Raw genomic sequence first — 144,179 nt, 5'->3', positions numbered from 1 at the left:
GTAGGCCAATCACATTCACTTATGTTTAGAAAGTAACAGGACAGCCAGTCAGCTATCAGCATTTTTGAAATTTATATATACTTTTGACTCTCTTTCAGTCTTGCAGATTTTCACCTAAAACGTGTATATCAATATGATATACTGCACCATAATGTTTGAACATCGGATATCTGTGCTCACTCAGCTATTTATCTATGTTCTTTAGACTCTTGGAACCAGAACCAAATTTGCAGTACCCTATTGATTGTGTCTTAAATTCATTTAAGAAGTTTTGCATATTTGAACATCCTCTTCTCCTAGACAGGTCCAACAGAGACAAGCTATCCATGACGAATTGTGAGTTGTAGTTTTAATGGGATGAGCAGGAAAGGCAAAATGAGCAAACACACTTAGGCCTCCACCAACTAAAGGATTCTACCAAAAAGTTTGTATGATTCAGAACTTAGGCTAGTTTCACACTTGCTTTTTTTTGCAGCGCGTTTTTCCCGCAAAAAAACCCATTGAAAAAACGCATACAAAAGCATACAACTGCTGCGTTTTTTTCAAGCATTTTTATGAGCATGCATGAAAAAAACGCAGCGTTTTTATGCGTTTGTATGCGTTTTTAGTGCGTTTTTACCGCGTTTGCGTTTTTTCCCAACATTAGGTGGCCCCTCACACTAACCCAAACCATGACTTTACTAACCCTAACCCTGACCCTAACCCTAACCCTAACCCTGACCCTAACCCTAACCCTAACCCTGACCCTAACCCTTAACCAAATCATACTTAACCCTAACCCAAACCCTAAACCCTAACTAACCCTAACCCTAACCCTAACCCTGACCCTAACCCTAACCCTAACCCTAACCCTAACCCTGACCCTAACCCTAACCCTGACCCTAACCCTAACCCTGACCCTAACCCTTAACCAAATCATACTTAACCCTAACCCAAACCCTAAACCCTAACTAACCCTAACCCTAACCCTAACCCTGACCCTAACCCTAACCCTAACCCTAACCCTGACCCTAACCCTAACCCTAACCCTAACCCTGACCCTAACCAAACCATACTTAACCCTAATCCTGACCCTAACCCTGACCCTAACCCTTAACAAAACCATACTTAACCCTAACCCTGACCCTAACCCTAACCCTAACCCTAACCCTGACCCTAACCCTAACCCTAACCCTGACCCTAACCCTTAACCAAACCATACTTAACCCTAATCCTGACCCTAACCCTGACCCTAACCCTTAACAAAACCATACTTAACCCTAACCCTGACCCTAACCCTAACCCTAACCCTAACCCTAACCCTGACCCTAACCCTAACCCTAACCCTGACCCTAACCCTTAACCAAACCATACTTAACCCTAATCCTGACCCTAACCCTGACCCTAACCCTTAACAAAACCATACTTAACCCTAACCCTGACCCTAACCCTAACCCTAACCCTAACCCTAACCCTGACCCTAACCCTAACCCTAACCCTGACCCTAACCCTTAACCAAACCATACTTAACCCTAATCCTGACCCTAACCCTGACCCTAACCCTTAACAAAACCATACTTAACCCTAACCCTGACCCTAACCCTAACCCTAACCCTAACCCTGACCCTAACCCTAACCCTAACCCTGACCCTAACCCTTAACCAAACCATACTTAACCCTAATCCTGACCCTAACCCTGACCCTAACCCTTAACAAAACCATACTTAACCCTAACCCTGACCCTAACCCTAACCCTAACCCTGACCCTAACCCTAACCCTAACCCTAACCCTGACCCTAACCCTTAACCAAACCATACTTAACCCTAATCCTGACCCTAACCCTGACCCTAACCCTTAACCAAACCATACTTAACCCTAACCCTGACCCAAACCCCAACCCTAACCCTGACCCTGACCCTAACCCTAACCCTAAACCCCCTTAACTAACCCTAACTCTAACCCAAACCCCTAAATTCCATGGTTAAAAAAAAAAAACGCATATGCAAAAAAACGCATACATGAGCATGCCAGTGCGCACATATGCGCATCCATAGGCTATAATGGCCATTTTTAGCGCAAAACGTGCGCATATGTGCGCATGAGCTTTTTTGCAGGGCCAAAAAATGCAACATGCTGCGTCTGGAAAATACAAACGCACACCCCAAAAAAACGCAGAGCATGAAAATCGCATACATGCGCTTACAAGCGCGCAGGTATGCGCACCCATGTTAAATATAGGGGAAAAAACGCATGCGCACATATGCGTTTTTTTCCAGCGCTAAAAAACGCAAATGTGAAACCAGCCTTAGCATCACACCACTATTATAAAACTAATTTTATAATGATTATATTTTTGTGCTATTTTTATAGTGCAGAAATATGTGCTACCACTGCTGTAGAAAATGGACAATACAAATCTCCATATTTGTGCCCTGCCTAAAAGAGGAAGGAAGAGTAATTTCTTATAGATTGTAAGGAAAACTTTGTTATGTTATTTTTATTTGTCACTCATACTGGCTAATATATACCATTTTTACTTATCTATGATGACATCATTGTGGCCACTGAATGTCTACAACGGTTAGCTAAGGCCTGTTTCACACTTCCATTTGTTTCCATCTGTCAAAATCTGCCCTTTTGCAAAAAAAACGGATCCGCCATTTTTTTTGGTGGATCCGTTTTTTTTCCCATTGACTTGCATTAGCGGCGGGTTTGACGGATGGTCATATGTTGGATCCGTTTTTTTTGACGGATCCGCCAAAATTTTGGCATCCGCTGACTTGAGTGGACGGACAATGAAACGTTTTTTCTCTGCACGGATCTGCTTTTTCACACTGAGCATGCTCAGAAGAATTTCCTGCCCAGAAATTTAACCCCAAAACCCGTTCTGGCGGCAGGAAACTCTCTCTCTCTCTCTATCTCCTTTTCCAGGCTGTGGTTGCTTTAAATTTCCGACTTCAGCAGATCCGTCAAAACAACGGTCCGGTGGCATATGTTGTGTCACAACAGAAATGGATCCGTCTTTTGCATTTTTTCTCGGATTGCAACTGACCAAAAAAACAGAAGTGTGGAAGAGGCCTAACTAGTCATTAAAATGGACAGCATAATGTTCAGAAGGTAACAGGGGCTGAATTTGTGAGGTAATTTACACATTTGGTCAAAATGTTGGTACCCCTCGTTTAATGACAGAAAAATCCACAGTGGTCACAGAAATAACTTGAATCTGACAAAAGTAATAATAAATCAAAAATCTATGAAAATGAACAAATGAAAGTCAGGCATTGCTTTTCAACCATGCTTTTTAAAAAAAAATAAAAATCATGAAATAGGCCTGGACAGAAATGTTGGTACCTTTAACTTAATATTTTGTTGCACAACCTTTTCAGGCAATCACTGCAATCAAATGATTCCTGTAACTGTCAATGAGATTTCTGCACCTCTCAACAGGCATTTTGGCCCACTCCTCAAGAGAAAACTGCTCCAGTTGTCTCATGTTTGAAGATTGCCTTTTCCAGATGGCACGTTTCAGCTCTTTCCAAAGTTGCTCAATAGGATTTAGGTCAGGACTCATAGAAGACCACTTCAGAATAACCCAATGTTTTCCTCTTAGCCATTATTGGATGTTTTTAAGCAGTGTGTTTTGGGTCATTATCCTGTTGAAAGACCCATGACCTGTGACTGAGACCAAGCTTTCTGACACTGGGCAGCACTTTTCTCTCTAGAATCCCTTGATAGTCTTGAGATTTTACTGTACCCTGAACAGATTCTAGACAACCTGTGCCAGATGCAGCAAAGCAGCCCCAGAACATAACAGAGCCTCCTCCATGTTTCACAGTAGGCACAGTGTTCTTTTCTTGATATGCTACATTTTTCTGTCTGTAAACATGGAGCTGATGTGCCTCGTCAAAAAGTTCCATTTTTGTCTCATCTGTTCATAGGGCTTTCTCCCAGAAGCTTTGTCAACATGTAGTATGGCAAATTCCAGTCTGGCTATTTTATTATTTTTTTTCAACAATGGTGTCCTCCTTGGTCATCTCCCATGAAGTCCACTTTGGCTCATACACCGATGGATGGTGCAATTTGATATTGATGTTACTTGAGCTTTAAGTTCACCTTTAATCTGTTTAGAAGTTTTTCTAGGCTCTTTTGTTACCATTCATATTATCCATCTCTTTGATTTGTCATCAATTTTCCTCCTGCGGCCACATTTAGGGAGGTTGGCTACAGTCCCAAGGAGCTTAAATTTCTGACTAATATGTGCAATTGTAGTCACAAAAGCATCAAGCTGCTTGGAGATGGTCTTATAACTTTTACCTTTAACATGTTTGTGTATAATTTTCTTTCTAATCTCCTGAGACAACTCTTTCCTTCGCTTCCTCTGGTTCATGTTGAGTGTGATACACACCAAGTCACCAAACAGCACAGTGAGTATCTGTAGCATTCTATACATGCCCACTCACTGGTTCCAAGATTGTAGACACCTGTGATGCTAATTAGTGGACACACCTTGATTTAACATGTCCCTTTTGTCACATTATTTTCAGGGGTACCATCATTTCTGTCCAGGCCTATTTCATGAGTTTTATTTTTTTTAAAAACTCTGTGGAAGCATGGTTGAAAAGCAATGTTTGACCTTCATTTGTTCATTTTCATAGATTTTTTTATTTATTATTTCTTTTGTCAGATTCAAGTTATTTCTGTGACCATTGTGGTTTTTATCTGTCATTAAACAAGGGTTACCAACAATTTTGACCATGTGTGTAATTGAAAAATATGATGTTATTCACTTTTGACCAGAAGTTGAATTGCTTTTTTATTGCTATGAACAATATGTGAGGGGGAGGAGAAAAAGGTGAGCTAAGTAGCACTGCAAATAGATATGTTATTGAGAAGATAAAAAAATCTTTTCTACCTATTTGGCTGGTAGAGAAAAGAGAGGTAATAGGAAATCATACTGTCATTTACCTTCCTGTGCTGTGTCTAAGCAGTCAGAGTTATATGCACCATATGCACAGTTATTAACCAAGGTAGTATTTTGACCATATCACCATTTTTATGTAAATTTTCCAAGTCCAAGCTGTATAATGTTGAATGTTTAGTGGATAAAGATCAGGTGATGAGTATTTGGAAATAAGGGAGGATGCAGCCTAAGGCCCCTTTCACACATCCTGGTGATTCTTGCACAGAAAAAAACAGTACTGTGAGATCCATGGTCTGTATCCTTGTGCCATCCGTATGTACATATGCTACATTTATGTGACATCCATGTGTCCATTTGCTGTTCTTGTCCATGTGTTGGTGCTCCACATTCATGTGGCATCCGTGTGCAGTACGCGAGACATTTACCATCACCTGGGAAAAGCAGTACAGCTTACACTGATCCCAAGCGCTGGCTGCTACAGGCAGTTCTCATCATTGTCAATGATGGGTTTTATATTCAGCAGCAGCTGCTGTGTCCCTCCTGTGTAAAATAAAGAATTAAATTTAAAAAAAATTGACATGGCCTCCAGCTTAATTTTCATAACCAGCAGATGGAAAGCCAACAGCTGATGCCTGTTGTTAATAATCTAGGAAAAGGACAAAATCCCAAAAAGTACCCAGGCCATTAATCACAGCTCACAGCTGTTTGCTTTTCCATTCCTGGTGAATTTACAGGGACCCCACAAAAAATGACATTGGGCCACCCTATAAATTCAAATCAGCAAAGGCTAAATAGACAGCTGTGGGTTGATATTAATATCCCAGGAAGGGACCAGAGATATTGCCATGCCTCCCAAGCTACCAACATCGACCCTCACCTGCTTCAGAAATGGTGCATTGATAAAATTCTCAAAATCTGGCGCAAAGCCTTGCTCTTTCCACTTGCCATATTGATGATGATGTCATAATCATATGATGATATCACAGTCAATCGATAATGTTATAATCAACTGATGATGTAACAATTATTCAATAATGTCATAATCATTTCATGATATCAGAATCAACTGATGATGTCATAATCAATTGATGTCATATTCAATGAGGGCATAATCATTTGATATCACAATCAATCGATGATATCATAATCAACTGACGATGCCACGATTATTCAATGATGTCATAATCATTCAATGATATCATAATCATTTGATGATGTCATAATCAAATGATGATGTCATAATCATTTGATGTCATAATTATTCAATGAGGTCATGATCATTTGATGATATCACAATCAATCGATAATTTCATAATCAACTGATGATGATGACATCATTGTATAATTGTGACCTCATCAGTTGATTAAGAAATCATGTGATATCATCAAATGATCATGACCTCATTGAATATTTATGACATGAAATGATTATGACATCATCAGTTTGATTATGATATCATCTGCTGTTTATGACATCAAATGATGATGACATAATTGAATAATTGTGACATCATCAGTTGATTGTGATATCATCATATGATTATGACATCAGATTGATTGTGATATCATCAAATGAGTATGACCTCATTGAATATGACATCATCAGTTGATTATCTCTATCTATAAAGCTTAGTGTATGTGTGTGCATGTATCTACGATGATGTCATAATCATATGATGATATCACAATCAATAGTTGAAGTCATAATCAACTGATGATGTCATATTCAATAAGGTCATAATCATTTGATGATATCACAATCAATTGATGATATCATAATCAACTGATGATGTCATAATCATTCAACGAGGTCATGATCATTTGATGATATCACAATCAACTGATGATGACATCATTATATAATTGGGATTGAAGATAATGGGATGGAGGATATACAGTATATGATGGGTATATGAGCACTAGACTATGAGATGGAGGATAAACATTATAATTTGTTATAACTAACCACAGTTAGTTATTATGCCTGGGCAAAGCTGTGCTCTTCAGCTAGTCTATATATATAAAGCTGAGAGTATGTGTGTGTGAGTATGGCATCGGATTTCTGTCGCTGCACAGCTAGAATCCCGAGCCTTACTTCCAGTGGTCTCCCATTCCTCTCCAGCCACAGAGGAGGTTGCTCAGCAAACTCGTCGGTCCAGGCGCTCTGCCCAGACCAGCTCCGTGGGTTTGCTTGCTCCTGCCACCTCTGGCACATCTATGGCAATACATGCTGCTCAGCAGCGAGATTCTCCAGGGACTAAGTCCCCATGTCAGGCCACTAAACATGCCCGTGGAGTGATCTCCCATAGGAGATTGAAGGTCACATGCTCAGGTCCTGCTCGTGCTCGGATTGGCCCATTCGAGAAGCCAGGAAGGTCTCGGACGCTCGTGGCTATAAAAGGTTCGCATGGCCGCTCGGCCATGAGCTAGGATAGACTGTATTTACAGACTGTGTGGAGTGAGTGATGTATGCACGTATGAATATCTCTGGTGAATGACTCATTAAGAAACCCCTACCCTTGGTAAGCATGTGCTGTGCAGCCTTGCCTGCTAGCGCCCAGGCTTAGGTGTAGGTAGGACAGAGGTTGAGTCAGGCATCAGTCCTCACCAGGGACTTGGCACGCCTCAGTGCACGTGCTCGACTTCTTAGCCAGCGTCTAACGGCAGCGACACCATGCGCTCAGTGGGCCTAGAGGGACTCTAACCCCGTGTCCTTGGGGTAGAGTTCTGTGGCTGTACACTGTGCTCTATTTTGGCCGGGCTCTGTGAGCTAAACATGCTCCGGCATTTACGTTCAGCGGTTGTGCGACTCTGTGCATTAACAGAGTTCGCACCTGTTCACATTGGGTGATGTAACCCACATGTGACTGTTTTTACGCCGCTCTATACTTCTGCCATTACTTAGCAGCAGTGTACCATCTCTGCACGGTGGACCCCGGGCTGCGAATGCACCTACTATTATTTTATAATTTGGTGCGGTCTGCCAGCCCTAACATTGTGTGTGTCAACGATGATGTCATAATCATATGATTATATCACAATTAGTCGATAATGTCATAATCAACTGATGATGTCACAAATATTCAATGATGTCATAATCATTTGCTGATGTGATAATCGACTGATGTTGTAATAATCATTTGATGTCATAATTATTCAATGAGGTCATGATCATTTGATGATATCACAATCAATTGATGATTTCATAATCAACTGATTAAGTCACAATTATTCAATGATCATCATTTGAAGATGTCATAATCAGCTGATCATGTCATAATCAACTGATGATGTCCTAATCATTTGATTTCATAATTATTCAAAAATGTCATGATCATTTGATGATATCACAATCAATCAATGATTTCATAGTCAACTGATGATGATGACATCATTGAATAATTGTGACATCATCATATGATTATGACATCATCGATTGATTGTGATATCTTATCATCAAATGATTATGACCTCCTTGAATATGACATCAATTGATTATGACATCAGTTGATTATCACATCATCAAATGATTATCTATATATAAAGCTATGTGTATGTGTGTATCGACGATGATGTAATAATCATGATGATATCACAATTATTCAATGATGTCATCATCATCAGTTGACTATTAAACCATCGCTTGATTGCGATATCATCAAATGATGATGGCATAATTGAATAATTATGAGATCAAATGATTAGGACATCATCAGTTGATTATGACAATTGATAATATCATAATCAACTGATGATGTCACAAATATTAAATGATGTCATAATCATTTGATGATGTGATAATCAACTGATGATGTCACAGGCAACTAATGATGTCATAGTCAATTGATGCAAAATAAAGGATGGAATCTCCAGCACTGGACTTCAGTTAAAAATACATCATTTATTGTAAATTCTTAAAATCGAACAGGAAAAAGTATGGATAAGGACATACAGGCAGATGGGGGTCTCTGGTGGTCTCCAACCAACGCGTTTCGACCTAGAGGGTCTTACTCATGGTTCACACTAGACCAATACTGACGACTACAAATAGTACAAAAACTAGTAAATCACAGGTGTTGGACAAAAGAATTAATGAAAATAGGGAGTATCCCTACCAGTTAACTCTTGCAAACACTCAGCCTAATGTGGAGCTGAAACAAAAACTTGTCGGAAAAACAGGGAAAAAAAAAAAAAAAAAAAACTAATAAAAAGATATCATAAGAATATAATAACAATCACAAAAATTATCAGAATAACCAGAATTGAATAGGACTAAGTAGAATGTAAATATACAGAAGAAAATATCAATCTAATTGCAATATTAAATCAAGTCGTTTGTTCAGACCTAATGGTACTCTTGTATTTAATTTAAAAATCCAAAGGATTCACGATTTAATAATTTTCTCCTGAAATCACCTCCCCTAGTAGATCTATAGACTTTCTCTATTGCTATAATTTTGAGACTATCAGTTTTACCTCCATGAACAGTTTTACAATGATAAGAAACTGCTGAAATATTATAATTACTACTAGTAGCTTCTGACAAGTGTTTCCTAATTCTCTTTTTAAGAGGTCCTATTGTACAGCCTACATATTGTAGGTTACAAAAAACGCATTCAATAACATATATTACTCCTTCTGAATTACAATTTATGTGAGACTGAATAGGGTATGATATGCCAGTAACACTAGAAGTGAATCTGCTGGTTTTAACCACATAGTTGCAGACTTTACAGGGATGATGTCCACATTTGGAAAAGCCTTTATATGACAACCAAGTATTATTTTTAGTTCTCCTATTACTGATAAAAAGACTGGGGGATAAGATATCGCTCAAAGCAGGAGCTTTCCTGGCTATGTATCGTATCTGGGTATTGTCCAGAATTTGACCAAGTTTATTATCATTGTGTAAAATAGGTAAATATTTTTTGACAATGTCCGTTATCTTATTGAATTGTGGACTGTACATGGTAGAAAAACTAACTATAGGACGGTCATAATTATTACAGGGGGCACGTGTGCGATTCTTTTTCTTGTTAGCAGTAACTCCAGTGTGTACAAGGCTCAAAGGAGATTCATTCAGCAGGGTGTGTCTATCGATCCTGCTGACAATATTATCAGCTTTCCTTAGCATCCAATTAGCATATCCTCTGTCCTTAAGTCTAGAGAGGGTTTTGTTTGATTCTTTAGCAAATGTTATAGGTGAACTACAATTTCTTTTTAACCTAATTAATTCTCCCACTGGAATGTTTTTAACCACGTGCTTGGGGTGACAAGAATAAGCTTGTAAAATTGAATTTGTATCTGTGGGTTTTCTGAAAGGAAAAACGCAGACCTTTTGGCTGTCAGAATTCACAGACAAAGTCACATCCAGATAACTGATAGAAAAATCCGACACTGTAAATGTAAATGAAAGATTAAAATCATTCATATTAATATAGCTAATGAAATCACTAATCCCTGAAATGTCTCCCTTCCAAATCAAAATCAGGTCATCTATAAAGCGACCATATAGTTGTATATTTTGTGAAAAGGGATTATTGTTACATAAGATATATTTCTCTTCCCAAACAGCTACTGTAATATTAGCTAAAGCTGGGGAACATTTACCCCCCATACTTACTCCTTGTTTTTGTAAGAAAAAAATTCCATCAAATGAAAAATAATTATGTGAGAGAAGAAAGGAAACTGCATCCACAATGAAGGATTGAATTTCTATCACATATGTGCTATATTTGTCCAAAAAGAATGTGAGACTAGAAATAATCACATTGTGTGGTATGGACAGGTATAAACCCACCACATCACAAGTAATCCATGAATATTCTGGTGACCAATGATAATCATCCAAGGCAGAGATTAACATTTTGGTGTCTCTGATATATCCTGGAAGATCAATGACCAAAGGTTGTAGGTAATGATCAACCCACTCTGCCAATTTCTCTGAAAAAGACCCTATCCCCGAAATTATAGTTCTAAAGGGGGGGGGGAACAAATCCTTGTGGATTTTAGGAAACGCATGATAAATGGGAATCACAGGGTTCTTGATATTAACATAATCATAAATTTTCTGTGTTATGGCCCCTGTGACTAAACCATCGTTTAATAATTTTGACAAATCACACTGAAATTTAGACGTGGGATCACTAGAAATCTTGGAATAGGTAGCAGAATCATTCAAAATGCGCAGATTTTCTGAATAATACAGACCAGCATTAAGCACGACTACTCCACCCCCTTTATCTGCCTGTCTCACCAGAATGTCAGCATTATCTTTTAACTCTTTCATAGCTGCTCTCTCTTGTGCTGTTAAATTGTCATATGTCATTTCTGTTATTTTATCAAGCTCCACTAAATCTTTCTCTATTAGTTCTTGGAATATATCTAGAATAGCAGGTCTGGACTGAACTGGATAAAACCCTGGATTGGGCATTTTAAAGAGATCATTTAAAGTCCTATTTTTTGGTAAGGAATGTGATTGTAAGTCTCTAAGAGTGGAATAGCCTATAAGATCTTTAAAAGAAAAATTTCCATAGGGAAAAATTAACTCAGGAATATTTGTAGATCCAGACAGTGACAAGGTCTCTGGAGAGGTGGACTGGTAGTCAAAATGACATTTCAAAGTTAAATTTCTGGCAAACTTATTCACATCTAGAAGAGTCTGGTAAATATCAAATTTGTTGACTGGACTAAATCCCAAGCCTTTGCTCAAGAGAGTCATATGGGCTTCTGATAGGATATAGCTTGAAAGATTTATTACAGGGCATGTTGATATCTCCTCCTGTTTCTGAAGTGGTAGTTTCTTTTTATGTTTCCTCCCCGCTCTTCTCCGTCGTTTTTTGATCTCCTTACGATAATTCCATCACTACGGATATCCTCAGAATGATTAGTGTTGAAGGAAGCATCTAAGAACTCTTCTGACGTATTCAGATTAGAACTGGAAGACACTGTTGAATCATGAGACCTGGTGAAGCTGACCCTGCGATCTCTATGGTGAAAGCCTGAAAAACCATGCTGATATCGTTTTTTACCTTCTTGAAAAGGACGGCTTTTCTTCCAGGAATAGACCTGGTTCAATTCAAAGTCGCGTTTGTCTCTTGTGAATTTACTGCGTTTTATATCTGCAATATATTCTTCCAGTTTGGAAAGATTTTTTTCCATTCTTGAATTAAATTTGTCAAAGTCTTTCACATTATTGTGTTTGTTCAGAGAAGTCTGCATCTTAGTAATCTCTTCTTTAACACAAGTCATCTCCAGTTCCTCATATTTAATAATCAACTCCATTAATTTGAAAGAACTTTGTGTAAGAATCTGCTCCCACTCTAATCTGAAAGTGTCTGAGTAGATGAAGGTAGGTCTTTTATTCAGTCTCAATCCCCTAGGGATAAGTTTTTTCGTCAGATTAGATTTTAGAGAGGTCATGTCCCACCATAATCTGGTTTCCTTATTTTTTCCGATTTTCCAGTTTATTAAAAAGGTTTTCTAAAGACTCTACCTGAGAGACCCCACTGCTCACATTAGTAACATCATCTGTAGAGTCAAAAATGGCTGCAAAGATATGCTGCCTATTTCTGTCCAAATCCATGTCCATAGAATTAATGTTTACAAGCGTCCACAACAATTATAGAGTAAGGGAGCAGGACTAGATCATAAATATAATTATACAAGGATAGGGAAAATGAAGGGAGGTCAGCTCACCAGTCTCGGTTGCGATCCATAATCCTCCTGTGCACGGAGTCACCTTGATCAGGGGTGTTGACTGAAGCAAAATAAAGGATGGAATCTCCAGCGCTGGACTTCAGTTAAAAATACATCATTTATTGTAAATTCTTAAAATCGAACAGGAAAAAGTATGGATAAGGACATACAGGCAGATGGGGTCTCTGGTGGTCTCCAACCAACGCGTTTCGACCTAGAGGGTCTTACTCATGGTTCACACTAGACCAATACTGACGACTACAAATAGTACAAAAACTAGTAAATCACAGGTGTTGGACAAAAGAATTAATGAAAATAGGGAGTATCCCTACCAGTTAACTCTTGCAAACACTCAGCCTAATGTGGAGCTGAAACAAAAACTTGTCGGAAAAACAGGGAAAAAAAAAAAAAAACTAATAAAAAGATATCATAAGAATATAATAACAATCACAAAAATTATCAGAATAACCAGAATTGAATAGGACTAAGTAGAATGTAAATATACAGAAGAAAATATCAATCTAATTGCAATATTAAATCAAGTCGTTTGTTCAGACCTAATGGTACTCTTGTATTTAATTTAAAAATCCAAAGGATTCACGATTTAATAATTTTCTCCTGAAATCACCTCCCCTAGTAGATCTATAGACTTTCTCTATTGCTATAATTTTGAGACTATCAGTTTTACCTCCATGAACAGTTTTACAATGATAAGGCTGGTTTCACATTAGCGCATTTTCAGCGCGCGCACGGCCGGGGGTAGCTCCGCCCCCGATCCGGCTCTCTGCCCGGCGTGCCCGCCCCTTCCTTGTAGCGCCGCCTCCTAGCGGACAGCGGCGCCTGCGATCGGCGCACCCTATCTTTAGCATAGGGTGCGCCGATCGTGCGCAGGCCGTGCGCTAGTTGCGCTTTGACCTGCGCTGCGCACTTTTGACGGTGCGCCGTGCGCGCCAAAATCCGAAAAGTTTGATTTTGGCGCGCACGGCGCACCGTCAAAAGTGCGCAGCGCAGGTCAAAGCGCAACTAGCGCACGGCCTGCGCACGATCGGCGCACCCTATGCTAAAGATAGGGTGCGCCGATCGCAGGCGCCGCTGTCCGCTAGGAGGCAGCGCTACAAGGAAGGGGCGGGCACGCCGGGCAGAGAGCCGGATCGGGGGCGGAGCTACCCCCGGCCGTGCGCGCGCTGAAAATGCGCTAATGTGAAACCGGCCTAAGAAACTGCTGAAATATTATAATTACTACTAGTAGCTTCTGACAAGTGTTTCCTAATTCTCTTTTTAAGAGGTCCTATTGTACAGCCTACATATTGTAGGTTACAAAAAACGCATTCAATAACATATATTACTCCTTCTGAATTACAATTTATGTGAGACTGAATAGGGTATGATATGCCAGTAACACTAGAAGTGAATCTGCTGGTTTTAACCACATAGTTGCAGACTTTACAGGGATGATGTCCACATTTGGAAAAGCCTTTATATGACAACCAAGTATTATTTTTAGTTCTCCTATTACTGATAAAAAGACTGGGGGATAAGATATCGCTCAAAGCAGGAGCTTTCCTGGCTATGTATCGTATCTGGGTATTGTCCAGAATTTGACCAAGTTTATTATCATTGTGTAAAATAGGTAAATATTTTTTGACAATGTCCGTTATCTTATTGAATTGTGGACTGTACATGGTAGAAAAACTAACTATAGGACGGTCATAATTATTACAGGGGGCACGTGTGCGATTCTTTTTCTTGTTAGCAGTAACTCCAGTGTGTACAAGGCTCAAAGGAGATTCATTCAGCAGGGTGTGTCTATCGATCCTGCTGACAATATTATCAGCTTTCCTTAGCATCCAATTAGCATATCCTCTGTCCTTAAGTCTAGAGAGGGTTTTGTTTGATTCTTTAGCAAATGTTATAGGTGAACTAGTTTTTGTTTCAGCTCCACATTAGGCTGAGTGTTTGCAAGAGTTAACTGGTAGGGATACTCCCTATTTTCATTAATTCTTTTGTCCAACACCTGTGATTTACTAGTTTTTGTACTATTTGTAGTCGTCAGTATTGGTCTAGTGTGAACCATGAGTAAGACCCTCTAGGTCGAAACGCGTTGGTTGGAGACCACCAGAGACCCCATCTGCCTGTATGTCCTTATCCATACTTTTTCCTGTTCGATTTTAAGAATTTACAATAAATGATGTATTTTTAACTGAAGTCCAGCGCTGGAGATTCCATCCTTTATTTTGCTTCAGTCAACACCCCTGATCAAGGTGACTCCGTGCGCAGGAGGATTATGGATCGCAACCGAGACTGGTGAGCTGACCTCCCTTCATTTTCCCTATCCTTCTATAATTATAGTCAATTGATGTCATATTCATATGATGATATCACAATCAATCGATGATATCATAATCAACTGATGATCTCACAATTGTTCAATGATGTCAATCATTTGATGATGTCATAATCATTTGATCATGTCATAGTCAACTAATGATATCATAATCATTTGTTTTCAGAATTATTCAATGAGGTCATGATCATTTGATGATATGACAATCAATCAATGATTTCATAATCAATTGATGATGTCACAATTATTCAATGATGTCATCATTTGATGATGTCATAATCAGCTAATGATGTCCTAATCATTTGATGTCAGAATTATTCAATGATGTCATGACCATTTGATGATATCACAATCAATCGATGATTTCACAGTCAACTGATGATGACATCACTGAATAATTGTGACATCAAATGATTATGACATCATCAATTGATTGTGATATCATCAAATGATTATGACCTCATTTAATATGACATCAATTCATTATGACACCATTAGTTGATTATCACATCATCAAATGATTATCAATATATATAAATCTGAATGTATGTGTGTATGTGTGAGTGTATGTGTGTATCGATGATGATGTCATAATCATATGATGATATCACAATCAATCGATGATGTCATATTCAACTGATGTTTTCACAATTATTCAATGATGTCATAAACATTTGATGATGTCATAATCAACTGATGATGTCATAATCAACTGATGATGCCATAATCAATTGTCATTTTCAATGGTCATAATCATTTGATTATATCACAATCTATCGATTATGTCATAATCATGTGATGATATCACAATCAATGATATCATAATCATTTGATGAAGTCAGAATCAACTGGTGGCAGTTGATTATGACATCATCAATTGATTGTGATATCTTCATATGATTATGACCTCATCATCGATACACACATAAACACACAGACACACACTATGTGTGTGTCTGTGTGTATGTGTGTGTATGTTTTTATCGGCGATAATGTCATAATCAACTGATGATGTCACAATTATTCAATGATGTCATATTCAACTGATGATGTCAATCAATTGATGTCATGTTCAATTAGGTCATAATCATTTGATGATGTCGCAGTCAATTGATTATGTCATAATTATATGATGATAACACAATCAATTGATGATATCAAAACCAACTGATGCTGTCACAATTATTCAATGATTTCATAATCAACTGATGATGTCATAATCATTTGATGTCTTAATTATTCTATGAGCTCATGATAATTTGATGATATCACAATCAATCGATGATTTCATAATTAACTGTTGAAGATGGCATAATTGAAAAATTGTGACACCGTCAGTTGATTCTGAAATCATCAAGTGATTATGACATCTATATATAAATCTGAGTGTATGTGTGTATGTATGTGTGTGTATGTATGTGTATGTGTGTGTTTCAAGCCCCGTCCGCAATATGATGTCATAATGGTTGCCATGGCGACACTAATGTCTTAATGGGTTGCAATGGTGATGTTATGTCATAACGGTTGCCATGGTGATGATGATGTCATAATAGGTTGCCATGGCGATGATGATGTCATAATGGTTATATGGGCATGGAACTATGGGATCAGGGATGTGTGGTGGGTATATAGGCACGGGCCTATGGTATGGAGAAAATATATGATGGGTATATGGGCACGGGACTATGGAATCGAGGATGTATGATGGGTATATGGATACAGGACTATGGGATGGAGGATATGTATGATCGGTATATGGGCACTGAACTATGGGATGGAGGATTTGTATGATTGGTATATAGACACTGGATTTTGGCTGGAGGATATATATGATGGGTATATTTGGCACAGGACTATGGGATGGCGGATACGTATGATGGCTATATTGGCACAGGACTATGGGATGGGATGGCAGATATGTATGATGGATACATGGGCACTGAACTGTGGGATGGAGGATATGTATGATGGATACATGGGCACAGGACTATGAGATGGAGGATATGTATGATGGGTATATGGGCATGGGACTATGGGATAGCAGATATGTATGATGGGTATATGGGCATGGGACTATGGGATGGAGGATGTGTGATGGGTATATGGGCACTGGACTATGGGATGGAAGATGTGTGATGGGTATATGGGCACTGGACTATGGGATGGAGGATAGTCATTATAATTTGTTATACCTAATCACAGTTAGTTACTATGCCTGGCAACACCGGGCTCTTCAGCTAGTTTGAAATAAAACTCAACATCCTGTTTTACACATTTATTTAATAACTAGCTGAAGAGCCCGGCGCTGCCCGGGCATAGTAACTAACTGTGGTTAGTTATAGCAAATTATAATTATCCTCCATCCCATAATCCCGTGCACATATACCCATAATACATATCCTCCATCCCATAGTCCCGTGCCCATATACCCATCATACATATCCACCATCCCATAGGCCCGTGCCCATATACCCATCATACATATCCTCCATCCCATAGTCGAGTGCCCATATACCCATCATACATATCCTCCATCCCATAGTAGAGTGCCCATATACCCATCACACATCCTCCATCCCATAGTCCCGTGCCCATATACCCATCATACATATCCGCCATCCCATAGTCCCGTGCACATATACCCGTCATACATATCCTCCATCCCATAGTCCAGTGCCCATATACCCATCATACATATCCTCCATCCCATAGTCGAGTGCCCATAAACCCATCACACATCCTCCATCCCATAGTCCCATGCCCATATACCCATCATACATATCCTCCATTCCATAGTCCCGTGCCCATATACCCATCATACATATTCACCATCCCATAGTCCCGTGCCCATATACCCGTCATACATATCTTCCATCCCATAGTCCAGTGCCCATATACCCATCACACATCCTCCATCCCATAGTCAACCATTATGACATCATAATGAGCGGTGGGGCTTGCAACCTATGATGACATCAGCGTCGCCATGGCAACCTTTATGACATCATTATCTAGATAGGGGCAAAATTGTTTGATGAATTGGAACGCGCGGGGTTAAAATTTCACCTCACAACATAGCCTAGGACACTCTCGGGGTCCAGACGTTTGACTGTGCCAAATTTTGTGGCTGCAGCTGCGACGGTGCGGATGCCAATCCCGGACATACACACATACATACATACATACACACACTTGAGCTTTATATATTAGATAAAAAAAATAGTTATATTCACCTTTACATGTAATCCATTGTGTCCCATGTTCTCTGTAAAAAAAATAAAAATAATAAAAAACTATATCCTTTACCTGTCCAAAGTAAAGACAATCCATACTGTCCGAAACTGGTCCATCTGTGCAACATGTAATTTTCTAAATGAACACACAGTGTTCGGGGTGCCAAAACCGAACAGAAACATGGACTTCCTGGTGAAGTCCAAGTTCGGTGTCCGTGCCTGAACAGTAGGTGTTCTGTACGGATGCCAAAATTTACTGTTTGGTTTCACCCTTCTTTACTGAGATGAACTGAGATTGACTCTTGACAAACCAGACCATAAAAATGGAGGTGGGATATAGTTGTGAGCTGGTATTATTAAAGAGGAGATAGTTGGATCTTTTGGGATTGAAGATGGACTCAAAATCAACTCCTCAACCTACTGCCAGCTTATAAAAGATACTTTCAAGTAGTGATACAGGAAAAGTCTGCATCTTTGAAATCAACCATGATTGTTATGCAGGACAATGCTCCATCACATACATAGAAATATTATACTCCACAGCTTGGCAAGCCAGTAAAGGCCTTACAGGTGAAATAATAATGACATGCCCCTCTTTCTCACCTTAACTAAACCATATGGAGAACTTTCAGGCTATTCTCAACTGGTTCATTGCGGTTCATTGCAGTGAAGAAGAACAGTACACCTCTCTGAACAGCGTTGAGAAAATGTGGTTGTGTATCCCAAAATGTTGATTGTCAACAGATTAAGAAACTGACAGACTTCATTGATGGAGCTGTTATTGAGAGTAATGGTGGCTATATTGGTCACTTATATTATTTTTGAAATGTCAGAAATGTTTTTTTGTACACTTCTAGTTGTTTGCTTATTATTCTCACATTAACAGAAAAAATACACAATTGAGATAGGAAACGTTACAATTTTCATTTAGTTGCAAAATAATTCTGCACACAGATATTCTCCAAAGAAAAGACAAAATCTCACTTTTATTTTCTTAAAGTAAACCTGTCAGTAGTTTTGCCAGATATGAGTTATGGCCACCACCTTTCAGACCTTTCAGATATACTGCATTCTGTAATGATGTAAATTGACCCCCAACTCGACCTAGAAGAGAAGAAAAATAACTTTTATTATACTCATGTACAGGGTATTCGAGTCCGAGTGGTGTCGCTCTTCTTGGTCCGGGACTCCCTTCTGCTTGCGATGCCCCCTCCCAATTCCTTCGTTTGGATGACGTGTCGCTGCATCATCCACACAGGCTCTTCGGTACCACGTCCCTGCACAGGAATACTGCTCTACCCTGTTGAGGGCAGTGCAAAGTACTGCAGTGCACAGGTGGCGGAAAAGGTCAAATAGCCAACAGGGCACAGAAGTACGCCTCCACAGGAGTGCAGTGCTGAGGAGATTGTGTGGATGATACATCGACACGTCATCCACATAAAGCAAGCAGGAGGGAGGCGATCTTAAGAAGATGAGAGGCGCCGGACCAAGAGTGACACCCCTTAGACCGGACCACCCTGCAGGTGAGTATAATAAACAGTTATTTTTCTTCTCTTGCAGGTTGGGTTAGGGGCTTATATAAAGCATTATAGAATGCTGTATATCAGTCCATAAAGGTGATGACCGTATCTTCTATTGGCCAAAACTGATGACAGGTTCCCTTTAAATACTCAGGATGCCGGTTCAATAGCCTTTAATGTTGACAGATAGCACTGTCATTGCTCTATAGTAAAATCAATTATCAAAAATTAAAATTGCCTAAAAATTGAGCACACAGAATAGTTACATACAGTGGCTTGCAAAAGTATTTATCCCCCACTTCACTGACATTTTTTGGAATTTCACTGTTTTTTTAAGGGTTTACATGAGTTCATGTAAAGAACATGCCTACAACTGTGAACATTTGGTTTTCTTTTTTATTGTGAATCAAACAATAAATAAAACAAGATAACTGAAGACTTCATTGTGCATAACTGTTCACCCCCTAAAGTCAGAATTTTCTAGAACTTCCTATTGCAGCAATTACAGCTGTAAGTCGCTTTAAATAAGTCTCTATGAGATTTCCACATCTTGCCACTGGAATTTTTGCCCATTCGTCAATACAATACTGCTCCAACTCTTTCAAATTAAATGGTTTCCTCTAGTGAACAGCAATTATCAAGTCTTACCACAGACTGTCAATTGAAATAAAGGCCTAGACTTTGACTAGGCCACTCCAAAACATTTCCACGTTTTCCCTTAAACCACTTGAATGCTGTTTTAGCAGTATGTTTTGGGATATTGTCTTGTTGGAAGGTGAACCTCCATCCAAGTCTCAAATCACTGATAGACTGAAACATGTTTTGCTGAATAATGTCCCTGTATTTCACACCATCCATCTGCCCCTCGAATTGGATCAATTTCATTGTCACTGTTGCTGAAAAAACATCCCCACGGCATTATGCTGCCATGCAATATTTCACTATGGGGATGATGTTCTTGGGGTGATGAGCTGTGTTGATTTTGCACCAGACTTAGTGTTTACCTTGATGACTGAGAGTTTTGATGGGTGGCCCTCTGTTGGCAGGTTTGTTGTGGCAGAATGTTCTTTCCATTTGACGATAATAGATTTGTTCCAGGGGATCATCAGAGATTGGAATATTTTTTTTAAAACCCAACCACGACTTGTTCTTCTCAAAAACTTTGTTCCTGACTTGATTGGAGATCTCATTGGTCTTCATGGTGTTGTTTGCTTAGTGGTACCTCTTGCCTAGAGGTGTTGCAGTCTCTATGGCTTTTTAGAAAAGGTGTGTATATACTGACAAACCTTGTGACACTTAGACTGCACACAAGTAGACTTCTTTCCACTAAGAATTTGACTTATAAAGGTACCTGTCCTCTGCTTTCGACACAGTTGACCACTGCCTCCTACTACAGATCCTCTCCTCCTTTGGCATCAAAGACCTCACCCTTTCCTGGATCTCCTCATACCTTTCCAACTGCACATTATTCAGCATCTTCCACTCCCACACTACCTCCTCATCCCACCCTCTCTCTGTTGGAGTCCCCCAAGGCTCTGTTCTAGGACCCCTACTCTTCTCAATCTATACACTTGGCATGGGGCAGCTCATAAAGTCCCACAGATTCCAGTACCACCTTTATGCTGATGACATTCAGATCTACCTCTCTGGCCCAGACGTCAACTCTCTGCTGTCCAGAATCCTGGAGTGTCTCTAAGCCATACCCTCCTTCTTCTCCTCTCGCTTCCTCAAGCTTAATGTTGACAAATCTGAGCTCATCATCTTTCCTCCATCTCACAGCTCTTTCTTACCTCACCTATCTATCACAATTAATGACATCACACTTTCCCCCGTACCGGAAGTCCGCTGCCTTGGAGTAACCTTTGACTCTGCCCTGTCCTTCAAACCGCACATCCAAAAATATTTCCAGAATCCGTCCTTTCTTCAACCCTCATTCTACTAAAATGCTTGTGCATGCCTTCATCATCTCCCGTCTCTATTACTGCAGCATCCTTTTCTGTGGCCTCCCTGCTAACACCCTCGCACCTCTCCAGTCCATCCTTAACTCTGCTGTCTGACTAATTCATCTTTCCTCGCTACTCCTCCACTTCTCTCCTCTGCAAATCTCTTCACTGGCTCCCATTCCCTCAGTGTATCCAGTTCAAATTACTAATACTGACCTACAAGACCATCTACAACCTGTCTCCCCCATATGCTTCTGAGGTAATCTCCCGATACCTTTCCTCACGTAATCGCCGATCCTCACAAGACCTCTTTCTCTCCTCCACTTATTCGCTCTTCATCCAACCGCCTCCAAGACTTCTCCCGAATATCCCCCATCCTCTGGAATTCTTTGCCCAAACATGTCCGACTATCAACCACATTTGGATCCTTCAGACGGAACCTGAAAACCCAACTCTTCAGGAAAGTTTACAGCCTGCAATGACCCCGCTTGCCTCCTCACCACTATCAGAGCTATCGCCGCAACCAACACCGGAACTGCTGCAACCCCCCCAACCGACTGTCTCCTTCCCCACCATCCTGTAGAATGTAAGACCGAAAGGGCAGGGTCCTCTAACCTTTGTATCAGTCTGTCATTGTTAGCTTGTTTACTGTAAGTGATATCTGTAATTTGTATGTAACCCCTTCTCATGAACAGCACTATGGAATCAATGGTGCTATATAAATACATAAATAATAATAGTAATAATAATTGCTTGCACCATAAATTTTTAACGGCTTCATAGCAAAAGGGGTGAATACTTATGCATATGTCAATTTTTAGTTAATTGATCTCATAAATTTTATTTATGCCTATATTTTTCTCATTTCCATTAACCAACTTAGACTATTTAGTGCTGATGCATAACACATAAACCATATTACAAATATATTTAAACACAGGTTGCACTGTTACAAATTAGGTAAAAAGCCAAGGAGGTGAATACCTTCTCAAGTCAGTGTAGTTATACTGTATATGTAGAAAAAATGACAGAGGTCCATCATGTTCTATCAGTCATACAATATTTCTCACAGATTATTTATATCCCACAATTCCATTGGATTTCAGAAGAGAATTTGACCTTTTTTAACATGCATATTAAAACCAGGATTCATCAATAGTGGGGTTGTTCATGAAAGTCTTGATGAGGGGGAATGGTGGATTCATATTTGTACCAAAATCAAAATCAGAAAAAAGGAATCTCATTAGAAATTTGTACGTGAACATGTATTCCTTTAAAAATCCATTTTAATAGAAAATTGCTTAAAAAAAACACCTGTCCCAGTGAACAAGAACGGAAAAAATTCCAAAATAATGACCTCACAAAAGCCTTGCAAAGCCCTGACCAACCAGTGGTATCATATGCACACCAATAGAAAATGGCTCCAAAGTTCCAGGCCCAATAGAGTTAATGCATTAATAACAGCCAAAAACAAAAATTCCACATTGAAGGTCGCTTATCATGCATAATAAATGCCTGACGCATTTCCCCACTGTGAACATTCATCAGGAGACTTGAAAGGTTGATATCACAGATGCCAGATATAGTTTGATGAAGATATGTATTTGATATGTTCCATACATGTTGAAGATATTTTTGTATATATGAAAAATTGTTTATTGTTGTCATCAATAAGCATTAACCTGGTTTTGGATGCTGGGCATTAGTTATTGAGCAAACATTATGGAATGCATTGATATTTTTATGTATGGAAATGGGATGTTTATCTCTTTAATGCTATAGATCCTGCAAATTGCCGACTAGCCTTTCCTTCAGCTTCCTTCATCTCCTTCCTATCCATTATTGTTTTCCCATCTACTCTATTAGGGTGAGATAGGGGAGTGAGGGACAATCTACCTTGAGTGGGGGTGCCAAAAATCGTTTCTTCTTAGGGTGTCAACCTCCAGAGCAAGGAAGGTATCATAATAAGTGTATCGCAGGACTTTGCAGGGCTTTTATGAGCTCATTATTTTGGAATTTTTTTTCCGTTTTTGTTCACTGGGACAGGTGTTTTTTAAGAAATTTTCTATTAAAAGCGAAATGGTGGAGTCAGACTCTCTTGATTCATTAACCCCTTCCCAACATTGGGCGTAATAGCTCTACCCCAACCCGGGATAACAAAAATGACGGCGCTACAGGTATCAGAAAATGGAACCAATTTTTTTACCAAATTTTAGAATTTTTTTACCACTTAAACAGAAAAGAACCTATACATGCTTGGTGTCCATTAACTCATAATGACCTGGAGAGTCATAAAGGTAGGTCAGTTTTAGTATTTAGTGGACATGGTAAAAAAAACAACTGTAGAATTGCACTTTTTTGCAATTTCACCGTACTAGGAATTTTTTCCTGTTTTCCTGTACATGATATGTTAAAACCAATGGAGTTGTTCAAAATTACAACTCATCCCGCAAAAAACAAGCCCTCACATGTCCATTTTGACCAAAAAATAAAAAAGTTATTGTTCTGGGAAGAAAAGGAGGAAAAAATGAAAATGCAAAAACAAAAATACCTCTGGTCGTTAATGGGTTAAAAAAATCAGATGAGTCCTAAAAGTGTCATAAAGCCTTGCCACAAGTTTTATTCCAGTTACGGAATACCTTCAAAATGTCTAGCTATATCACATTGTCCGCATGACCAACATCCAGATCAGCACTTACCTCCCCATAGAGACCAAATATGTTGGTTGTGAAGTATTATATTGTTCTCTGAAATACGTAATCATTGCAGGTTATCTATTATAATCCATATAAAAGAAGAGGATGTCACTCACCAGTCTTCAAAACCAATCTTTATTCCAAATTTTCAAAACATCTTTGACTGGAGAATGGGTGAAGGAGTGTGGGAGCGACGACGGCCGTTTTGCACTATTGCGCTTCTATGGGTCATGTTGTTAGTGCTGTTAGTGCTGTTATTTCTGGATAAGCACCCGAAGATCCAGGTCTCTTTGCCAGCAGCATTTGCAGTATATGGATACACATTGTGCCAAAAGGTGTTCTTGCGGTGCAGTTTGCTTTGCTCTTCATGTAGACTATATCTATTATAATGCTCAAATCTTTCTGGACAGTAATTGTACAGGTTCATTTTCTTACCCTTCTTGATTATCAGTACGACATCACCCTTTGTTCAATCCTGTGTCGCAGACACTATTACAAGAGATTCTAACAAGGTGAGATACAGTAGTCTGTTAATTTCTGAGCTCAACACTAGTGATGGGCTATCCCGTGGATGTTTTGGCAGGTTCAGCCAAACATCTAAAAAATGTTCAGTTCTGGTACTAGAATGGTACCAGAATCCAAACATGGACCTCATTCCGATGAATTGAGGGCCCAAAAATCTGTTATTTGCCACATCGTCATCTGCATGACAGCATGGTAAACACGGGCTCTTATCAGCAGGAAGACCATTACCACCAGTTAGAGAGCCGCAGTTCACACACTGTCAGATGACAGCATGAGCTAGCAGCTGTGAGCGGTGGTAAAAAGGTTACCTCCGGTCACAGGCATTTGTTGATAAAAGCACTACGTCAATCACCTGCAGTCTCAGATAACAGTGAGAGCAGGTTCTGCTGATGGGAGTATTCATCAGCCAGCACCTTTGATATAAATAAATAAAAATAACATGGGATTTCTTCTATTTTTGATAATCAATGTAGGAAAAGCTGACAGATGAGGGCTGCAACCCTCAGCTGTCAGCTTTGTCATGGCTGATTATCAAGAATAGAGGGGTCCCACACCATTTTTTTAATTTTTTTAAATAATTAATTTAAAAAAATGGCATGGTAGTCACCACATTTTTAACAACTAGTCAAGCTAAAGTAAACAGCTGGAGGCTGGTATTCTCAAATCGGTAAAGGGCCATGGATATATTAGCAGCCCGCAGCCACCCCAGAAAAGGCACATCTATTAGATGTGCCAATTCTGGCACTTTGCCCAGCTTTTCCCACTTGCCATGGTGTGGTGGCAAGTAGAATAACATTTGTAGAGTTGATGTCAGGTGTTTTATGGCAGCTTACACAAGCCCAGAGGTTAGTAATGGAGAGATGTCTTTAAGATACCCTCACTACTTACCTCATAGTTGGATTATAGAAAAAAAACACAACCATAGTAAAATCCTTTAAATTAAATAATGATGCAGACTCCTTTACTTGAAATAAAAATAAAAAAGCACAGTTATATTCACATTTACACCAATTCCACTGAAGCCCATATCACCTTTAGAAAGAAATAGTAAAAAATCATAATACTCATTTTTACACCTAATCAACCGATGTTCATGTCTCCTGAAAAAGAACAAAAATAATAAACAACCAAATCCCTCACCTCTCTGATGTGAATTTAATCCAAACTGTCTCACGATGATCAAGATGACTTATAGAGCAGTCACATCAGTGATCACTCTCTCCATCAGCAGTTCACACTAACAGTTTAATGGCTTCAGCAGTGTTTAGCACTGAACTGTTGTGACAAAGAACACCGGAGTTCAAAACTGATGAACCCCGGAGACCTCACTTAAGACATGCTGCATGAGAACTTTCAAAGATCTTTCCTGGTATAGAAGTAAGGCCCACATACTGTAGTTTCCTGGCTCCATCTTCTTTTCTTTTTTGAAGATGATGATTCACCATGATTTTTCAAAGATTCTGGCTAGTGGTTCTGCAATTTCCTCTGCTAAATCTTTTAGTACCCTAGGATATAATTCACTTGGACCAGGAGATTTCAATTCATTTAAAGTAGCCAAGTGTTCCCTCACCATTAGAGATGAGCAAAGCTTTCAAGGGTTCGGTTCGGATTCGCCGAACTGGTCTTTAGATAGGACAAGATAGTGTTTGTTCAGTTGAGCTTTCATTCACATTAACCCCTAACCCACGTACATGTTGAACACCAAGCCTATTCCCCCTTCCCTCATGGCCTTGTTTTTTCCCACTCATGATGTAGGTAGCCTTCCCTTCTTGTACTCTGCTGTTTCATAACCTTAGGCTGTCAGTCACCTGTCACTAAAAGAACAATCACTATTTATTTTCTTATATAGTGTGCCCGAATAACACGGTTATGCCTAACAATTTTTAAGAGGAAATATAGCCTTCTGGTTTGCCACTGAAACACAGTTTTAGAGCAAACGATATGGAGCAGCTAATAGGGACTTGTGGCTGCAACACTACATTAGGCATAGCAATTTTTAAGTGGAAACCTGGCCTTCTGACTTGCCACTGAAACAGTTTTAGCACAAACGATTTAGAGTAGCTAATTGGGCTTTGTGGCTGCACCACTATAGAAGGCCTAATCATTTTACTGTATGTGGAAATCTGGCTTTCTGATTTGCCAATGAAACAAATGATTTGGAGTAGCTACAGTTGTGGCCAAAAGTATTGACACCCCTGCAATTTTGTCAGATAATACTCAGTTTCTTCCTGAAAATGATTGCAAACACAAATTCTTTGGTATTATCTTCATTTAATTTGTCTTAAATGAAAAAAACACAAAAGAGAATGAAGCAAAAAGCCAAGCATTGATCATTTCACACAAAACTCCAAAAATGGGCCAGACAAAAGTATTGGCACCCTCAGCCTAATACTTGGTTGCACAACCTTTAGCCAAAATAACTGCGACCAACCGCTTCCGGTAACCATCAATGAGTTTCTTACAATGCTCTGCTGGAATTTTAGACCATTCTTCTTTGGCAAACTGCTCCAGGTCCCTGATATTTTTAGATCTCTCCACAGGTGTTCTATTGGATTCAGGTCTGGACTCATTGCTGGCCACCTTAGAAGTCTCCAGTGCTTTCTCTCAAACCATTTTCTAGTGCTTTTTGCAGTATGTTTTGGGTCATTGTCCTGCTGGAAAACCCATGACCTCTGAGGGAGACCCAGCTTTCTCACACTGGGCCCTACATTATGCTGCAAAATTTGCTGGTAGTCTTCAGACTTCATAATGCCATGCACACGGTCAAGCAGTCCAGTGCCAGAGGCAGCAAAGCAACCCCAAAACATCAGGGAACCTCTGCCATGTTTGACTGTAGGGACCGTGTTTTTTCTTTGAATGCCTCTTTTTTTCTCCTGTAAACTCTATGTTGATGCCTTTGCACAAAAAGCTCTGCTTTTGTCTCATCTGACCAGAGAACATTCTTCCAAAACGTTTTAGGCTTTTTCAGGTAAGTTTTGGCAAACTCCAGCCTGGCGTTTTATGTCTCGGGGGTAAGAAGTGGGGTCTTCCTGGGTCTCCTACCATACAGTCCCTTTTCATTCAGACGCCGACGGATAGTACGGGTTGACACTGTTGTACCCTCGGACTGCAGGGCAGCTTGAACTTGTTTGGGTGTTAGTCGAAGTTCTTTATCCAACATCCGCACAATCTTGCATTGAAATCTCTTGTCGATTTTTCTTTTCCGTCCACATCTAGGGAGGTTAGCCACAGTGCCATGGGCTTTAAACTTCTTGATGACACTGCGCACGGTAGACACAGGAACATTCAGGTCTTTGGAGATGGACTTGTAGCCTTGAGATTGCTCATGCTTCCTCACAATTTGGTTTCTCAAGTCCTCAGACAGTTCTTTGGTCTTCTTTGGTCTTCTTTCTTTTCTCCATGCTCAATGTGGTACACAAGGACACAGGACAGAGGTTGAGTCAACTTTAATCCATGTCAACTGGCTGCAAGTGTGATTTAGTTATTGCCAACACCTGTTAGGTGCCACAGTTAAGTTACAGGAGCTGTTAATTACACAAATTAGAGAAGCATCACATGATTTTTCGAACAGTGCCAATACTTTTGTCCACCCTCTTTTTTATGTTTGGTGTGGAATTATATCCAATTTGGTTTTAGGACAATTCTTTTTGTGTTTTTTCATTTAAGTCAAATTAAATGAAGATAATAATACCAAAGAATTTGTGTTTTCAATCATTTTCAGGAAGAAACTGAGTATTATCTGACAAAATTGCAGGGGTGTCAATGGCCACAACTGTAATTGGGCCTCATGGCTGCAATACTATATTAGGCATAACAATGTTGAAGTGGAAATCTGGCCTACTGATTTGCTACTGAAACCCAGTTTTAGCACAAAGGATTTGGTGTAGCAAATTGGGCTTCCAGGGACTGTGCAAGTATTGTGTGGCAATCTACTTCGATGCAGGAAGATAGGATCCTGTCCTGTGTGAAATCTATCTATTTCACTGTCAAGTTAACTTTCAGCAGCACCAGCTCTAGCGCAGGAGTGACCTCTCTGCACTGAGACAATGGAGCCAGCAAAATAAGATGTCCGCTTTTTATATAATAAAGTAACTTGGCACTCAACTGAATGATCCTTTTTGAAAATAAGTTTTTATTGTGGCAGTCACAAAGGACGTTTCGGCCTACAATTGGCCTTCGTCAGTCTGCTGTAATTCATACAAAACAACATACAGAAGACAAAATAAAAATTATATCCTCAAATTGGAACCATAGAGTAACATATGTGTTTACAATTCATATATGCAGACTTAAAAAATAGTGAATCACAATAACCTGTGGAGGCATACACAGAAAACCAGGTGGGGGGAGAAAGAAAAAATAGAAAATGGCAGCCTACCTGACTGCTGCAGATGATGAAGTTAAAAGTGGTGAATTATATAAGATCCTATAGTGAAAGAAAGTGCTTTGAGATTATGTAATTGAGTGAGCATGGCAATAGAGTGCAGTACTGGAAAAGTCATATCTATTACAAGGCAGTGATTTTGGAGGTTACTGCAATGACCAACTGTCTATAACACGTGTAGTGCTCTATCAAATATAAAGAGATGAGTGAATAATTAGTAGTAGCTCATTATGGAAAGAGAGAAAGATAAAGAGATAAAAAAATGAAAAAAAAGTTTTTTGAATATACACCTGGTGAATCAGGAAGAAATTGGAACAGGCAATGGAGCTAAAAGTCTCTAGGGGCTTTATGCCTGTAAGAGTTTATGCCTAAAAATGGAAATGCACCGATATAAAGTATAAGTTTTAAAAAAAAAAATAAAAAAATATATAAGAGAGTGTCATATGAGAATTAGTACCTGGTGGGTATGGGTTAATATCTTTTGATACTTGAACCAATTAATGTTAGAGAAAAATAAATTTCTTATAATCCTGTAAACGAGAATGTGACACATTTAAAAACTAAGGAAAAAAAAGGGTTGCTGACTAAATAGAATAAATACAAGCACAGAGGGTTGTGAATATGGGAAGTCACCTAAGAGGTTAATGCCTGAGACGCTTTAACAGTCTTGTATCAGTAGATCAGGTTACATGAACACTGTGAAAAAAAACACCAGATAGTGAAAGCCAGATAATGAGCCAGCGATTCAAAGTGTACATGGGACTGCATAGTCAGAAGCTTACCGTGCAGGTGTAGTGCCTAGGCGTATGGACCTGGACGCAGTATCCGCTGCTAGCCCTGGACGCCTAATGTGTTGTAACCAGACAAACTAAATAGGGGAGGGGCGGGACTTGGTCCGTGCATACCGGAAATTAAGGACCAGAAGTCACTGGCTGTGTCTGTCTGAATGTAAACAAGCGCTGCCATGTGGTGCTAAAACAGATGGGAGCCATGACGCTCCTGAATGTAAATAAACAGTGCCATGTGCTGCCTGTGTCCATAGGAGCTATTGCGCTCCAACAAAGTGGAGAGAAATAGATTATATATAGGTCAAAGTTATTGCGTCTTTAGATAATTATGATGCTTGCATGCATGAGAGAAGATAAAAATGGATATCAAATACTAAGATTCCTCAGGGCTAAAGGTACATTCCATTCATGTATTATAATATAGCAGTATAGAAATTAACCACATGGTGATGCAATAAATGAAGGTATACAGATGTATAATGTTATCACGAAAAGATTATAACTGTATCATGTCTGTGACAAAAATGACTCACCAGGGTATTAAGGGTAATAAAAGAGGGAGAAAAATTGACACAATGCGTGTTATAGAGGTGGTGGAAATAAAAGTGGAAAATGTGGAATATATTTCCCGAAGGAAAGAAATGATAATTAATATCATCCTGGAAAATTGCAGTCGATTGGGAGTGATAGTGAGGTCCAGATGGATGTGATACGTGAGGGCAGCCAATCAAAATCAATAGAGACGACTCTGGAATAAAGAGAAACAATATATTAATATCTTATGACCATATTACCATTAATATTTAACAGTACCTACATATTGATATAACCTCTTTTGTAATAACACAAAATTACCAATATTGTTATTATGTCTATGATGGCGATATCACAGACATTAATTATTGTGTAATATTTCACATAATGGACAATAAATCGTAGTCCCTGTTAAGTCCCTTGGGAGCCAGAGTTTGTAGCTCATGGATCCAATAGGATTCTCGTTGTTTCAATATCCTGATACGGTCTCAACCACGTCTCCACCACGTCTGGGGACATGTTCAATGACTTGGAATTTTAATTGGGAGATGCTATGTCCTTTACTGTGAAAATGATGAGGTAACGGAAGAAGTAGGTTCTTACATCTAATGGTAGATTTATGTTTACTTATTCTGTCACGGAAGGCCTGGGTCGTTTCACCTACATAAAAGAGCCCGCAGGGACATTTAATGAGATAAACAACATAACTGGTGTCGCATGTGGAATAATCTTTGATAGCGTATTTTCTACCTGAATGTGGGTGAAAAAATGCATCGCCTTTCTGTATATTATTGCATTGATGACAATGCAGGCAAGGGTACGTGCCCATACGGGGATTTTGTAGGAATCTCTGTGTGGAAATCCTCTGTCTAGGGCCAATGTCAGCTCTAATAAGAGAGTCTCGTATTATTGGGTCCTTTGTAGCAGGGAAGAAATGGATTACGAAACTCTGGAATATCCGGGTGAGCAGCGGACAATAAATTCCAGTGTCTCCTTATGGTTTTGTGTAATATGTTAACATACGGGTGGTAAGTGTGGACGAATGGTACCCGTGAGATGACATTAGTACGAGTGATACCCCGTGGATTCAGTGCCTCTGTCAGTATGGTTTGAGGATAGCCACGCTCCTTAAATTTAGGCTCCATTCGTTGTAAACATAATTGGCGTTTCCCAGGGTCAGAGACAATCCTCTGGACCCTTTTAAATTGAGATCTTGAAATAGCTCGCTTAATGGCCGGTGGATGTAATCTAGAGAAATGGAGGAGGCTGTTGCGGTCAGTGGCCTTAGTATAAAGATCAGAGCTGAGATTGCCCTCATCATCTTTCATGATCATCGTATCTAGAAAACTGACCTGTTGCTGACTACTAGTAATGGTGAAAGTGAGGCCTGTCCAAGATGTGTTAAGGCTATTGAAAAATTTGTCCAAGGTGTTATGAGAACCCGTCCAAATGCAAAATACATCATCAATATAACGTTTCCATAAGAGGCAATGTGTTTGAAAAAGTATGTTCGTGTAAACGACTTCTTCCTCAAATTTAGCCATATAATCATTGGCGTAGGGAGGCGCCATGTTGGATCCCATGGCCGTACCCCTTGTCTGTAGATAAAAATTTTCCTCAAACATAAAGTAATTACGTGTCAGGACAATTCTAAGGGGGCGTAAAATTAAATCCGTTATCCCTCTATGTGTGTTAGCATCAGTTAGTAAGCTATGGACACACTCTATGCCTTTATCGTGTGGAATGGAGGCGCTTTTTATATGACTGGGGACATGTGACTTTGGCAGCCAATCACAGAAGTCCTTGAGTTATTACGTTGTAGACGTGTTTTGCACCTTGATTATTTGCTGGAATCAATGCACATAAAGTCCCCCTGCTCACCACACAGCACCACTATCCTAGCCAAAGTGATACAAAAGCATTAGTGGAAATGCTTTGATTTACCGAACTGTGAACAACTTTTGACAACTTTGTGTAAAAATGCTCGTGAATGTGAACATGAATCCGAATGTACTACATTAGTGCCGAATTTGAAATTGTTGAACGTTTTCCTAACAAATTTGTTCGCATTTGCTAAACAGGACTAATAGTAAACTGGCTGCATGTTGCAAGACCAGGACATTATAAAGTGCAACATGCAGTGACCTCCGAGGTCTGGTCAAAACCTAAAGTCCTGGCCTAGATTGAACAAGCCATCATATACAGCTATCAGTGTGGGAAAGAAGAGATGTTCCGAAAAGCAGGCTATGATCAGATGGCAGCATACGGGCTCGACAGGTGACTTGTGAGGTGAGTATAATTTTTTTCCATTTATTTTTTTTTTACTCTTACAATAATTATGTTCAAGGGTTTATTGAAATCTCAAAACGTAAAAAATGCAATTCAATTTGCAGAGCCAGCCAAATTTGGCAAATTCAATTTTTTTCAAATCCTCTCATCTCTACTCTAATTGTCTCTGTAGAAGACCCGTAGAAGCTAAACAGAGCTGCAGATATCATATTGTGCCTGGATTTTTTGACAGGGCCAGATCCAACGAATGATCTCCTCTGGTTGGTTCATCAACCAATCAAGAGAGGTAACATGAAATTTCCCATAATATTGACTGTTATGAATGGGTCGCCGAGGAAAAAAAACTACTCAAGCTAAGTGTCAAAAAAACAGAGAGGTTGGTAACTATGCAGACTGCAGATCCCTGATCCTAACCACGCAACTAGCAGCAGTCATGGAGCGTTCCTACGATGATCCCAGATGCCTCATCACAATCGGAGAGCTAAATAAGCCTAAAGCAGGAAAAGAAGAAAACTAACTGCCCCAGAGCAGACCCCAAAGGAAAGTCAGCCACCCACATGTATTGATGGTGAAACAAGATGAAAACACATAAGGCAGGAAAATAGGCTGAGCAAACGATGGGGCCAAACTAACTAGAAAGGACAGGAAAGGAAAGACACTGTCTGCAATCTGCCAAAAAACCCTACCAAAAATAATGTCCAACACATCTGATAGAAAAATTAACCCTGAAGTCACTAGACTTCTCCCACTATATCAGCACTCTGAAATATTCTGAGACAGAGCAAAAAGAGGCCAATCTAATAAGGGACAAAAAAAGGCAAATTGGCAAATACAGATAAACAAGAGTGGAAATCCAGCACAGCCCAGCCGGGCTGGCTGACCATACAAAAAACTGAATTGGCCAACAAGAGCAAGTGTGAACATTAGCAAAAACAAACTTAACTTCAGAAGACTGGAACAGAGCTGAGTCCAAGACCTGAGAAGGCGTCCCTCCTGTGAGTGTTGGTGCGGAAGCGTCTCTGATGCTGACATCTACCCAGCGGCTGTCAGCATCAGGGACGCTTCCGCACCAACACTCACAGGAGGGATGCCTCCTTGGTGCTGCGTCTCTGTTTCCACCACCGCGGCACAGCCACCTCCTCACGTGGCAATCAATGGATCTGTTTCTTACCCCGCAACCAACAGGAAGTAAGTGGTACACTTATCAAGGTTTACCTGGTTCCCTACCACTTTGTTCACTCAGGGGATTTTTGTACATCATCATTACTGGATATAGTTAGCCAGCGCAGGTATTCTTTTTATCTGTCAGTGTTTTATACTCCTCCAATAGTTATTGCTATATTTTATTTCAATAATCAAAGCAGAGTTTCTTCTTCTCCTTATAGATACTGTAGCATTCATCCATTTTATTCACAAGTAGTTACAGTAAGATATTCCCTATAATAAGTCAAACTAATGCCTTCCCCTTCTTTAAACCCCATAGTCAAGGAAAGGCTTTTTTCACTCCTACTGTTTTTTCCTGTCTTTATCAAGTATTCAAAGCTGCACTACCACCTTTTCAAATTAAGAATAGCCACATTTTACCCCTTTCCTAGTTATAACAGTAGTTTCTAGATCTTTTTCCATATAGCAACATTCAACATAGTCTCTGTTATCTGCTAACTATGGTTACTCCTCCAGCTCTACTAACAGAGATGATTGCAATAAAATACACAGTGCCCCGAGCAGCCATTTGTCTACTAAAGTTACCCACCTACAATCACATGACTTTTTCAGCAAGTATCTTTAACATTTTTGATACATATGGAATATCAAGATATATAGTTTCCTACAGTTTGGGCACTTTTGCATTATGTTGTTCAATGAGACTTTATCATCGTCTTGTAATACTAAATTAAGCAGCTAATGAAGAGGAAGACTAATGAAGACAAAAAGAGAAGTTCAAGCATCTCTCACCTCCTTTGAATATTTTGAACAACTCACATTTTACACAATTTTGTACTTCAGACACATAAGAAACTGCTGATATATATAGTGGGTAAAACAAGTATTTCATACACTGCCGATATTACAAGTTTTCCCACTTACAAAAAATGGAGGGGTCTGCCATTTTTATCATAGTTACACTTCAACTGTGAGACAGAATCTAAAAATTAAAAAAAAAACAGAAAAACACATTGTATGATCTTTAAATAATTAGATTGCATTTTATTGCATGAAATAAGAATTAGATCACGTACCAACTGGTAAGAATTCTGGCTCTCACAGACCTGTTAGTTTTTCTTTAAGAAGCCCTCCTACTCTGCCCTCATTACCTGTATTAATTGCATATGTTTGAACTTGTTACTTATATAAAAGACACCTGTCGACACACTCAATCAATCAATCAATCAATCAATCACACTCCAACTTCTCCACCATAGCCAAGACCAAAGAGCTGTCTAAGTACATCAGGGACAAAATTATAGACCTACACAATGTTGGGATGGGCTACTGGACAATAAGCAAGCAGTTTAGTGAGAAGGCAACAACTGTTGGCACAATTATTAGAAAATGGAAGAAACACAAGATGACTGTCAATCTTCCTCGATCTGGTGCTCCATGCAAGATCTTGCCTCATGGGGTAATGATGATGCTGCGAAACATCAGGAATCATCCCATAACTACATGTGAGGACTTGGCCAATGCCCTGCAGAAAGGTGGGACTACAGGATTAAACATTAACATTAGTAACACACTTCGCCTTCAAGGATTAATATCCTGCAGGACCCACAAAGACACCCTGCTCATGACCAGCACATGTCCAGACAAATTTGAAGTTCACCAATGACCATCTGGATAATCCAGAGAAGGCATGGGAGGAGTTTGTCATCAGATGACATGAAAATAGAACATTTTGGTATCAACTCCACTCGCCATGTTTGGAGGACAAAGGATAAGTACAACCCCAAGAACACTGTCCAAACCATGAAGCATGATCGAGAAACATCCTACTTTTGGGGTGCTTTTCTACAAAGGGTACAGGATGACTGCACCGTATTGAAGGGAGGATGGATGGGGTCATGTATTGCGAGATTTTGGCTGACAACCTCCTTCCCTCAGTGAGAACATTGAAGATGGGTCATGGCTTGGTCTTCCAGCATGACATTGACCCGAACCACACAGCCTGGGCAACTAAGGAGTGGCTCTGTAAGAAGCATTTAAATGTCCTGGAGTGGCCTAGCTGGTCTCCAGACTTAAAATCAACAGAAAATCTTTGGCGGGAGCTAAAACTCAATGTTGTTCAGCGACAGCCTCGAAAGCTAAAATATCTGGAGAAGATCTATTTGGAGTAGTGGGCCTAAATCCCTGCTGCAGTGTGTGCAAACATGGTCATTACTACAGGATACATATGATCCCTGTAATTGCAAACAAAAGTTTTTGTACAAATTATAAAGTTCTGTTTTTCTGTTGTATCAGCTACTTATTTCATGCAATAAAATGCAAATTAATTATGTAATAACCATACAATGTGATTTTTATGGATTTTTTTCAAGATTGCGTCTCTCACAGCTGAAATGTACCTACAACAAAATTACAGACCTCTCCATTCTGTGTAGGTGCGAAAACTTGCAAATTTGGAAGTGTATCAAATACTTATTTTTCCCACTGTATGTGTATTTTATATATATATATATATATATATATATATATACTGTATATATATATATATATAGCAAAAATTAAGAGACCACTTTCAAATGTTACGTTTGTCTGATTTTTCTCTTTATAGGTATATTTTTTAGTAAAATGTAGATGGTTCTTTTAGTCTATAAACTTCTGACAACATGTCTCCGAATTTCCAAGCAAGTAAATTTTTATTTTTTTTGTCTGAAAAGGAGAAATGATTAAAAGTTAAAAAGAAACCCAGTGCTTTCAGACCTCAAATAATGCAAAGAAAACAAGTTCATTATCATTTAGAAACAACAATACTAATGTTTTAACTCAGGAAGAATTCTGAAATCAATATTTTGTGGAATACAGTAACCATGATTTTTAATCACATCTTTCATGCGTCTTGGCATGCTTGACACCAGTCTTTGACGCTGCTTCTGGCGCAAAAATTTAAGCAGTTTTTCTTTGTTTGCTGGCTTGTGACTATCCATCATCTTCTTAATTACATTCCAGAGGTTTTCCATGGGGGTCAGGTCTGGAGAATGGGCTGCCCATGACAGGGATTTGATGTGGTGGTCTCTTAATTTTTACCAGAGCTGTATATATATATACACTCACTGGCCACTTTATTAGGTACACCATGCTAGTAACGGGTTGGACCCCCTTTTGCCTTCAGAACTGCCTCAATTCTTCATGGCAGAGATTCAACAAGGTGCTGGAAGCATTCCTCAGAGATTTTGGACCATATTGACATGATGGCATCACACAGTTGGCGCAGATTTGTCGGCTGCACATCCCTGATGCGAATCTCCCGTTCCACCACATCCCAAAGATGCTCTATTGGATTGAGATCTGGTGACTGAGGAGGCCATTTGAGTACAGTGAACTCATTGTCATGTTCAAGAAACCAATCTGAGATGAATCGAGCTTTATGACATGGCGCATTATCCTGCTGAAAGTAGCCATCAGATGCCTGTTCTTAGCTGAGAGGAGTGGTACCCAGTGTGGTCTTCTGCTGCTGTAGCCCATCTGCCTCAAAGTTTGACGCACTGTGCGTTCAGAGATGCTCTTCTGCCTACCTTGGTTGTAACGGGTGGCAATTTGAGTCACTGTTGCCTTTCTATCAGCTCGAACCAGTATGCCCATTCTCCTCTGACCTCTGGCATCAACAAGGCATTTCCGGCCACAGAACTGCCGCTCACTGGATTTTTTTTCTTTTTCGGACCATTCTCTGTAAACCCTAGAGATGGTTGTGCGTGAAAATCCCAGTAGATCAGCAGTTTCTGAAATACTCAGACCAGCCCTTCTGGCACCAACAATCATGCCACGTTCAAAGGCACTCAAATCACCTTTCTTCCCCATACTGATGCTCGGTTTGAACTGCAGGAGATTGTCTTGACCATGTCTACATGCCTAAATGCACTGAGTTGCCGCCATGTGATTGGCTGATTAGAAATTAAGTCTTAACACACAGTTGGACAGGTGTACCTAATAAAGTGGCCAGTGAGTGTATATATATATATATATATTTTTTGTGAACATGTGAACAGTTCAGTAGACTATGATCAGCAAATTGCAATTTTGCTTTACTATATGGTGCAGATAAATATTAGCACTTGCCTACTGTATGTACAGTGGGGCAAAAAAGTATTTAGTCAGTCAGCAATAGTGCAAGTTCCACCACTTAAAAAGATGAGAGGCGTCTGTAATTTACATCATAGGTAGACCTCAACTATGGGAAACAAACTGAGAAAAAAAAATCCAGAAAATCACATTGTCTGTTTTTTTTCATTTTATTTGCATATTATAGTGGAAAATAAGTATTTGGTCAGAAACAAGCAATCAAGATTTCTGGCTCTCACAGACCTGTAACTTCTTCTTTAAGAGTCTCCTCTTTCCTCCACTCATTACCTGTAGTAATGGCACCTGTTTAAACTTGTTATCAGTATAAAAAGACACCTGTGCACACCCTCAAACAGTCTGACTCCAAACTCCACTATGGTGAAGACCAAAGAGCTGTCAAAGGACACCAGAAACAAAATTGTAGCCCTGCACCAGGCTGGGAAGACTGAATCTGCAATAGCCAACCAGCTTGGAGTGAAGAAATCAACTGTGGGAGCAATAATTAGAAAATGGAAGACATACAAGACCACTGATAATCTTCCTCGATCTGGGGCTCCACGCAAAATCCCACCCCGTAGGGTCAGAATGATCACAAGAACGGTGAGCAAAAATCCCAGAACCACGCGGGGGGACCTAGTGAATGAACTGCAGAGAGCTGGGACCAATGTAACAAGGCCTACCATAAGTAACACACTACGCCACCATGGACTCAGATCCTGCAGTGCCAGACATGTCCCACTGCTTAAGCCTGTACATGTCCGGGCCCGTCTGAAGTTTGCTAGAGAGCATTTGGATGATCCAGAGGAGTTTTGGGAGAATGTCCTATGGTCTGATGAAACCAAACTGGAACTGTTTGGTAGAAACACAACTTGTCGTGTTTGGAGGAAAAAGAATACTGAGTTGCATCCATCAAACACCATACCTACTGTAAAGCATGGTGGTGGAAACATCATGCTTTGGGGCTGTTTCTCTGCAAAGGGGCCAGGACGACTGATCCGGGTACATGAAAGAATGAATGGGGCCATGTATCGTGAGATTTTGAGTGCAAACCTCCTTCCATCAGCAAGGGCATTGAAGATGAAACGTGGCTGGGTCTTTCAACATGACAATGATCCAAAGCACACCACCAGGGCAACGAAGGAGTGGCTTCGTAAGAAGCATTTCAAGGTCCTGGAGTGGCCTAGCCAGTCTCCAGATCTCAACCCTATAGAAAACCTTTGGAGGGAGTTGAAAGTCCGTGTTGCCAAGCGAAAAGCCAAAAACATCACTGCTCTAGAGGAGATCTGCATGGAGGAATGGGCCAACATACCAACAACAGTGTGTGGCAACCTTGTGAAGACTTACAGAAAACGTTTGACCTCTGTCATTGCCAACAAAGGATATATCACAAAGTATTGAGATGAAATTTTGTTTCTGACCAAATACTTATTTTCCACCATAATATGCAAATAAAATGAAAAAAAAACAGACAATGTGATTTTCTGGATTTTTTTTTCTCAGTTTGTTTCCCATAGTTGAGGTCTACCTATGATGTAAATTACAGACGCCTCTCATCTTTTTAAGTGGTGGAACTTGCACTATTGCTGACTGACTAAATACTTTTTTGCCCCACTGTATAGCTATTGCCATTCATCCATTACCTTTTTCCCTCCTGACAGCCCGCTATGTCATATATAAAGTTTAATTATGTTCTATATTATGCAATTTTTTATTAATATATTCTAGTGGTTTGTAGTGACTCCAGTAATTGTTCTTGAAGAATTATGATCAAAATGTGTTCAATCTGTGAAATACATGGAAAGTATTTGAAAAAGGGTCAAGTGAACAAGGCATGAGTTTAAGGAGAAGGAAACGTCAGAATGCTTCAAAAGGAGCAACTGAGGGGTAAATGAATGGAAGCAGGGGACAAAGAATTTTGGCTATTGAGTATATAGCAGATTTAAAAAATAGTATTAGGCTTCAGCACAAATAATGATTTTCAGTCATTGATGGAATAGAGCAGTAACAGTTTAGTGCACAAGTATACATAGCATAGTTCATCATATCTAGGATTATGGCTGCCAAATGCATACTGCAGGCAGCATGAAATGTGCAGTGAAATACAATTTTAAGAATCTCACAAATATGCTTGAAAAATGAGAGACTCCAATAATAAAATGATATGAGCAAGATGCTAGTAATATAATTCTTTAAAATATAGTTTATACAGTATTCGGGTTACTCCAAACCATTGCTATGCGTTACTAAAAAAAAACTCCAAGAAAAGTGGATAATTACTGTTGAGAAAAGATGAAAAGAGAAACCAAAATTGTATTAAGATGTAATAAGCTGATATTTACATTCATAGTTCGTGTATCTCCCAATGCAATCGCTGCATATTTCTTGACATACAAGGGCAGCTTTAGCCGTCTGACACTATTTATTTTAATTTTGCACCGTAATAAGTGATTGATGCAGAATGTTACTGCCATCCAATGGCAAAGCCGTAACATAGCCTGAGCTACGTGTTTAATATGATTTGATCAAATTGCAGCCTGGGGAATTTAACTCCTGTTCTACATTTTATAACTTACATCAATACCTTCTTGTTTCTAGTGCAGGGAAAGCAAGAAATATGACCACATTTTCAATTTGTTTGCATGTCCTGCGATTCAATTTAACTGTGAATTACTAATACTACAGAACATAATTATCTAAACGTATAAATCAAACCGCAGCTTCTCACGAGAGAGAGAGAGAACATAATATTTTAGTAATAATGTGCATGTGTTCCCCTTATTACATTAGTTTAAACTGCTCAATTATATTAATATCCTACTAATATGAAACAGGCTTTTGTTAAAAGCACATAGCCATTCCAAGTTAATTTCACACTTGCTTCTTATGGATGCAATAACATTTTTATAAAATTATAATTATTATGAATATATTAACATTTTACAAGTACCCAATGGATATAATCATTGATGGGTAAAATGATCAAACAGAAGATAAAATTACTGGCACCGTCTTATTAATTCACACATATATCACATGAATATTTTTATAAGTGTGAAATAGCAAAACATTATTATTGTTTTAAATATAAAGTGCCAATCTATCACCGCGCGCCGTATAATTGGATTGTCTGCAGGTCTCCTGGTGACATTCTGGTTGTGTCAAGTACTGTACTTTGTAAGTTCACAGTCATGAGCAAAGTTATATATTACAAAATATAATTCCTTTTCATGGCATGTAGGAGGAAGAAGAACTCAAGGCAAAAGAGAGTGCAATACTGCCAGGCAGCAAACAACACAATTTCTTAATGCTAGCTTTACGCACAGTGCGTTTCAGACAAATTATACATTTTTGTGCAGTTTTAATGGCTTTTTCCTGCATTTTGGGTGTCAGATTTTACTCTGAAGTCTATACTGATATAGAAATTGAAATACACACAATACATTTTGTTTTGTGAGATTTTTGGCTGAAATGCATTTTTTTTCAAAATGAAGCACACTCGGAAAATCGTTTTTTTTAACTATAAGCTTCTCTGCATGACTTGAAAAAATGCAAAGAAATAGGCTAGTAGATTAATGACACAAAATAATAAAAAGAAAATTGTGGATCAGCTCATCAGTCTCTATGATCAGGCTCATTCACCCCAGGAAACCTCACACGGACCAAGAGTAACGTCAATAATAACATGGTCCAGCGTGGAAAAATGTATCCTGAGCTTATAAAACGTCACATATATTTAGGACAATTTTAAAAATGACATTCTAAGGCTGTGTGCCCATGTTGCATTTTTTTAAGCGTTTCCGCAGCGTTTGTGCCGGCTCAGACGCTGCAGAAACGCTTAAAAGAAGCTTCAAATTAATTTGCATGCGCTTTTAAAGGCTTTTTGTGCCAATGCATGCGTTTTTAAACGCTCAGGAATCGCTTAGCGGCTAAAAACGCAGCATGCTCATTAATTTCCGCATTGCTGAGAACTTTTAGCCTTCCCCAATGTTCCCAGAAAACGCGTCAAAAACGCACGTCTTTTGTGCAAAAAGCGCGCAAGAAACACGCGGAACAAAGACGCGTGTTTTCTGGGAAGGGGATCAGTTTCCTGAGCGCTTAAAAACGCTAACGTGGGCACATAGCCTGAAGGCCCCATCACACATAGCAATCTCGCTAGCAAGATCGCTGCTGAGTCACAAGTTTTGTGACACAACAGCGATCTCACCAGCAAGATCGCTGTGTGTGACAGCGATCAGCGAGCGGCCCCCCTGCCGGTATAGCTGATCGCTCTGGGAAACCTCTGGACATTTCTTTGGTCGCTGGTCTCCCGCTGGCCAGCACGCATTGCTGCGTGTGACAGGCGGGAGACCAGCGATCTGCTGGTAACTAACATACACATCGGGTATCCAAGGGACGTGTGTCGCTTAGATACCCGATGTGTACGTTAGTTACCAGCGCGCTGATGCAGGGAGCTGGTAACTAACATACACATCGGGTATCTAAAGGACGCACGTCCCTTGGATACTCGATGTGTACATTAGTTACCAGCTCCCTGCATAAGCGCGCTGGTAACTAACGAACACAGCGATGCCGTGCGCTCGGCGTCGCTGTGCTGATGGCTGGTGAAGCTGTCTGTTTGACAGCTCACCAGCGATCATGTAGCGATTCACCAGCGATCCTGACACGTTGATATCGTTGTCGGGATCGCTGGTGAGTCGCTATGTGTGATGGGGCCCTTAGAGTACTGGACACAGTAAAGCAGTGGATGTATGCCTATCGGCATATAACCTTAATCATTGAGACATGTTCTAAATACATGAGTTTTATAGGATCAGGATTTTTCCGCGCTGGATCTGCCGTTTACTTCAAAATGTATTAAATCCATTAAAAATGCTGTAAAGCCCCCTTATCTAATATATAAAGCTCAAGTGTGTGTATGTATGTATGTATGAATATGTGTGTATGTCCGGGATAGGCATCCACACCGTCGCAGCTACAGCCGCAAAATTTGACACAGTCACACGTCTGGACCCCGAGAGCGTCCTAAGCTATGTTGTGAGGCGAAATTTTAACCCTGCACGTTCAAATTCACCAACTAATTTTGCCCCTGTCTACATACTGGGGAAAAAGTGTGTGCGCGTCAAGCCCGCCCCTCATTATGATGCCATAATGCCCCTATCTACATAATGGGGAAACAGTGTGTGCATATCAAGCCCCGCCCCTCATTATAATGCCACAATTGTTGCCATGGTGATGCTGATGTCATCATAGGTTGCAAGCCCCGCCGCTCATTATGATGTCATAATGGTTGACTATGGGATGGAGGATGTGTGATAGGTATATGGGCACTGGACTATGGTATGGAGGATATGTATGATGGGTATATGGGCACTGGACTATGGTATGGAGGATATGTATGATGGGTATATGGGCACGGGACTATGGGATCGAGGATGTGTGATGGGTATATGTGCACTGGACTATGGGATGGAGGATATGTATGACGGGTATATGGGCACGGGACTATGGGATGGCGGATATGTATGATGGGTATATGGGCACGGGACTATGGGATGGAGGATATGTAAGATGGGTATATGGGCATGGAACTATGAGATGAAGGATGTGTGATGGGTATATGGGCACTCGACTATGGGATGGCGAATATGTATGATGGGTATATGGGCATGGGACTATGGGATGGAGGATGTGTGATGGGTATATGGGCATGGGACTATGGGAAGGAGGATGTGTGATGGGTATATGGGCACTCGACTATGGGATGGAGGATATGTATGATGGGTATATGGGCACGGGCCTATGGGATGGAGGATGTGTGATGGGTATATGGGCACGGGACTATGGGATGGAGGATATGTATGATGGGTATATGGACATGGGCCTATGGGATGGTGGATATGTATGATGGGTATATGGGCACGGGATTATGGGATGGAGGATAATTATAATTTGTTATAACTAACCACAGTTAGTTACTATGCCCGGGCAGCGCCCGGCTCTTCAGCTAGTTATATATAAATAGAAAACCATTTTTATATACCTTTTTCAAGACTTTTAAGACCTTTTAAAGAGATCTAAGTGTGGTAAGCAAGGTATAACAAAGCATATTTTTTAGTCATTGTTTCGCATATTGTTTCTTTAGTGATTTGCTGTCTAGCCTGTTGTTTGCTGTAAGCATCATTAGCTGTTATTTGCAACTATTCACATTGCGAAACAATCTGTTTGGGATCCTGCTACCTATTTCGGAGTTCTGTTTTTAACATGCTATTTAAGTCTTCATCTGCCTTGCTGGTTCTGTGGCTTCTGGTGTGTCCTGCCTTACTTGGTTGTCTGAATTCTACGATAGCTTGTTGTCTGGGTTCATTCGATTCCACACGCATTCTGACCTGCTGTGATAATGCCTTTAGATTATCTCTCTACCTTGAGCAGTGGCATCATGAATCGGCCTCACCAGGTAAGCCTTAAAAAATGGGTATGTGTGCCTGACTATGGTCAAAGAGCAAATGGCAAATAGGAAATGACTATCCTGGAGTATGGAGAGAACCAATGCGTGGATAGTTTCTCAGTTTCTTTACTTGCAGTATTGGTATTTCTGGCCATGTCTTAGAACATACCAAAAAAAGTCAGAAAACACTGGACTTTGTATACTTGTTCTTTAATTCCATTTGTCAGAGTAATATTTATATAAAGAAAAACATAAACTATTTTTCTGCAAATATAAAAAATTATATTTGTACAAACTTCTAATTTAAAAGTCATTTTAGTCAATTTCTCAATAAGCTTCCATTTAATGAAAGTGCCCTATATGTAGATTGGAAGTGAAGGATCACCTGACAACAAATCTGCATAATAAAACTCTGCTTATTTGCATCTGATGAGCAATGGTTTACTAAGCTCCTATCACGTTTAGCTAAACAAGGTCACTGGCAAAAAACTCAAAGTCTGCTAACACAGCAAAGAGCCCAAGCAAAGTATCATCAACATGTGACATAATCAATCAGTCTTGGACACTGCCATCTGGCACATTTTTTCACACACTGTAACCTTCCAGTCCTGCTTGCATTTAAATGCCTTGTTTTTCATTATAATGATGTTGCATATGTTTATACTGAAGCTTACCTGTTTAGTGACATATTGTATATTAATGCTAACAAACAGCAAATTACATTAACTTTCTAATAAATGTTCCAGTTTCACCAATGCTCTCTTCATTAACTAAGTGCTCAAATTTGAAATTAGTTTGAATACAAAGTAGTGACAATAGAGATGAGACAATCTTCACAAATTTGATTTGTGCACATTTTCCCAATTTAGGGGGAAAATTTACTTTCCATTAAATAAGTTCAATGAAATGATCGAGGAGGGGTTAAAATTTTTCTACTCACACCTTCTCGGCACATCCTGTACTTGTCCTACTTCTGACAATTCTCCAATAAAGTTTATATATTTTATCTTCTATTTTATTCGTCTAGGTTTTCCCTTCAGTAGGCAGTATGCTGGTAAGTATGACGCAATGTACACCATTGCATTATGACTAGAGTTGAGCGATACCGTCCGATACTTCAAAGTATCGGATCGGAATGGATCGGCCGATCTTAAAAAAAAGTATCGGTATCGCCGATTCCGATACCGGAAGTCCCATTCAAGTCTATGGGACTTCCGGTATCGGAATAAGAAAAACCCTGTTTTTGCCTTGTACAGCCTCTCTGGGGTCTGTACGGGCCTTTCGGGGGGCTGTGCCGGCCTGCCAGGGGGTCTGTGCAGGCTCCGGTGGTCTGTGCCGGCCTGCCGGGGGGCTGTGCAGGCTCCGGGGGGCTGTGCCAGCCTGCCGGGGGGCTGTGCAGGCTCCGGGGGGCTGTGCCGGCCTGCCGGGGGGCTGTGCAGGCTCCGGGGGGCTGTGCCGGCCTGCCGGGGGGCTGTGCAGGCTCCGGGGGGCTGTGCAGGCATAGTCCGATGGGACTACAAGTCCCATCGGGCGATGCCTGCTACCATAACAGTGATTGACACATTAGCCAATGATGGGACAGTAGTAGTCCCATCATCCGGCTAATGTGTTGAATGTAAAAAAAAAAAAAAAAAATTACATGCTACATACATGCTACATACATGCTACATACATACTACATGTAACATACATACTACATATATACTACATGCAACATGCATACTACATACATGCTACATTCATAATACATATATACTACATGCAACATTCATACTACATACAAACTACATGCATGCAACATATATACTACATGTAACATACATACTACATATATACTACATGCAACATGCATACTACATACATGCTACATTCATACTACATATATACTACATGCAACATACATACTACATATATACTACATGCATGCAACATACATACAACATATATACTACATGCATGCAACATGCATACTACATGTAACATACATACTACATATATACTACATGCATACTACATACATGCTACATACTACATGCATGCTACATACATACTACATGCATGCTACATACATACTACATACATACTACATGCATGCTACATACATACTACATGCATGCTACATACATACTACATGCATGCTACATACATACTACATGCATGCTACATACATACTACATGCTACATACATACTACATATATACTACATGCATGCTACATACATACTACATGCTACATACATACTACATACATACTACATACATACTACATCTATGCTACATACATACTACATGCATGCTACATACATACTACATGCATGCTACATACATACTACATGCTACATACATACTACATACATACTACATACATACTACATGCATGCTACATACAATACATTCATACAATACATACATAGACATACAGTACATATAACATAGAGTAACATACTTACCAATACTTGTCACATTGTTCCCCGAAGCCATTGTCTTTTACGGAATAAATATTAACATAACAAACCACAAAAATACTCACCCATGATCCGAAGCAGTCCACGAGTGTGTCCCACGATGATCTTGGGTAGAGAACTGCAGCATCAGCTGATGCTGCCGTTCTCTACGGGCTGCAGGAATCCAATGACGGAAGGTAGGTATCCTTCTGCACTGTATTCCTCCGCCACTTAAAAAAAAAAAGTCCCTAGTCTCACTTTATGCCATTGCTGCGTGGGAAATTCCCACACAGCAATGGCATAAAGTGAGACTAGGGACTTTTTTTTTTTAAGTGGCAGAGGAATACAGTGCGGAAGTATGTATGTAGTATATATGTGGTATGTATGTAGCATGTAGTATGTATGTAGCATGCATGTAGTATGTATGTAGCATGCATGTAGCATGCATGTAGTATATATGTAGTATGTATGTAGCATGCATGTAGTATGTATGTAGTATGTATGTAGTATATATATATATATATTTTTTAACATTTAACACATTAGCCGGATGATGGGACTACTACTGTCCCATCATTGGCTAATGTGTCAATCACTGTCATGGTAGCAGGCATCGCCAGATGGGACTTGTAGTCCCATCGGACGATGCTTGCACAGACCCCCGGACATCAGCACAGCCCCCCGGCAGGCCGGCACAGCCCCCCGGCAGGCCGGTACAGACCCCCACAGGGTGCACAGACCACCGGCAGGCCGGCACAGCCCCCCGGCAGGCCGGTACAGACCCCCACAGGGTGCACAGACCACCGGCAGGCCGGCACAGCCCCCCGGCAGGCCGGTACAGACCCCGGGCAGTCCACACAGCCCCCCGGCAGGCCGGCAGAGACCCCCGGAAGGCCCGAAATGACGGCGCATCATGATGCGCACACACCGCGCATCATGATGACGTCATTTCGGCTGTCAATCAACTTTGAACTTCCGATTCCGATGCCGACTTCCGATATTGAAAAAATATCGGAAGTCGGTATCGGAATTCCGATACAGCAAGTATCGGCCGATACCCGATACTTGCGGTATCGGAATGCTCAACACTAATTATGACACGAGCAGTCACATGACTCACTAAACACATCACTGACGTGAGTCACTGCCAGTGTGTTGGTGTGGCGCCCTAGTGAATGGAAGATTCGGGTAAAAGAAAGATAGAAGATAGGAGATAGTTTTAGAAACATAATTTAAAAAAGTGTTCTAGAGAAAATTCAGATATTTAAAAAAAAAACTAACATGATGAAAAACCATTAATTAAAAAATTAGAGACCAATCAAGACTGGAAGAAAGGAGAGTGCCAAAAGCTGGATTAAGAAAACCACTATGCAGGACAACTAGAGGTTAAATTTAACTCAGCAGCAATCAAATCTATTCTCATAATGTAATTTAGTTCTCTGACCAATTGAGCTTTGGTTTGGGGAATATTTGAATCTTTTGATCTTAGAATTGTTAAAGAAGCACTCTTATCAAAGTTTTAATCCTCACAATATAATGCAGTCATCACATTATATAGCACTGTGTACTTACAATTGCTCATTTTGCTCTTCTGGCTAGTTAATTCTTCTGTTTTCCAATAGAAACACAACAAGAAAACACAAAATGACAAATTAGCAAAAATACTCTGCAGTAAAAATTATGACAATAATCAGCAAGTGCTGGATAACAAATACAGGGTATTTAGTCGATACGTTTTTTGCAAAAAATGTATGCCAAGCTGCTCCACCTCATCACGGTAACCCTTCATGGAGTAGTCCCTATCTAATGTATTTAAAACCTGAGCATGTGAACAGTGTCTAAATGGACAGGATATAGACAGGTGCCTCCTAGTATGGGCTCGTGGTGTAAGACAGCTCATTTATGTGCATGTCATACAAGAGAGGGCTGAGGTCTCCCAAACCATGCTAAGTAAGGAAAAAACGGATTAAAAACATATGTGACATGCACAAATGTGAACAAGTCGGTTGGACAGTGCTCACACCACCCAATGACTGAAACACAACAAGAAAACACAAAATGACAAATTTGCAAAAATACTCTGCAGTAAAAATTATGACAACAATCAGCAAGTGCTGGATAACAAATACAGGGTATTTAGTCGATATGTTTTTTGCAAAAAATGTATGCCAAGCTGCTCCACCTCATAACCACCCAATGACTGTGTTTCAGTCATTGGGTGGTGTGAGCACTGTCCGACCGACTTGTTCACATTTGTGCATGTCACATATGTTTTTAATCCATGTTTTCCAATAGGTCTATCACTAGAGATGAGCAAACCAAATTAAGAAGAGATTGATGAGGGACCGGTGTATGCCTGCAGCGCTGGGAGCCCTGATACCTCATGATTTTTTGCTCAGCCACACTCAGGTGCCACAAATATCAGCATGGTAGATCACTAATGTTTGAAAAATTTAAGGATAGTAAAACAGGCAGTTGACTGATCAATTTACTCACAGTAGAAATTTTAGACTGGCACAGCAGTAGTCAGCTATGGACCTTACATAAGATATCAGGGTCTGGGCGAGCATTGTGAGCTTTGAATTTAAGCTTAAATTAAGATAATGTGGATGAAAGACCAATTTATGCCTGCTCTGCTGGGAGCCCTGATACCTCATGCAACAGCTCAAACTGCTTTTCTTCTCAGCCTCACTCAGGTGGCAGAAATATCAGCTTTGTAGACTACTATTGTTAGAAACATTTGAGGATAGTAACAAGGTAGTTGATTGAAAGTAAGTGCAGACCTGCTGGTCTGGGAGCGCTACTGCTACAGGCAACACACATGAAGGAGACCCAACTTGGAGTACAAACATTTAAAAAAATTATTGCCACACTAAAGTTGCATCAATTTATCCAGAGTAGAAATAGTATAATGGGGATTTAATATACCTTCCACTACAGGCAACCCACCAGATGGAGACCCAACTTGGAATCCCCACATTTCAAAAAATTGTTTGAAATATTGTCAGCAGTAGCCACAGCAGACACAGAAGCCACAATAATAGACTGCAATAGCGCAAGATCAATGCAACACACTAAAAACTACACTTTTGGCATGGAAAAGTCATTGGAGATCCATGAATTGTTCATCCAGATGAATGGTAGGCTTTCTACACTTACAGGGGACAGTCAGATATGCTTATCTGTCAGGACACCACCAGCTGTGCTGAAGACACATTCTAAGAGAACGCTGGTTGTCAGGCATAACAAAACCTCCAAGGTGTGAGAGGTAAGCATAGGCCTCACTTCTATTTTTGAAGACAAAAATGCAAAAGGGTCCAACCCCACCTGCTTTCATTGATATTGAGCTTGAGATACTCCTGCACCATCCTGTCCAGTCATTAACATGTCAGACTTGTACTCTGTTCTGCTATTGCACGGGCTTGTCTAAAAAATGTGTTAAAAGACTGAAAGAAATTGCTTCTGCCACTTACACTGCTGTTGATGCTCAAGCTTTTGCATTGATGACTCAGCGTTCCTGGGGTTGGAAGGCTATAACTGCGAAGCATACTGGGTGCCTCACTGCTGTCTTGGGGAAAACCACTCTTAAGATTGTCGACAAGCGTGTTTTGATACTCCAACATGAGTGTCCCTTTCCGGTGGGGAAGCATCTGGCAAAATTTCCTCTTGCACATGGATATAACAGAGTAGAAACCCAGTAGTCAGGATGATTTCTAACCCCAAGAATACAGGCATCATGTTGCAGATAGTGCAGCAAAAGGTCCTCATGTGTCAGGAGCTTCCATGAGGCCTTGTCCATGGTGTGTTGTGGCGAGGTAACACTCAAGCTTGCTTCCTCTATCACCTCTTTCCAACCACAGAAAACAGAGAGGGGATCATTATTCTTTTTATCTCCTGACTCCATTTGTTCCTCGGCTAGCACACCTTCACTAACAGTTTTTCTGGTACCATGAGCCTCCCTCGATCACTGTAATCCACCTTCCTATCTCACCTACCTTTGTGATAGCAGTCAAGAAATTTGAGATATTGTTTTCTTTTTCGCATCCTCCTCTGCTTCTACCTCTTCTTCTGGGACCACCACCTCCTCCCGCAGACTATTCAAAGTGTGCTCCAGCATGTAGATGACCAGAATATTGATGCTGATGATGCCATTGACAGAGGTAATCATCTTAGTAGCCAATTCAAAACGGTGCAGAAGGGTGAACCATGATTTGAACCTTGCCTGTAATACGCTGGCCCAGGCTATGCAAAAGAACATACTGCACCAGAGCACGTCACTGCTGCCACAGTTGCTGCAACATTTGCAGAGTGTCACATCGCATATCAAATGGGTAACCGGTAGGCTGAAAGACCTCTGTAGGGATGGAAGATGACCTGCAGGGTGCAAAAAGCAGAAGTGAGTACACAGCGACCATGCTTTCTGCAGCAACACATGCAGGATAGTGGCAGAAATATTGCTGCAAGGTATGTGTGTGAGATTGCCCCAGCATAGGGGCACCACAAAGTTTGCACTGTTATCGCACATGGTCTTCTCTAGCTCCAGGTTCAGTGATGACAGCCCTTGCTGCCTGGATAGCTGTGTGACTGCGATATTCAAGGCATATCTATTTAAACATTGCCTGACTGTGCAATAGGGCGGTGGGGTTATTCTATCTGCATTGTTGGAAGGTGTGTCTCATTAAGGGAAAGATTGAGGGTGCAAGTGGAGGCCCTAGAGGAGGTGGAGGAGGCAGAAGTAGTGGAGGAAGTGTTAGATACAGAGGTTTGCCCGGAAAGCCTTGGGAATTCCAAGACTCGTGAAGCTGACTATTGACCACCTGCACCACAGCCAGCAGAGTCACAGAGTGCACACTATGCAAGATGTAATGTCCCTGGCCATTTTTGCTCTTCCAGGTTTCAGTGGTGAAATGTACCCTGGCAGACAGATTTTTTCAAGCAATAGGTGATGTTGGCCGCAACATGTTGGTGTAATGCAGGCACTGCTTTCTTAGAGAAGTAATGGCGACTGGGCAATTGGTACTGTAGGGCTGAGCCGGCCATCAGCTTTTGGAAACCATATATATCCACCAGGCGGAAAGACAGCATATCCGTGGCCAACAGATTGGAGATGGTGGTGCTAAAGCTCGTAGCTTTTGCATGTGTGGGAGGAAACATTTTACTTGTCCTCAACTGAAGGATCAAGGGCTGGCTGCAGCGCTGAGAGAGGGTGGAGAAGTGTGAACACAATGAACTGCTGAATTCTGAGTGAGGTGTAAATGGAAAATGTTGTGCTGGAGTAAGAAAGATGTGGTATGCTCGGTTAAACAAAAACAGCAGGCATCTCAACTTCCATAACAGCCGTCACACACCCCAACTGTACGGGATAGTAGAGGTTCTGCATCTGGAGACATGTGTGAAAACACTCGCCATGGTGATTTAGGAGGAAGAAGTAGAAGATGTGGTTGATGGCATGACCGATGGTTGGCCAGGCCCACTAGTTTGCATTTTAGCACAGTGAGATTCCAAGACTAAAGCATGTTGATCGTGCATGTGCCAGTTAATGCATATAGTAGTCAAATTATTACAATTTTTGCCTCTACTAAGTTGTTTTTTGCAGAGATGACAGATAGCGTAATTTCTGCTGGCCATAACCAGGGTTGTGGCTGAAGTTGCATAGCTTGTTGTGGTTGCATCACTCCGTGTCTTTGCTGTAATGTAGCCTTCTCTTCTTCCTCCACCTCCTCTGCTAAGCTACTCAGCTGCATGCCTCTGGGTTCACATCAAGTGGAATCCACAACCACATCATCATCCTCTCTGTTCTCCCACTCCTCTCCCTGAGTGTCACCCTCCTCCTTTTCCTGCCCTCACTGCACAGTACAGTCCGCATGCACCTCATTCATTTGAGTCTCATCAAGATCACCTCCACCCCCAGGGTTTAATATCTGGTGAAGAAGGTCTGGATTCTGCTCGGACCCTACTTCATCCGGCCCCGGGTCCAAATGAAAAATATTTGGGACATTGATGCAGGTGCTTTCCTATTCTTTATTTTGTGAATCTTTGGGGCAGACCTCTGATGCCTATGGAATAGAATATGTGAACAGCTCTGCAGAATCGCCAATCTGTGCATTCAGTTGTGTGGCTGGAGAGTTGTGATGCTGGGGAAACAAGAGTAATTGACTCCTCTGAGGTGTATGCAGTGTTTGCCGTCCACTGGAGCACATGCTCTTTCTGGCCCTCATCTACAAGGCATACCACTGTGAGTGCTAAAGAAAGGGAGTTGAGTAACCCATCCATTAACAGTTGTTGTCAGTTGTCTTTGTATAAGATGAGATGGCATTTGTTTAGTAAAGTAACATTAGCAGCTAACCCACATATACATTGAACACAAAGCCTAATCCACCTTTCACCTTGATCTTGTGTTTTTCCACTCATGATGGATGTACCCTTCCTCTCTTTTTACCAGCTGTTTCACAACCCTATGCCCAGACCTATCAGTCACCTGTAATTAACAATCAGTATTTATTTGCTAAGATAGTGTGCCTGAACAACAATATTAGCCCAAATAAATTTGATTAGATAATAAGGCTTGATCATTAGCCCAAACGATTTTGATTATGAAATGAGGTCTGCTGCTTGCACCCCAATATTATCCCAAATGATTTTGATTAGGAAATGTGACATCATGACTGCAACACAGTATTAGCCAAAACAATTTTGATTTGGGAATCTGGACTTCTGCCTGCACAATACTATTAGAACAAACTAATTAGATGCTGAAAAGTTGATTTCACACAGTATCCTATCAAACTATATGACAACTTGCAGCAGCAGGAGCAGCCTCTGCACTGTTACACTTGTAGGAGGGAGAGTCCCCGCTGTGTTACCTGACGTGAACCAAGAGGACTGTCACCAAGGTTCCTAGGGAGACTGTTTCCAGGGGACATAATTAGAGGATGGATAAGAGACAGTCCTAGAAGGCGTGGGGGTGGAATAGATATAAAAGGAGCTGAGAACGCCAGAAGGGGGCATTCAACAGAGCAGGAGAGAAGGAGCAGGAGGCCTAGGCAGCACCAGAGAGCCAGAGCCAGCAGGAGTGAGCAACGACCAGAAAGACCGGAGGAAGACTTACCACTGCCAGGGAGGAGACAGTCCTGAGTGGCCCAGCAGAGGGACGTCGACCAAGCGACTGCACCCCTGCTCCTGCCTGCTGCCGCTCGCAGCTGCCACCGTCCAACTCCAGCCCGTGGTTGCGGCCTGCCCGCTGCCACCCATGGCTGCCACTGCTCAACTCCAGCCCGCTGTCACGGCATGCCCGCCACCACCCGCGGCCGCTTGTGCCCGACTCCAGCTCGTGGTCACGGCCTGTCCGCCACCACCCGCGGCCGCCTGTGCCCAACTCCAGCCTGCGGTTGCGGCCTGCCTGCTGAAACCCGTGGCTGCCGCTGCCCAGCCTGCGGCTGAGGCCTACACACGCCGGGCCCAACCATCACATCCCGCCGCCGCCAGGAGGCGCCATGCAATAATATTGCACGCCCCACTTTTCAGTATTTTAATTTCCACCAAAATTTAAAATAACCAATAAATTTTGTTCAGCTTCACAATTATGTTCCACTTGTTGATTCTTCATCAAAAATTTTCATTTGGTATCTTTATGTTTGAAGCATGTAGGAAAAGGTTGAAAAGTTCCAGGGGGCCGAATATTTTCGCAAGGCACTGTATATCTATATAAAAGTTACATTTTAAGCTTACTCCGGCTCCCGTCTCGTCACTGCATCCTGCGTGCCTGCGATTACTGCACACTGACAAAATGGCATCATCAAAACAACATGTTCACTTTTTATATAGAGAGGGACATGTAACTTCTACAGCCAATGACAGAAGCCCTTGTGTCTGGGTGTTGTGGATGCTTTCTGCGCCCTGATTGGATGCTGGAATGTACACACATTAAGTTAATTAAAAAAAAATACAGTCCGCCGCTCCTCTGACCTATTATCGCCATCTTCCTTCATAAAACACGTGCCCCACACCCATCATACAGCACCATTATCTTAGCTAAAGTCCTAATAAAAGCATAAGTGGAAACGCAATCATTTACCTGACAGCACCTTAATTTAGCTGACATTGAGGAAAAATGTTAGGGAATACAAAAACAAATGCGAGTGAGTTACGTTCATGCCGAATTTGAGATTGGCGAATGTTCACCCATCTCTAGTCACAGCTCATTACTTAGCCACAGAAATAAATAGAAAAGACCCTAAAAATTGAAGAAACTGTACAGATAGTGTGTGAAAGAACAGCAGTGATCTCTTACTCAGTCACAGTTGCTACAGTAGTAATCAGTGCACACGCGTGGCCATGCAGGCAGACAGTTGCAAAGAATAGCGCTGTGTGCCTGCAGCATATGAATGCTCCAATTGGCACTTAGCAGTGTTATGAGCACTGGTCAAAACAGTGCTTTGCACATGAATTGCCCCAGGTCTGATAGCCTGCTGTCTACGGCCTGGACATGTCGTCCAGAATTACTGTATGTGCTCTCTCCCATCTTCACTAAACTACCAATATCATTTGCACATGCTCGATAAAAGCAGGAGGAGCTTGCTGGTGGTCAAAATATTTTCAAGATTACCTATGTAACCTGCCAATGTTCAGGTTACATACAGTTGATAAACTTAAAATAAAAACATTATAAACTTTTGGAACTGAACTGTATTGGAAACGTTTATTGTTTTTTCAATATCTTTCACATAGGATGCAATTGCCATTTGGAAACTTTTATTGTTTTGTCAATATCTTTCACATAGGATGCAATTGCCATGGTAAAACCATTTTAAGACGTGTCCTAATATTTTATCTCATGTAGTGTAAACTCGAACAATTCAATAAAAGCATAAACTTAATCTAAGATAGTCTTTGGAGTCATGAAATATGTAACAAATTGAAAGAAAAAAAGCTGGAAGGGCAATTTTCAACACATGACTGTATGAAAACTGTATGTTAGGGAGACAGAGTTTCTAAGAAGCAAAGATAGTCAGATATTTCACCAGTTTACAAACAACTGCATCTGAAAAATTGTGGAACAATTTTATAAAATGTTCCGCAACATATAATTACAAAGACATTGAAGAATCCGCAATTGACAGTATATAATTTCAACAAAAGATTCCGAGATTCTGGAGAAATCAAAGTGTACAACTTACAAGGCTGACTGCCAGTTTTGGATGCACGTGATCTACAAGCTGAGAAGCAGCACTGCACTTATAACAGGCATAAAACAGTCCTTGAAACCAGTGCTTGGGCTCAGGAAGACTTAGGCCCCTTTCACACGTCCATTTTTGCTGGTACTGGAAAAACTGGTATTGGAGATATCCGTGTCCGTGTGTATGCTCTATGTATCATCCGTGTGTCCATGTAGAATGTACGTGTGTCATCCATGTGTCATCCGGGTGCCATGCGTGTGGACACGTACTGGAGAGAATTTTTGGAGTCTTCAATTAAAGGGTTGGGCCTGTAATTAAAAGGATTAGGCTGGTTTCACATTTGCGTTTTTTTGCGCTGGAAAAAAATGCTTACGTGCGCATGCGTTTTTTCCCCTATATTTAACATGGGTGCGCATACCTGCGCGCTGGCATGCGCACGTATGCGATTTTCATGCGCTGTGTTTTTTTGGGGTGTGCGTTTGTATTTTCCAGACGCAGCATGTTGCATTTTTTGGCCCTGCAAAAAAGCGCATGCGCACGTATGCGCACGTTTTGCGCTAAAAATGGCCATTATAGCCTATGGATGCGCATACATGCGCACTGGCATGCGCATGTAAGCGTTTTTTTAGCGCTGCGTTTTTTTGGTGGTGTCCACTTGTTGTACTAGTTATAATCTTCTAAAGTCAAAAAAAAAAAGTCTATATAAAGGAGGTGCCTGCCAAAACTCTGCCACTACTAGACTGACAGATTGGAGAGCAGACAGTCAACAAGGAACCCATCTTCTATCAGCGAAGAATGTGAGTATATTACATTATATGCCTGTCCTTTTAAATTATGTATGTACTAATGATTTTTATTATTTTTACATGCAGTATGTCTTCAGAATCCGAGTATTCCCCATCGCGGCAGGAATTGGCGCAAGCAGACCGTGAGGTGATTATTTTCGTGCATCTGGTAAGTATATCTGCAGCTTCTCCAAATCTCTTACGTTTTTTTCAACTTTTTTAAGACATCGTCATCATCATCTTCTGCGGACGGGACTAGTGAGGGCGAAGAGCAGAAGCAGCGAAGCCAAGTCCCGGTGGTGATACGGAATGTATGTATCAAATGATTTGTAATGTTCTTTATTTTTTATCTTCTATTTTTACTCTTTTTTATGTTTCTTTTTTTGTAACTTTTTATTCAATTTAAATTTGATTATTCTAATGAATGTGTTTTGTCTAGGTTCCACAACGGGATGAAGACGTCTACCTGGATAATGAGCAGCTCATCAGCCTGGTCCAGGAGTGTTCGCCGTTGTGGGACAGCCGTGACCGGCTGCACAAGGACATTGTGGTGACCCGGCGGCTATGGAATGAGGTGGCCGCAGCGTTGATGGATGGCTGGGACAGCGCCACAGCATCCTCCAAAAAGGCGTTTAGTGAGTATTTCCCTGCTCTGTATTGTGCCGCAGTGACTGTTGTCCTTGACGGCACTGTTGGGTTTCGTGCTAGGCATATTCTAGCAGGAAACCCAACAGTGTCATCGGGGTCTACAGTGACTGCTTTGAGTATTGTATTGCTACATTGTGCCGCAGTGACTGTTGTCCTTGACGGCACTGTTGGGTTTCGTGCTAGGTGTATTCTAGCAGGAAACCCAACAGTGTCATCGGGGTCTACAGTGACTGCTTTGAGTATTGTATTGCTACATTGTGCCGCAGTGACTGTTGTCCTTGACGGCACTGTTGGGTTTCGTGCTAGGTGTATTCTAGCAGGAAACCCAACAGTGTCATCGGGGTCTACAGTGACTGCTTTGAGTATTGTATTGCTACATTGTGCCGCAGTGACTGTTGTCCTTGACGGCACTGTTGGGTTTCGTGCTAGGTGTATTCTAGCAGGAAACCCAACAGTGTCATCGGGGTCTACAGTGACTGCTTTGAGTATTGTATTGCTACATTGTGCCGCAGTGACTGTTGTCCTTGACGGCACTGTTGGGTTTCGTGCTAGGTGTATTCTAGCAGGAAACCCAACAGTGTCATCGGGGTCTACAGTGACTGCTTTGAGTATTGTATTGCTACATTGTGCCGCAGTGACTGTTGTCCTTGACGGCACTGTTGGGTTTCGTGCTAGGTGTATTCTAGCAGGAAACCCAACAGTGTCATCGGGGTCTACAGTGACTGCTTTGAGTATTGTATTGCTACATTGTGCCGCAGTGACTGTTGTCCTTGACGGCACTGTTGGGTTTCGTGCTAGGTGTATTCTAGCAGGAAACCCAACAGTGTCATCGGGGTCTACAGTGACTGCTTTGAGTATTGTATTGCTATATTGTGCCGCATTGACTGTTGTCCTTGATGGCACTGTTTTTTTTTTAACAACAGTGGACAAAGTCCGAACACGTTGGCGTTCGATCAAGGACCGCTTCAACAGTGATGTTCGTGCTGAGGGCCAGGTTCGCAGTGGATCTGCGTCAAGGACCAGAACTAGATACCGTCACTATCACGTGTTGCAGTTCCTAAGACCGGTCCTTGCCACGAGATCGTAAGTATTATAAATTTTGGGTTTTTATTTTTATTAATCTGTGTTTTTCTAATCCACAGCTGATGCTTCTTGTAAAGGCATGGTAGTAATGATTTTCCTTTCTTCCACAGCACCTGGAGCAGCACCCTGCAACCTGGCCCTGGAGCGGTCCTTCCTCGGACGTCCTCTGACCCGTCCCAGCCATCCGACAGCCAGGAAGCACCTTGCAGGTCAACCACACACACAGCTGGTGACCAGGAAGCTGGGCCATCAGGTGTTCCCCTGTCCCAGGTCTCTGCCACTGGTTATGCGGGCACTACCCGCCAGCGGCAGAGGGCCTTGGACCGGAATGTCTTGCCCGAGTTTATGCATTTGAGCGAGGCCTTTAATTCCAGCCTCAAGTCACTGTCCGACAGAGTTGAAAGCGGTTTTGCACTCATGGAACGTGGTTTTAACCACTTTGAACACCGCTTCAATTCTGTAGAACAGCGCCTTGACCGTCTGGAGGCCGACCTCAACATACCAGCACACCATTTTTTTAGTAAGATTGAAAAGGGCATGGCGGAACACCTTAGTCCTGAGCAACAGCTGAATGTGCTGCAGGCCTGCAACAATGCTTTCTTGCAGGCTATGCAGCATAATCGGTACGGTCAGTGGTGTCATTTCCACCTGTGCCACCATTGACTCGCTTCACCTCACTACCGACTTGTGCTGCATACCACTGCACGGACACCTCTATTCAAAGCCAGGACACCCACCGTTACGCCACCACAAGTCTGAGTGCAGCTGGTCACTTCACCGACACCACCATGGCAAGTGCTGCTCCTGTCTGGAGCACCACCGCCACTCCCATGCATGCGTGGAGCTCAGCCACCACTAGGCAAACATGGAACAGCCCTGCCGCTACAACAACATGTAGTAGCCCTGCCACCACCACTCTGCAAACCTGGACCATCACTGCCACCACCAGTCCTCCTGCAAGGACGAGCACTGCCAACGAAGAGCAGCAGCAGCAGCCACCTCAGCAGCAGCAGCCACCTCAGCAGCAGCCACCTCAGCAGCAGCAGCAGCCACCTCAGCAGCAGCAGCAGCCACCTCAGCAGCAGCAGCAACCACCTCAGCAGCAGCAGCAGCCACCTCAGCAGCAGCAGCAGCCACCTCAGCAGCAGCCGCCACCTCAGCAGCAGCAGCAGCCACCTCAGCAGCAGCAGCAGCCACACCAGCAGACGGGGGACCTACATTCAATATTTGCCCCTAGTTCAAGGCGAAATCTATCAAGGCGGGCATTGGGCCAAAGTCGGTCCAGGCACACAAGCCTACGGCGATTTGCCATTACAACTAATGTACCTGAACAGATTTCCTCTCCTCCAAGTGTTCCTAGTTTAATTCCCTTAACTGGACTACCTTCCCCCACAAGTTTTGTTGCCCCTTCCCCTCAAACACCGTCTTCAACTGCAAGTGTTGCATATTCCCTGCACACCCCCAAATTGAAACCATCTGCCCCAAACGCCGGAAAAAATAATTTTTTGTTTATTTTTGTGATTAAAAATAAATTTACATTTGTGGTTCACCATTACAAAGTTTCATTAATGTTGTTTGCGCCGCTCACACACACTGATGGGTAAATACATGTTAAAAACCAACCCAAGGCCTAGTATAGTCATATGTGAAATAACACGGACTAGTATAGTAATACCAAGGCCTAGTGTAATAACTCGAGTTTTACCAACTTGGATCTGGTTTCATGAAAAACAAACTGTTGAAACTTGTCTTAAAAATAAGTTTCTTTCTAGTTTCACCAGTTTGTTTTTTGTGAAACAAGATGCTAGTTGTTAAAAATCGAGTTATTACAGTAGGCCTTGGTATGACTATACTAGGCCGTGGTATTTCACATATTACTATACTACTAGCCCCAAGGCCTACTATACTCATATTTGAAATACCACGGCCTAGTGTAGTCATTCCAAGGCCTAGTGTAATAACTCTAGTTTTACCAACTAGAGAAGAGAGAGAGAGGATTCAAAAAGATTTAAATAAACTGGAGAAGTGGGCAGCAACTAACAGAATGGTTTTTAACAGGGAGAAATGCAAAGTACTACATCTGGGCAATAAAAATGAAAAAAGCATATATAGAATGGGAGGAATAGGGCTAAGTGACAGCACATGTGAAAAAGACTTGGGTATACTAATAGATCACAGACAACAGTGTGATGCAGCAGCAAAAAAGGCAAATGCAATTCTAGGATGTATTAACAGAAGCATACAGTCTAGATCACGTGAAGTCATTATTTCCCTCTACTCCTCTTTGGTCAGACCTCATCTGGAATATTGTGTCCAGTTTTGGGCACCACATTTTAAAAAAGACATCAACAAACTGGAGCAAGTTCAGAAAAGAGCGACCAGAATGGTGACCGGTCTGCAAACCCTGTCTTATGAGGAAAGGTTGCAGGATTTGGGAATGTTTAGTTTGCAAAAGAGAAGACTGAGAGGAGACTTAATAGCTGTCTACAAATATCTAAAGGGCTGTCACATTGTAGAAGGATCAACTTTATTCTCATTTGCACAAGGAAAGACTAGAAGCAATGGGATGAAACTGAATGGGAGGAGACACAGATTAGATATTAGAAAAAACTTTTTGACAGTTAGAGTGATCAATGAGTGGAACAGGCTGCCACGAGAAGTGGTGAGTTCTCCTTCAATGGAAGCCTTCAAACAGAGGCTGGACAGACATCTGACTGGGATGATTTAGCGAATCCTGCTTTGAGCAGGGCGTTGGACCAGATGGCCCAGGAGGTCCCTTCCAACTCTACGATTCTATGATTCTAATCTGGTTTCATGAAAAACAAACTGTTGAAACTTGTCTAAAAAATAAGTTTCTTTCTAGTTTCACCAGTTTGTTTTTTGTGAAACAAGATGCTAGTTGTTAAAAATCGAGTTATTACAGTAGGCCTTGGTATGACTATACTAGGCCGTGGTATTTCACATATTACTATACTACTAGCCCCAAGGCCTACTATACTCATATTTGAAATACCACGGCCTAGTGTAGTCATTACAAGGCCTAGTGTAATAACTCGAGTTTTACCAACTAGAATCTGGTTTCATGAAAAACAAACTGTTGAAACTTGTCAAGTTTCACCAGTTTGTTTTTCGTGAAACAAGATCCTAGTCGGCAAAAATCGAGTAGGCCTTGGTATGACTATACTAGGCCGTGGTATTTCACATATGACTATACTAGGAGGCCCAAGGCCTACTATACTCATATTTGAAATACCACGGCCTAGTATAGTCATTCCAAGGCCTAGTGTAATAACTTGTAAGTTGGAATGGAGCAGATTACATTCATCCACTCAATGCTGACTTGTATTCCCCATGGACTTTCATTGGGGTTGGGTTTTGAGGGTTGTGTTTTGAGAAAATCACATACTTTTTTTCAACTAGTTGCACAATTTTCTCTTGAAAAAAATTGGTTTCCTGATTCATGGCCTGCAGCTTTGCTCGTTCCAATATATTTTTATTTAATTGGAGTTTAAAAAATATAGTGCACTCAGTAATGGTATCAAATAAGGTTTTTTATTACCATAAACAAACAAAAACATTACACCATTTCATCTTGCCAGTGCACCCGTCCTACATCAGAAATAAAGTAGGCCGCAAATTGGTCCCTCATTTGGCCAACTTCAACGGATGACCTGAGAGTGTGCTGAGTGAATTCAGGCAATGGGTTAGGAGCATCATCGTCCAGTTCAATGGTCGGGTGCTCTTTAGCCATCACAAAGTTATGTAGAACCACACAGGCCTTCACCACCTCATCGACTGTTTCAAGTTTAAGATTAATGGCCGTGCCCAGAATTCGCCATCTGGAGACAAGAATCCCAAAAGCACACTCGACAGTTCTTCTGGCCCTGGTCAGCCTGTAATTAAATATTTTTTTGGTGTGGTCCAAGTCCCGGCTGGAGTAGGGTTTCAGTAAGTTTCCGCACATTTGAAAAGCCTCATCGCCAACCATTACAAAGGGCAGTGGCGGAGCTTCGGTGTGAGGAAGAGGCCGTGGCATAGGGAAATTAAATTGGTTGCCATACAACCTCCGGCCCATGTCTGAGTTTTTAAAAGCCTGTGAGTCATTACCACGGCCAAATGCTCCAATGTCCACTGCTACAAACAAACATCCGGCATCCGCAATCGCCATGAGTACTATTGAAAAGTACTTTTTGTAATTATAGTACTCAGATCCCGTTCTTTGGGGTTTGATGATCCGTATGTGTTTACCATCAACAGCTCCCAAACAGTTGGGAAAATTGCATACTGTCCAGAATTTGTCAGCAATTTCCATCCACTTTTCAGCGGTGGGCAGGGGCATAAATTCTGGACAAAGAACATTCCAGAGAGCCCGGCAGGTGTCAGCAACAATTCCAGACAAGGTAGAGATTCCAATACGGTACTGGAAGTGTAGTGAAGATAGGGTTTCTCCAGTCGCCAGGAATCTGTGAACAGACAAAGAAGTAAAATTAATATTTATGTATATTATTTTAAAAAACTATAAAATAAAATATTAGTACATTCACGAAAACTAATTACCCAAGGTTTTGAATACTAAATTTAACAAAAAAACATCAGACCGCACCCCTTGGTTTTTAAAACATACCGTAATGTCACCAGTAGCCGTTCCTCAGGAGGAATCGCACGACGGAGCTGTGTGTCCTGTCTCCGGATGGATTGTTGGACACGAGCAAGCAAATCCATGAAACTTTCGTGGGACATCCGGATATAATCTGTAAATTTCTCCGGGTTTAACTGGAGCTCGCTGTAGAGGGTGTGGTATGCCCCACGGCTCTCCCGGAGTTCAACAATCGGATGTATCCACATACGCCGCCGTCTTCGCTGCCTCTCTCTCTTCCTTTGTTCATGGCAAGCAACTGCATACGCCTGAGCCATCGCAATGTCCAAATCCAAGTTGAAGTGAAAACTCTTCCAGCGCAGATCCATGGTCACGAGAAGAATCAAGCAAATGTGAAGAATACTGTAGACAGGGTCTATATATTAACATACCACACCCACAATGAAGTCCCATTGGTCTTGTGTGTTGTTGAATGGTTGTTCTTTCTTTTTTTTGGGGTTTTTCCAAAGTCTGTAAAAAAACGCAAACGCACAAAAAACGCATACAAACGCACAAAAACACTGCGTTTTTTTCCTGCATGCGCATAAAAATGCTTGAAAAAAACGCAGCGTTTGTATGCATTTGTATGCGTTTTTTTAATGCGTTTTTTTGCGGGAAAAACGCGCTGCAAAAAAAAGCAAGTGTGAAACTAGCCTAAGATGAGGAAAAGGTGCAATAATTTCAAAATTTGATTTTTAAAGCTTAATGAATACACTGATCTTGGCCATTTCTCCTTTGTTTTTTGTTTTTGATTGTTTGTGTGTAAGGTTATATATGTTTTTTTTTTAAATGAGGCATAGGTTTTTGACCATTGTGTTTTTAAGTGACTTTGCTGTAATAAAAAAATTAATATAAATGTATTTCCCTTAGAAAATATTAATCAGATTTTTAATGCACTAATTAAATTATGTATGGATTAAAAAATGTATGTGTTGCCATTTATTTTCCAGTGTTGCCAAACTTATGTCCTCCCTTTTTCCAACATTATTTTTAATTGTATATTTTATACTGTGCATTTGTTCACTTGGTGCTACCAACCCAAAAAATCTTTGGTAATCGTGATCCAACTAAACACAACAAGGACAACATTTTTGTGCTTTTTAAAACTATTTGTATTAACAGTCAGCAAAACAACGTGTTTTATTTTTCACACAACGTATGATGAATAATGTGCATTCATGACATTGGTACATGGCATATATTTGGAAACAAATGTAGAAAACGTTTTTGAAATTTAAATATTTATAAAATCATCCTGAGAAAACTCTGATTCTTGTGTAGTGTTCTCTTGGACTACACCTTCCGGGATGGTGGATTGTGAGGGCAATAGAGATTGTGTTATTTGAGGCTGCAGTGGTGGATTCTCGACAGATGTTCCAACATACATTTGTCGGTATCCTGAGATAGTAGTGGCTGGCAGCAATGAGGGTGAGCATAGCTGCCTGGACACGCTCTTGATGTTGTGTGGATACTTTTGCCAGACAGGGAGACAGTGAGCGGCAAAACCGGTCAACAACGGTTTCTGGCATCAGGGAGTTCATGATATGAAGGACTCTTGCATCAATTGCTTCAGGCAACATCCTGATCTCTTCATGTCACCTGCTGCATCTTCCTCTCACACTAGCTACTATGTACCACTGTGGAATGGTTGGCGATGCTTGTGATATCTGGGGTGCTGGGGCACTTGATGCCTGTGATGGTTGGTCTGTTATTTGGCTGCTTACTTTCGCACCCTCAGTGGTTGTTTCCCCAGCATCAGATGGCTGTTGTGGCTGTGTTGTTTGACTGGCCTCAGCTGTCTGATCTGTCTCCGATGCTGATGTACAAGGTGTAGGGGATTCATCAGATTCGTCCAAGTTGTCCTCAGTCCTAGGATGAAAGAAATGGACATTGTCAAAAAATGGACCACATAAATATGTTTTCAATATTCTCTTGAAAAATAAAAAGACATTAGAAATTTGAGCTAGCAATAGGGGATGTGAGATCAGACCCTTCTAGTTCAACTGTGATTTTTGTCAACCTTGGTATTGGGTCGCCCTCCCAGGGCTGTGGGATGCTCGATACAGGGCCGGTATCAGTAGGATGTGTCACAGCAGCAGTGACCCGGACCGTGGCCCTGGACGCCCAAGTAATAGGAAAATGTGAATGGTGGAATGTAGTTAGGTCAATAGTTCGTGACGCCACCTGTGGTGCTCGGCAAGGGAGGTGTTAAGCAGACGCTGCATGCAGATCCGCTGGGACTGATGGTATGGTGCAGCAAAGATGTAAAAGCTCCCCACAGGTGAAGCTGTAGTCCCAGGGCAGTGTAGATGTGGTTGGCACGGGGATGTAGCGGTGCCGGAAAGGTAGGAAGCAGACAAGACACAGCGGGGTGCAATTTCTGTACCTTTACTTGGTAAATGCAGTCCAGGGTCCTGAGTACAGATGGTACCGGAGCAGGCTAGCCTGGAAGCAACTCAGGGATCCTCTCTCAGCAGATGGGCTGTGCAGTCTCCTTCCTAGCGCTTACTTGAGGGATCTCCAGTACTGAGTTACAGTGAAATTCCTCCTGTCAGATGTTCCCAAGAACTCTACTTGTACGGCAGACAACTGTAGCCTGTTCCAGGGACTCCTCACTCCTAAGTCCCGGCTCACTATCCATGTTGCTGTTATGCCTTCAAGTCTTAGATGGGAGTATTGCATTTACAGCCTTCTACTCCTCTGGTGTCTGCTGTAGGACCATCAGTGTCCATACAGCCGTGGAGACCAGGCTCCAGTTCATGCGCTCTTACGGAAGATGAGCTCTTCCTCTCAGCTCTATCTCAGCGCTCCTTCCACACATCTGCACACTTTACCCTCCGCAGACTAACACTGAAAATTGAGCTGTTGGAAGCAGTACAGTACTCATTGAATTCCATGACTGGGTGCAGGAATTCTAACTGCCAGAAAAACACATATTTGTGCTTTCTAGTTGCCCCAGATGTAGAGGGAAGGGGATTATATTCTTGGTGTTACTGGTCCCTTGCTGAGCACCAGCATCGTTTCAACAAAGCCACTGTTGACAAAGTTTATAACAAAAATCATTAACTGACAGTTTTTGCCTATGTAATATACTCAAACAGAATTATTACAAAACATCATATGCCTTTAATGCTAACTTATTCAGTATGTTCACAAAAGGAAACAGCAGCTATGTCATTACTATACATATAATTCTTGGCACTTAGATACCTCCTGCCATGCCTAAAGTTTACAACTGTACCCAGCACCATAATGTACACAGTGCTAGGGTTAGTAGCAGAAAAATTTAACTTCTAGATGTTTGTGTGTAGAGTAGTAAGTATAAACAGCCATTAAAATGCCTCCCATACACCTGTAAGGGCAGTTTTGGTGGCAGATTTTTGCTGGGTTTTTGCAAAATAAGCAACTGCAGCTCAAAGAAACAAGTGAAGAGGGAAAAAGTTCCGGCTCCACTAACACTTGTATATGACCTACACTGAAAAGGGGAGACTATACTTTGGGGACTTGCAGAAGCATGGCTGTCCAGACCAGACCCAACAGTAATTTGAAATAACATTGTGAATCAACATTTTAAAAACATTTTTTGAGGGTATTTCAAAAGACTATTCAAATATACATCCTGAAGGTTATGTTTGGCATTCAGCAAGCACATTCAGAAGTCTAGTGACTATGATCCTCATAAGGGCTTACAAATAACATGCTATTTTGATAGTAATTCGGTTATTAGGCTAACACATCAGCATTGTTAGCACTATTTGAAATATGAATTAATTAAGTACAGTTTGTTATGACATAGGAACATCCATGGGTGCACTCACCATACTTCGCTTGCTTGGATGGGGAATATGTTGACCATTGACCAAGAATGCTGCTGCTACTGCACACCATTCATGTTCTATATTCAGCCAGTCATGGTATACTTCCACACGAGTGTCCCAAAGCTCTGGGTGTTGTTCCATAAAAGATATTAGGCGCTCAGTATCAACATGAGGTGCCATGATATTATGAAAATACAGGAGAACTACACACATGTGCCTCCACACACAACTAGTTCACCTCACCAAAGAACCAAAGAAAAGGCCAGACAGAGTTTATTTTGTTATCCATCTCAAATTCAGGACACCTGTCTATAACAATGATACAATGTTTGCAAAAACGCACACGGAAAGCACACAGATGCTCATCCATGTGCACATGTGCTATCCGTATTGCGGTGCGAGTTGCCTGAAAAAAATGGACATGTCTACGTGTTTTGCATATGGACACAAGGTCCAGGTGAAAACACGCACATGTGCACAGACACATAGATTATAATGGGTGTACGTTTGTCTGTGTCTCCGGTACATGTGAAAACTGTCACCACACATACCGGAGACACGGATGTTTGAAAGAGGCCTTACAGACATTTTTGTCTGTGAACATAGTTGTCCATGCAACCTACAAATGCAAGGGAAAGCTCTATCATGCAAAGAAGAAGCCATATTAATCTAATTCTGAAACCCACCTTCTCAAGGCCAAAGCTAATTTAAAATGGACTAAAGGAGGCTTTACACATGAGGTCACAAAATCGTTGACGCAGCAGCGATATCGCTAGCGATATCGTTACATGTGATACTTACCTCTGACCGGCTCCCCCGCTGCCTATCGCTGATCGCGCGAGATTGTCCACGTCCATTTCTCGTCGATGGCTTCCTGCTGGTGCCGACGAATGAGCTATGGACGCGGGCCCAAGACGGCGGTCATCGCTTCGTCTGAAAGGTAAGTACGACCGCCGAGCATCGCTACATCGCTGGTGAGATCTGCCTGTTTGGCAGCTCTCTAGCGACCATTTAGCGATGCACCAGCGATCCTGACCGGGTCGTATCGTGGTCAGGATCACTGGGGCATCGCTAAATGTAAAGGGGCCTTTAGGCAAAATGGAAAGCTGTTCTGTTTTCTGTAGTCAGATAAACCAAAATGTAAAATTCCTTAAGGAAATCATGGATGCCATATTCTGCAGACTCAAGAGGAGAGGGGTGGATGGTCTTTATCCTATTAGGTATGCTGGACATGCTTGTTATCAGCAAATAGTTCAAAATTCTGCATGTGTGTTGTCATGGGGTTAAAATAGGGCCTAGGATATAAGTACCTTACACATCTCGAAAGGCATTATCAATACACAGTATACACAGTGTGCAGAATTATTAGGCAAGTGGTTATTTTGACCATATCATCATTTTTATTCATATTTTCCAACTCCAAGCTATATAATCTTGATTGCTTATTGTTTTGTGTGATGTATGCAGTATTTCTGGGCAAAAAATACATTCAACTGACTTTGAAATTCAAAAATTGGTACAAGTCTTAAAGACAAATGCAGCTTTATTGAACTTGCTAAAATTGGGGCATGATCACAGAATAATCAAAAGCTTTGCTGTAAATAGTCAACAGGTTTGCAAAAAAGACATGTTGAGAAAAAAAGACACAATAAATGCCAAGGATTTGAAAAGACTCAAACATGAAGCGACCAGGGATATAATATCCTCCACTGCTGTCATAGTCCAGAAGTGCAATCTCCCTAGAGTACCCTGAAGTACAAGGTGTTCAGTGCTAACAGACATAGCCAAGTAAGAAGGCTGAAACTCAAATACCACTGAACAAGACACAGCAGTTGAAGCATCAAGACTGGGCTAAGAAATATTTGAAGACAATCTTTTAAGGACTGATAAGATGAGAGTGACTTTAGATGGACCAGATGGGTAGGCCCATGGCTGGATCAGTAACAAGCACAGATCTTCACTTCAAGTTAGATGCCAGCAAGGTGGATGCGGTGTATTCCTATAAGCTTGCATTATTTAAGATGAACTAGTTGTAGCTTTTCAAGTTGAATATGGACTCAAAATCAACTCCCAAACCTATTGCCAGTTTTTAGAACATACTTTCTTCAAGGATTGGTACAGGAAAAAGTCTGCATCTTCCAAGAAAACCATGATTTTAATGCAGAACAATGCTAATATGCATGCATTGAAGTACCCCACGTCTTGGCTAGACATTTCTTGGTCCAATCTTAACATTTCAACTATTGTTAAAATTCACGGGCCTTATACACTAGGCCGGGGCTTCCAGGTTTAATTGGTTATGCAGGGATCTACACATGTGCCCAGATATGTCATAGGCTGCACAGAGACATCATGACATTATTTGTGGAGAGAATAACAAACCTGTTGTGGATCTCAAAAAAAGCGATCATTTTTTTCACTACTAGTTGAGAAGCCATTACTTCTTTACATTGAAAAGTACTGAGCACACCAGATTACGTGTTCATTTAGAAAAGTAAATATCTCTTGAAACTCCTCAAATAGGGATTATACATTTTGGACCTTTTCTAGAACAATTCTGATACTGAAATGCGTTGTTGAATGGCCTGTTATTTAACAACAGTTACTATCCATTATCACTTAGCCAGTTGGACACCACTATGGATATATTTTCACTATAGCACTCAAAAGCGGTTCAACATGGTCCTAGTAGTTCTCCAAGTATTATACATTTATTTTGAGGCAACTTGAGGCTTTGCAGCACTGATATTTATGACAAATTTATCTTCAGTGCAATTAATTTTTGGAGAAAATTCAGAAATCTGAATTTTAAATGTTTTGATCATCTTGAGTATATACAGTATATAGTGCTCAACATACATGAGTACACCACAGCAGATCTGTGAGAAAATTTTTAGTTTTCTTTCAGAATTATCATTTTCTATGAGATATCAAGCTACAAAATACTCCCGCAAATTGATTGAGAACATGAATTGCTGTTTTGTACACCCCACATATTAAATTTTACCAACAAATTCATTCAAAATCATGTTACAAAAGTGTGTGCACAATACATTAATGAAATTCTTAAGAATGAAGCTAAAGTTTAGACTACAAAATTCTAATTTGCAAGAATTCAACTAAAGGTAAGGTTAATTATTCATTAAACAGGTGTCTATCTGACAGTAGACTAGAAAAAGGCATTACTTAACAAATAAAACCCCTTTCCCATTTCATGCTGTCAGCAACACATCCAATAGAAGAGAAATGTCACAAGACCTGAGAAAGAAAATAATTTCTTTACTCAAGAAAATTGAAGATCAGAACAAGATCAGCAAAGCTTTCTATCAGCCAGAATACTGTCTCAAAAGTTATATAAAAATTTAAAGTAAACATGATAGCTGATGCATGCTGCCCAATCAAGGTATTAGCTGCATGAACTCAGCCAGGTATGTTTGGCTCTAAAATTCTGCAGCATTTCAGAGAAAAGCATACTTTAACAGCCATCCGGGACTGAGATGCGCTGTAAAATAGTCGAACAAGCGGATCTTCAGCAGCATCTCACCTTCTGCTGCCCTGGATTGACAGGTCTCTGCCTATGTGTGTTTATGAGTCAAGCATACCTGGTTCATACATCCACTGCCTGGTATATGATGGTTATGGATTGGCAGCACTTATCAACTGTTATGTTCTGTTTAGCAAAGATGGAATCTGTAATCATTTCACAGTGACATCCAGGTCGAACTAAACAAGGTGGGAAGGATTGAAGAAAAAATGCATTTACGTTCAGTGCAGTTAGCTAAAGACCAGGGTGAATTTTCCTGTGACCCAATATGGCATACATTGCAGATGAATGGCAAGCATATGTATTATCCACAAAGGAAGCCTTTCTTAAATTCCATGCACAAAACAGCCTGCCCACAATTTTGCAGGGTCCATAAAGTGATGACCCCAAGAGAAATGTGGAGCTGATGGCTTCAAATCTGTATGTGAGGAGTACAAAGAAAAAAGCATGGTGCCTACTGCAAAACATAGTGGTGGCAGTGTCCTTTTGTTGAGCTGCATTAGTGCCTTGGATGATGCCAGGCTCAAGCACGATGTGACACCAGAGTCCAGGACCAGTGGAGCATCAGGATGCCGTGTTGTGGATGCAGTTCCAGATCTGTCCAACTAAGAGAGAGCCAGCAGCAGCTACGGTTCCCAGAGTGGAATGAATTCTTGCTTGCCACTCATTCTGCAGCAACTGGGAGGATGTGACCATCAAATGCAGAAGCTAACAATTGTCAGGAGACAGACAGTGTGTGCGGTGCATACACACTAGACAGAGAGGGGACAGTGCTGAAGAAGACTGTTTACCAAGCACACTCTCCAGAGGGGGAGGGATGGAGAAAGTAGCAGGCAGAAGCGGCAGTGTGCTGAGACACAGACAAGGAGCTCGCGGGTCATGTGACCAGAGCAGGAAGGTCCTAAATTCTAGAACTAGTACTCATGCGAACTGGGGAGCTCAAGGCAGAATGTAAGACCTGGCAACACTGGGAGCAGGGTCAGACTAGTCAAGGTCAGTAACAGGAGAACAGCACAGGACCAAAGGAGTGAGACAAAAACGTAGTCAGGAGACAAGCCGAAGTCAGTTACCAAAAGAGCCGAACAACGAAGTGCAAAATCAACAGGCAATAGCAAAGTGAGGGACAGACCGGATCAGAACCAAGGAACATACACGCAGTACAGGCACAAGGCACAAACACACAGAGACACAGACAAGGAGCTGGCGGGTCATGTGACCAGAGCAGGAAGGTCCTAAATGCTAGAACTAGTACTCATGCGAACTGGGGAGCTTAAGGCAGAAAGTAAGAACCTGCAATGCCAGGAGTGGGGTCAGACTAGTCAAGGTCAGAAACAGGAGAACAGCACAGGACAAAAGGAATGAGACAAAAGCGGAGTCAGGAGACAAGCCGAAGTCAGTTACTTAAAGAGCCGAACAACGAGTTACAAAATCAACAGGCAATAGCAAAGTGATGGACAGACCGGATCAGAACCAGGGAACATACATGCAGTACAGGCACAGGCACAAGGCAAAAAAACATAAAACACCAGGGTCAACTTAACTCAGCCGAGGACAGGAGTGTAATCGGCAGAGAATCCTAGTCCAGCGTGGTTATAAATATCCCTCCCAGATCCAAAAGGAGGCCATAACAATTAACCTAGAGAGGGCAGGGCATTAACCCTGTACAAAATATGACAGTACCCCCTCTTAACCGGGGGCCACTGGACCCTCAGGTTTCTCTGAATATTTGGCATCGAATGCCCGCACCAGACGATCGGCGTGCACCGAACTGGCTGGGACCCGTGACCGATCAAGTGAATACTCTTTCCAATGTATCAGATACTGGAGCTTTCAGCGCACCCACAGAGAGTCAATGATGTGCCCCACCTCATACTCCAGCTGTCCCTCTAAAAATACTGGCAGAGTATTGGATGAGGAATCTTCCCTAACCATCCCCACTGGGTTTAACAGGGACCTGTGGAAGACAGAGTTTTTGAAGGAGGTGGGCAGCTGTAGTCTGTAGGCCACCAGATTGACTACCTCCACAATTTTGTATGGATCAATAAACTTGAGGCCCAGCTTCATAGATGGTATCTTAAGCTTGATATTACGGGTGGATAACCACACCTTCTCCCCTACTACAAATGCCGGACCTGGCCCCCTCCTTCTTTCTGCAAATCATTTGTTCCTTTTCTGGGCTTTAGAGATGTTTGTCTGAAGAGGCGAAAGACAGCGTAATCCCAGCTTCTTACAAAAATCCCTCCAAAACCTGGCCACAAACTGCACACCTCTGTCCGACACCACATTCACTGGCACTCCATGCAACCGAACAACATGCTGTATAAATAAGCAGGCCAAGGTTTCAGCAGACGGAAATGTGGGCAGAGGTACAAAGTGGGCTTGTTTGGAGAACCTATCTGCCACCACCCATACCACTGAGTTGCACCTGGAAGGAGGGAGATTTTTGATAAAGTCCATGGACAAATGTGTCCATGGCCTATCTGGAATTGGAAAAGGCACCAATTCCCCAGCCGGCCAGGTATGAGAATTCTTGGAATGGGCACACATCCCACATGCAGTCACAAACTTTTTAATATCAGATACCATAGAGGGCTACCAGAAACCCCAAGCAACTGCCCCCCGCATAGCTGCAATCCCAGGATGGGCACAGAATCGTGAAACTCCTGCAGGAGTTTGAGATGGAACCGTTCCAGTACAATTAATTTACCTGAAGGTTTACTACCAGGAGCCCGGGTTTGGGCTTCCAAAATCTCTCTCTGCAAATCAGATGAGATTTCAGCCACCACTACTTCTGGCTGAAGAATGAAGAAGGGGGTTTTGGAGGGGACACAGAATCAAAGCTTCTGGATAAAGCATCAGCCTTAATATTTTTTAGATCCCGGGCGGAATGTGACGGTAAATTGAAATTGAGAAAAGAAAGCACCCACCGAGTCTGTCTGGGGGTCAAGCTCTTGGCAGACTTGATATAGGCAAAATTTTTATGATTAGTGATAACTGTAATGGAGTGGACGGCTCCCTCCAGAAAATGCTTCCATTCTTTAAAAGCCAACTTAACCGCCAACAATTCCCTATTGCCGACATCAAAATTTCTCTCAGCAGGAGAGAATTTCTTTAGAAAAGAAGGTGCAAGGCTTCAGATTAGTGAGTGTGGAAGAACTCTGAGACAAAACTTCCCCCACCCCCACCTCAGAAGCATCAACCTCCACAATAAAGGGTCTTGACTGATCAGATTAGATATTAGAAAAAACTTTTTGACAGTTAGAGTGATCAATGAGTGGAACAGGCTGCCACGAGAAGTGGTGAGTTCTACTTCAATGGAAGTCTTCAAACAGAGGCTGGACAGACATCTGACTGGGATGATTTAGCTAATCCTGCTTTGAGCAGGGGGTTGGACCAGATGACCCAGGAGGTCCCTTCCAACTCTACGATTCTATGATTCTATGATCGAGTTGTACCAATACAGGAGCTGAAGTACAACATTTCTTTAGTGTCAGGAAAGAATTTTTTGCAGCCACGGACAAATTTTTCACATTAGCCTCCTTGAGGGTGAGGTCCTTCAAAGGCTTTACCACCTGTGAAAAACCCTTAATGAACTTCCTATAGAAGTTAGCAAAGTCCAAAAATCGCTGCAACCCCTTCAAGTCATGAGGCGGCACTCAATCCGGAATGGCCTGGACCTTTTTAGGATCCATGCGGAATCCCTCCCCTGACACAATTAAACCTAGAAAAGACAGTTCTTGCACAAAAAATTAACATTTCCCAGTTTAGCATATAAATGATTATCTCTGAGTCTCCTAAGAACCATACACAGATGGTTCAAGTGGGTTTGACTGTCTGCTAAGTACACTAAAATGTCATCCAGTTAGATGACCGCATAATGCCCAATTAGGTCAGAGAAAATAACATTAATTAAATTTTGAAAAACGGCAGGATCATTGGTGAGACCAAAGGGCATAACTAAGTTTTTAAACAGCCCCTCAGTCATCAGGAAGGCTGTTTTCCATTCACCCCCTTCCCGGACCCTTATAAGGTTATAAGTCCCACGTAAATCAAGCTTAGAGGACCATTTGGTCCCCGTGAGTTGGTCACATAAATCGGGGATCAGGGGAAGAGGGTACGTGCTTTTTACCATAATTTTTTTCCCGAAAGGCGGAAAGTAAGAACCTGCAATGCCAGGAGCGGGGTCAGACTAGCCAAGATCAGAAACAGGAGAACAGCACAGGACAAAAGGAATGAGACAAAAACGTAGTCAGGAGACAAGCCAAAGTCAGTTACTAAAAGAGTCGAACAACGAGGTACAAAATCAACAGGCAATAGCAAAGTGAGGGACAGACCGGATCAGAACCAGGGAACATACACGCAGTACAGGCTCAAGGCAAAAAAACATAAAACAACAGGGTCAACTTAACTCAGCCGAGGACAGGAGTGTAACCGGCAGAGAATCCTAGTCCAGCATGGGTATAAATATCCCTCCCAGATCCAAAAGGAGGCCACAACAATTAACCCTGAGAGGGCAGGTCATTAACCCTGTCCAAACCATGACACCAATTGTGCAAATTCTCCCACTTAAAGAGATGAGAGAAGCCTGTAATTGACATCATAGGTAGACCACAACTATGAGAGTAAAAATGAGAAAACAAATCCAGAAAATCACCTTGTCTGATTTTTTCAAGATTTATTTTGCAAATTATGATGGCAAATAAGTGTTTGGTCACCTAAAAACATGCAACATTTCTGTCTCTCACAGATCTGTAGCTTCTTCTTTAAGAGGCTCCTCTGTCCTCCACTCATTACCTGTAGTAAGGGCATCTGTTTGAAGTTTTTATCAGTATAAAAGATACCTGGAGTTTTGGAATTTTTGTATGTCTCCACATGCTGGGTTTCCTCCTTTGTGATGCTTTGCCAGGTATTTGCTGCAGCTGGCGTCTGTTGTTGATTGTTTATGGGTCTTTCTTCCTTAAGGTTTATCTTAAGCATGTGAAATGTATGCTCGATGGGGTTAAGATATGGTGATTGACTTGGTCATTGCAGAATAGTACACTTTTTTGCTTAACCTTCTGGGTAGAGATGAGCAAATATGGTCTGGTTCCCTCTTATTCGGCAAGCTATAGCGCTTGCCGAATAAGCTGCATTGGGAACCCGGCTTCCTGTATTGCGCTGGCTAAACAGCTGATCGGCGCTGCAACTGCATGTGTGACAGCTGTGTCACAGTTACAGCACATGCATGGAGAGCACAACAAACAGGCTCTACATGCACATGCTGTGACACAGCAGCGACACATGCAGCTGCGGCGTCGATCAGCTGTTCAGCTGAAACGATCCAGGAATCCAGGCTGCTGATGCAGCTTATTCAGCAAGCGCTATAGCGTGCCGAATAAGAGGGAGCCCAAATATGTTCGCTCAGCTCTACTTTTGGGTTGCTTATGCAATATGTTTTTGGTCATTGTCCATCTGTGCTATGAAAAGCCATCCTATCAACCTTGCTGCATTCGGTTGAATTTGCTCAGAAGGTATAACCTTGTACACTTTAGAATTTATCTGGTTGCTTCTCTCTTCAGTCACATCATTAATAAACACTAGAGACACAGTGTCATTGAAAGCCATGCATTCCCATGCCATCAAACGGTCACCACCATGTTTTACAGAGTATGTGATGTACTTTGGATCATGAACATTCTAAGCCTTCTCAATACTTTCTTCTTCCCATGATTATGACACAGGCTAATCTTCATTACATCTGTCCAAAGAATGCTTTTCCACAACTGGGTTGACTTCTTTAGATGTATTTTAGCAAAGTATAATCTGATCTTTCTATTTTTAAGGCTGATTAATGGTTTTCAACTCATGGTGATCCCTCTGTATTTGTTCTTCTGAAGTCTTCTTTTCATGGTAGACTTACATACTAAGACATCTACTTCCTGGAGAGTGTTCTTCACTTGGGTGGATGTTCTGAAGGGATTTTTCTTCACCATGGAAAGGATCCTGCCATCATCCTCTACTTTTTTTTTCCATGGACTTCCACGTCGTTTTGAGCTCCCAAACTCACAAGTATAATCTGTTTTTTTTTTTTCAAAAAGCACTAAACTGTTGATTTGGCCACTCCAAATATTCCTGCTCTCTCTTTGATGGACAACTTTTTTTTCCACTTAATGATGGTCTGTTCCTCTTCCATTGAAAGCTACTTTGACCTCATGTTGTGGGTTCACAGCCACAGCTTCCAAATACAAATGCCACACCTTGAATTAGCTCCAGACATTTTACCTGCTTAATTGATAATGGATTAACAAAGGAATAGCCCATGCAACCCATTAAAGAGCTTTGGAGATAATCTTCCAATTACTTTTAGTCCCTTTAAAAAGAGTCAGCTACATATTAAAGAACTGGAATTTTCTAAAACCTTACTCCAATTATACTTTGAATACCTCAAATTAAAGCTAAGAGTCTATGCTTTAAAGCTATATTATTTATATAACTGTACATTAATATGTTTTGATTTGTCTCCTTCCAAATATTTCAGGGCCCAACTGTATACTCATTGCAGTGTGAACATGTTCTTGGTTCACACTACCTTGCCAATGCCATATGTGACTATTCTTTAAATGTATTGTGTCACCAGAAAATTATCTATTGATTACTTTATGGTTTTGTGTTACGTGTATGTCAATGTTTTATTTCTTTTTAATATCATGTTCTTCCTCACTACAACAAAAAAGTAATCTTTCTCCACTGGAGCTATTTAGTCTCTATCTTCCTATCATTTCAGGAAAAGTTTACAGCAGTTTCCTTTATCAGAAGAACAGTTACAATAACTAATAACACTTCTCATAACTCAGGATCCACCTATCACAACAGGTGATGTCAAAGCTCCTCCTGCCACCACTCCTTTAAAAATGAGTTTTGCACAGGCTCATTAGATGCTTTATTAACTTCCTTTTTAATATATCTGCCACACTTATTTTAGATCTTTCAGTATACAATTGATGCAGCATATAAAAAACAAACAACAAATTTCTCCAGCAATGGATTCTGGCACACTGCTGCTCTAAGATGGGGTTTCCTTCCTATGACATCTAGATACCTTAATAGATCATACAGACAAAGGTTTTTGTGGTGAAACAACCATGTTAATAAATTAATTAACTTTAATAATAAAAGAAAAAAAATAAATAAAATGCAGACATTTTATCCCTATCTAACAGAAAAAAGGACATATAAGCACACATAGAGTGATAAAGTATAGGGTAAAGGAAGTTATAGGAGGTCAGGGAGTGCTCAGCTGACCAGGATGTGATACAACCCCATTGTATGACCAGAGAGTATACAGCGGCTGCAGTCATACCTGTGGATAGAAGGAAATCTTTATCTGCATGTGTGACACCCCAGAGTCCGGTTGTCACAGAGACATTGCCTCAAGAGGTGAAGTCATGCTTGGAGGCAGAAAGGGGACCCCCATGCCAGGTAACAGATTAAATCACAATTCCTGCTGCAGGTCAGAAAAGGGAGCTGTCTTATAAATTCTGGCCAGCAGAGGGGGTTGGTGAGTCAGCTAGAGGTGAGCTGAGGGGGTTGTCATGGAAACGAGAGCAGCTGTGAGCTGTGAGGAAATGACTAGACAGTTAAACGTGAGGTAAAAAGATCTTTCTGGAAGATCCAGTGAGTTCAAGAGAGGAAGCTGATCTGTGAAGAGGGAAAAGGACAAGAGCAGAGACAGAGAGGCTCTGGGGAAGCTGAAAGCTGCATATAGCTGACCCCAGAGCGAAGCGCTAATAGAGAGAAAAGGGACGTCAGAGTCCTTGGTGGTCAGGAGCTATATGTCCTGATCGCCGAATCTGAAAGTACAGGGGATTGTAAATTCCTGTGCGACATTAAACACCTGAGGGCACAGCAGTGGATAAGGAGCCCGGGGCCGATGGTGAAAAGGACAGTACCTGTGGAATAGGCTCATGCTGACAGTCGTACAGGTTAGTGAAATCATCACGCAATTGAGGGTCGCAGCTTAGTTATAAACAGCGGAGACCCACACACAAAGCGCCGAAGGAAGGTCCTAAACCCCCACCTGGCAAGGTGGATCCCCTGAATGCCTCCAGGCGAGCCGGACTCAAGCCATCACCTGTATGTGGTACTCCGGATTGCAACCAATTGCCAGTAAAAGGTAAAGAAACTGCACCTCTCTGAGTCCTTATCTCATTTCTCTGCACCTCAACGTTCACAGCCATCTTAATTATTAATCAAACATCTTTGCCCTGGGACTATTGCTCTACCTGAGGAGAGCTATTTTCACCTCAGCTGCCACACACCAACAGTCTCAGGGGAACAACACTGCAGCGCTGGTCACCTCTTACCAGAATACCACAGGTGGCGTCACATATTTAATCATCTATAAACTTTATCTTCATTTTTACCACATCTAACAACATCACAAACAACTTTCCCCCCTATTTTATTATTTAGTGGATGCCCCAGGGCCACGGACCGGGTTACCGCCGCCGTGACATCGTCCCCCATTGAACTTGACGGGCCTGGTACTTATTGGCGTCACGAACAGGATCTAACGAGCCTAGCAAAGCTGGGTAAAGGAGCCTGGCGAAGCTGGGTACTGTGTGCCATAGACTTTATTAAATTGAGTGCTAAAGACGTTACTGAGCTTTCAAGTAACCACAAAAACTTCGTCACACAGTGCGTGCAAGCAGAAAGGGGCGTGCCAGTGTAGCTGGATCTGCGCTCTATTGTGAGCAAATGAAAAACAGGAAGAAAAATGCCCAACTCGGGTGAAGATTCTGCGGCGATCGCAGCTGCAGCCTCCATAAGAATGTATCCTCATTGGCCAGTTAACTGGTGCGGCCCAGAAGGAAGTAAAGTCCTGGCCGGACACTTTTAAAGGGACTGTCCAACAAATCTTGGCCAGACTGAAGAACACTTTGGATACCCGCACTGCAACAGAGAAAAAAATTAGATTCTTTGGGTGCAAACAGAGAGTGCAGGACAGTATATGGGACTATGCCCTTAATCTTCAGAGCGTGCAAGATGAAGATAGATTACTAACAGAGCAGTTCATAGAGGGACTCCAGTCTAACAATCAAAGGACACAGCTGTGCATAATGGCCCTACAAAATCTTAAATTGGACTTTGCACACTTTAAGGATAGAGCCATATGGGTGCTATGTGAACCAAATCCTAGCAGCACAGAGCCCTCTAAGCATCCTGCAATTATATACCAGCAGGAGACAGCATCCTTTCAAAAGACCCCTATTGAGACTGACAAGCCGTCCCATGATGATGATTTTGCTGCAGACTTACGTCTCCAAGTCAAGGAACTAACCAAAAGTGTGGCTACACTCACAAAAACTGTGCAGTCCCTGCAAGTGACTCCAAAGAAGAGGATCCAGCTGGCCTCCAGTCCCGATGACGTCCCGTGGAGACAACAGAGGAGAATCCCACCGACCAGAGAGAGAGACAGCGATCGTTATGACGAGGACGGACAGCCCATCTGTCACCGCTGCAACAATGCGGGACACCTAGCAAGATACTGTCATTTAAACAAGCAACCCCTGGGTCAAAGGGCCAACCCCCAGGAGTAAGACGACCAGGCCCACCAAATAGGCGAGACAAATACATAGGAGGACGGCCGGTCCTGCATGCCGTGATTGACGGTTTTCCTATGAACGCTTTACTGGACACCAGCTCCCAGGTGACAACAATACCATATGTTCTTTTTAAGCAGTACTGGGCAGATTCAGACATTACTCATAGCCCAGATAAAGACTTTGCCATTTTTGAGAGCAATGGTCAGCCCTAGTCTCAGATGGGATATAAAGAGGTGACCATCAAGATTGGCCGAGTAGAATTGCAAATCGCAAGGTTTGATAATAGTTGATATTGACAAATGAGAATGTAATCCTATGATCACTTTAGGCACTAATGTAATTGAAAATTGTCTTGGAGAAATTATTGCTTTATTACAACAGGTAGCCGAGACTGCCAGCTCCAGTCAGCAACTGGTTCTGCAAAAGGAGATCAGAGCCCTGATGCAGAGACAACAGGTAGAGCTGTATGGTGGAGAAGTCGGCAGTGTCAGAATAAGTGATCCTTTCCCCATTTCAGTACCTCTCAGAAGTGAAATGTTAATTTGGTGTCGGGCAGCAATAGGCCTAAGGCTGGTTTCACACTTGCGTTTTTTTGCGCTGGATTTTAGCGCTAAAAAACGCATGCGTTTTTTTTCCTATATTTTGCATGGGATGTGCTTATGTGCGCATACACATGCGTTTGTATGCGTTTTTCCGCGCATGCGTTTTTTTGCGGTATGCGCTCGGGCGCACAAAATGCATCCTGTTGCATTTTTTGGGCGTCCGACTTGCCTCAAAAAAACGCATGCGCGCAATGCGTTTTTTTTACAGCAAGACACCCATTATAAGTCTATGGGTGCGCATATGTGCGCATTGGCATGATTATGTATGCGTTTTTTTGCGCATGCGTTTTTTTTTTAACCATTAGTTGGACAATGGAATTTAGGGGTTTGGGTTAGAGTTAGGGTTAGTTAAGGGGGTTTAGGGCTAGGGTTAGGGTTAGGGTTAGCTAGGGTTTAGGGTTAGGGTTATGGTTTGGGTTAGGGTTAGTAGGGTTTGGTTAAGGGTTAGGGTTAGGGTTAGTATGGTTTGGTTAAGGGTTAGGGTTAGGGTCAGGGTTAGGGTTAGGGTCAGGGTTAGGGTTAGGGTTAGGATCAGGGTATGGTTTGGTCAAGGGTTAGGGTTAGGGTTAGGGTCAGGGTCAGGGTTAGGGTCAGTAAAGTCATGGTTTGGGTTAGTGTGAGGGGCCACCTAATGTTGGAAAAAAACGCAAACGCGGTAAAAACGCACTAAAAACGCATAAAAACGCTGCGTTTTTTTCATGCATGCTCATAAAAATGCTTGAAAAAAACTCAGCATTTGTATGCGTTTGTATGCGTTTTTCAATGCGTTTTTTTGCGGGAAAAACACGCTGCAAAAAAAAGCAAGTGTGAAAGTAGCCTAAGGGGTCAAGATTACCAAGCCCGGGTAGAACCCATGTACTCTGATAGTAGGCCCACTATCCTGACAGCCAGAGGGGTAGTTGATGTCCGCAAGGGGATAGTACCGATACGAATCTTAAATTGTGGGGAGAGAGAGGTCCAGTTACCCCGGTATGCCACCCTTGCTAAATTGTGCACTGTCAGTAACAATGCAATAGAGGCACTAGAACCCTTGCTTCCATCTGACAAGGTGGAAGAGAATGGCTCTGAAGGGCAGCAGGAGGATTGGGGACAGCAGCTACACGTTGGCACTGACTCCACCCCTTCGCACGAAAAACTTGGGGCTTACCGGGTATCTCGAGAATTTGAACGGGTCTTCAGCAAGCATCCTCTAGACTTTGGGCAGGCAAAAGGGGTCTAACATCATATCCCCACCAGAGATCATACACCCATTAAAGAGAGGCACGGGCCTGTACCCCCAGCACACTATCAATGTGCCAAGAGTATGTTGCGGGAGATGAAGGAGGCTGGGGTAATCAGAGATAGGTGTAGCCCCTGGGCAGCTCCATTAGTCCTCGTTAAAAAGAAAGAAGGTACTATGAGAATGTGTGTAGACTACAGGCAAATTAGCAGCATTACACATAAAGACGCTTACCCATTGCCTAGAATTGAGGAATCACTAGCCGCACTGAGAACTGCTATTTATTTATCTACCTTAGATCTCACCAGTGGGTATTGGCAGGTTCCTGTGGCAGAGGCAGACAAAGAGAAGACAGCGTTTACAACACGAATGGGCCTCTGCGAGTTTAACTACATGCCGTTCGGGCTCAGCAATGTGCCAGGAACATTTCAGTGGTTAATGGAATGCTGCCTTGGACATAAAAGCTTTGAAACCGTTCTGCTGTACCTTGACGACATCATCGTCTTCTCCAAAACCTACGAAGACCATTTGAAGCACCTGGCCAAGGTATTCAAAGCCCTGTCCAACTTTGGCATGAAAGTAAAGCTGTCCAAATGTCACCTTTTGAAACCCAAGGTGCAGTACCTAGGCCATATGGTGAGCACGGAAGGTGTGGCACCCGATCCTGACAAAGTCACCGTTATCCGGGACTGGCAAAGACCCAGCACTATTCATGAAGTAAGGCAGTTTCTTGGGTTAGTAGGCTACTACCGACGATTTATCAAGGACTTCACCAAAATAGCAGCACCGCTGCAAGATCTTATAGTGGGCCAATCCAAGAAGGCCAAGAACAAAAGTCTTCCGTTCGAGTGAAGCAAAAGGATAGAACAGTCCTTCAACAAGTTGAAACTGGCCCTCACGGGAGATGAGGTCCTGGCCTACCCTGACTATGACCAACCATTTGTACTTTACACTGACGCCAGCAACGTGGGATTGGGAGCAGTGCTGTCACAAGTGCAGAAAGGCAGAGAGAGAATGATTGCCTACGCCAGCAGGAAGCTTTGTCCAACTGAGAGGAACCCCGACAACTACAGTTCCTTTAAACTGGAGTTCCTCGCCATAGTCTGGGCAGTAGCAGAGCGCTTCAAGCACTACTTGGCTTCAGCAAAGTTCACCATCTACTCGGACAATAATCCACCTTGAAATGGCAAAGCTTGGGGCACTTGAGCAGCAATGGATGGCCCGGCAGTCCAACTATGAGTTCACCATCAAGAACCGAGCAGGACATAAGAACGCTATTGTGGATGCGTTGTCCAGGATGCCTAATTCACCAGACAGGGGAGAAGATCCAAAAGAATGCGAAAAAAATCGAGTTACCAGCCTTCCACCATCCAATTGCAGCCCAGCACGCCCAAGGAGTGTGGAATAAGCACTTTATCGTATGAGAGATAACGTTGAACCCATTACCCCATCATGAGTGGGCAGACACAAGATAGTGACCCAGCTGTTTGCCTGGTAAAGGAGTGGATGGCACATGCTGATTCACACCCTGGTCCAGATGACCCACAGGAAGCACATCAGCTATGGAAGCAAAGAGGCAAGCTGTTCATCTACGAGGGTAAACTGTGTCAGAGGAACATCAACTCGCGCACACATGAACTGGTCTGGCAGGTGGTAGTCCCAAAGAGGGATGCGCCAATGGTCTTGGATGCGTATCACAATGGAGCTGGACACTTCGGTTGGAAGAAGTTGGAGGTCCTACTTCATGAAAGATTCTATTGGGTTGGCATGAGGAGTTCCATTGAGAAGTGGTGACGAGAATGTGGCCCATGCAACCTGCGCAGAAAAGACTGAAACAGCTAGCGAGCCCCATTACAGCCGATCATCACAAAACAGCCGCTTGAACTGGTAGCCTTGGATTACGTGAAGTTAACTCCGAGTAGGAATGGCTACACCTATGCTTTGACCATCGTGGACCATTATTCAAGGTTCTTGGTAGTCGTACCTGTTAAAGACCAAACAGCAAAGACAGCAGGCAAGGCATTTCAGCAACACTTTTGTCGACCGCACGGATACCCTGAACAAGTGCTCACCGACCAAGGTACAGCCTTTGAGGCAGAAATGCTCCAGGAGTTCTGTAACATATACGGTTGCAAGACATCAGAATGACGCCATACCATCCACAGACATATGGCATGTGTGAGAAGATGAACCAAGTGGTCATTGACTTATTGAAGACCTTACCTCTGGAAGAACGAAACCAGTGGCCAGAGAAGTTGCCAGATCTGATAGATCTATATAATTATATACCGGTAAACTCTACAAATTGCACTCCCGCCTACTTGATGAGAGCAAGACCTGGCAAGTTACCCATTGATTTAGACATGGGAGTCTTAACACCAGAGACAACATCACCAGATGCAGACTGGGATACAGAGCGGCAGCAACAATACCGCATAGTGCAAGAATATGTGGAGAAAAGTTTGTCCCAAGCAAGGCAGAGGCAGGAAAGAAATTACAACCAACACGCTCCTGCAGTTCCCTTGACACCAGGAGAACAAGTACTAAAAAGAAAGAGACGTGTTCACAAACTAGATGATCAGTGGGAGGCAGAGCCATACACCGTAATACCTTCAGACTTTAAAAACACCAAAGTATGTATCATCAGCAAGGATGGAGGAGAAACCTTAGAAGCAGTCTCAAGAGATCATCTAAAGATGTGCCCTGATTAGTGTTGAGCATTCCGATACTACAAATATCGGGTATCGGCTGATATTCGTGGTATCGGAATTCGGATACTGAGTTGCGATACTTTTTGCATACCGAATACCGGAATCGGAAGTTCCCATAATGCTATGAGCCAGTTTGATTTGACTCAGCCAATGAGGAATCCTAAGAAGTGTGGGCACATCCTGTTAGGCATGTAGGCATGCTAACTAATGGCATGGCTGTGATTGGCTGCTGAAATGATGTCATGATGCACTATAAAAGTCACCGCCATTTTGTGAATTCGATTAGGGACAGGACGCTGCTGTTCTGACTCTGAGGGACAGTTTGAGATAGCGATTTGCTATATTGTGCTTTACCCAGGCTACTTTAGCAACAGCTGTGTGAAGCTTTCTTTTGCCTTGCAGCGCTGTTCACAGCTGTCTGCAAGGTCTGTGTGTGTGAGTGCAGCTAACGCTGTAGTGTGTTCTGCAGCCACCTCTGGTTGTAGTCCGCTCAGCGTGCGTCACTGCCTCAAACATAGTCCTTTTTTTGTTTTATTGCTGCTCATTTTTCCTGATTTCTCCTATTAGTGTGCTTCCATCCGTATTCATCTACATTGGTTGCAAACACTATATAGGAGTAGATAGCGGAGCCTTTCTGCAGCCTTTCAGTGCTAGTGCACAGTTCTCTGCACTGTTCACGGCTGTCTGTGAGGTCTCTGTGTGTGAGTGCATCTCACGCTGTAGTATGTTCTGCAGACACCTCTGGTTGCAGTCCGCTCAGCGTGCGTCACTGCATCATACATTGTCCTTTTTTGCTGTAGTGCTGCTTATTTTTCCTGAATTTCTCCTATTAGTGTGCTTCCATCCATATCCAGCTAGAATATTTGCAAACACTATATAGGAGTAGATAGAGGAGCCTTTCTGCTGGCTTGCGCCCTGCAGCCCCAGCCAGATTAGTATTAGCTAGAGTTGAGCGACTTTTGTTTTTTTAGGGTCGCGTTTCGTTTCGTGAAACCCGACTTTTCCAAAAGTCGGGTCGAGCAAGATCGTCCGATTATAGGGAAAAGTCGGGGTCGGCCCGAAACACGAAACCCAATGTAAGTCAATGGGGAATAAAAGTCGGCAGTGAGAGGAGGACAGGAAACACACCTACAGTGCCCATTTGAATGCCAAAAGCATCAATTCTTCTTTCTTAAGCTTGTCAACCTTAATTAACTTCATAATACAAGTTATGCACTGAAAAATGGGGGTTATTTGGCTAAAGTTGTGGGGGGGAGGGCTGGCTGCAGGTTTTCATGTGCCCTGGGCGAAAGAGCGCCCCTTTAACACATACCACAACTCATCATGCTCCGATACGGCAGAGAAATAGCGGTATAGTAGAATGAAAAATACCTCACTTTTTACATCTCATGACGAGGCCCATCTATTTCTCCATACAGAATCATTGGTCGCATATAATGTTTGAAACAGTATATGATGAGCTCCACATAATGCGACAGTATATGTTGGTCCCCATGGATGAAGCTCCACTGTCTTATGGGCCCAAATAATGCTCCAAACACAATGGGTCCCATTTCTAATGCTCTAGTGTATAATGGGCCCTGTAAATGCTGCTCCAGTGTCTGATGTCCACCTTTGGAATGTTCCAGTGTATGGTGGGCCCCATCTATCATTCTCCAGAGTATAGTGCTCCCCAAAAATTGCTGTCCCAACATTGAAAACAATCAAATAAGTCTCCTCGCTAGGGAATCCCTGTACTTGTCTGGACAGGTGCTGTAGCTTGCTTAACAGCTCGCCAGCCGTTCTCACGCCCAGTATGGATTACACGTGATTGCACAAAGGTGAGAAAGGGTACCGTATCCCCAGATAACATGTATGGATAGCGTACACATTCAAAATATATGTCTCAGGAGGCAGGCTCAGACGGTGTTAGGCCCAGTATGGATTGCACGTGATTGCACAAAGGTTAGAAAATGTACCGTATCCCTGGATAACATGTATGGATAGCGTACACATTCAAAATATATGTCTCAGGAGGCAGGCTCAGACGGTGTTAGGCCCAGTATGGATTGCACGTGATTGCACAAAGGTTAGAAAGGGTACCGTATCCCTGGATAACATGTATGGATAGCGTACACATTCAAAATATATGTCTATACAGCATGAGGCAGGCTCAGACGGTGTTAGGCCCAGTATGGATTGCACGTGATTGCACAAAGGTTAGAAAGGGTACCGTATCCCCGGATAACATGTATGGATAGCGTACACATTCAAAATATATGTCTCAGGAGGCAGGCTCAGACGGTGTTAGGCCCAGTATGGATTGCACGTGATTGCACAAAGGTTAGAAAGGGTACCGTATCCCTGGATAACATGTATGGATAGCGTACACATTCAAAATATATGTCTCAGGAGGCAGGCTCAGACGGTGTTAGGCCCAGTATGGATTGCACGTGATTGCACAAAGGTTAGAAAGTGTACCGTATCCCTGGATAACATGTATGGATAGCGTACACATTCAAAATATATGTCTATACAGCATGAGGCAGGCTCAGACGGTGTTAGGCCCAGTATGGATTGCACGTGATTGCACAAAGGTTAGAAAGGGTACCGTATCCCTGGATAACATGTATGGATAGCGTACACATTCAAAATATATGTCTCAGGAGGCAGGCTCAGACGGTGTTAGGCCCAGTATGGATTGCACGTGATTGCACAAAGGTTAGAAAGGGTACCGTATCCCTGGATAACATGTATGGATAGCGTACACATTCAAAATATATGTCTCAGGAGGCAGGCTCAGACGGTGTTAGGCCCAGTATGGATTGCACGTGATTGCACAAAGGTTAGAAAGGGTACCGTATCCCTGGATAACATGTATGGATAACGTACACATTCAAAATATATGTCTCAGGAGGCAGGCTCAGACGGTGTTAGGCCCAGTATGGATTGCACGTGATTGCACAAAGGTTAGAAAGGGTACCGTATCCCTGGATAACATGTATGGATAGCGTACACATTCAAAATATATGTCTATACAGCATGAGGCAGGCTCAGACGGTGTTAGGCCCAGTATGGATTGCACGTGATTGCACAAAGGTTAGAAAGGGTACCGTATCCCTGGATAACATGTATGGATAGTGTACACATTCAAAATATATGTCTCAGGAGGCAGGCTCAGACGGTGTTAGGCCCAGTATGGATTGCACGTGATTGCACAAAGGTTAGAAAGGGTACCGTATCCCTGGATAACATGTATGGATAGCGTACACATTCAAAATATATGTCTCAGGAGGCAGGCTCAGACGGTGTCAGGCACAGTATGGATTTGACGGCCCAGATTACACAGCGGAGGAGCAGGGAGAGGTAAAGATTGCAAATGCTGGGGCCCTGCCCAAGCAAGGGGGGCCCACTCGTGGGCGTCGGTACTGGCACTGGGCCCCTCATAGTACAGCGGTGTGTCTGACGGCGGGTGTGCACCACCACCGTCAGAGACACTTGATTGCACTATGAGGGACCCTGTGCCAGTGCCCGCGCCCAAGAGTCGGCCTACCCACCTGTCCAGGGCAACGGCACTCGCACGGTGTCGTGCGCTAGGTGGTGACCCCGGCCATGGGGGGGAGGCAGCACAGTTAGGGAGTTTTAGAAAGTGGCATATGTTGATGTTGGACATTCAGCTGATGCAAAATGCAAAATAGGTGAAGTACCAGGAAGAGGTGGACCAAAGCAAGCCATTTTTCTGTCACCCTATGTGTCATCAGGGGAAGGTGGGACAAAATCCTTGGAAACCCATGCGTGGTTCATTTTAATGAAGGTTAGATCATCCACATTTTGGGTTGACAGACGGGTCCTTTTTTCTGTCAGGATTGATCCAGCTGCACTGAAGACTCTTTCCGATAGCACACTTGCAGCTGGGCAAGCGAGCTCCTGTAAGGCATATTGTGCCAATTCAGGCCAGGTGTCCAGTTTAGCGGCCCAATAGTCAAAGGGGAATGACCTGTGTGGGAGAACATCGATATGGGAGGAAAAGTAGTTTGTAACCATAGTTGACAACTGCTGTCTCCTGTCACTTTCCATCGATGCAGTATTACCAGTTGTGTGAGCGGTATTTGAAAAATCAGTCCACAACATTGTCATGAAACCCCTGTCTCCAATGCCACTTCTGCTGTGTGCACCACGAACACCTCTGCCAAGCTGCCCCCGGCCCGTACGGCTCGTGTGAGAACCATCACCGCTGCTGTGTGCTGGGAATGCCTCAAGCAACCGATTTACCAGAGTTGCTTGTTTATTAGCCAATATTAGGTCAAGGTTCTCCTGTGGCATGATGTTTTGTAATTTGCCTTTATAGCGTGGATCCAGGATGCTGGCCAACCAGTAGTCGTCATCGTTCATCATTTTGGCAATGCGGGGGTCCCTTTTTAGGATCCGCAAGGCATAATCTGACATGTGGGCCAATGTTCCCGGTGTCAATGATGCACTGCGAGTGCTGGTTGGAGGAGCACTTTCTGGCAAATCCACATCCCTCCAGTCACGCACAAACCCTGTACCAGACCTTGCCACGCCAACATTTTCACTTGCCCCACGAGATGCATCCTCCTCCCCTAAGTAATCATCCCCATCATTCTCCTCCTCCTCCTCCTCCTCTTCTTCCTCCACCTCGTCCAGGAGAGGTCCCTGAGCAGACAATGGCTGAATGTCATCAAGGATTCCCTCCTCCTCTTCCTCCTCATCAACATTGGCTGCAGACGCCTGCTCCTTAAGGTGCATCAAAGTTTGCATGAGCAGACGCATAAGTGGGATGCTCATGCTTAGGATGACGTCGTCTGCGCTTACCAGCCGTGTGCATTCCTCAAAACACTGAAGGACTTTACAAAGGTCTTTCAGCTTCGACCACTGCACACCTGTCAACTCCATGTCTGCTCTCAAAGTGCCTGGCCGTGTATCCTCCCACAAATGCATTATGGCCTGCCTCTGCTCGCACAGCCGCTCCACCATGTGCAGGGTGGAGTTCCACCTTGTTGCAATGTCGATAATGAGGCGGTGGTTGGGATGGTGGAGCAATCGCTGCAGCTTCTGCATACGAACGGAGTGTACAGGCGACCGGCGGATGTGCGCGCACAGTCTTCGCACCTTCTGGAGCAGGGCTGTTAACTCCGGATAATTTTTGAGGAAGCACTGCACCACCAGGTTCAAGGTGTGAGCCAAGCAAGGTATGTGGCTGAGTTTTGAAAGGGCTATGGCTGCCACAAAATTACGGCCGTTATCACTAACTACCTTGCCTGCCTCAAGATGTACACTGCCCAGCCATGACTCAGTTTGTCGCTTCAAGTACTCGGCCAGCACCTCGGCGGTGTGTCTGTCGCCCAAACACATCATCTGCAACACAGCCTGCTGACGCTTTCCACTAGCTGCTCGATAGGGGGACACATCGTGTGCAACAGTGGCAGCTGCAGATGGAGTGCTCGTACGACTGCGCTCTGTGGACGAGCTTTCGCTTCTGGAGGAGGAGGAGGAGGAGAGTCGAATGCCTACAGCCAACTGTTTCCTATACCGTGGGCTAGGCAGCACTGTCCCACCACCGCTGTCCCCTGTGGACCCTGCATCCACCACATTAACCCAGTGCGCAGTGATGGACACGTAACGGCCCTGGCCATGCCGACTGGACCATGCATCAGTTGTGAGGTGCACCTTTCCGCTCACTGACTGCTTGACTGCATGGACAATGCGGTCTTTCACATGATGGTGGAGGGCTGGGATGGCTTTGCGAGAGAAGAAGTGGCGACTGGGTAGGACATAGCGTGGTACTGCATAGGCCATGAGTTCGCGGAAAGCTGTGCTTTCCACCAACCGAAAGGGCATCATCTCAAACAAGATTAGTTTGGCAATGTGGGCGTTCAAACCCAGTGTACGCGGATGAGAGACTGAGTACTTTCTTGACCTACTCATAGTGTCTGGGAGGGTGAGCTGGACTTGAGAGCTGCATATGGTGGAAGTAGCGGTGGACAGGGCGGACTGAGAGAGGGTTGATGATGGTGATGGAGTTGGTGTTCTTTCTGATGGCCTAGAATCAGTCTTTCGTTGATATAACAGTGGGATTCCCTGACTGCTGTGGTCTTGCAACGACACCTCAACATTTGCTGCTGTGCTAACCGGTGGGCTTACAGTGGGGGAAACAATGTAGCGTTGCTGACTACCTTCATTGTGATCAGTTGCACATGTGGCACTTGAGGTTTGGTGTTGTGTCCACGCTTGCAAGTGCATGCTGGTTAAATGTCTAAGCATGCAACTGGTATTCAAATTTTTCAGATTTTTCCCTCGGCTAAAGGTCTTTGCGCACTTCTTACAGATAACCTTGGCCTGATCATGAGGATTTTGTTCAAAAAAGTGCCACACTGCACTCTTCCTACTTTGGCAGACATTTTGCGGCCTAGCACGCTGTGATCTTTTGACCCTCTGGACAAGCTGTCCAGCAACTCTTTTGATGTTTGGAACCTGTCTTTGGAGTGCTCCAGGCCTGCCAGATAACAGCTGTTGCGATGTCGATGTCTGCTGTGGATGCTCCTCATCTGAGCTATTGGAAGCAGCACCCTCTTCCCCCAATGGATGCCAATCTGGGTCAACAACTGGGTCATCCATCACCTCCTCTTCAATGTCATGTGCACCTTCCTCTGTGTCACCGTGTATGGTGGTATAGTGTGCGGGAAGGGGCACCTGAGTCTCATCAGGGTCAGAATCTGGCTCTGTACACTGCGAGGACAATGTAGTGCTCTGAGTGAATGTACCAGCAGAATCATCCATCAGTGGCTGTGCATCAGTGCACTCCATGTCAGATTCATCTTGGCCTGGGTAATTCACCATTTCACTTGATAATCCAGGCATGGTATGTGAAAACAGCTCCATGGAGTAATCAGTAGTATGGCCTGCGACATCCTTCAATCTTGGTTGGGGTGAAGGACACAAGGAAAGGTGTGGTTCATGAACATGAGCCTCTAATGACGACTCAGTGCTTTTACTTTTTACAACTGAAGAAGAGGAGGCGATAGAGCTGGAGGCTGAGTCAGCAATGTAAGACAAAACTTTTTCCTGATGCTCTGGCTTTAAAAGCGGTTTGCCAACTCCTAGAAAACTAAGCGTTCGAGGCCTTATGTAGCCAGACGATGACGCAGGGTCAGCACCTCCTGCATTCGGTCCTATTTTGCTCTTGCCACTACCATCAGATCCACCACCAACACCATCATTACCAGCTGCCAACCCCCGCCCAATTCCACGGCCTCTTCCACCAGCCTTCCTCATTTTTGGTAGAAATGTAGACAAAATCCAACAAACTATATAGTAATGTAAAACAAGGTACAAGGTGTCTATAGGACAGGGGAGATTTTGAATTTCTGCACACAATTTTGGACACTGGACACTTTTGGATTGTGTGAGGCCCACTGATATCTGAGCGCTATGTGACAGGCTCGATGGCACAGCTGTGACAAAAGTGACTAGAGGATAAGGGAGATTTTGAATCTCTGCACACACTTTTGGACACTGGACACTTTTGGATTGTGTGAGGCCCAATGAATATCTGAGCGCTATGTGACAGGCTCGATGGCACAGCTGTGACAAAAGTGACTAGAGGATAAGGGAGATTTTGAATCTCTGCACACACTTTTGGACACTGGACACTTTTGGATTGTGTGAGGCCCAATGAATATCTGAGCGCTATGTGACAGGCTCGATGGCACAGCTGTGACCAAAGTGACTAGAGGATAAGGGAGATTTTGAATCTCTGCACACACTTTTGGACACTGGACACTTTTGGATTGTGTGAGGCCCAATGAATATCTGAGCGCTATGTGACAGGCTCGATGGCACAGCTGTGACAAAAGTGACTAGAGGATAAGGGAGATTTTGAATCTCTGCACACACTTTTGGACACTGGACACTTTTGGATTGTGTGAGGCCCACTGATATCTGAGCGCTATGTGACAGGCTCGATGGCACAGCTGTGACAAAAGTGACTAGAGGATAAGGGAGATTTTGAATCTCTGCACACACTTTTGGACACTGGACACTTTTGGATTGTGTGAGGCCCAATGAATATCTGAGCGCTATGTGACAGGCTCGATGGCACAGCTGTGACAAAAGTGACTAGCGGATAAGGGAGATTTTGAATCTCTGCACACACTTTTGGACACTGGACACTTTTGGATTGTGTGAGGCCCACTGATATCTGAGCGCTATGTGACAGGCTCGATGGCACAGCTGTGACAAAAGTGACTAGAGGATAAGGGAGATTTTGAATCTCTGCACACACTTTTGGACACTGGACACTTTTGGATTGTGTGAGGCCCAATGAATATCTGAGCGCTATGTGACAGGCTCGATGGCACAGCTGTGACAAAAGTGACTAGAGGATAAGGGAGATTTTGAATCTCTGCACACACTTTTGGACACTGGACACTTTTGGATTGTGTGAGGCCCACTGATATCTGAGCGCTATGTGACAGGCTCGATGGCACAGCTGTGACAAAAGTGACTAGAGGATAAGGGAGATTTTGAATCTCTGCACACACTTTTGGACACTGGACACTTTTGGATTGTGTGAGGCCCACTGATATCTGAGCGCTATGTGACAGGCTCGATGGCACAGCTGTGACAAAAGTGACTAGAGGATAAGGGAGATTTTGAATTTCTGCACACACTTTTGGACACTGGACACTTTTGGATTGTGTGAGGCCCACTGATATCTGAGCGCTATGTGACAGACTCGATGGCACAGCTGTGACAAAAGTGACTAGAGGATAAGGGAGATTTTGAATCTCTGCACACACTTTTGGACACTGGACACTTTTGGATTGTGTGAGGCCCAATGAATATCTGAGCGCTATGTGACAGGCTCGATGGCACAGCTGTGACAAAAGTGACTAGAGGATAAGGGAGATTTTGAATTTCTGCACACACTTGTGGACAGTGGACACTTTTGGATTGTGTGAGGCCCACTGATATCTGAGCGCTATGTGACAGGCTCGATGGCACAGCTGTGACAAAAGTGACTAGAGGATAAGGGAGATTTTGAAACTCTGCACACACTTTTGGACACTGGACACTTTTGGATTGTGTGAGGCCCAATGAATATCTGAGCGCTATGTGACAGGCTCGATGGCACAGCTGTGACAAAAGTGACTAGAGGATAAGGGAGATTTTGAATCTCTGCATACACTTTTGGACAGTGGACACTTTTGGATTGTGTGAGGCCCAATGAATATCTGAGCGCTATGTGACAGGCTCGATGGCACAGCTGTGACAAAAGTGACTAGAGGATAAGGGAGATTTTGAATCTCTGCACACACTTTTGGACACTGGACACTTTTGGATTGTGTGAGGCCCACTGATATCTGAGCGCTATGTGACAGGCTCGATGGCACAGCTGTGACAAAAGTGACTAGAGGATAAGGGAGATTTTGAATTTCTGCACACACTTTTGGACACTGGACACTTTTGGATTGTGTGAGGCCCACAGATATCTGAGCGCTATGTGACAGGCTCGATGGCACAGCTGTGACAAAAGTGACTAGAGGATAAGGGAGATTTTGAATCTCTGCACACACTTTTGGACACTGGACACTTTTGGATTGTGTGAGGCCCAATGAATATCTGAGCGCTATGTGACAGGCTCGATGGCACAGCTGTGACAAAAGTGACTAGAGGATAAGGGAGATTTTGAATTTCTGCACACACTTGTGGACAGTGGACACTTTTGGATTGTGTGAGGCCCAATGATATCTGAGCGCTATGTGACAGGCTCGATGGCACAGCTGTGACAAAAGTGACTAGAGGATAAGGGAGATTTTGAATCTCTGCACACACTTTTGGACACTGGACACTTTTGGATTGTGTGAGGCCCAATGAATATCTGAGCGCTATGTGACAGGCTCGATGGCACAGCTGTGACAAAAGTGACTAGAGGATAAGGGAGATTTTGAATCTCTGCACACACTTTTGGACACTGGACACTTTTGGATTGTGTGAGGCCCACTGATATCTGAGCGCTATGTGACAGGCTCGATGGCACAGCTGTGACAAAAGTGACTAGAGGATAAGGGAGATTTTGAATCTCTGCACACACTTTTGGACACTGGACACTTTTGGATTGTGTGAGGCCCAATGAATATCTGAGCGCTATGTGACAGGCTCGATGGCACAGCTGTGACAAAAGTGACTAGAGGATAAGGGAGATTTTGAATTTCTGCACACACTTTTGGACACTGGACACTTTTGGATTGTGTGAGGCCCACTGATATCTGAGCGATATGTCACAGGCTCGATGGCACAGCTGTGACAAAAGTGACTAGAGGATAAGGGAGATTTTGAATCTCTGCACACACTTTTGGACACTGGACACTTTTGGATTGTGTGAGGCCCAATGAATATCTGAGCGCTATGTGACAGGCTCGATGGCACAGCTGTGACAAAAGTGACAAGAGGATAAGGGAGATTTTGAATTTCTGCACACACTTGTGGACAGTGGACACTTTTGGATTGTGTGAGGCCCACTGATATCTGAGCGCTATGTGACAGGCTCGATGGCACAGCTGTGACAAAAGTGACTAGAGGATAAGGGAGATTTTGAATCTCTGCACACACTTTTGGACACTGGACACTTTTGGATTGTGTGAGGCCCAATGAATATCTGAGCGCTATGTGACAGGCTCGATGGCACAGCTGTGACAAAAGTGACTAGAGGATAAGGGAGATTTTGAATCTCTGCACACACTTTTGGACACTGGACACTTTTGGATTGTGTGAGGCCCTATGAATATCTGAGCGCTATGTGACAGGCTCGATGGCACAGCTGTGACAAAAATGACTAGAGGATAAGGGAGATTTTGAATCTCTGCACACACTTTTGGACACTGGACACTTTTGGATTGTGTGAGGCCCACTGATATCTGAGCGCTATGTCACAGGCTCGATGGCACAGCTGTGACAAAAGTGACAAGAGGATAAGGGAGATTTTGAATTTCTGCACACACTTTTGGACACTGGACACTTTTGGATTGTGTGAGGCCCACTGATATCTGAGCGCTATGTGACAGGCTCGATGGCACAGCTGTGACAAAAGTGACTAGAGGATAAGGGAGATTTTGAATCTCTGCACACACTTTTGGACACTGGACACTTTTGGATTGTGTGAGGCCCAATGAATGTCTGAGCGCTATGTGACAGGCTCGATGGCACAGCTGTGACAAAAGTGACTAGAGGATAAGGGAGATTTTGAATTTCTGCACACACTTGTGGACAGTGGACACTTTTGGATTGTGTGAGGCCCACTGATATCTGAGCGCTATGTGACACGCTCGATGGCACAGCTGTGACAAAAGTGACTAGAGGATAAGGGAGATTTTGAATCTCTGCACACACTTTTGGACACTGGACACTTTTGGATTGTGTGAGGCCCAATGAATATCTGAGCGCTATGTGACAGGCTCGATGGCACAGCTGTGACAAAAGTGACTAGAGGATAAGGGAGATTTTGAATCTCTGCACACACTTTTGGACACTGGACACTTTTGGATTGTGTGAGGCCCACTGATATCTGAGCGCTATGTGACAGGCTCGATGGCACAGCTGTGACAAAAGTGACTAGAGGATAAGGGAGATTTTAAATCTCTGCACACACTTTTGGACACTGGACACTTTTGGATTGTGTGAGGCCCACTGATATCTGAGCGCTATGTGACAGGCTCGATGGCACAGCTGTGACAAAAGTGACTAGAGGATAAGGGAGATTTTGAATTTCTGCACACACTTTTGGACACTGGACACTTTTGGATTGTGTGAGGCCCACTGATATCTGAGCGCTATGTCACAGGCTCGATGGCACAGCTGTGACAAAAGTGACTAGAGGATAAGGCAGATTTTGAATCTCTGCACACACTTTTGGACACTGGACACTTTTGGATTGTGTGAGGCCCAATGAATATCTGAGCGCTATGTGACTGGCTCGATGGCACAGCTGTGACAAAAGTGACTAGAGGATAAGGGAGATTTTGAATTTCTGCACACACTTGTGGACAGTGGACACTTTTGGATTGTGTGAGGCCCACTGATATCTGAGCGCTATGTGACAGGCTCGATGGCACAGCTGTGACAAAAGTGACTAGAGGATAAGGGAGATTTTGAATCTCTGCACACACTTTTGGACACTGGACACTTTTGGATTGTGTGAGGCCCACTGATATCTGAGCGCTATGTGACAGGCTCGATGGCACAGCTGTGACAAAAGTGACTAGAGGATAAGGGAGATTTTGAATTTCTGCACACACTTTTGGACACTGGACACTTTTGGATTGTGTGAGGCCCACAGATATCTGAGCGCTATGTGACAGGCTCGATGGCACAGCTGTGACAAAAGTGACTAGAGGATAAGGGAGATTTTGAATCTCTGCACACACTTTTGGACACTGGACACTTTTGGATTGTGTGAGGCCCAATGAATATCTGAGCGCTATGTGACAGGCTCGATGGCACAGCTGTGACAAAAGTGACTAGAGGATAAGGGAGATTTTGAATTTCTGCACACACTTGTGGACAGTGGACACTTTTGGATTGTGTGAGGCCCACTGATATCTGAGCGCTATGTGACAGGCTCGATGGCACAGCTGTGACAAAAGTGACTAGAGGATAAGGGAGATTTTGAATCTCTGCACACACTTTTGGACACTGGACACTTTTGGATTGTGTGAGGCCCAATGAATATCTGAGCGCTATGTGACAGGCTCGATGGCACAGCTGTGACAAAAGTGACTAGAGGATAAGGGAGATTTTGAATCTCTGCACACACTTTTGGACACTGGACACTTTTGGATTGTGTGAGGCCCACTGATATCTGAGCGCTATGTGACAGGCTCGATGGCACAGCTGTGACAAAAGTGACTAGAGGATAAGGGAGATTTTGAATCTCTGCACACACTTTTGGACACTGGACACTTTTGGATTGTGTGAGGCCCAATGAATATCTGAGCGCTATGTGACAGGCTCGATGGCACAGCTGTGACAAAAGTGACTAGAGGATAAGGGAGATTTTGAATTTCTGCACACACTTTTGGACACTGGACACTTTTGGATTGTGTGAGGCCCACTGATATCTGAGCGCTATGTGACAGGCTCGATGGCACAGCTGTGACAAAAGTGACTAGAGGATAAGGGAGATTTTGAATCTCTGCACACACTTTTGGACACTGGACACTTTTGGATTGTGTGAGGCCCAATGAATATCTGAGCGCTATGTGACAGGCTCGATGGCACAGCTGTGACAAAAGTGACAAGAGGATAAGGGAGATTTTGAATTTCTGCACACACTTGTGGACAGTGGACACTTTTGGATTGTGTGAGGCCCACTGATATCTGAGCGCTATGTGACAGGCTCGATGGCACAGCTGTGACAAAAGTGACTAGAGGATAAGGGAGATTTTGAATCTCTGCACACACTTTTGGACACTGGACACTTTTGGATTGTGTGAGGCCCAATGAATATCTGAGCGCTATGTGACAGGCTCGATGGCACAGCTGTGACAAAAGTGACTAGAGGATAAGGGAGATTTTGAATCTCTGCACACACTTTTGGACACTGGACACTTTTGGATTGTGTGAGGCCCACTGATATCTGAGCGATATGTCACAGGCTCGATGGCACAGCTGTGACAAAAGTGACTAGAGGATAAGGGAGATTTTGAATCTCTGCACACACTTTTGGACACTGGACACTTTTGGATTGTGTGAGGCCCAATGAATATCTGAGCGCTATGTGACAGGCTCGATGGCACAGCTGTGACAAAAGTGACAAGAGGATAAGGGAGATTTTGAATTTCTGCACACACTTGTGGACAGTGGACACTTTTGGATTGTGTGAGGCCCACTGATATCTGAGCGCTATGTGACAGGCTCGATGGCACAGCTGTGACAAAAGTGACTAGAGGATAAGGGAGATTTTGAATCTCTGCACACACTTTTGGACACTGGACACTTTTGGATTGTGTGAGGCCCAATGAATATCTGAGCGCTATGTGACAGGCTCGATGGCACAGCTGTGACAAAAGTGACTAGAGGATAAGGGAGATTTTGAATCTCTGCACACACTTTTGGACACTGGACACTTTTGGATTGTGTGAGGCCCTATGAATATCTGAGCGCTATGTGACAGGCTCGATGGCACAGCTGTGACAAAAATGACTAGAGGATAAGGGAGATTTTGAATCTCTGCACACACTTTTGGACACTGGACACTTTTGGATTGTGTGAGGCCCACTGATATCTGAGCGCTATGTCACAGGCTCGATGGCACAGCTGTGACAAAAGTGACAAGAGGATAAGGGAGATTTTGAATTTCTGCACACACTTTTGGACACTGGACACTTTTGGATTGTGTGAGGCCCAATGAATATCTGAGCGCTATGTGACAGGCTCGATGGCACAGCTGTGACAAAAGTGACTAGAGGATAAGGGAGATTTTGAATCTCTGCACACACTTTTGGACACTGGACACTTTTGGATTGTGTGAGGCCCAATGAATGTCTGAGCGCTATGTGACAGGCTCGATGGCACAGCTGTGACAAAAGTGACTAGAGGATAAGGGAGATTTTGAATTTCTGCACACACTTGTGGACAGTGGACACTTTTGGATTGTGTGAGGCCCACTGATATCTGAGCGCTATGTGACACGCTCGATGGCACAGCTGTGACAAAAGTGACTAGAGGATAAGGGAGATTTTGAATCTCTGCACACACTTTTGGACACTGGACACTTTTGGATTGTGTGAGGCCCAATGAATATCTGAGCGATATGTGACAGGCTCGATGGCACAGCTGTGACAAAAGTGACTAGAGGATAAGGGAGATTTTGAATCTCTGCACACACTTTTGGACACTGGACACTTTTGGATTGTGTGAGGCCCACTGATATCTGAGCGCTATGTGACAGGCTCGATGGCACAGCTGTGACAAAAGTGACTAGAGGATAAGGGAGATTTTAAATCTCTGCACACACTTTTGGACACTGGACACTTTTGGATTGTGTGAGGCCCACTGATATCTGAGCGCTATGTGACAGGCTCGATGGCACAGCTGTGACAAAAGTGACTAGAGGATAAGGGAGATTTTGAATTTCTGCACACACTTTTGGACACTGGACACTTTTGGATTGTGTGAGGCCCACTGATATCTGAGCGCTATGTCACAGGCTCGATGGCACAGCTGTGACAAAAGTGACTAGAGGATAAGGCAGATTTTGAATCTCTGCACACACTTTTGGACACTGGACACTTTTGGATTGTGTGAGGCCCAATGAATATCTGAGCGCTATGTGACTGGCTCGATGGCACAGCTGTGACAAAAGTGACTAGAGGATAAGGGAGATTTTGAATTTCTGCACACACTTGTGGACAGTGGACACTTTTGGATTGTGTGAGGCCCACTGATATCTGAGCGCTATGTGACAGGCTCGATGGCACAGCTGTGACAAAAGTGACTAGAGGATAAGGGAGATTTTGAATCTCTGCACACACTTTTGGACACTGGACACTTTTGGATTGTGTGAGGCCCACTGATATCTGAGCGCTATGTGACAGGCTCGATGGCACAGCTGTGACAAAAGTGACTAGAGGATAAGGGAGATTTTGAATTTCTGCACACACTTTTGGACACTGGACACTTTTGGATTGTGTGAGGCCCACAGATATCTGAGCGCTATGTGACAGGCTCGATGGCACAGCTGTGACAAAAGTGACTAGAGGATAAGGGAGATTTTGAATCTCTGCACACACTTTTGGACACTGGACACTTTTGGATTGTGTGAGGCCCAATGAATATCTGAGCGCTATGTGACAGGCTCGATGGCACAGCTGTGACAAAAGTGACTAGAGGATAAGGGAGATTTTGAATTTCTGCACACACTTGTGGACAGTGGACACTTTTGGATTGTGTGAGGCCCACTGATATCTGAGCGCTATGTGACAGGCTCGATGGCACAGCTGTGACAAAAGTGACTAGAGGATAAGGGAGATTTTGAATCTCTGCACACACTTTTGGACACTGGACACTTTTGGATTGTGTGAGGCCCAATGAATATCTGAGCGCTATGTGACAGGCTCGATGGCACAGCTGTGACAAAAGTGACTAGAGGATAAGGGAGATTTTGAATCTCTGCACACACTTTTGGACACTGGACACTTTTGGATTGTGTGAGGCCCACTGATATCTGAGCGCTATGTGACAGGCTCGATGGCACAGCTGTGACAAAAGTGACTAGAGGATAAGGGAGATTTTGAATCTCTGCACACACTTTTGGACACTGGACACTTTTGGATTGTGTGAGGCCCAATGAATATCTGAGCGCTATGTGACAGGCTCGATGGCACAGCTGTGACAAAAGTGACTAGAGGATAAGGGAGATTTTGAATTTCTGCACACACTTTTGGACACTGGACACTTTTGGATTGTGTGAGGCCCACTGATATCAGAGCGATATGTCACAGGCTCGATGGCACAGCTGTGACAAAAGTGACTAGAGGATAAGGGAGATTTTGAATCTCTGCACACACTTTTGGACACTGGACACTTTTGGATTGTGTGAGGCCCAATGAATATCTGAGCGCTATGTGACAGGCTCGATGGCACAGCTGTGACAAAAGTGACAAGAGGATAAGGGAGATTTTGAATTTCTGCACACACTTTTGGACACTGGACACTTTTGGATTGTGTGAGGCCCACTGATATCTGAGCGCTATGTGACAGGCTCGATGGCACAGCTGTGACAAAAGTGACTAGAGGATAAGGGAGATTTTGAATCTCTGCACACACTTTTGGACACTGGACACTTTTGGATTGTGTGAGGCCCAATGAATATCTGAGCGCTATGTGACAGGCTCGATGGCACAGCTGTGACAAAAGTGACTAGAGGATAAGGGAGATTTTGAATCTCTGCACACACTTTTGGACACTGGACACTTTTGGATTGTGTGAGGCCCTCTGAATATCTGAGCGCTATGTGACAGGCTCGATGGCACAGCTGTGACAAAAATGACTAGAGGATAAGGGAGATTTTGAATCTCTGCACACACTTTTGGACACTGGACACTTTTGGATTGTGTGAGGCCCACTGATATCTGAGCGCTATGTCACAGGCTCGATAGCACAGCTGTGACAAAAGTGACAAGAGGATAAGGGAGATTTTGAATTTCTGCACACACTTTTGGACACTGGACACTTTTGGATTGTGTGAGGCCCACTGATATCTGAGCGGTATGTGACAGGCTCGATGGCACAGCTGTGACAAAAGTGACTAGAGGATAAGGGAGATTTTGAATCTCTGCACACACTTTTGGACACTGGACACTTTTGGATTGTGTGAGGCCCAATGAATGTCTGAGCGCTATGTGACAGGCTCGATGGCACAGCTGTGACAAAAGTGACTAGAGGATAAGGGAGATTTTGAATTTCTGCACACACTTGTGGACAGTGGACACTTTTGGATTGTGTGAGGCCCACTGATATCTGAGCGCTATGTGACACGCTCGATGGCACAGCTGTGACAAAAGTGACTAGAGGATAAGGGAGATTTTGAATCTCTGCACACACTTTTGGACACTGGACACTTTTGGATTGTGTGAGGCCCAATGAATATCTGAGCGCTATGTGACAGGCTCGATGGCACAGCTGTGACAAAAGTGACTAGAGGATAAGGGAGATTTTGAATCTCTGCACACACTTTTGGACACTGGACACTTTTGGATTGTGTGAGGCCCACTGATATCTGAGCGCTATGTGACAGGCTCGATGGCACAGCTGTGACAAAAGTGACTAGAGGATAAGGGAGATTTTAAATCTCTGCACACACTTTTGGACACTGGACACTTTTGGATTGTGTGAGGCCCACTGATATCTGAGCGCTATGTGACAGGCTCGATGGCACAGCTGTGACAAAAGTGACTAGAGGATAAGGGAGATTTTGAATTTCTGCACACACTTTTGGACACTGGACACTTTTGGATTGTGTGAGGCCCACTGATATCTGAGCGCTATGTCACAGGCTCGATGGCACAGCTGTGACAAAAGTGACTAGAGGATAAGGCAGATTTTGAATCTCTGCACACACTTTTGGACACTGGACACTTTTGGATTGTGTGAGGCCCAATGAATATCTGAGCGCTATGTGACTGGCTCGATGGCACAGCAGTGACAAAAGTGACTAGAGGATAAGGGAGATTTTGAATTTCTGCACACACTTGTGGACAGTGGACACTTTTGGATTGTGTGAGGCCCACTGATATCTGAGCGCTATGTGACAGGCTCGATGGCACAGCTGTAACAAAAGTGACTAGAGGATAAGGGAGATTTTGAATCTCTGCACACACTTTTGGACACTGGACACTTTTGGATTGTGTGAGGCCCAATGAATATCTGAGCGCTATGTGACAGGCTCGATGGCACAGCTGTGACAAAAGTGACTAGAGGATAAGGGAGATTTTGAATCTCTGCACACACTTTTGGACACTGGACACTTTTGGATTGTGTGAGGCCCAATGAATATCTGAGCGCTATGTGACAGGCTCGATGGCACAGCTGTGACAAAAGTGACTAGAGGATAAGGGAGATTTTGAATCTCTGCACACACTTTTGGACACTGGACACTTTTGGATTGTGTGAGGCCCACTGATATCTGAGCGCTATGTGACAGGCTCGATGGCACAGCTGTGACAAAAGTGACTAGAGGATAAGGGAGATTTTGAATTTCTGCACACACTTTTGGACACTGGACACTTTTGGATTGTGTGAGGCCCACTGATATCTGAGCGCTATGTGACAGGCTCGATGGCACAGCTGTGACAAAAGTGACTAGAGGATAAGGGAGATTTTGAATCTCTGCACACACTTTTGGACACTGGACACTTTTGGATTGTGTGAGGCCCAATGAATATCTGAGCGCTATGTGACAGGCTCGATGGCACAGCTGTGACAAAAGTGACTAGAGGATAAGGGAGATTTTGAATTTCTGCACACACTTGTGGACAGTGGACACTTTTGGATTGTGTGAGGCCCACTGATATCTGAGCGCTATGTGACAGGCTCGATGGCACAGCTGTGACAAAAGTGACTAGAGGATAAGGGAGATTTTGAATCTCTGCACACACTTTTGGACACTGGACACTTTTGGATTGTGTGAGGCCCAATGAATATCTGAGCGCTATGTGACAGGCTCGATGGCACAGCTGTGACAAAAGTGACTAGAGGATAAGGGAGATTTTGAATCTCTGCACACACTTTTGGACACTGGACACTTTTGGATTGTGTGAGGCCCACTGATATCTGAGCGCTATGTGACAGGCTCGATGGCACAGCTGTGACAAAAGTGACTAGAGGATAAGGGAGATTTTGAATCTCTGCACACACTTTTGGACACTGGACACTTTTGGATTGTGTGAGGCCCAATGAATATCTGAGCGCTATGTGACAGGCTCGATGGCACAGCTGTGACAAAAGTGACTAGAGGATAAGGGAGATTTTTAATTTCTGCACACACTTTTGGACACTGGACACTTTTGGATTGTGTGAGGCCCACTGATATCTGAGCGCTATGTCACAGTCTCGATGGCACAGCTGTGACAAAAGTGACTAGAGGATAAGGGAGATTTTGAATCTCTGCACACACTTTTGGACACTGGACACTTTTGGATTGTGTGAGGCCCAATGAATATCTGAGCGCTATGTGACAGGCTCGATGGCACAGCTGTGACAAAAGTGACAAGAGGATAAGGGAGATTTTGAATTTCTGCACACACTTGTGGACAGTGGACACTTTTGGATTGTGTGAGGCCCACTGATATCTGAGCGCTATGTGACAGGCTCGATGGCACAGCTGTGACAAAAGTGACTAGAGGATAAGGGAGATTTTGAATCTCTGCACACACTTTTGGACACTGGACACTTTTGGATTGTGTGAGGCCCAATGAATATCTGAGCGCTATGTGACAGGCTCGATGGCACAGCTGTGACAAAAGTGACTAGAGGATAAGGGAGATTTTGAATCTCTGCACACACTTTTGGACACTGGACACTTTTGGATTGTGTGAGGCCCAATGAATATCTGAGCGCTATGTGACAGGCTCGATGGCACAGCTGTGACAAAAATGACTAGAGGATAAGGGAGATTTTGAATCTCTGCACACACTTTTGGACACTGGACACTTTTGGATTGTGTGAGGCCCACTGATATCTGAGCGGTATGTGACAGGCTCGATGGCACAGCTGTGACAAAAGTGACTAGAGGATAAGGGAGATTTTGAATCTCTGCACACACTTTTGGACACTGGACACTTTTGGATTGTGTGAGGCCCAATGAATGTCTGAGCGCTATGTGACAGGCTCGATGGCACAGCTGTGACAAAAGTGACTAGAGGATAAGGGAGATTTTGAATTTCTGCACACACTTGTGGACAGTGGACACTTTTGGATTGTGTGAGGCCCACTGATATCTGAGCGCTATGTGACAGGCTCGATGGCACAGCTGTGACAAAAGTGACTAGAGGATAAGGGAGATTTTGAATCTCTGCACACACTTTTGGACACTGGACACTTTTGGATTGTGTGAGGCCCAATGAATATCTGAGCGCTATGTGACAGGCTCGATGGCACAGCTGTGACAAAAGTGACTAGAGGATAAGGGAGATTTTGAATCTCTGCACACACTTTTGGACACTGGACACTTTTGGATTGTGTGAGGCCCACTGATATCTGAGCGCTATGTGACAGGCTCGATGGCACAGCTGTGACAAAAGTGACTAGAGGATAAGGGAGATTTTAAATCTCTGCACAGACTTTTGGACACTGGACACTTTTGGATTGTGTGAGGCCCAATGAATATCTGAGCGCTATGTGACTGGCTCGATGGCACAGCTGTGACAAAAGTGACTAGAGGATAAGGGAGATTTTGAATTTCTGCACACACTTGTGGACAGTGGACACTTTTGGATTGTGTGAGGCCCACTGATATCTGAGCGCTATGTGACAGGCTCGATGGCACAGCTGTAACAAAAGTGACTAGAGGATAAGGGAGATTTTGAATCTCTGCACACACTTTTGGACACTGGACACTTTTGGATTGTGTGAGGCCCAATGAATATCTGAGCGCTATGTGACAGGCTCGATGGCACAGCTGTGACAAAAGTGACTAGAGGATAAGGGAGATTTTGAATCTCTGCATACACTTTTGGACACTGGACACTTTTGGATAGTGTGAGGCCCACTGATATCTGAGCGCTATTTGACAGGCTCGATGGCACAGCCGTGACAAAAGTGACTAGAGGATAAGGGAGATTTTGAATTTCTGCACACACTTTTGGACACTGTACACTTTTGGATTGTGTGAGGCCCACTGATATCTGAGCGCTATGTCACAGGCTCGATGGCACAGCTGTGACAAAAGTGACTAGAGGATAATGGAGATTTTGAATCTCTGCACACACTTTTGGACACTGGACACTTTTGGATTGTGTGAGGCCCAATGAATATCTGAGCGCTATGTGACAGGCTCGATGGCACAGCTGTGACAAAAGTGACTAGAGGATAAGGGAGATTTTGAATTTCTGCACACACTTGTGGACAGTGGACACTTTTGGATTGTGTGAGGCCCACTGATATCTGAGCGCTATGTGACAGGCTCGATGGCACAGCTGTGACAAAAGTGACTAGAGGATAAGGGAGATTTTGAATCTCTGCACACACTTTTGGACACTGGACACTTTTGGATTGTGTGAGGCCCACTGATATCTGAGCGCTATGTGACAGGCTCGATGGCACAGATGTGACAAAAGTGACTAGAGGATAAGGGAGATTTTGAATCTCTGCACACACTTTTGGACACTGGACACTTTTGGATTGTGTGAGGCCCAATGAATATCTGAGCGCTATGTGACAGGCTCGATGGCACAGCTGTGACAAAAGTGACTAGAGGATAAGGGAGATTTTGAATTTCTGCACACACTTTTGGACACTGGACACTTTTGGATTGTGTGAGGCCCACTGATATCTGAGCGCTATGTCACAGGCTCGATGGCACAGCTGTGAAAAAAGTGACTAGAGGATAAGGGAGATTTTGAATCTCTGCACACACTTTTGGACACTGGACACTTTTGGATTGTGTGAGGCCCAATGAATATCTGAGCGCTATGTGACAGGCTCGATGGCACAGCTGTGACAAAAGTGACAAGAGGATAAGGGAGATTTTGAATTTCTGCACACACTTGTGGACAGTGGACACTTTTGGATTGTGTGAGGCCCACTGATATCTGAGCGCTATGTGACAGGCTCGATGGCACAGCTGTGACAAAAGTGACTAGAGGATAAGGGAGATTTTGAATCTCTACACACACTTTTGGACACTGGACACTTTTGGATTGTGTGAGGCCCAATGAATATCTGAGCACTATGTGACAGGCTCGATGGCACAGCTGTGACAAAAGTGACTAGAGGATAAGGGAGATTTTGAATCTCTGCACACACTTTTGGACACTGGACACTTTTGGATTGTGTGAGGCCCAATGAATATCTGAGCGCTATGTGACAGAATCGATGGCACAGCTGTGACAAAAATGACTAGAGGATAAGGGAGATTTTGAATCTCTGCACACACTTTTGGACACTGGACACTTTTGGATTGTGTGAGGCCCAATGAATATCTGAGCGCTATGTGACAGGCTCGATGGCACAGCTGTGACAAAAGTGACTAGAGGATAAGGGAGATTTTGAATTTCTGCACACACTTTTGGACACTGGACACTTTTGGATTGTGTGAGGCCCACTGATATCTGAGCGCTATGTCACAGGCTCGATGGCACAGCTGTGACAAAAGTGACTAGAGGATAAGGGAGATTTTGAATCTCTGCACACACTTTTGGACACTGGACACTTTTGGATTGTGTGAGGCCCAATGAATGTCTGAGCGCTATGTGACAGGCTCGATGGCACAGCTGTGACAAAAGTGACTAGAGGATAAGGGAGATTTTGAATTTCTGCACACACTTTTGGACACTGGACACTTTTGGATTGTGTGAGGCCCAATGAATATCTGAGCGCTATGTGACAGGCTCGATGGCACAGCTGTGACAAAAGTGACTAGAGGATAAGGGAGATTTTGAATCTCTGCACACACTTTTGGACACTGGACACTTTTGGATTGTGTGAGGCCCACTGATATCTGAGCGCTATGTGACAGGCTCGATGGCACAGCTGTGACAAAAGTGACTAGAGGATAAGGGAGATTTTAAATCTCTGCACACACTTTTGGACACTGGACACTTTTGGATTGTGTGAGGCCCACTGATATCTGAGCGCTATGTGACAGGCTCGATGGCACAGCTGTGACAAAAGTGACTAGAGGATAAGGGAGATTTTGAATTTCTGCACACACTTTTGGACACTGGACACTTTTGGATTGTGTGAGGCCCACTGATATCTGAGTGCTATGTCACAGGCTCGATGGCACAGCTGTGACAAAAGTGACTAGAGGATAAGGCAGATTTTGAATCTCTGCACACACTTTTGGACACTGGACACTTTTGGATTGTGTGAGGCCCACTGATATCTGAGCGCTATGTCACAGGCTCGATGGCACAGCTGTGACAAAAGTGACTAGAGGATAAGGCAGATTTTGAATCTCTGCACACACTTTTGGACACTGGACACTTTTGGATTGTGTGAGGCCCAATGAATATCTGAGCGCTATGTGACAGGCTCGATGGCACAGCTGTGACAAAAGTGACTAGAGGATAAGGGAGATTTTGAATTTCTGCACACACTTGTGGACAGTGGACACTTTTGGATTGTGTGAGGCCCACTGATATCTGAGCGCTATGTGACAGGCTCGATGGCACAGCTGTAACAAAAGTGACTAGAGGATAAGGGAGATTTTGAATCTCTGCACACACTTTTGGACACTGGACACTTTTGGATTGTGTGAGGCCCAATGAATATCTGAGCGCTATGTGACAGGCTCGATGGCACAGCTGTGACAAAAGTGACTAGAGGATAAGGGAGATTTTGAATCTCTGCACACACTTTTGGACACTGGACACTTTTGGATTGTGTGAGGCCCAATGAATATCTGAGCGCTATGTGACAGGCTCGATGGCACAGCTGTGACAAAAGTGACTAGAGGATAAGGGAGATTTTGAATCTCTGCATACACTTTTGGACACTGGACACTTTTGGATAGTGTGAGGCCCACTGATATCTGAGCGCTATTTGACAGGCTCGATGGCACAGCCGTGACAAAAGTGACTAGAGGATAAGGGAGATTTTGAATTTCTGCACACACTTTTGGACACTGTACACTTTTGGATTGTGTGAGGCCCACTGATATCTGAGCGCTATGTCACAGGCTCGATGGCACAGCTGTGACAAAAGTGACTAGAGGATAATGGAGATTTTGAATCTCTGCACACACTTTTGGACACTGGACACTTTTGGATTGTGTGAGGCCCAATGAATATCTGAGCGCTATGTGACAGGCTCGATGGCACAGCTGTGACAAAAGTGACTAGAGGATAAGGGAGATTTTGAATTTCTGCACACACTTGTGGACAGTGGACACTTTTGGATTGTGTGAGGCCCACTGATATCTGAGCGCTATGTGACAGGCTCGATGGCACAGCTGTGACAAAAGTGACTAGAGGATAAGGGAGATTTTGAATCTCTGCACACACTTTTGGACACTGGACACTTTTGGATTGTGTGAGGCCCGATGAATATCTGAGCGCTATGTGACAGGCTCGATGGCACAGCTGTGACAAAAGTGACTAGAGGATAAGGGAGATTTTGAATTTCTGCACACACTTGTGGACAGTGGACACTTTTGGATTGTGTGAGGCCCACTGATATCTGAGCGCTATGTGACAGGCTCGATGGCACAGCTGTGACAAAAGTGACTAGAGGATAAGGGAGATTTTGAATCTCTGCACACACTTTTGGACACTGGACACTTTTGGATTGTGTGAGGCCCAATGAATATCTGAGCGCTATGTGACAGGCTCGATGGCACAGCTGTGACAAAAGTGACTAGAGGATAAGGGAGATTTTGAATCTCTGCACACACTTTTGGACAGTGGACACTTTTGGATTGTGTGAAGCCCACTGATATCTGAGCGCTATGTGACAGGCTCGATGGCACAGCTGTGACAAAAGTGACTAGAGGATAAGGGAGATTTTGAATTTCTGCACACACTTGTGGACACTGGACACTTTTGGATTGTGTGAGGCCCACTGATATCTGAGCGCTATGTGACAGGCTCGATGGCACAGCTGTGACAAAAGTGACTAGAGGATAAGGGAGATTTTGAATCTCTGCACACACTTTTGGACACTGGACACTTTTGGATTGTGTGAGGCCCAATGAATATCTGAGCGCTATGTGACAGCCAGGCTCGATGGTACAGCTGTGACAAAAGTGACTATAGGATAAGGGAGATTGGCTTGCTTTTAAAAAAGCAGTTTGCGGAGCAGTGGGTAAACAGCAATGCAGGAATGTCAGGAAGCCTTAGAAGGCAGCCCAACAATCAACACCACTGATACACCACTATATAGCCTCCCCTTGCACTGCACACACAGTGACTGGTGTGTTGTGCAGGCCAAATTGCTAGCAGCAGAAGCAGTTTTTTTTTCTTCTCAGCAGGACAAAAATAAAAATTGGGATTGCTTTTAAAAAAGCAGTTTGCGGAGCAGTGGGTAAACAGCAATGCAGGAATGTCAGGAAGCCTTAGAAGGCAGCCCAACAACCAACACCACTGATACACCACTATATAGCCTCCCCTTGCACTGCACACACAGTGACTGGTGTGTTGTGCAGGCCAAATCGCTAGCAGCAGAAGCAGTTTTTTTGTCTTCTTCCCTGCCTAACGCTCTCCCTGCAGAATCAGCAGCAACCTCTCGCTATACTAAGATCGGCAGAAGTAAGATGGCGGTCGGCGTGCACGCCCTTTTATACCCCCTGTGACGCCCACCAAAGCAAGCCAATCACTTGCATGCCCTTCTGAAAGATGGTGGTGACCCGTGCCTATGTCATCACGTTGCCCACAGTGTCCGTGGATCCTGATTGGCTGAAAAAGAGCGCAAAACAAACTTTTGAAACGCGACTTTGGCGCGTAAGTCGCCGACCTCGTGGCCGACCTCATCCTAGGGTCGGGTTTCGTTTCATGAAACCCGACTTTGCCAAAAGTCGGCGACTTTTGAATTTTTTCGACCCGTTTCGCTCAACTCTAGTATTAGCCTATTTTTTGGAGCCTCATCTATTGCATTGTAGGTTACCTTCCTGCATTGCAATAGCTACAAAAAGTACTATCGCTTTTACATCTTTGGTCACATCCTTTTTTTTTGTGAAAAAAACATGTAAATAAAGTTTACCAAACACTCCACTTTACAGTTGTTTGGGCCACATTAGCTCATATTAAAGTGTAGTCCACACTTTATAAAATTAGTGTTTCTTATACCTGTTAGCAGCTGTTCAGGAATAAGCACACTAAGCCATTAGTACTTTTCTGCCTATCTTTACCAGTCTACCAAGATGAAGAAGGCAGGGAGTAAGGCACGTGGTCATGGGCGTGGAGTTTCAGCAGAGAGAGGACGTGGGGATTCTGTGCCTGCTGCGGGCACCAGTGACTCAGCATCCCCCAGTTTTACCAGAGAACAGTCCTTTATGCGCAGCTTTGTAGGAGCTCGCCGTACCCCACTGCTGCGGGACGAACAAATTGAAGCCATTGTCGGATCCGTGGCAGCTAACGCTTCGACTTCAATTACCTCCACATCCTCTCAGGTCCACAGCACTGAAGAGCAACCATCTGTCCCTTCACCACCTGCCAAATTGCCCAGGCAGTCAGAGAGCCCTGGACAGGAGCCATCTCTACTTCTGTTCTCTGAATCTCTTGGCTTGGAAAGAGGGGGCCAGCCAAGCAGCATTCTAGAATGTGAAGAAGAGGGAGTATGCAGTGATGCGCAACTGCTTTGTCTCTCTGAATCTGAAGAGGCGGGTGGGCCAGTGCCTATGGTCAGCACACCTTAGTACGCATCTGATGATGAGACTCAGGTGCCACTTTCTGGTGCGTACTGTGCTGGCGAGACTACCCAGGAGAAGCAGGTGTTTGAAGAGGGTAGTGTAGATGATGAGGTCCTTGACCCATCATGGCGTGAGGAACAGGAAGGTGGTGGGAGCAGCTCTGAGGAAGAGATTCCCTGAACGGCCAAAACAGAAGGGAGAGGGAGGGGGCAGACTTGGTTGCCTGTAGCCTCCACTTTGGCATCCATTAGGAGCATTCCTCTTCCAAAACCCAAAACGGGCGCTCCCAAGACTTGCAGTGCATGGTCCTTTTTTGACACAGTTGTAGATGACATTTGCTTTGTCAAATGCAAGTTGTGTAATCAGAAAACCAAAAGAGAGAAAAGTGTCAGCAACCTCAATACCACAAATATGTGGAAACATGTGCGGACCAAGCACGTGGTGGAGTTATAAAGACACACTGAAGACGTAGGCCAACCTACAGCACCACTTACCACCTCTTCAGCTCATGTTGTAGCCTCTTCCTCCAGCTCACACACAGCTGGTTCAGCTTCCTCACAGGATCGCCATGGAAGAACCTCTGGCACTGTTGTACAGAGACCCAGTGTAATTCCACCCACAGCACCACGTTCCCTGTCATCCTCACACTGACAGGCCACTCTTCTACAGCCATCGGTAGCACAGGCATGGGAGAAAAGGCAGCCATACTCGGCAAACCATCCCCGAGCACAGGCTCTGAATGCTAGCATTGCAAAACTACTGTCCCTTGAAATGCTCTCATTCAGGCTGGTGGAGACTGACACCTTCCGTAACTTCGTGGCATTGGCAGTCCCACAATACAACGTGCCCAGCCGCTTTTATTTCAGCAGGCAAGCCGTCCCTGCCCTGCAAAAGCATGTGGAGGGAAAAATTAAACATACGTTACTAAACGCCATCAGTAGCAAGGTCCATCTGACCACCGATGGGTGGACCAGTAACCATGGACAGGGACGATACCTTTCGCTCACTGCCCATTGGGTCAATGTTTTGGAGCCGGGTACAGATCTTGAGAGTGGCGCTGTACGTGTCCTGCCAACTCCAAGGATTGCAGGAATCCAGTCTGTACACATTAACTCCTCCTCATACTCCAGTTCCTCTGAATCAGCACTGCAGGAGCCGTCACGGTCTACCTCCACATGGACCCGTGAACGCTTACCTGTTACGACCGATATGAGCACAGCCGTGGCCAAACGTCAACAGGCCGTACTGAAATTAATTTATTTGGGGAATCGAAGCCACACAGCGAAGGAGCTCTGGAATGCCATCAAGTACTAGAGTGACGTGTGGTTTGTGCTAGCAAATCTCCAGCCAGACTTGGTAGTGTGTGACAATGGCCGAAATCTGGTGGCAGCTCTGGGCCTAGGCAACCTCACTCACATCCCATGTCTGGCACATGTGCTCAACTTGGTTGTGCATAGTTTTTTGAGAGACTATCAGGATCTTGATGCACTGCTGCACAAGGTCCGCATAGAGTGCGCTCATTTGTGGCGTTCCAGCATGGCAAGATCACGCATTGCAGCTCTGCAGCGCCGATTCCGCTTTCCGAAACATTGCATCATATGGGACCTACCCACCAGGTGGAATTCAACGTTACATATGTTGTAGCGGTTGTGTGAGCAGCAGGCAGCAGTAATGGAGTACCATCTGCATCAGACGTAAACAAGTTGCACTGCTCTCCATTCACACTTCACCACCACTGAGTGGGCCTCTATGAAGGACATCTGCCATGTTTTGCGTGCCTTCGATGATTCCACGCCGATGGCGAGTGCAGATGATGCACTAGTCAGCATGACTGTCCCCCTTATCTGCCTGCTTCAAAAAAACACTGCAAGCACTAAGGGAGGAGGATTTGGAAGAGGTGGAGGATGAGGAGTCACAAATGCCATCTGCTTCTGGACAGTCTGCGCAACATGGTTCCTCACAAAGGCCTAGGCAGGGGACACTTTGTGAGGAGGATGAGGAGGAATCAATGGAGGAGGAAGACATCTGTCCAGAGGAGGGAGGTACACAATGCTCTAGTAGTCAGTATATACAGCGAGGGTGGGGTGATGCAGAGCAGGCAGAGATGACGCCTCAAGCAGGGGACAGCGTTTCTTGGCCAGTTGGGAGTCTGCAGCACATAGTTGATTTCATGCTGCAGTGCCTGAGAAATGACTGCTGCATCGCCCACATTCTCAACACGGCTGATTATTGGGTGTACACCCTCCTAGATCCTCGCTACCAGGACAACTTACAAAGCCTCATAACACCGTTGAACGGGGAGCGTAAAATGCGGGAGTACCAAGACACACTGGTACATTCCATCATGTTCTCCATTCCACCCGAGAGCAGTGCTGCAAGTGCTTTGCAAAGCAGCTCTATGCGTCGAGGCAGTAGAGGAGGCTCTGCACAAAGAGGGAGCAGAAGCAGCGCCTCAGCAAAAGGCAAGACCAGTATGGCCCAAATGTGGCAAAGTTTTGTGTCCCCGCCACAAATGTCTACACCATCACAGACGGCTCCAGTCAGCAGGACGCAACGTTTCCGTCAGATGGTGACAGGATACATGTCTTGTCCTGTCAGTGTACTCCCAGACGGCTCTTCCCCCTTCAAGTTTTGGGTCTCTAAACTGGATACATGGCCAGAGCTTAGCCAGTATGCATTGGAGGTGCTGGCTTGCCCTGCTGCTAGTGTATTATCGGAATGCGTCTTTAGTGCCGTAGGTGGTGTACTAACAGACCGTCACATGCGACTATCCTCCGATAACGTTGACTGGCTTACTTTTCTGAAAATGAACAAGGCCTGGATCTCGCCGGAATTTGCCAGTCTTCTTCCAGATTAAATAATTGGTTGGCAGCAGTATCCAGGTCTCCTGTTGTGTTCATGTTTCTGCCACCTGAACTGTAATCTCTGGGCTCCAACACCACCAGTTGCTGCTCAGAAGTGCCGTCTGCACAGAAAAACACTAGCTCATGTGTTATTGGGGTTCAGTAACGTCAGCTGCTCCCCTGCTGTGTGTCCGGCAATGTCTTCTGCTCCCTCCACATTCACACTACATCAAATATTAAACTTGCTCCAATTAGACCTCAGCCTACACCCTGATTGACCCTTGGCTCCAACACTGCCAGTTGCTGCTCAGAAGTGCCATCTGCACAATCAACACTTGCTCCTGTGTTACTGGGGTTCAGTAACGTCAGCTGCTCCCCTGCTGTGTGTCCGGCAATGTCTCCTGCTCTGTCCACATTCACACTACTACTGATTTTAAACTTGCTCCAATTAGACCTCTGGCTCCACTTTGTCTCTAGTATTTACCCTGGACTCCAACACTGCCAGTTGCTGCTCAGAAGTGCCATCTGCACAATCAACACTTGCTCCTGTGTTACTGGGGTTCAGTAACGTCAGCTGATCCCCTGCTGTGTGTCGGGCAATTTCTCCTGTTCTGTCCACACTCACACAACTACAGATTTTAAACTTGCTCCAATTAGGCCTCTGTCTCCACTCTGTTTGTAGTATTTACCCTGGGTTCCAACACCGCCAGTTGCTGCTCAGAAGTGCCATCTGCACAGTCAACATATGCTCCACGTGTTATTGGGGTTCAATAATGTCAGCTGATCCCCAGCTGTGTGTCTGGCAATTTCTCCTGCTCTGTCCACACTCACACAACTACAGATTTTAAACTTTCTCCAATTAGGCCTCTGTCTCCACTCTGTTTGCAGTATTTACCCTGGGTTCCAGCACCGCCAGGTGGTTCCCGGCAGTGTCTTTGTCACGGGTACTCCCTCCTGCCCAGCCTGGTTCCAGCACGCCAGCTGTTTCCGGGTAGTGTCAACATCACTTTTCCTCCAAAACTTTGTCCTGTCGTGTTGCGGTCAGGTTAGCCAACTCTATGGTGCCTGCAGTTTAGGTGCTTCCTATGTGGGCTGTGGGATCTGGCAATAAAGGCTGGTTCCGTAGTGCCAGTAGGACAAGCACCCCCTGTAGGACTGTGGGTTTCGGTAACTGCGGCCGGCTCGCGGGCTTGCAACTTTGTTTTTCATGGGTACCTTCTGCTACCCATCCGGATTCCAGTACCGTCAGCTGGTTCTTGGCAGTGCCTTTGGCTTAGGTGCCTCCTTTTCGGTATCCGAGTTCCAACAAAGTCTGCTGGTCCTTAGTAGCGCTTTCTAGCACAGGTACCTCCTGCTTAATAACCGGGTTCCAGTACCATCAGCTGGTACTCGGTAGTGCCATTGGCTCTTGTTCCTTCTGCTACCCATCTGGGTTCCAGTACCCTCAGCTGGTTCTCGGCAGTTCCTCAGCCTTCTTGTACCTTCTGCTACATTTCCAAGTTCAAGCTTTTTGAAATGGTTTTTGGTAATCACTCTGGATCTCCCTGGCGATGACCCTGAAGATGACGACCCTGAAGACCACCCCGAAGAAGACGACGACCCCGAAGACAATGACCCTGAAGACGACGACCCTGAAAACAACCCCCGAAGAAGACGACGACCCCAAACACGACGACCCTGAAGACCACCCCAAAGAAGACCAAAAAGATGACCCTGAAGTAGATGACCAAGAGGACAAAGAACATAAAGACAACCACCAAGATACAGAGCAACCAGAGACAGAAGACCCAGAAGCAGAAGAACAAAAAGCAGAAGAACAAAAAGCAGAAGAACATTAAGCATAAGACTAAAAATCAGAGCAAAAGATAATATCTAAATTATAAGCAGAAGAAGACTAAGCAGTGTATGGGGGTGAGTCCGTTCCTCCTCGTGGTGCCCCTGGAAAATGCCTGCTGCTGCAGGCCAAACTGAACGCGGACAAATCCTGTTGTAAATCTTTTGTGACAGGCAGAACGGAAGGTGTAATCTTCGAACTTTTATAGATAACAACTACAGGAATGCCTGTCACAAATACGAATATGATGAAGAAGAATAGGAAGAAGATGAAGAAGTAGAATATGAAGAAGAATAATAGTTGAATAAGAAGAATATGAAGAATGTAAAAAAAAGAATAATAGGAAGAAGGTGAAGAAGAAGAAGATGAATAAGGTGAAGAAGACGTTGATGAAAAAGATGCTGCTGCTGCTGCGGATCATGAAGGAGAAAGTGTGGGAGAAGTAAAAAAGAAGGTGAAGAGCATGGAAGTAGTGAAACATACATATATGACAAAATATAAAAAAGGTTAACATAGTCAATATCTTTGCAACTCCGAACGTCTTAAAAAAAAATTATTCCTGCTATTCCATTTGATTGGGCTAAACCTCTATGCCTTTAATGTCTCCTCCACCTTCCCCAATACATTCTACATTATTCTTAGTTGTTTTCCTTCATGTAGAATTAACCTACAAGGAAAGAAAGGGTTTTTTTTAATCCCGATATTTCTGTTCCATTGACTTGCATTGGTTTCCGGTATCGGAATCAGCGATATCCGATACTTTTTGGGTATCAATCCGATCCAATCCGATCTGATATTTCCCGATATCGGAAGGTATCGCTCAACACTAGCCCTGATCAATTGAAGGACAAGAAAGAAGTCCAAGACATTCCACAGCCCATAGTAGAGGTGGAAGAAAAGATTCAAACTATACTTGGAGAATTTCCTCGGACGTGGACACAAGTAAATCAGGCAATAGTAGTACCAGTTCTAACCTTTCATCAGCCTACTGCACCAGATGAAGTAAAGACTCATAATGAAATGGCTCCAGTAACAGATAATATATCTGCAGTGGAATGCGACGAGTGAAGTTGATACCAAAAAATTCCATTTTAGTATCATCTGACCACATGACCTTCTCTCATTCTTTCTCTAGATCATCCAGATGGTCATTGGCAAACTTCAAACAGGACTGGACATGTGCTGGCATGAGCACGGGGACCTTGTGTATCTTGCAGGATTTTAATCCATGATGGCGAAGTGTGTTACTAAAGGTCCCATTACATTTAGCGATGCACCAGCAATCCCGACAACGATATGACCCGGTCAGGATGGCTGGTGCATCGCTAAATGGTCGCTAGTGAGCTGCCAAACAGGCAGATCTCACCAGCAATGCAGCAGCGGTCGGCGGTCGTTACTTACCTGTCAGACGGCAGCTCTGCTGAAAACTTCCTCCCGCGTCCATGGAGTCGCTCGTCGGCACCAGCAGGAAGCCAACGACGAGAAATGGACCAGGACGATCTCATGCCATCAACAATAGCCAGCGGGGGGGGGGCGGTCAGAGGTAATTGTCACATGTTACGAGATCCCTAGCGATATCGCTGTTGCATCAGAAAATAGGTGACGCTTTAGCAAGATCGCTAGCGATCTCGCTATGTGCGAAGGGGGCTTAACAGTAATGTTTGAGACTGTGGTCCCAGTTCTCTTTAGGTCATTGACCAGATCCTCTTGTGTAGTTCTGAAATGATTCCTAACCTTTCTCCGAATAATAATTACCCCACGAGGCGAGATCTTGCATGGAGCCATAGAAAGACAGAAAGACAGACAATCATGTTTCTTCCATTTTCTAATAATTGTGCCAACAGTTGTTGCCTTCTTACAAAGCTGCTTGCCTATTGTCCTGTAACCCATCTCCATGTTATACAGGTCTACAATTTTGTCCCTGATGACCTTAGACAGCTCCTTAGTCTTGGCGATGGTGGAAAGGTTGGAGTGTGATTAATTAATTGTGTGGGCAAGTGTCTTTTATACAGATATTGATTTCAAACAGATGTAAACAGGTAACAAGTGCAACATATATAGGTTTCTTAAAGAAAAAACTACCAGGTCTTTGAGAGCCAGAGCCAGAATTCTTGCTGGTTGGTAGGTGATCAAATAAATAAGTTGCATTTTATTGCATGAATAAGAAAGTAAAAATAAAATCTGAAAATAAAATCGATCTTTTACATTTTGGAAGAATAATTGCCACGGACTTTGTAAAATTGCTTTATTTCAGTCATATTAGAAAACTTTTAATCAAATACCTGTTCAAGGTCCTCATAGAATATTTTATTGGGGTTGAAGTAAGGACTTTGAGAAGATTTTGAAAAGTCTGTACATCAGCATTTTATTTTAATTTTTCTGCTGGAGTTATGTCACTAATCTAAGTTCCCTGCCCCTTGAAATATTCTTACCAGCCGCTGTCTTAACCTGTTATTTTGGCAATTCCAGTCGGTCTTTTGAAGGTTGATGACCTGTTGTATTGCTCCAGTGCTGGCTGGGCAAGCTGCAAGTCACTACTCAATATAAACTAAACCAAAAAAAAGGGTGAACACAAGGCCAAGATAACATATACAAAATACAATTTTATTAAAGCATCTAATAAAATCCAATCGACAGGTATATATGGGAAAGATGTAGAAAAACGCACACATAATGGTGGTACATAAGCACATGCAAAGGGACGTACACATCCAGATTGTTATATACTAGCAATAAATACAATAATCACACAATTGTGATTTAACCCAAATGGGGAAGAAAAAAACGCTATAGTATATAATATCAAAGGGAAAATAATGGACATACAAGTGCACAGCTGGGATATATACCACAATCATTTCCTTTAGCCATATCCATAAAGATCCCACCCTGCTAGCAGCAAGTGACCTCCATATTATTAATCACTAACCCAAAGTTACCATTTAAATGAGCGGTTAAATTACCAGCAGGTCACGGCAGCAGCAGGGACTGTGGTGTATCCCGGATGAGCACGTCAGCCCCGACGCACGTTTCGATCCTCCTTCATCAGGGGGCATAACTACATTGATGACTGCCTATCTTTTTATACCGCCTGGTCAAAGCGCGTTTAACCGCGCGACCGGAAGTAGCAGTCCCGGACCGGAAGTGACGCGCTCCGTTGTCAAGACACCAACGACGCCAGCCAGCGTCAGCGTCATGCTGGAGGAGGAGCCACAAGGAACCACCAACGCATAGAGACGCCGAAAGCAGGCGGGCGCAGGAGGGTGATGACAAACAGGCGCGTACAGGTCGGGAGAGCTAGTCACACAGAAATAAACCAATACAATTAAAAAATACATCAAAGTGACTAAAGTGTGAACTGGAAGTATCATAAATAGAGAATTATGCAGAAAATATACAAAAAAATATAGATACCACATATATACAGGAAAAAGAAGAAGGATTGAGAAAATCCTAGTATTTAATAACAAGGTAGACATATGTATGGATATCAATTACTTCTTCATCAGCGCTTCCAACACTGATCATAGGGCGTAGTTCCTCATACATTGTCAGAAAAGCCGCTGATCCGATACACATCCAGCACACATAGGCCATCATCATGATGATAATTTTACTAAAACATAAAATCAAAAGTTAAGATATGGACCACACAAAACCTGAGCGTTCTCCCTAAATCAGAACAGTGTGATCAAAGGAATGGGGCAAAACTAATATGTTCATTTAATCCAGATGGATGGACAGTGCCTAATGTCCAAATCCACCTGGATTCTAACTGGGCCAACCTTTTAGACGTGTCTCCACCACGAATACCAACATTCAACATGTCAATACCTCTAACCCTGAGAAGACTACCATTGCAGCTATGGAGCCTCCTGAAATGACGGGGGATGGTTTTTAGCGATGCGGGGTCCTCAGTGGACACCGCTGCCTCGATCCCCAATACGTGCTCGCGTATATGTTTTTTAAGCTGTCTAGTGGTCATGCCCACATATATCAAATTACATGGGCAGACCGCATAGTAAATCACATTTCGACTCTCACATGTGATATATTTTTTAATTTTATATTCACGTACACCATCTTGGCTCGTGAATACCTCAGTGCGGTCCATATTGGGGCAGGCCACGCAATGTCCACACAAGGAACTCTCACATCGCCTGGCCAACCGATCCAAAAACGTATCCGGTATCACACCCGTATAGTGACTACTGACTAATGTATCACATAGGTTCCTAGATCTCCTAGCCGCAATGGTAGCCCTCTCAGGGAGGAACCCAGATAGTACCGGGTCAGCCTTCAAGATATGCCAGGATTTATCCAATATTCGCCTCATATGAGAAAAATGTGAGTGAAAATTGGTAACAAATCTAACTTTATTTGTCTCATCCCTAGACTTCTGCCCGTACAAGAGCACATCTCTCGATGAATGTCTAGCCCTGTTGAATGCTCATTTAATCCTTCTATTACTATACCCACGTTCAGACAGTCTTACTTTTAGGTCATCACTCTGTCTAAAGAAATCCTCGTCGGTGGAACACAATCTACGTAATCTCAAGAATTGACCCGTTGGAACAGATTGAATCATGTGACCAGGATGGGAAGAGGTCGCATGCAATAACATATTCGTGGAATTGGCTTCCTAAATATGTTAGTCTGTATTTCCCCTCTAGTGTCTTTTTTCAAGGTGACATCCAAAAATTTAATCGTCACAGGATCAAATTTGTACGTAATGAAAATATTCATTCCATTAATGTTAAGTGACCTCATGAAAGTATGGAGATCATCACCTGAACCCTGCCAGATCATTAAAATGTCGTCGATGTACCGCGTCCAAGAGAGGATGCGGCACATCGGCGACGATCCATCTGGCAGGGAGAGGTCCCTCTCCCACAGCCCCAGGAACAGGTTAGCATACGCAGGGGCAAAAGACGCCCCCATAGCTGTCCCCTGGAGCTGTAGGAAGCAGGACCCCTTAAAGATGAAGAAATTATGAGTTAACGTAAAAGTTAATAATTCCAAAATCAGTTCTCTGATGTCACCTGGAAGATTTGACATATTAAGGAAGAATGATGTGGCACGAATGCCATCTTCATGCTTAATACTGGTGTAAAGAGACTCAACGTCTCCAGTCACCATTAACATATCATCCTCCAGTTGGAGTCCATCGACCCGCCTAAGTAATTCATCTGTATCCTTCAGAAATGATGGCAACCCCTCCACAAGCGGCTGCAGTTTGGAGTCTATCCACCGATTGACGTGTTCTAAATAGTTACCTCTCCCTGAGATAATTGGGCGACCCGGGGGCGTCTGCGCGTCCTTATGGATTTTGGGTAATAAATAAAACATAGAAATAGTTGGTTCAGATGCAATTAAAGCACTAGCCAACTCCTTAGATATTACACCAGCCTCCTTAGCTCTATTAATAATCTTAGAGAGCTGTGTGGAGTAGGCGGACAAGGGGTTAAACGTTAATTTCTTATAACATATTTTATTATCAAGTTGTCGAAAGGCTTCCTGCTCATAAAGAACCTTTGGCCAAACGACCACATTACCCCCCTTGTCCGCCGGCTTGAACACAACATCATCAAGATCCTGTAGGGCGCGCAGACGTCCCCGCTCCTCTCTGGTCAGATTGTCGCCATGGATATATCGTGGAATCTCAAGAAACTCCCTACTCACAATTTGTACGAAAAGGTCCACATTCGGACATGAAGATAGAGGAGGGAATTTCCTAGACCTGGGGCGTATCGATGGTGGTACCTTACCTCCTTCAGGGGTGTCATGTTCGGCGGATAGTTCCTCCAAAGTCTGCAGCGCTATTTGCTCTTCTTCTGTAGGAAATAATTTGGAGAGGTTGCCATCAAAAAAATGTTTCTTGAAGATAAGGGAACGGGCAAAAAGATGTAAATCTTTCACTGCCAAAAATGCGTCAAAAGGCGCGGCGGGTGAAAACGAAAGCCCCTTTTCCAAAACAGCCAAATCTACATCAGTAAAAATATGTGAACTCAAATTGATTACCTTATGATTATATTTGGTGACATCAGGAGAACGATGTTGTCGTCTATACGGATGAAAGCCACGTCCGTGTTGATTACGTCTGACCATCCCTGACCTAGTGGCCATAGAAGATCCAGAAATATCAGATACATCACTCATAGAGGACATGGATGTTTGGGACGAACCACGTCCCATTCGATTTCCCTGCGGACTCGACTTTCTCCATAAATAGACAGAGTTATTCTCATAATCTCGTCGGTCACGATTAATTTTGTTCAATTGGGTGGTCTGTATCCGTTTAACCACTGATTCCAAGATTTTGTTAGTCTCATCCTGAAAACTAGTCCATTTTTCAACAGTACCAGAGGACTTAAGATCTTCCTCAATAGTTTTAATAGATCCATCCAATTGTGATATCAGACCACCATTATGCCTGCTAAGGAGTTGCATTAAGGTCTCAGAACACTCATTGCAGGCCTCTTCCCACCTGGCCACAAACTCATCATCCTCCACCGGAAACGTGGGTATAACACGAACCCTTAACCCTCGTGGTATAATCTTCTTAGCCAAATACCTATCCAGGAAGGTTCGGTTCTACCACAGTTTAGTTCTCTTAATTACTAATTTCTGTAATACTGTTCCCTGATCATCCCATTTCACATCACCGTTCTGTTGGATGTTGAATCCATCACCCCCAAAAACCTGATCGATCTGGGACAGCCAGGATTTCTCCTTAGCTTGAAAATCCATGTTGGACCAAATGCCTTTAATAAATGGTTAAACTTCTCATGTGGTGATTTTATCCTGGTCCAGCAGCGCACAGTAAGCCTGAGTTAAAATACTTTATCCAAAAGGAGTGACAACTTGATAATAAAATATGTTATAAGAAATTAACGTTTAACCCTTTGTCCGCCTACTCCACACAGCTCTCTAAGATTATTAATAGAGCTAAGGAGGCTGGTGTAATATCTAAGGAGTTGGTTAGTGCTTTAATTGTATCTGAACCAACTATTTCTACGTTTTATTTAAGAAGTATCATTTCTCCTTGCGGAGAATGACATGCTAAGCATGTCGAGGTGAGGAGACTTAAAGCCGCGATGCTCCGCTGGGAAATATGCTAATTATGCAAATTGTCTCTTCAGAGAGGAAGAGGACTAGAACTCTAGTGCCACCTATTGGAGGTAGCAATCCTAAAAGTCAATGTTGACCCTTTAACGAGCCTAGTTACATGACTTAGGATAAAAGCCAAACCAGAATCTCCATTTGCAGACACTGTGTTTCGGGGTACTGCCCCTCATCAGTGCAAAGTGGGAGATCTGGTTTGGCTGTGAGAGAGGCGTCTGACCGATATCCAAGAAGTATCATTTCTCCTTGCGGAGAATGACATGCTAAGCATGTCGAGGTGAGGAGACTTAAAGCCGCAATGCTCCTCTGGGAAATATGCTAATTATGCAAATTGTCTCTTCAGAGAGGAAGAGGACTAGAACTCTAGTGACACCTATTGGAGGTAGCAATCCTAAAAGTCAATGTTGACCCTTTAACGAGCCTAGTTACATGACTTACGTTTTATTTATTACCCAAGATCCATAAGGACGCACAGACTCCCCCGGGTCGCCCAATTATCTCAGGGAGAGGTAACTATTTAGAAAACGTCAATCAGTGGATAGACTCCAAACTGCAGCCACTTGTGGAGAGGTTGCCATCATTTCTGAAGGATACAGGTGAATTACTTAGGCGGGTCGATGGACTCCAACTGGAGGATGATATGTTAATGGTGACTGGAGACGTTGAGTCTCTTTACACCAGTATTAAGCATGAAGATGGCATTCGTGCCACATAATTCTTCCTTAATATGTCAAATCTTCCGGGTGACATCAGAGAACTGATTTTGGAATTATTAACTTTTACGTTAACTCATAATTTCTTCATCTTTAAGGGGTCCTTCTTCCTACAGCTCCAGGGGACAGCTATGGGGGCATCTTTCGCCCCTGTGTATGCTAACCTGTTCCTGGGGCTGTGGGAGATGGACCTCTCCCTGCCAGATGGATCGTCACCAATGTGCCGCGTCCTCTCTTGGATGCGGTACATCGACGACATTTTAATGATCTGGCAGGGTTCAGGTGATGATCTCCATACTTTCATGAGGTCACTTAACATTAATGGAATGAATATTTTCGTTACGTACAAATTTGATCCTGTGACGATTTAATTTTTGGACGTCACCTTGAAAAAAGACACTAGAGGGGAAATACAGACTAACATATTTAGGAAGCCAACTTCCACGAATATGTTATTGCATGCGACCTCTTCCCATCCTGGTAACATGATTGAATCTGTTCCAACGGGTCAATTCTTGAGATTACATAGATTGCGTTCCACCGACGAGGATTTCTTTAGACAGAGTGATGACCTAAAAGTAAGACTGTCTGAACGTGGGTATAGTAATAGAAGGATTAAACGAGCATTCAACAGGGCTAGACATTCATCGAGAGATGTGCTCTTGTATGGGCAGAAGTCTAGGGATGAGACAAATAAAGTTAGATTTGTTACCAATTTTCACTCACACTTTTCTCATATGAGGCGAATATTGGATAAATCCTGGCATATCTTGAAGGCTGACCCGGTACTATCTGGGTTCCTCCCTGAGAGGGCTACCATTGCGGCTAGGAGATCTAGGAACCTACGTGATACATTAGTCAGTAGTCACTATACGGGTGTGATACCGGATACGTTTTTGGATCAGATGGCCAGGCGATGTGGGAGTTCCTCGTGTGGACATTGCGTGGCCTGCCCCAATATGGACCGCACTGAGGTATTCACGAGCCAAGATGGTGTACGTGAATATAAAATTAAAAAATATATCACATGTGAGAGTCGAAATGTGATTTACTATGTGGTCTGCCCATGTAATTTGATATATGTGGGCATGACCACTAGACAGCTTAAAAAACGTATACGCAAGCACGTATTGGGGATCGAGGCAGCGGTGTCCACTGAGGACCCCGCATCGCTAAAAACCATCCCCCGTCATTTCAGGAGGTTCCATAGCTGCAATGGTAGTCTTCTCAGGGTTAGAGGTATTGACATGTTGAATGTTGGTATTCGTGGTGGAGACACGTCTAAATGGTTGGCCCAGTTAGAATCCAGGTGGATTTGGACATTAGGCACTGTCCATCCATCTGGATTAAATGAACATATTAGTTTTGCCCCATTCCTTTGATCACACTGTTCTGATTTAGGGAGAACGCTCAGGTTTTGTGTGGTCCATATTTTAACTTTTGATTTTATGTTTTAGTAAAATTATCATCATGATGATGGCCTATGTGTGCTGGATGTGTATCGGATCAGCGGCTTTTCTGACAACGTATGAGGAACTACGCCCTATGATCAGTGCTGGAAGCGCTGATGAAGAAGTGATTGATATCCATACATATGTCTACCTTGTTATTAAATACTAGGATTTTCTCAATCCTTCTTCTTTTTCCTGTATATATGTGGTATCTATATTTTTTTGTATATTTTCTGCATAATTCTCTATTTATGATACTTCCAGTTCACACTTTAGTCACCTTGATGCATTTTTTAATTGTATTGGTTTATTTCTGTGTGACTAGCTCTCCCGACCTGTACGCGCCTGTTTGTCATCACCCTCCTGCGCCCGCCTGCTTTCGGCGTCTCTATGTGTTGGTGGTTCCTTGCGGCTCCTCCTCCAGCATGACACCGACGCTGGCTGGCGTCGTTGGTGTCTTGACAACGGAGCGCGTCACTTCCGGTCCGGGACTGCTACTTCCGGTCGCGCGGTTAAACGCGCTTTGACCAGGCGGTATAAAAAGACAGGCAGTCATCAATGTAGTTATGCCCCCTGATGAAGGAGGATCGAAACGCGCGTCGGGGCTGACGTGCTCATCCGGGATACACCACAGTCCCTGCTGCTGCCGTGACCTGCTGGTAATTTAACCGCTCATTTAAATGGTAACTTTGGGTTAGTGATTAATAATATGGAGGTCACTTGCTGCTAGCAGGGTGGGATCTTTATGGATATGGCTAAAGGAAATGATTTTGGTATATATCCCAGCTGTGCACTTGTATGTCCATTATTTTCCCTTTGATATTATATACTATAGCGGTTTTTTCTTCCCCATTTGGGTTAAATCACAATTGTGTGATTATTGTATTTATTGCTAATATATATCAATCTGGATGTGTACGTCCCTTTGCATGTGCTTATGTACCACCATTATGTGTGCGTTTTTCTACATCTTTCCCATATATACCTGTCGATTGGATTTTATTAGATGCTTTAATAAAATTGTATTTTTTATATGTTATCTTGGCCTTGTGTTCACCCTTTTTTTTGGTTTAGTTTATGTGTTTTGGTGATAGGTAGCTAAATCCGCAATAAATTTATGGTAGATGTACAAGCAAAATACCATGTATATTTGTTTGACCTGCTGGTGTCACTACTCAATATAAGTCTATAAGCTAGAATGAGGCTTTGTGCCTTTAGTATATAGAGTTTCTTTGGTTTTTAAAATCCGTTTTGCTGCATAGCCCAATTTTTCTTGAGCGTCAGATCATGGTGGCAGAAAACCAGACATTAATATTGATAGTGACAGAATCACATCTGAAATATTTAAATTTCTATTAATGATCAGGATATCAATTTGTAACTAAATGAACACGCTGTAAATTATCCAAAAGTTTCACATTCTAGTGAATCCAAGATTTGGGGGATATAGTCAACAAGAACCCTGAAAAAAAGTTGTCAGTGGGTTGCCATTTTTTTCTACTTGTGAGAGTCAGTAATAGGTCAATGAATTGGGTCCCTCCCCAAGTGACCACATGAGGCCACTCACCGGCCTTAGAGCCATATTGACAGATGAGGTGCTGAACAAAGACAAGCAAGTATATAATGTTTATTATTTTTAACCTCTTCCCTTTTCATTGTTTGTCATGCTTTTTGGCCTTTAGTGACTTCAGAACACCATAAATGCCTTTTAGTGACACTTTGGATTTTGACTTAATTTGGTTGGACAAATTGAATCTAGAAGCCGAATTGAGCATATCTGTCTGATATAAATTTAAGGAGATTTTCTCATCTATAGGCTCTATAATTAAATATATTGACAATTTCAGTAAGGCTATATATATTTTACACTTTACTTGTATTTCCTTATGAATAAGTACGTATGTGTGAATATTTACTGTTGTTGATAAGCTATTTTTTTTTAAATATCGACTTCTTTATGATAAAGAAAAAGATAAAACTTTCAAGTTATCTAAAATATGTTCGCATTAATTTTTGTATCAGCTGGCACAGCACAATTTCCTGGAGTGGCTCTCTTTACTCAAAACAACATCTAAAATATGTGTTTGCATATTAACAGTAATGAAAGTAATTAAAGTCTTAAAAAAAATATTAAAATACTTTTTTGGCTCTTAAGACAACTAGACATAGTTTTAATGAGGTGTCTTCAGTGCTTGGCAATCCCAAAAAAGATGTTCTAAACAGCATCTGTTAGTGCAAAGTTCTTGTAATTCCTACTGGCACCTTCTGCTAATGAAGATAAAAAATACAATCAAGAATTTCATTTGGCATCACTTTGGAGAGAATCAGATGTCCCCTTCCATTGTTATTTGTGGCTAGCACTTTACTGTGATATTTGGCATTTAAAATAAACTATGAATGATTTTCTTAAAGAAAACCTAACATTAAATTCTCTTCATAACTACGATTAGTTTATTATTAACTACACACACCAAACAAACACTGTTGAGTTAGGATGTCCTGTTATTATATAATTAACACATTTACTCTCAAAATATTCTAGTGTTCTGTAATAAATCCTATTTAAGTTAATCTTATGGCATACATTTTTGACACAGGTCGCTACGGGTTGTATGAAACCGGCTCATTTTCACATGCCTTCTCCTTTTCCCACCCACAAGATATATGTCAGTATCGTCTTCTACACTTAGATTGCATATGCTCCTCCTTTCATCAGGTGTATAATATTTTGTCATTATCCTTTTATACTCATACACCACAACATTTCTCATTTATATATTCCCTTCCTTCTTCTCTAACAGTTGCTTAAGTTTACCAGCCCTTATTCTTCATTTACTTTTGCCCATATTCTACTCCTACGTGTGATTTATAAGGTCATTATTTCACATGACACAATCATCCTATCACAGCCCTGCATGCTGTCCAAACCAGTGGAAGCATGAATCAGTGTCTGGTTGCATGACTCCCACCAGATATTTTTTAGTCTTAATTGCTCAAATGTTTTAGTGAAAACATTATGTGAAGACAACCTTGAGTGGTGCAAGTAAAAGATAGCCAATGGTGGTGCTAGACCAGTTTAAACTATTTATATTGTTCCTGAAAAGCTTCACACTGCACCGCTCAAGGTGATTGACAAGTTTGGGAGTCTGGGCAGTGCCGGACTGGTCAAGTCTCTCCCTATGGTCCCCGGCTGAGTTTTCAAATTATATTTGCTTTGAGGTGCCAAAATGTTTTTGAGAAGAAAAGCATACCTGTCTGTATTTGTGATTTGGGTAGCATGAATAGGGTGACGGGTTCCTCTTAACCCTATGCTTACAGACTAACATCCACACTCTGCATTTTATATTGCCATACACTATGCTGTTCTAGAATAATTCATGCTTCTGCAAGTTGGCCATCAGATACACTGTTATATATTCCTTCTTTGGAACTATAAGTTATCTTTTATATATGGCTATGTTACTTGTGCAACAAAAAACCCTTTTAATGATATGCAAATGATAAAAAAATGGAAACAAAAATTCCAAAACTTCTCCATTAATTCAGTATCGAGTATGAGCACCACACACAGAAATACATGCACTTATACACTTTGGCATGCTGCCAAATAAGTAATTACAGTAATGGTTGGTCTGAGAAATGTTCTGCCATGTTGAATGCACTTCAGCAAGCAAATCATAATGAAACTCTGCTAGGAGTTCTCTTTGCAGTTGCCAACCAATGACGTCTCCATCAAGCATATCTGCGACAAGTCCAGAGAAGCTGCAGGCATACTAGCATGAGCAACCAGTGGCCTTGCATTGTCTTGTTGAAAAATTGCTACTGGGACACTTCCATGATCAAATCAATGTAAACATTCAGCTAAAATGCATTGTAGAGCAGAGACCAACCAGCTCTCTGCACTGCAATACACACCGCTGCCAATCAGAAATCAGCAACTGATGTTGGTGTGCCCATCATGGGTGGAGTTTGGCAGTGCCATCACGTGCTACCCACGGCAGGGATGTCAGAGCCAACTGTCGGCCTCTGAACCACCTATGGAGGGGAATGCCAAGTATCTTGGGAGCGGGGAAAGGTGAGAAGATTTTTTTTAAAAAATGTGATGGAGAAAAGGGGAGGACATTACTACTGGAAAGAGCCATGAGTAAGCTGTTAGCAGCTGAAACGCGTAGGTTGTAGTTACCATTGGAACCAATATGTACTTTTATCCTATTTTTCCATAAAAAAACTTGGTTTTTACTGCACACACCTGCTACCTCTCTGGAACTTCATTCCTTTGTCAGTGCTTCAGCCATCCCCGGACTTAATTGTGCAAAGCAACCAGCAGGATCCATGCTGCAATGATGTGGTGAGCTGATTCTCCTTTCCTGTTCTCCCTTTCTGTATTATTAAATCAATGGACCAGAATAGGCGACATTATTGCAAAAAGCAGACCAAGTTGGGGGACATTGTTAAATGAAGGAGCCAGAATGCGAGACATTACAGAAAGGGGCTAGGATGGGGACACAATTACATTTGAGGCAAATACATATGTCTTTATAGGATATGCAACACTACATTGGTCCATACATCTGACCAGCATGCAGTATTGAGCCCAGGTCCAAATTTTGCACTAAGCCCATAGGAATCTAGTTACACCACTGCCAACTCTCCAATCAATTCTACCCATGGGCCCTAAGTACCTCAGTCCAAAACTGCCACCTTACATCAGTTGAGTGATAACCATGAAAATGTTAATGAGGAAGGCATGTGAGATCATTCTGTCATGCTGATTGAATTATAAGAACAGACTGGTTGTTTTACTGTAAAAAGGAGCTGGTTCTTGAAAAAATTGAGTGCTTCTGTTAATTATGGTTACATTTGTGCTCAAAAGTTTACATACCCTGGCAGAATTTTTGCTTTCTAGGCCTTTTTTCAGAGAATATGAATTATAGCACCACAACTTTTTCTCCACTCATGGTTAGTGGGTGGGTGAAGCCATTTACTGTCAAACTTATGTGTTTTCTCTTTTAAATCATAATGACAACCCAAAAACATCCAAATGACACAGATCAAAAGTTTACATACCCATTTCTTAATATCATACATTGCCCCCTCTATCATCAATGACAGCTTGAAGTCTTTGGTGGTAGTTGTGGATGAGGTTATTTTCTCAGATGATAAAGCTGCCCACTCTTCTTGGCAAAGAGCCTCCAGTTCCTGTAAATTCCTTGGCTGTCTAGTATGAACTGCGCACTTGAGATCTCCCCAGATTTGCTCAATGATATTGAGATCAGGAGAGTGAGATGAAGACTTCAAAACCTTCACTTTGTTCTCCTGTAGTCAATAACATGTCGACTTAGCCTTGTGCTTTGGATCGTTGTCATGTTGGAACGTCCAAGTCTGTCCCATGCGCAGCTTCCGGGTTGATGATTGAAAATTTCCCTCCAGTATTTGCTGATAATGTGCTGCATTCATCTTTCCTTCAATTTTTCCCAAGTTTCCTGTGCCTTTGTAGCTCACACATCCCCAAAACATCAGCGATCCACCTCCATGCTTTACAGTAGGAATGGTGTTCCTTCATCATAGGTCTTGTAGACCTCTCTCAAATGTGAAGTTTATGGTTGTGGCCAAAAAGTTCAATTTTGGTCTCATCACTCCAAATTACCTTGATCCAGAGGTTTTGAGGCTTGTATCTTTGCTGTTTTGCATATTGGGGGGAAGGCTAGCCAACAAAACAATTGACACAGATGGTAGAGGAAAAGAGTACAACATTTTATTTTAATAGAGAAACAGATAAAAATGGTTACAAAATACATGAGTCTTAATAAACCCTCACAGACAAGGGCAGACAGGTCCACAACCAAGTCAGCATCAGCAAACAATGGCCTATACAAATCTACAACAACACCCCATTAGTGTAGTAGTGATAAAGGCATGATTGTCCATAGAGATCCATGGGGAGTATACATTGCACAAAAATTAAATCATAATGGTTCAAAATCAGGTAAATTACCTTAATGGAAGTGTTCAAAGTCTGACAGCAGAGGAGCTGCCTGCAGCCCTGACCCCTATGTACATTTTGGCTGAACGCTCCTTCATCGGGGCGAACTTCAAATGGGCCTGGATGTGTGCTGGCGTGAGCATGGGGGACCTTGCATGTCCTGCAGGATTTTAATTCATGATGGTGTAGTGTGTTATTAACTGTTTGAGACTGTGGTCTCAGCTCTCTTCAGGTCGTTGACCAGGTCCTCCCATGTAGCTCTGGGCTGATTCCTGATCATTCTCAGCATCATCCTTACCCCAAGAGGCGAAATCATGCAGAGAGACCCAGACCATGGAAGATTGACAGTCATCTTGTGTTTCTTCTATTTTCTAATAATTGCACCCACAGTTGATGCCTATTCACCAAGCTACTTGCCTATTGTCTACTGTTCTGTAGCACATTCCGGCCTTGTGCACATCTACAATTATGTCGCTGGTGTCCTTAGACAGCTCTTTGGTCTTGGCCATAGTGGAGAAATGGGAGTGTGATTGATTGAGTATGTGAATAGGCATCTTTTATACAGGTAACAAGATGGAGGCCTGATGTTATCGCATCAGGAGGGTGGCAATGTCATGATGAGGGCAGGCTTTACAGCATTGAGAATCTCTCCCTCATGTGCTCACCCACCTATCCACTCTCTCTTTCCCCATGTGCTGAGTTCTCCCATCTGTGCTCTCTTCTTTGACCTGTCTATCTCACATGCTATCTCCTTTGTCTGTTGTCTCTCCTTCCTTTGCTGTGTTCTCCCCTCATGTGCTGTCCCGTTTGAGCTGTCTCCCCTCTGTGCTCTGTCTCTCATCCTGTGTCTGACCATGTACAGAACATACAACAGCTCCTGGGTAGGGGAGGAAGCAAAAGACAATACTGACATTATAATAATAATAATAATAAATTTTATTTTTATAGCGCTGACATATTCCGCAGCACTTTACATTTCAGAGGGGATTTGTACAGACAATAGACATTACAGCATAACAATAATCACATACAGTAGATTATAACAAATACCAAGAGGAATGAGGGCCCTGCTCGCAAGCTTACAGTCTATGAGGAAAGAGGTAGACACGAAAGGTGGGTGGTAACAGTTGCCCTGATTGTATGGACCAGCCATAATGTTAGGTGTGTGACAGTACGGACACAGAGGGCTAATGGATGCATAAAGCATGTGGGAGAAATGATGCGGGGAACCTGGTTATGGTAAAACTTTTGGCTCTGCCACACAGGGATAGATTAGGTTAATGTGTTGAGGTGGTAGGCCAGTCTGAATAAATGCGTTTTCAGGACACGCTTAAAATTGTGGGGATTGGGGACTAATCGTATTGACCTGGGAAGTGCATTCCAAAGAATTGGCGCGGCACGTGTAAAGTCTTGGAGACGGGAGTGGGAGGTTCTGACTATTGAGGATGCTAACCTCAGGTCATCAGCAGAACGGGGGGCGCAGGTAGGGTGGTATACTGAAACAAGGGAGGAGATTTAGGGTGGTGCTGAGCCATGGAGGGCTTTGTGAGTGAGGGTAATAAGTTTATACTGAATTCTGGAGTGGATGGGTAGCCAGTGTAATGACTGGCACAAGGTAGAGGCATCGCTGTAACGATTGGTGAGGAATATGATCCTGGCTGCAGCATTCAAGACAGATTGGAGAGGGGAGAGTTTGGTAAGAGGGAGACCAATTAGAAGAGAGTTACAATAGTCGAGACGAGAATGAATAAGAGAAACAGTAAGAGTTTTTGCAGAGTCAAAGGTAAGAAAAGGTCGAATTCTAGAAATGTTTTTGAGGTGCAGATGACAAGAGCGAGCCAGTGATCGAATGTGGGGGGCAAAGGAAAGCTCGGAATCAAGTATGACCCCAAGACAGCGGGCCTGTTGCTGGGGAGTAATAGTGGAACCACACACAGAAATGGCAATGTCGGGTATAGGTACATTAGTAGAGGGAGGAAACACCAGGAGTTCAGTCTTTGACAGGTTCAGTTTCAGATATAGTGAGGACATGATATTAGACACAGCGTTTAGACAATCGCCGGTGTTTTCTAGAAAGGCTGGCGTGATGTCAGGAGAAGAAGCGTATAATTGGGTGTCATCAGCATAGAGATGGTACTGGAAACCAAATCTACTGATTGTTTGACCAATAGGGGCAGTGTACAAGGAGAAGAGGGGGGGGCCTAGAACCGATCCTTGGGGGACCCCAACAGTAAGGGGAAGATGAGAGGAGGAGGAACTGGCAAAAGATACAGTAAAGGAGCGGTCGGAGAGATAGGAGGAGTACCAGGAGAGAACGGTATCCTTGAGGCCAATGGAACGGAGCATAGTGAGGAGGAGCTGATGATCCACAGTGTCGAATGCTGCAGAGAGATCCAAGAGAATTAGCATGGAGTAGTGACCATTTGATTTAGCTGTTAGCAGATCATTAGAGACTTTAGTGAGGGCAGTTTCAGTGGAGTGTAAAGAGCGGAAACCGGATTGGAGAGGGTCGAGAAGAGAGTTTTCTGAGAGATAGCGGATAAGACGGGAGTGGACCAGGCGTTCCAGGAGTTTAGAGATGAAGGGAAGATTAGAGACAGGTCTATAGTTAGCGGCACAGTTTTGGTCGAGGGATGGTTTTTTAAGTAGTGGATGTATGATGGCATGCTTGAATGAGGAGGGAAAAATACCAGAAGAGAGAGAGAGGTTAAATATTTTAGTTAGGTGAGGGGTGACAGCAGGGGAAAGGGACTGGAGGAGCTGTGACGGAAGTGGGTCACTGGTGCAAGTAGTTGGGCGAGAAGATGCAAGGAGCCTGCTTACTTCTTCTTCTGTGACTGGTTCAAAATCAGAGAGTGAGTTAGATGCAGTGGGGGAGGGAGGACAGTGCATGGTATGAGGTGATTGGGAGGTAATTTCCTGTCGGATCTGGTCAATTTTTTCTTTGAAGTAATTGGCCAGATCATCAGCTCGGAGCTCTGTGGTTGGGGCCTGTACTCTTGGATTGAGTAGAGAATGAAAAGTGTCAAAGAGACGTTTCGGGTTATTGGACAGTGAGGTGATGAGGGTGTTGAAATAGGTTTGTTTGGAGAGGTGAAGGGCAGTGTTGTATGTTCTAAGCATAAACTTAAAATGGATGAAATCTTCGGTTAGATTGGATTTTCTCCACAGACGTTCGGCGCACCTGGAGCACCGCTGCAGGAAACGTGTTTGCACCATGTGCCAGGGTTGTCGCCGTTTGCATTGTGGTGTTCTATTTATATGGGGTGCAAATTCATCCAGGGCAGTTTGAAGTGTTTCATTGTAATGCTTCGATGCAGAATCAGGACATGAGAGGGAGGAGATAGGGGCCAATGAAGACTGCAAGTTCTTCATAAGTTTCTGGGTGTTAATGGCCTGTATGTTTCTATAAATATGGACAGTGGGGGTGACCTGAGCAGCCTGGTGGTTCTTGATAGAGAATGAAAGAAGATTGTGGTCAGAGAGCGGGAGAGGGGAGTTTGCAAAATCATCCACTGCACAAAGCTGAGAGAAGACCAAGTCGAGGGAGTTTCCGTCTTCATGCGTTGGAGAATTAGTAAGCTGCGAAAGGCCAAATGAGGAGGTTTGAGATAAAAGGTGAGTAGCACATGGTGAGAGGGGAAGAGCAATGGGGATGTTGAAATCTCCCATGATGAGGGTAGGGATGTCACAGGAGAGAAAATGTGGAAGCCAAGTGGCAAAATGATCCAGGAACTGATGGGAAGGCCGGGAGGACGATACACCACCGCCACTCGCATGGAGAAGGGGGTGTAGAGTCTGACGGCATGGACCTCAAAAGAAGGGAAGACAAGTGAGGGTACTTGAGGGATAACCTGAAAGGTACATTTTGGTGATAGGAGCAGACCAACGCCTCCACCAGCTCTATTGTCTGATCTTGGGGTATGAGAGAAGTGAAGCCCCCCGTATGAAAGAGCAGCAGCAGCGGTAGTGTCTGACTGCTGGATCCAGGTTTCAGTAAGAGCCAGAAGGTTAAGAGAATTAGAAAGGAAAAAGTCATGAATGAAGGAGAGTTTGTTACACACTGAGCGAGAATTCCAAAGTGCACAATTAAGAGAGACAGATGGCAGGCAGGGAATATTAATAAGATTAGAGGGGTTTCTGAGTGTAGCAGTCGGGAGGTTTGACTTTCTATAACATGGGGGACCAGGGTTGGGAGCAATGTCTCCTGCGACTAGGAGAAGGAGGATAGAAAGAGTGAGCAGATGGTTAAGTGATTTGTGAGAGCGTCTCTGATGTTGAATGGTGGGACTGACTGGATCTGTGCAGTTTAACAACGTGAAAAGAGCATGAGTGCTATACATAGGAGAGGAAAGAAGCGAGGGGCCAATGTGGATGGAGTGTAGAGAGTTAATGCCAGGGCGGTGGATGTGTGTGAATGCAGCGGCCAGGATTAAAATTACACAAATGCATATGGTATATATTTGTTGTACTCCAAATGTACAGGGAGTAGATGTATATAAGTGTCTTACCTGTCTCCTGCCCTGTCTAACTGCCATGTTATAACTGCCAGTACTTTGATAAACTGTACTTGGATAAAGTGTGCATAAATGCCCCCTGCATTACATTACATTACATTACAGCAGGCGATCACAGAGGATACATTTTGTGAGGTAAAACAGCGTTTAAATACAGTCAGTGAAATATTTTGCCTCACAAAATGAATCCTCTGTGATCTCCTGCTGTAATGTCGATATTGTATTTGCATCCTCCCCTGCCCAGAAGATGTGGTATGCTCCGTACACGGTCAGACACAAACAATTTTTGAAATGAACTTTCGTTCGTGGGAAAACCCCTTTAATGTGACCGGCTTCCTCTGCAGACATGTTGCGCATCTGCCGCTGGGATCAGCCGAATGATTCACTGCACCTGCATGGAATTCATGCAGGTGCAGTGCTGCGGTCTTCTGCTGATGGTACCGCGCAAGAGGCTGCGTGAGTGTGTGAGAGAGTAAGTGTGTGAGTGCGAGTGTGAGAGTGTGAGTGTGTGTCTGAGAGTGTGAGTGTGTGAGAGTGTGTAAGTGAGTGTAAATGCATGAGATTGTGAGTGTGAGTGTATGAGTGTGAGTGTGTGAGTGTGTGAGTGTGTGTGAGAGTGTGAGTGTATGTGTGTGTGTGTGAGTCTGTGTGTGTGTGGTGCGTACGGCGTATAGAGTGTGTGTGTGTGGTGCGATGGTGTTCTGCTGGTGGTACCGCGCAATTGGTTTGTACCAGCAGCAGTTTCCATATTGAGACACCCATCACTTGGGTGTCCCAATATGGCGGTCGACGAACATCCTCCGCTTGGAATTTTGGGATACGGTGACACCTGGACAGAACAGGAAATGAAAACATTACAAGGCAATTATATAAATAGATGAGTTCAAACAAGTGCAATTAATGCAAGTCTTGAGTGCAGAGTAGGAGGGCTTCTTATAGAAAACCTAACAAGTCTATGAGAGACAGAATTCTTCCTGGTTGGTAGGTGATGAAATACTTATATTGTGCAATAAAATGCAAATTAATTATTTGTCATACAATGTGATTTTCTGTTTTTTTTTACATTCTGTCTCTCACTGTTGAAGTGTACCTACAAGAAGAATTACAGACCTCTCCATTCTTTGTAAGTGGGAAAACAGGCAAAATCGGCTGTGAATCAAATACTTTTTTCCCCACTGGAAACATCCTCTGAGCAACTTCTCCCAAAGACCTAGGAGCAATTTGGTGATGAAAAATGTTTTTTCTAACATGATGAATAGTGTTGAGCATTCTGATACCGCAAGTATCGGGTATCGGCCGATACTTGCTGTATCCGAATTCCGATACCGACATCCGATATTTTTTCAATATCGGGCATCGGAATCGGAAGTTCAAAGTTGATTGACAGCCGAAATGACGTCATCATGATGCGCGGTGTGTGCGCATCATGATGCGCCGTCATTTCGGGCCTTCCGGGGGTCTCTGCCAGCCTGCCGGGGGGGCTGTGCCGGCCTGCCGGGGGGCTGTGTGTACTGCCCGGGGTCTGTACCGGCCTGCCGGGGGGCTGTGCACCCTGTGGGGGTCTGTACCGGCCTGCCGGGGGGCTGTGCTGATGTCCGGGGGTCTGTGCAAGCATCGTCCGATGGGACTACAAGTCCCATCTGGTGATGCCTGCTACCATGACAGTGATTGACACATTAGCCAATGATGGGACATCATATATCTGCGTGACCTCCCTGATATTGTGATCAAACCTGCGGACAAGGGGGGTAACATTATATGGCCGAATTCAATGTATGAAAAGGAGGAGTTTCGCCAGTTATTGAATAACACCTGCTATAAAAAACTTACGTTTAACCCCTTGTCCGCTTTTGATGCCAAACTCAGGGGGATCATTTCTAGAGCTATTGAGGCAGAAATAATCACGAGGGAATTGGGATCTGCTCTAGTGGTTAATGAGCCTACAATATCGACTTTTTATCTGCTTCCCAAAATCCACAAGGATATACAATGCCCACCAGGAAGACCAATAGTTTCAGGTCGGGGCAACTATCTTGAACACGTAGGCCGATGGATTGATTCAGTATTACAACCATTAGTGGAGGTTTTGCCGTCTTTTCTTAAAGATACTAATCAGTTATTGAGAAAGGTGGATGGGCTCTCTCTGGATAAGGACACGATACTAGTGACGGCTGACGTTGAGTCGCTGTATACTAGTATTCGGCATGCCGACGGTTTGAGAGCGGTGGAATTTTTCCTAAGCACAATTCCCACACAGCTTTTACCATAAAGTGAGACTAGGGACTTTTTTTTTTTAAGTGGCGGAGGAATACAGTGCGGAAGGATACCTACCTTCCGTCATTGGATTCCTGCAGCCCATAGAGAGCGGCAGCATCAGCTGATGCTGCAGTTCTCTACCCAAGATCGTCGTGGGACACACTCGTGGACTGCTTCGGATCATGGGTGAGTATTTTTGTGGTTTGTTATGTTAATATTTATTCCATAGACGACAATGGCTTCGGGGAACAATGTGACAAGTATTGGTAAGTACAGTATGTTACTCTATGTTATATGTACTGTATGTCTATGTATGTATTGTATGAATGTATTGTATGTAGCATGCATGTAGTATGTATGTAGCATGTATGTAGTATGTATGTAGTATATATGTGGTATGTATGTAGCATGTAGTATGTATGTAGAATGCATGTAGCATGTATGTAGTATGTATTTAGCATGTAGCATGTATGTAGCATGCATGTAGTATATATGTGGTATGTATGTAGCATGTAGTATGTATGTAGCATGCATGTAGTATGTATGTAGTATGTATGTAGCATGTAGTATGTATGCAGCATGCATGTAGTATATATGTAGTATGTATGTAGCATGTAGTATGTATGTAGCATGTAGTATGTATGTAGCATGCATGTAGTATATATGTAGTATGTATGTAGCATGTAGTATGTATGTAGCATGTAGTATGTATGTAGCATGCATGCAGTATGTATGTAGCATGCATGTAGTATGTATGTAGTATGTATGTAGCATGTAGTATGTATGTAGCATGCATGGAGTATGTATGTAGCATGCATGCAGTATGTATGTAGCATGCATGTAGTATATATGTAGTATGTATGTAGTATGTATGTAGCATGTAGTATGTATGTAGTATGTATGTAGCATGTAGTATGTATGTAGTATGTATGTAGCATGTAGCATGTATGTAGCATGCATGTAGTATATATGTAGTATGTATGTAGCATGTAGCATGTATGTAGCATGCATGTAGTATATATGTAGTATGTATGTAGTATGTATGTAGCATGTAGTATGTATGTAGCATGCATGTAGTATATATGTACTATGTATGTAGCATGTAGTATGTATGTAGCATGCATGTAGTATGTATGTATGTAGTATTTTTTTTTTTTTTTTTGCATTTAACACATTAGCCGGATGATGGGACTACTACTGTCCCATCATTAAATAGAGTACTCATAAACACAATCAGACCAGGAGGACATATTCCTGGCATAATGAATTACACCTAGATGCCTCCTCTGTTGTGTAAGACCTAAATATAGATCCGTCGCTAAAGACAATTATGAAAAGGGAGGGAGTGGAAAACCACTAATGAACGACTACAGATCCGATATAAAAAAATAATATATATATCTTTATTAGGACACATAAACAGATCCCGGACAAAACAGTGCTCGATAGTGCATTAAAATAATCCACGCACCATGGGAAACATAGCAAACCTCCCTAGGAGACTTGGATAATATAGTCCAAAAGGACACTGAAATCCCCTCACATAGATAGGCATACAAGATTGACATTATATCATAATATCTTGAATATTCATTTACGAACCTACCAGCCCTACTCACATAATTGCTCTCCCCTAAGACTAATAGTCAGAGAGCCGCTATAATAATAAAGAGAGGATGTCACTATATATCTGCACCACCAAATAGTAAACAAATGCCTCAGTGGTTGGTGCTCACTAACAAGCAGACACACATACAGCGGAAAAACGGTAATAATTACCAGCAACGGGCGGTGGTGAGGAGTCCTGATGTGCTGATATACGATATCCTTCGAGTGTATTAAATAGATGCATAAATCTCATAGTACAAATAGAGATATTCTTCAGCTATGACTCAATGCTGTACTTCAGTATGATATACACGTGGCCTAAAGTATAATGTATAATAAAGAAATAGTGAATAAAAAACCAATAAAAACAACAAATTAAAAACAACCACGCTCGCGTGGAAAATTACATGCACTCAGCAGTACAGCCAGAAGGTGATCATAGGAACGAAGCAAAACTTAGACATTCATTTAGCCCATTTGGCTGGACCGTATTTAAGGTCCATATCCATCTTGCCTCAATTTGAGACAAACGTTGTGATAATCTACCTCCCCTGATCCCAGGATCCAGTGAATCAATCCCTCTAACTCTAAATGTCCTACTATCGCAATTGTGGTATAGTTTAAAGTGCTTAGGTATAGTCTTAAGTACAGACATATCATTTTCACCTGCCGCAGCCTGTATGCCTAGAACGTGCTCCCTGACCCTAACTTTCAACTGGCGTGTGGTCAATCCCACATAGATCAGGGAGCATGGGCAAGTGGCATAATATATCACACATTTTGACAGGCAGGTGATCCTCTTTTTTATTTTAAATATTTTCGAACCAGATGAGTCCGTGAACGTCTCACTTCGATCAATATTGGTGCAGGCCACACATTGTCCACAAGAGAAGCACCCATATCGTTGGGTACTACCACTCAGGAATGTCAATGGTGGATTGGTCTCATAGTGGCTCCTAATTAGATGTCCCCATAAGTTCTTAGCTCTTCGATACGCTATCTTAGGCTTACTTGGTAAAATCTTAGCTATTATTGGATCAGCCAACAAAATAGGCCAAGACTTATCCAAAATCTTGCTCACTTTATCTGATTGTGAGTGAAAAGTTGGAACAAATCTTAGTTGATCCGGTTTAGTTATGGTGTCCTTACTCTTATACAATAAAGAGTTACGCATACTATGTTTAGCACGGTTGTACGCTTTTTTAATGGATCTATGACTATAACCCCTTTCTTTAAACCGCTGTATCAGATCATATGCCTGTTGTTCATAGTCAGTATCTGTCAAGCAAATGCACCTTAAGCGAAGAAATTGTCCTATCGGTACTGCACCAATCATATGATTAGGGTGACAGGAGGAGGCATGCAACAACGAGTTCGTGGAAGTTGGTTTCCTAAAAATATTTGTCTGGATCATATCTCGGCCGTCCTTCTTCAACACGACGTCCAAAAATTCAATCTTGTTCTTATCATGGACAAAAGTCAGCCTAATATTCAATGTATTAACATTTAACTGCTGAAAAAACTGTTCCAGCAAAAACCTGGAACCCTGCCAGATCAGGAACACATCATCTATGTACCGCGTCCACAACAGGACACGGTCCATAGATGTGTGTAGATCTGACTGGAAGAGGTCCCTTTCCCACAGATCCAGGAACAGATTTGCATAGGAGGGCGCATAGGCCGCTCCCATGGCTGTCCCCTGGGACTGTAGGAAAAAGGACCCCTTAAAAACAAAAAAGTTATGCGTAAGCGCAAATTCCAAGATCTCCAGAGTAAATTGTTTCAAGCCAATGGGCAAACTGGAGGTGCTTAGGAAAAATTCCACCGCTCTCAAACCGTCGGCATGCCGAATACTAGTATACAGCGACTCAACGTCAGCCGTCACTAGTATCGTGTCCTTATCCAGAGAGAGCCCATCCACCTTTCTCAATAACTGATTAGTATCTTTAAGAAAAGACGGCAAAACCTCCACTAACGGTTGTAATACTGAATTAATCCATCGGCCTACGTGTTCAAGATAGTTGCCCCGACCTGAAACTATTGGTCTTCCTGGTGGGCATTGTATATCCTTGTGGATTTTGGGAAGCAGATAAAAAGTCGATATTGTAGGCTCATTAACCACTAGAGCAGATCCCAATTCCCTCGTGATTATTTCTGCCTCAATAGCTCTAGAAATGATCCCCCTGAGTTTGGCATCAAAAGTGGACAAGGGGTTAAACGTAAGTTTTTTATAGCAGGTGTTATTCAATAACTGGCGAAACGCCTCCTTTTCATACATTGAATTCGGCCATATAATGTTACCCCCCTTGTCCGCAGGTTTGATCACAATATCAGGGAGGTCACGCAGATATATGATGTCCCATCATTGGCTAATGTGTCAATCACTGTCATGGTAGCAGGCATCGCCCGATGGGACTTGTAGTCCCATCTGACGATGCCTGCACAGACCCCCGGACATCAGCACAGCCCCCCAGCAGGCCGGCACAGCCCCCCGGCAGGCCGGTACAGACCCCCACAGGGTGCACAGACCCCGGGCAGTCCGCACAGCCCACCGGCAGGCCGGCACAGACGCCCGGCAGGCCGGCAGAGACCCCCGGAAGGCCCGTACAGACCCCCGAGAGGCTGTACAAGGGCAGGAAAGGGTTTTTCCAATTCCGATACCGGAAGTCTCATAGACTTGAATCGGACTTCCAGTATCGGCATCGGCGATACCGATACTTTTTTTAAAGATCGGCCGATCCATTCCGATCCGATATTTTGAAGTATCGGACGGTATTGCTCAACTCTAATGATGAAGACTGTCACAAAGCAAACATGATAACTCACTGGCTAAGTGGGTCTATGACCAGGAAACTCCTCAGATCTCAATTCTATAGAGAACCTATGGTCAAATCTTAAAAAAGTTAGTGACCAAGCAAAAACACCTGGATTGTGATACTCTCTAAGAACTAATTAGACAAGAATCAATTGCCAATAGTCAGGATTTGGCCAAGAAACTGATATCATGCATGTCAGAAAGAATTGCAGATGACTTGAAAATGAAGGGTCAACACTGTAATATAATATTTTTTTATTTATATTGCACAAACATATTCTGCAGTAGTTTACATTGTAAAAATTGGGTGTTTGCATAAACTTGGTAGATTTGTAAAAAAACTTATGAGATGCTTATAACGGTAATACAGTGATTTCTCACAATCAGACATACAAAAATACACACGTGGCTTCCAGGTACACATGCACATGGATTGGCCAATTTATGCGCTAAGCATTCTCAATTTTCCACATTTCTAATGCGGTTATGCAGTTCAGAGTGCTGCCTTATTTATTTGATTATATATGAGTTGGTGACTCTAGGTAAGCACCTGTTCACAACTAGTCTATATTTGGATGTGACTGTCAGTTTTTTTAAATATGTATTCATTAGTCTTCTGACTGAGCACTCCGCCTTTTAGCCTTAGGCGTTTTTAATCATAGCAGGACCCTACCCCTCCACAAAGATGTAGATTTCAGTCCAAGAGAGGATTCACAGGTACCCATACACATGAAGACTTTAGTCTAAGAGAGGTTTGACAGTGTTAGGTCCTGGAAAACGAGAGTCGCCTTAACGTGGCTTCCAGGTACACATGAATTGGCCAATTTATGCGCTAAGCATTCTCAATTTTTCATATTTCTAATGTAGTTATGCAGTTCAACTTTCATATTTCATGTTTGCAAGCTATGGCGATAAAGAGTACTGCCTTATATATTTTATTATATTTGAGTTGGGGACTCTAGGTAAGCACCTGTTCACACCTAGTCTATATTTGGATGTGACTGTCAGTTTTTTTAAATTTATGCAAAAATACTCAGTGACAGTCATACAAACACAAAACAAGCACACTGCTGGATACACACACATTCACCTTCTATGCTATATTTTTATCAGAGATGGTTGGACAAAATTGAACTTAACTTTT

Source organism: Dendrobates tinctorius, unplaced genomic scaffold (genome assembly GCF_039654945.1).
Source record: "Dendrobates tinctorius isolate UK_male_01 unplaced genomic scaffold, ASM3965494v1 ptg000060l, whole genome shotgun sequence".
NCBI lineage: Eukaryota > Metazoa > Chordata > Amphibia > Anura > Dendrobatidae > Dendrobates > Dendrobates tinctorius.
The sequence above is the reverse complement of the archived record's forward strand: the minus strand, read 5'-3'. Positions refer to the sequence as shown.